Source organism: Mustela lutreola, chromosome 1 (assembly GCF_030435805.1).
Source record: "Mustela lutreola isolate mMusLut2 chromosome 1, mMusLut2.pri, whole genome shotgun sequence".
Classification (NCBI taxonomy): domain Eukaryota; kingdom Metazoa; phylum Chordata; class Mammalia; order Carnivora; family Mustelidae; genus Mustela; species Mustela lutreola.
The window spans coordinates 99,715,311-99,829,182 of record NC_081290.1 but is presented as its reverse complement, the minus strand read 5'-3'; the positions used below and the strand labels follow the sequence as shown (position 1 = coordinate 99,829,182).

Sequence of the window (113,872 nt, the reverse complement as noted above, 5' to 3'; positions counted from 1 at the left end):
CGTGTTCTTACTGGCATCTAGAATGGTGAATCCTTTCCAGAGGATTTTCATTGACTTTGCCCAGATCCATGAGAGGAATCACTGTCTATGGCAGCTACAGCCTTACAAAATGTACTTCTTAAATATTAAGACTTGAAATTTGAAATGACTCCTTGATCCATGGGCTGCAGAGTGAATGTTGTGTTAGCCGAATTTAAAACCTTAATCTCACTGTGCATCTCCATAAGAGCTTTGGGTGACCAGGTCCATTGTTAGTGAGCAGTAATATTTTGAAAAGAATCTTCTATTTTTTTTTTTTTTTTTTAGTAGTCGGTCTCAAAAGTGGTCTTAAATATTCAGTAAACCATTTTGTAGACAGCTGTGCTATCACTCAGGCTTTGTTTTTCCATTTATAGAGCTTAGGAAGAGTAGATTTAACATAATTCTGAAGGGCCCTAGCTGGGATTTTCCGAATGGTAACCAGCTTCGTCAGCTCCTCACAAGAGGAGCTTTGAAGCTTTGAAGTCAGGCGTAGTGACTTCTGTTTAGCTATGGAAGTCCGAGATGGCATCTTTTCGCAAGAGGGCTGTTTAATCCACACTGAAAATCTGTTGTGTGGTCACCTTCCTGAATCATCTGAGCTAGATCTTCTGGAAAACTGTCAGCTTCTCCATCAGCACCTGCTGCTTCATCTTGCACTTTTATGTAATGGAGATGGCTTCTTTCCTTAAACCTCAGAACCAGCCAACCTCTGCTAGCTTCTGCCTTCTCTTTGGCAGGTTTCTCACTTCTCTCAATCTTCACAGAAGTGAAGAGAGTTACGGTCTTGCTCTGGATTTAGCTTATACTGGTTTAAGGGAATGCTGTGGTGGGTTTGATCTTCTGTCCATATCACTCAAACTTTCTGTCTATCAGCAGTAAAGCCGTTCCACTTTCTTACGGCTCCCAAATTTACTGTCATTTCCTTTGAGAACTTTGTCCTTGTATTCACAACTTGGCTGTGTGGCCCAAGAGGCCTTGTTTTTGGCCCATCTTGGCTTTTAACATGCCTTCCTGACCAAGCTTCATTATTTCTACCCTTTGAGTTAAAGTGAGAAACCTAGACTCTTCCCTTCACCTGAACACTTAGGCCTGTTAATAGTCCTACAGTGGCCTCTACTTTCAGAATTGTTGTGGGTCAGGAAGTAGGGAAGCCCAAGGAGGGGAAAGAATGGCTAGTCAGTGGAACAATGAGAAGACACACATTTAATAAGTTGCTGTCATAGGTGTTATTCATGGCACCCCAAAACCATTAAAATAGTAAACTCAGAGATCACAGATCACCAAACAAATATAGTAACAACAAAATCTGACCTATGAGAATTACCAAAATAATGAGACACACAAGATAAGCAAATACTTTTGGGAAAATGGTGCCAATAGACTTGCTTAGGGCAGAGCTGCCACAGACCTTTGGTTGGGTAAAAACAAACCTGCCAAGCGTGAAAAGATGAGATATGCCTGTACACATCTTCTTTATCCATTCATTTCTTGAGGGATACTTAGGCTGCTTCTATAGCTTAGCAAATTATAAATAATGCTGCAGTGATTAGAGATACATATATTGTTTTGAATTAGTGGTTTTGTGTTCTTTGGTAATTCTAGTAGAATTACTGGATTGTATGATATTAATATTTTTCACTTTTTGAGGGGACTCTGTGCTGTTTTTTATAGTGGCTGCACCAATTTACATTTCCACCAGCAGTGCACAAGGGCTGCCTTTCCTCTACATCCTGACCGGCGCTTATTGTTTCTTTGATATTAGGCATGCTGACTGTTGGGAGGTGATAGCTTATTGTGGCTGATTTGCATTTCCCTGATGAGTGATGTTAAGCATCTTTTCATGTGTCTATTGGCTATTTGTTTGTCTCCTTTGGAAGAATGTCTATTCAGGTCCTCTAACCATTTTTTATTTGGATTGGTTTTTGTTTTCTTGGTGGTGAATTGAATGAGTTCTTTATATAATGTCAATATTAACCCTTTATCATGTATATAACTTGTAAATATCTTCTCCCATTCAGTAGGTTGCCTTTTTGTTTCATTGGCTTCCTTTGTTGTGTAAAAGCTGCTTAGTCTGATATAGTCCTATTTGTTTTTGCTTTTGTTGCTCTTTGCCTGGGAGCAGAAACTCAGACCAAATGTGCAAGAGCTTTCTGCCTATATTTTCCTCTAGTTTTATGGTTTCAGTTCTCACAATCAAGTCTTTAGTCCACTTTGATTTTATTTTTACATATGGTGTAAGAAGTGGTCCAGTTTCCTTCTTTTCCATGTAGCTCTCTAGTTTCTCAGCACCATTTATTTAAGACTTCATTTTTTCTTAAAGACTTTGAGAGAGACAGAGGGAGGTGGCGGGAGAGAGAATCTGAAGCACACCATGTGCTAAGCAGAGCCCAACATGGGGCTCAATCCCAAAATCCCATGCTCATGACCTGAAACCAAGAGTTGGACACTTAACCAGCTGAGCCACCCCGATGCCCCTTTAAGAGACTGTCTTTTTTCCCATTGTATGTTCTTGCTGTCTTTGTCAAAGATTATTTGATTGTGGGCTTCTTGTTTTGTTTCATTAATCTGTTTTTGTGCCAGTAAGTACCATGCTGATTATTATTGCTTTGGAATAGCAACATAGTTTGGAATCGGGAAGCATGATACATCTAGCTTCGTTCTTCTCAAGGTGGCCTTGGCTATTTGGAGTCTTGTGTGGTTCCATACAAATTTTAGGATTCTTTGTTCTAGTTCTGTGAAAAATGCCATTGGTATTTTGATAGGGATGTCATTGAATCTGCCAATTGATAGTTTAGGCAGGATGGACATTTTAACATTATTAAACCTCCAATCCATGATCATGGTATATCTTTCCGTAAAGGTTTTATTTTTTTTAAATGTGAGAGTTGAAGTTCTGTATAAAAAGTGATAAAACTGGCAGCTTCTGGGTAGCTCAGTTGGGTGAGCTGTGCCTTCAGCTCAGGTTATGAACTCGGGGTCCTGAGATTGAGCCCCATATTGGGTTCCCTCCTCAGTGGAGAGTCTGCTGCTCCCTCTCCATGTGTCCCCTCCACACCCCCCTCGTCTTTTCTAATAAATAAAATCTTTTTTTTTTTGAAAGACTTTATTTGACAGAAAATGAGAGGAAGCACAAACAGGGGGAGAAGAAGAGGGAGAAGCAGGCTCCCTGCAGGGAGCTGGATGTGGGATGTGATCCCAAGACATGGGGATCATGACCTGAGCTGAGCCAAAGGCAGCGGTTTAACCCACTGAGCCACCCAGCTTCTATAATAAATAACATCTTTTTTAAAAAGTGGAAATCCATATGTAGATGAATTTGTATGACCAAGTAAAACTCTACTCTGAATAAATAAGAAAGTGAATTAGAAAAATTAAAATATGAATTTCAAATATTTTATTAAGGAAAAACAACTAATTCTTGGATTTCAAAAACCTTTAAAAACACTATAAAACTTTTATAAAAAACAAAATACAAGTTAAATCAGCCAGATATTTTGAGTAACCTTGTGATTTACTATAAAAATCAAGTATTACAAATCCTTGTGGATTTTTATAGTAATTCCCTGAGGATTTCATTTCACATGTATCAAAACCCTTTCACCATGTCTAATACCAATATGAACTATTCTTTAAAGTTCTCATTAAACCTTTAAGACTATAAATCACTTTATCATAAATTTCAACCTAGTGGTATTTATTTATATAAAAAGATGGAAAATCTGTTTTGAATATAGATACATAAAACAAAATAGTCCCTATCATTTAGATTTCGGAAAGAAATGCAGCTTTTTAGTTAGCATTGAGGCAAAGCAGGGAACCTGCTTCTTTCCAATTGCATTTGGGTCTTTGCAAAAGTCCACTCGGCGCTGAGAGACTTTCCTGTTCACCAGAGTGAGGAGTTCCGTGAACTCCAAGGAGGAGCCGAATTTCCCCAGCATCTCACACAAATCTTGAATGTACCATGAGCCATTCACAGTTTCCCGATGAGAATAATAGCCTAAAAGGAAGGAAAAGGACACTGAAGTATTTTTGGCTTTTGGTTACTTCGAGTTTTTAATGCACCCCTACAGAAACAGAAGTTCTCAACAATTCTTAAAGACTTAAGATATGTCCGTTTCAAAACTTTTCTCTGTTGACTAGTGTCATATGAGAAAGGGATTGATTTATATAGTTTTATAAAAATGGGGTTAGTTCTAAGTAGTTTCCTTCGTTTCCTGAAAAGTCCCAAGACACAGTAGCCAGGCAGAGATTCTGACACGAGACTGGAAAGAAAAACAGTTTGCTGCCCTAGCAAGGAACAGCAAGCATCTATCTAAGTGTTTTCAACAATGCTTTCCACAAATACCACTATGACACCATCATGATAACGGGCAGCTAATATTCAGTATAACTTGTAAGCTGCCACGGTTCCCAGGAATGATTTTTCTGTAAGTCACTCTACACTTGAGGTCACCCTGTGCCATGTGATCAAAGAAATCTGTTCTTCTAAGACTGAGCGCCAGGATCAAATCACTGCGGCCCATTTGTGATTGGTAGTGAACAGCCACCCACCTTCTGCCACAGAGTAGCACATGAGGAAGTCCGCTCCAGCAGGCAGCGTGTGCACGGAGGCCGCATCCACCTGGGTGACGTTGGCCTCCAGTGCGTCGGTCTGATGATCCACTACATCCAGAGGAATGACTGGCACGTCATGCTGGTCTCCCCGGCATGCCTAGGAGAAAAACCACTCTCTGGTCTTACCTAAGCTCTCCTTCCCAGTGCTTCAGGCTTACAGTCAATGTGTCCTTTCGTTCATCATGATCATTACGTCAGCAGCAACAGAAGCTGCTTTATAAGATACGTCAGAAACCACGCCATCGAGTTTCGGAGCATACAAAGCTGACTGGTTTTCCCCACTTAGGTTTTCTTCTAATTAAGGTTTTCAAAAAATTGGCATCCTCAACTGTATACCAAATTGTGTTGATTGAAAGGTATGCTCTGGAGAAAGCCTCTGTGGTTTTAAAGTTTCTAATGGATCAGCCACACTGTAGGACCAAAGATGCACCCCTTCTTCTAAAAACTGTGGTCTTTGCCTAGTGTTTCTATTCAGTCAGGGAATGTATGCCCAGACTGGGTTGTGCTTAACCAGCTGCTGCCATAAATTGTCAAAAGGACACCACGTGACCCAAGAAGACATCTTTTACTGTGCCCTTTTCTTTTTGCTCATACTTTAGAGTGAAGTCTCAAATTCTTACCTGCTAATCCTGACTCATAGATGGGCTGACATTAATTTCTACTCTTAAATGACTATTATGGCTGAATTTTGTCACCCCCCCCCCCATTTATATATAGAAGTCCTAACCCTCAGTATCTCAAAAGTGACTGTATTTAGAGATATGGTTAGACGAGGTCTGTTATGATTTTAATTTACCATAATTGGTGTCTTAGATTAGGGCACAGAGGAGACCATGTGAAGGCACAGTGGCAAGACAGCCACGTCCAAGCCAAGGAGAACTGATATGATACCCTTATCTAAGACTGCTAACCTCTGGAACTGTAAGAAAATGAATTTCTGTTGTTTAAGCCACCCAGGCTGTGTACTTTGTTCTGGTGGGCCTAGTACACTTAATACAGTGACCTAAGAAGATTTGACAGTGCATTTTAAATGCATCTCTCATTCTGAAATGCTTAATGAGTTATAAGCTATTTATTTATTGTGCAAATAATAATAGGGCAAGAGCCGCCAAGACTTACAAGCTTTGAAAGAAAAAAGTCATGAGTGATTTCAGTTAAAGAGAAAATCCCTAATACTCCATTTCTACTGGGAGATTTTAACCTAATTTCCTATTCCCAGGCTTCTTTTCAGCCCTTATTTTCCACTGTCTTCCTATCTAGCCTATAACACCCCTAGAATGTGCTGCTCTCACCTGCCAGCTCAGAGGCAGTGAGCTGGAGAGTGAGCCTTTACAGAGGGCTGGCGTGTGCTGGGCACTGTTCCCAGTGTGCCCGTCTGTTAGGTCGCCCATCCTCCCAGCGACATCATGAGACGGTGCTATTTTATCTCCTTTCACAGATGAAGAATCGGAGGCACAGAGAAGTAACCTGGTGAAACATTTTCCTCCTTTGTGGCTCTCACCGCATAGCAGCCCGCTAGTTATTTCGAATTCCGTTGTCTCTGACAGCCACTCCCCTTTTCACGAAGCAATCATGTCATTATTTTCCCTGATTTTTCCCGTTCGCTGGGGTGTCTCCCTTAGCATCTTTCCTCTGCTCATTGCTGTCCCTCAGTTCTGTTTTGCACTCACTTTTCAAGCTATACTTGATAGAGTAAACTCAGCTACGCCCATGGCTGCCATTACCATTCACCTCCTCCTTACTTTCAAATGTACTTCTCCAACCCAGGCTGCCTGTCTTAAGTTCTAGAACTAGAACTCTGCCCATATGTGACAGATACTCCAAGGCAGCTGTCCCAACAGGAAACCATGGATCATTCTCAACTTCCCAGGGACCCCCCTGCCCCCTCCCCTCAAGGCTTGGTGGCAGCTGGAATGTGGCCATGCCCCCATGCTGTTCATGGAAATACAGAACTGCAGCACGAGAACACTGTTTGGAACCTTACTGATGTGCCAGATGAGATCCTTCGGGCCCAGACACATCTTATCCCTAATACCAGTGTGGTAGAGGGGAGAGGTGACAGGGTGAAGTAAGCTAGGACCAGAACTCGCCTGCAGTCGGCCCACTAGCCTCCCTGCACAGTGCTCTAACACCAGAGACCCTTCCTCGGGGAGCTCCAGCTCATGTGGGGCTGGACGGTGGCACATTGGTTATTTTAAGTCCTTTCAAATGTCAGTCTATTAATAAACTGAAAATCTTTATCATTTATTCCTTGTTAAGAAGGAATTACTAATAATTGTAATTCTGATTGGCTGGGAAGCCAAAAGGGCCTTTCCAATTATTGGAGAGTTACTTTCAAAATTGGCTTTAATTCTTAATAATCATGTGTACAAAACCATGGACTTTACAGTTCAGACTGTACAAAATCAGGCACCTGGGTGGCTCAGATGGTTAAGCATCTGCCTTCAGCTCAGGTCATGATCCCAGGGTCCTGGGATTAAGCCCCGCATTGGGCTTCTTGCTCAATGGGAGCCTGCTTCTCCCTCTGCCTCTCTCATGAAAAAAATAAATCTTCAAAAAAATTATAACAGAATCAGTCTTACCTGAATGATAAATATTTTGGGTTTTCCAACTAGGCTTTGACATTTGTCTCCTTTGAATAAGCCAGTCAATGTCTGAATTTCAATTTTGGCATCATATGCGTAAATGTGATTGCCTTCACCATGACTCAGGAAAACACATAAAAAGCAGTCGGCATCCGTGTGGCTAGAGGTTGACGCTATAAAGGCAGCCAGTAGTTCACAAAGAAATGAAGATGTTTATTATGTACCTATAAAAATTCAATCTAATACAAGAATAAAGTTACAGATGGATGAGGAAATTTTTATTTATTTATTTATTTATAAAAGATTTTATTTGACAGAGAGCTCAAGTAAGTGGAATCGCAGGCAGAGAGAGAGAGAGAGAGAGAGGAGGAAGCAGGCTATCCGCTGAGCAGAGATCTGATGCGGGGCTCTATCCCAGGACCCTGGGACCATGACCTGAGCCGGCAGAGGCTTTAACCCACTGAGCCACCCAGGTGCCCTGGAAAATTTATTTTAATAACTGTAAAAAGGAAGTAATAAAACATAACCTAGTCTTTAATCAAACAGAATAATTTACATCATACTGTCTCTGATTTTTAAAAACCTACTAAAAGTTCGGAGAGTTTAAAAACGAATTTCATTAGCTTTTCTGCAACAAAGAATAATGACATGAAAAACATATTGGGAGGACTGTGGCGACAAAATATATGTCACGGAGCAGAGAGCTGAGGGTGGCCTGGAAAGGCCTTGGTGACACTCTGGTCAATGGCTCTGTGTGGCTGCGCCTCTAGGGAGCGTGCCGACTTCGCTCCCTGTCTGCAGCACTGAGGGTGAGCAAAGCCGAACACCCACAGGTCAAAGAGGTCTGGTACAGAGGTGTCTCAAAAAATTAAAAATAGAAATACCATCCAATCCAGCAATTCCACTTCTGGAATTCACTGATGAAAACAGAAAACCTAATTTGGAAAGAGACACCTGCATCCCCCAAGTTCCCTGAAGCACAATGGCTAAGATGTGCAAACAACCCAAGTGTCCATAAGTGAAAGGAAGGAAGAAAATGGGGATATAGGTATCCGGATATATAGACACACACACACAACGGAGTATTATTCAGCCATAAAAAAGGAAATCCTAGCCTTTGCAATAACAAGGGTGGACTTTAAGGGCGTCCTGCTGAAAGAAAGAAATCCAAGACAGACAAATACCATATGATCTCACAGGTGGAATCTAAAAAAAAAACCAAAGCTACAGATAGAGAACAGATTGGTGGTTGCTGGCAGGTAAGGTAAAGTGGGTGAAAGGGTACAGACTTCCAATTATAAGTCATGGGGCTATAACGTGCAGCATAGCGCCTATAATACTACTATATATCTGAAAGTGGCTACGTAAATTTTTAAAATGTAATTTGTAATTTTGTATGGTGAGAGATGGTGAAAAGACAAAGGTGTCCATTTTACAATGTATACAAATACTGAATAATGCGATACACCTGAAACTGATGTTATGTATCACACTTAATTTTTAAAAAGCCCTACAGTTTAAATACGTAAATACTGTAATAGTCCATTGCAAATAACTTGAAAATCCATGGCATGCAGTAATTATGGTAAACGTAAGTTAGATTACCTACTGTGCAGTGATATAGAAGTTTAGAGATAGTATATGTAAATCCACAATTTTAAAAAAAATTCACAATATTTTGAGGCCAGTAAAACACTTGGATATGGAAAGAGTCCTCTGAAACATGAGAGCCCAGCATCTGTAGTGTTTGCATTGACTTTTAATTGCCAAATGAGAAGGTCATTTCCTTCATTTCTAGAATAACAGACTGTAATAAGTGGATGCTAAACATACACTTTGGAGGCATAACACTTTGCAAGAGTCTTAAATCTGGTGGGTAACATCCAAGCAGAAAGGCACACTAAACCTGTAACCCACGCTAAATTAGTTGGTAAGACTTTTTTGACAACACAGTTAATTATCTGGATGCCTTTACAGATAGGATACTCCATTCCCCCAGAAGGTAAATAGGAAAACTACTTACCCTCATGAATTTTGAGCAGTAGTTCTTCTGCTCTGAGATCATTAAAGCATTTCACTTCAAATCCTAGTTCTGAAAACCTGGTGATAAACTGGGTATTAGTGTAGGAGCTATTCACAGTGGTCAGATGCCTGCATTTACTTGGAATATATACATCTATACAAGTTTTTAATGACCTACAGATTGACCTTCAGGAGGAAAGAAAAAATGAAATGTGAATGAACTATGACAATGATGGTTTTCCTTGAGCACCCACAGTTGGGAAGGATTTACTCATAACTGATTCAAGTCAGAATGTTGCCGGCTGCTGTGCAATTATGTAATGATGCAGAGCCCATTAACATTTAACAGAACAAGGTGAGGAAGGAAATTCAGGCAAGTTCTCAAGGGACCTGTGCCTTCATGAGGCACAGCCTCAAGCACTCTTGCCAGGTAATTTCCTCAATATGGACAAGTTTTGGTAAGTATCACTTAAATATCCCGTCGTCCTGACACGTAGATAAAACCAGTACCTGCGTGTAAGATTGTCTCTGTCTGCGCTGGTGCCCCGCCGTTCTGGCAACATTAAATGCCAGAAGAACCTCTCGTGGTTGAAGATTAAAGCAGTTCCTCTCCTCTTGTGGTCCATTTTGTACTTTTCTGCCGGATCAAATATTTCACTGTTAAGGAAAAATTCAAACAATAACCACTTTTAAGTCCTATTAAATAATGAGCTCCTCCAAGCCCAATGTCAATGTGGAGGGTAGACAGAGGTCTGCTGTCTGCGCCTCCCCTGCTAGGCTGACATGCTTCTGGTGTGCACTGGGCAAGCCTCACCGCTGTTCTGGCAAGGAAAACCCGGATATGTTTCTGTACTGATGGGTCAACAGCAGCCATCCTCAGCACCCCGACCCCCAGTCCTTCCAGGAACGTCTTCTCCACAGTGCAGGAACCAGGGACAACAGCACGCGCAGGCCCCAGCTATGGTTCCAGCACCCACGCCACACCAGTTACTAGATATTTTGAACCTCACTGTAGGTCCTGAAACGACCAAAGGCAGCAGCCAAACCACAGGTCGACCAGCCCCTGGTCCCAACACTAACACTCGCCGTTCTCGGCTCTGCTAGCTCCCAGGTGCCCTTCTTGCTTCTTGTAGACTGATCACGGTCAGCAAAGAAAGAGGCCTTCATTACGAAAGTGCACATTTTTACCTCTTACGGAAGGCGTCCATTTCTGTCACATTTTGTTCCTCACCTTAAAAAAAAAAAGTTGAATTTTATTAATTTGCTGTCTGACTTGTGGTAAAAACACAGCAGTCCTCCCACACTGTAAATCCTTCTAGTTTTGCTTGGTTTAAAAGTCAAGTATGAAAAGGGGAAATAGTAAGGGAAACTGCTTCATAATAAATGACTAGAAATTAATTGCTCAATTCTTTCTCACCCTGAACTCTTATTGGCAAAATAGGAAGGAGTATTATCAAGAGAAATGGAGAAAACAGTATGCAAATACATTCACTATGGTGACATGGTTCTGTGATTATGGACCACTGCATATGAAATATAGAACTGTTCTGCAGAAAATGTTTTTGCAGATAGTCCATATAACCGAGAAGCAATTAATAGCAGAGGGAAACAAACAATGTAGGGATAATATACTGGATTACCCTATGGGCTGGAAGAGGTAGAAGTCTGGAAAAGGGAAGGGCCAAGAGCAAAGGCTTAAATTTTTGATCTCCCAAATGAAACACATGCATTTACAACCCACCCCATGAAGGGGACCCTATGTCCCCAACCTGTGATCAGACTTCCCCCACCCCCTAGGCTGCCCTTCACTGGATCCTCCTCTAATCCTTGGAGCAGTGTTGTGCAACAGAACTCTGTCTGCTGATGGACTCCTGCACTTGTGCTGTCCTATATGCCAGCCACGGGCCACAGGTGGCTGCCGAGCACTTGAAATGGGGCTTGTGCAGCTAACGAACTCAATTTTTAATTCATTTTCAATAACCACACATAGCCAGTAACTTCCGTACTAGACAGCACAGTCTAGCATCTCTTACAATAAAGGCCCAGGACTGTTTTTACCTTATAAACTTAACAGCCCCAGGGGAGAGAAAGTAAGGAATAAACAAATATTAACGGTATTATAAGATGCTCTCTCCCTTGAGATCACTGAGGGTAGCACAACAGACCCTCCCACATCACCTTGGAACCAGGAGGCTCCCGTTCCCTTCTGTCCCTGACACCTGATTGTTCTAGCCTCACATCACCTCCTCGCTGAGGGCAATCTGCTCTGGGAGCGGGAGGCTGGAATTCAATTCCATGCCCTTCACCGTCGCTTTTGGGGCCTATTCTTCCTGGAATCCACCCCGCATCCACATCCAGCCAGGAACCCACGAAGGCTCTCTGCTGTCCAGTAGACCCTAAATCAGTTTTTCTCAACCTCAGTGTTAGTTCCTGGTGTGGGTGATAAAATGTCCATTCCTGGATCCTAACCCAGATTTGCAGTTTCAGAATCAGAATCCCAGGGGAGGGGGAATCGCTTTTGCCCCCGGGGATACTTCCCCTTCCACAAGCCGCTCACCCGAGGCTACATCCTACTCTTCCTACTCCACAAACTGCTTTACGCGGAAACTTCTCCACCACACAGTGCTCTGAAGAGGACAGCACACAATTCATGCTACCCAGGATACTGTCTCCATGTTCTGCTCTACCTGGGATCCTTGTACCCCACGCCCTGGCCTCTGGGAAACACTCCCTACCAGATAACGGGATCCTTCCCAGCAGCCACTGCTGCCCCGGGGCACACCTCCCGACCGCGCAGTGCTCCCCTGGGAGAGCGGCTTCACTCACCCTCTACCAAATACACCTCCTGCTCCGCCCGCCCCTGGGGCGCACCCGTTGCTCCACACACGGCTCTACTGGGGAGTACCTCCTACTCAGACTCCGCCCTACTGGGGGACGCTGCTCTTTGAACACACTGCTTTACTGGGATAGTTTCTACCCCACACACCGCTCTCCCAGAGCTCCTACTCCCCACGTGGCTTTACAGGGAATCTTCCTCATAGGACAGTGCACTATATGGGATACTAACCTGGCACGAGGGCACTTTCTACCAGACATTACTTCACCAGGGACAGCTCCTTACCACATACACCATTCTTCTGGGGAGACTTCCTACATCACACAGTTCCGCCCAGGAAATCTCTTCCTCCCTACACTGCTCTGTCCTGAATACTTCCTACTGCACACCCCATACCCTGGGATTACTTCCTCCGCTCCACGCTGCTCTACTAAGGCAGAGGAATTTTCTCTCCTTCCATTTTCAAAAGTGGTTCAGGATCCACCTCCTTTTAATTACCCCACCTCTTTAAGCCAGTTATATGATAAAGAAAAAAACATCTCAAACTAAACCCATTCAATCCTTGTGTGAAGGACAGTCCCCTCATTCATCCCCCCACAAACCTGCCCCGTTAGGAAAGCACTTAGCTCCAAAGTGGCACACAAAGTAGAGGACCCGGGAGCCTACCTCTTCCGGCCCCTGCTCCACATCGGTTAGTGAGCCCAAGGCAGCTTGAAGCATAGCAGAGGGAAGCGGTGCCAAACGGCCGGTCACCAAACTAACTCAAATCATCGAGGGTGAAAGCACTGGGAGATGTACGCTCGACTGGGTCTTCAAAACTAATTTTTTTAAAAAAATATCAATGAGAACTGTCCTGGAGTTTCTCTCGGGTTAATATGGGACACAGTTATGTAAATAAATGACATCCACACAAAGAAAAATACTCATTTTTTATAGTCTTGAGGAAGGAATTGCACCAATCGTCCTGGCTAGGTGTAATTTCAGCTGTCCATCTGGATGGTCTCAAACAATGCCCTCAGCTTGGACGTGACCTATAGACTTAGGAAAGATAGCTAGTTTCAGGTCACCCCAGATAACCTAAAATCACATTCAGTTTCAAAGTTAACAGACATGGCAATCTCTGAGGGATTTTTTAAAGGTGTTTTGTTGTTACTGTTAGTATCATGGAGGCGGGGTGGTGGTGGTGGTGGTGGGGGAACTGGGCTCTGAGAACTTTAGTTCCGACCCTGGCTAGCTCAGAGCTGGCTCTGATACTAGCAAGCGCCCCACATCGTGCAGAAGCAGTCAATGGCCAGGTCCACATGCCATTCTAGTCTGGCAGTTTGTTCCACCAGAACAGAAAGCAATGGACACAGATGTTAAAACCTAAGTTTCCAACACTTTACTGGAGTTGGTAAGTTTTACTCAGGTTCCACAGAAAATAATATTCCATGACTCTTTGTGGTTACTCTGGGCTGCATGTCCTCAGCAGACAAACTTCAGGAAGGGCACACTTTAACAAAGTCATCGTTACACTGCAGGAATACAAATGAATTGTCTAAGAGGGTAGAGCGCTCTGCCATCATGGAAAAAATCAATTTCAATGGAGATACCCTATATAACACCTATAAATTCCTGTGCATCTGCAATCTATTCATCAAAAATGGGTCCATCATTAAACTTGTCTCTTGACCTCTTTTCACTTCTCCTTGCCTCTGATTTAGGCAATTTTCCTTTTCACCATGATGCACCTACGACCTCTTTGCTCCTTGAAACAGTTTAATTTTTACAGAACGAATCCCACCTTTTTCCTCCTCACCTTACTTGGATAATGCCTCCAGATAATCCTGCCCGCTAGCCTGGCACTTTAGACCTTCTTGCCCTCAGCTCCACAGCCCATGACACACAGTGGTCAGGCTTGTCCAAGGACACTAAAGTGGAGCTGGGACTGAACACCAGGTCTGCCTGGAAACTCCGAAGTCTCTGCACTCTGGTCACCAAACTAAACCCCTCCTACCAGAGACGCCAGCTACCTTCCTAAACTAAGTGTTCATTTCCCCAACCTTCTCCATTAACCAGGGTCATCGTCCTCATGCACTGCAGTACCGATCAAACTCCACCCATATTCCCTATCAAGAATCTGTTTAATAATCCTACATTGAGTAAGCTTTGTCAGGGCTAGAACACACTAAAACGGGGGTGGGGTGGAGAAAAAGGAAGGACGCAGGTTGGAAAAGGCAAGCAATGGGATTTAAAGAATGCAGGGGGAAGTATCCTGACTAGTGGTTGGCGTCCTGGAGCCCTGCCCCTGCTGCCCACCCCCCACCACGGAACCCGAAATGGGAGTGGCCGCCGGACCCTGCACCATCTGTCGGGGCAAAGGCACTCCCTGAACAGCCAAGGTGACGTCCTACAACTTGCCTCAGGGGCAAGCCCGGTTTCTTGCAGCACAGAATAAAAAGCTCTGAAATAAGGTATTCTGCATCAACCACTAGTTTCAACCTTTTCTTTCTTCTTCTTCTTCTTTTATTATTATTATTTTTTAACACTATGGCCGGGCTCGAAGTTTCTAAAGCTATCAGTGATACAATTAGTGACACGAAGAAAGTTCTGAAGTCCACGTTTAGCCGTTAATTATTCTGCAGGGAAAGATGTGGCTTCAACTCAAGTCCACAAACAGTCGTGGGTGTGGGAGAGACACTGGGGCTGTCCAAACCGTCAAGGCCTAGTTTTTGTACCCAAGTCAAGTACGGGCCTAAGCAGGGGCTCCTGCCGGGCGCTCCCGCGGGCTGGTTATGCTTCCATTATTACGCTTGCAACCACTTACTTTGTACTTAGGAGTAGAAAAAACCAGACCCAACTTCCGAGAGTCAACTTTCCAAAAGAGCAGAGCAAGCGCAGGGGGGCGCCAGCACAGGCCCTGCCGCCTTCCAGGGTTTAAATGCGCGACGTCCGGAAAGGGATAACCAACCCGCCGGAGGACAAAGGCGGCCCTGGCACGCCCCAGCGCTGGGGCGCGCGCTCGCAACCCCGAGCCGCACTGAAGCTCTGGGCTGGTTTTCTAGACCAAAAAACTAATAAGCCGTCCCTGCCGGACTTCAGAGCTTCCTTCGAGGACCCGCAACTCCTGGGGGTCGTCCGGCAGACACAGTACCCGCCTCCCACCCGCCTGCCTGCTCCGCGGAGGCTGTCCGGCACCTCCTCCCACCCCCTACCCCCTGCCTACCTGCAGGGCGGACCCCGCGGAGCCGCGGCCCGGAGCTCATCGGGGCCCCTAGCGCAGAGCAGACGCCCAGGCGGCCTCCCCTTCCTGCAGCCAGCGGCCGGCAAACTCCCGCCCCTTCCTCCGCCCCCGCGGGCCTCGGGAGTGGGTGGCAGCCGCGTCCGCGTTCAGAGCTTCTCGCCCGCCGAGTTCGGGTTCCCGCCCCTCGCTGCGGAGCTCGCGGGGACCAGAGCGCCCGGGGAGGGCCGATGGACGCTGTGTGTCATCCGCCCGGCGCTTGGAGACGAGCCCGGCCCTCGGGAAATGCCGGTTGCCACCCCGAGGGCACAGGGCGAGCGGGTGATCGGGAAGCGGCGGGCGATTTCAGAGCACCTGTGGGGAGCCGAGGCTCGCAGTCCCCGCCCCCAGGGCTCGCGCTTCCCGACCGCCTCCAAGGCAGAGAGCGTCGTGTTTTCTTGTTTCGTGGACAGTCCTTCCCCCGCGACAGTTACTTTATTGGACCTGTAATGACTTTAAATGCTCTTGGGATTCGGGACAAAGTAAAACTGGAGGCAACCCTGGGATTTTTAAGTCTGGCTTTCATAAGTATAGTTAATTCAGGGAAGCAATCATGCAGATATTCGGAACCCGAACTTTGGAGTCTACAGATGATGACATTTCTTGAGCCAGAGAGCCTGTTGCCCTCACCCTCATAAAATGCCCAAACAGTGCGTTAATTGGGCGCGGCGGGGCGCATTTAACCGAGCTCCGCCTTAGGTGGTGGTGGTTGGCTATTTTGTAAATTTGCTTCAATGAACAACTCTTAAGATCGGATGAAAAGGTGGCTTCCGCTTTTATAACTTCTCTGCTCCTTGTCATTTAAAAAAGTAACCATCTTCAGACTGGGAAAAGGCATCATTTCTAATACATTAAAATAAGTATAAGGTATCCGTCTTCTATAAATATTACTCTATTGGGGAGGGAAAAACAAAATTTAACGTGATAACTTTACCCACGTGTTCGGTCATTAACTAGAGTATGAAATCAGGATTTTCCTATTTGCTACTGTTCATTCTGCTGTACGTGTAAAATATTTCAAGAAATCTATTTTAGCAACTTATTCTGTAGTTAGGACATGAAATCTCATCCTCTGCCTTACATGGTTTTGCAAGGATTAAGTGAAATGACTACTTAAAACAGTGCATGGCTTTGAAGAGCTCAAACTATTTGTTACCACAATCTTTTAGCTCATTCAAAGAATTGGCCTTTTGGTTTCCCCATTACCTGGCAGGGTTGCTTAGGATGTAGGTGGTGCTCAATAAATATTTATCCATTGAAGGAGATCCAGGATTTCACCATTTGCACTCTGGACTTTATCCAGTTTGAATGTGTTTTCTGACCACCAGAAGTTCCTGTCCTTTTGCCTAATTTTCAGGGTCTCCTCTGCTTGAGTCCTGAAAACACTCCCTCTATAGGAGTGGAACAGCTGACCTTCTACTTATCTGAGAGCAGCCGATGAAAGGAATATGCTTTCCCCCTAAGTATTTTGTTATCTCAGAAAATTGTGTTTTTATAGGATATGCATGTGGTTATATTTTAAAGTAGGATTTTGCCTATCTTAAGACATAAGTACAAAGCATTCTGAGATGACTTATTTCAAAATTATAAATGTGTAATTTTAGCTTTTTTAAAGCAATAGCTATCACAATAAAATGGGTAAGTGTCTAGGACTGGCAAATAGGCTGCCTAGATTCTAACCTGGCTCCACTATTTTCTTAGCCTTGAAACACTGCACAAATAATGCAACTTAATCTCTCCCAGCTTCAAATTCTTCTCTGTAAAATGGGGACCAAGTTTACTCAAGTTTTGGAGATAGTAACTGCCAAACTTCTAGAACAGTACCTGGCCCATAGCAAGCTTTCAGTACATTATTTTTAGCTACTGAAGACTTCCTAGATCAGTTCCCAAACTGTGGTCTCTGAGCCAGCAGTATCCACATCATCTAGGAACTTAACTAAAAATGCAAACTCTGGGACCTACAGAATCAGATCTGAATGAGGAGCTGGGGGTAGGGAGAGCGGTGCCCATTAGGTGTTTTTAATGCCAGAATCCAGTGATTCAACTGAATGCTCATGTTTGAAAATCATGGACAGAGACTAATTAGAATCCTACCCATCCTGCCTTCTCAAAGAAGAAAAAAAGAACCTAAAGCAAATCCATATAATTAAGATACCCTAAAGACTGAAAGTTACTTGACAGATGGCTTGAATGTCACTTTCATAGAACTTACTGAAACTGAAGGTCGTAGCTGTCACCTATCCTAGAAGTGAAACATCTGGAATAAAATTCAGAGATAATCTCCAAATTTTAGTTTTCTTTTTCTTTTTTTTTTTTTTTCCAGTTTACCCCACTGAACCTTCTGGTTTTTCCCTATATAATCACCAAAATATTAGTTTTCTATTGTGATTCCTACACTTAAAGAAAGTTAAAAGTCAACAAAAAAAGGCTTGTAAAGTTATCAGCAAGGAGACTTGGATGTTTTGGAAACCTTTAAGCCTGAGGCAAAAAAGCCCAATATCACTATGGCTTTTGCCAAGAGGATACTATTGATTGAGTTTTAGTTATTTTTATTAATAACTATTAGTTACTTTTTGTTACACCTCATTCTTGCTTTTATGATTTGAGCAGATGGCTGGTTTTGTAAGGTTAAGCCGTGAGGAAAAACAACAAACTAAAGGGGCTACTTCAATTATTATAACCAGTCATTATACATGACCTGAATATATTGCAAGTAATATCTCTGAATTTGAACAATGCAACAAAAGATATGTGGAAGAATCTTACCTAATAGGTTTCATTCTACCTCAAAGTTACTGAAGTCAGTCTACTAAACAGTTGTGTTTATAGAAACTCCATTGTCTTCATTAGATGTTATTCTTGTTTTGTACCATGAAAAAATACTATACATTATGATTTCCTGATAATCTCATACCTTCTACAAATTTTGACAGAAATGCTTTTTCATCTTATGAAAAATTAGTTAGAAGCTAATAAAACTTTTAATTAATATTATTAGTATAGTTTACAGGTTCACTGAAAGAGAGCCTGCTCCAGATGTGTTTAATTTGCTTTTGTCCTCACAGTTCAATTCTCTCTTCCTTAGAACTTCTTGGTGCCTCAGTTTCTCCACCAGTAAAATGAATACAGCCTTATCTGTTGCTGGAAGAAGTATGTCAAAAGGTTTTAAAGACATAGCATTATTTGAAGGCAATACAGTTTTATTTAAAAATATTAGTATTGTATTTCTTGCAGAGAGCTGCTAAAAGCTTGTTTTGGGGTTTTCTTTTTGCTTGTTCTTTTTTTTCTTTATGAATTTATTCTATGGATAGGGAAAATACCATTCTCAAAATCTAAATACATGTTCTAAATCATGTGGTACATGATTCAAGTGAAAACATCAGTAAGAACTAACATTCAGCTATATATATATATAATATGTATATATACATACAGACACACACAGACACACACAGAAACATTAAAGATTGTACATGTACATAGGTTAATACACATACATATTTCCTAGCTCTGTTTGCTAGAAGGGTCTAGCAGCAGTGACACCCCTATAGCAATGAGCGCGTCCAGCACCCAGATATTGGTTTCTGAGTTCCACTAGAAACCATTCTCTAATAACAAGAACCAGTGCTCTCTGAAGAAGAGGCTAATTCTAGCGCTGGCACTATACAAGACAAGCCCAGAGCAACATTCTTACTTTCTTGCCAGGAAATACGGAAGTGCTCAAAAATCAAAAGGATGGGGACACATTAAAGACAAATAGGAGCCAACCTGACATAAATCCCATTAGCCGAGCTGGAATAATTTAAGCAATAAAATAAACATTACCGAAAGTCTGAAGAAATATACCTGAGTCCACACTGATATAAGTAACTGAATAAATGGGAGGGGTGAGGAGACCAATCCTTTTTATAGAAAAATCCCAAGTACTATATAAAGATATTCCCCTTCCAGCAAGTAGAACAGAATCTTGCCACGCTCCACCTCCCACAGACTGACTTGGGGCCTGGCTTCCAAAGAACAGAAGTATGGAAAGGGAAAAAGAGTAACTTCACAGTGGAGAAACCTGACAACACTACCCTTAAGCAAGTTTTCAGAGTTGACACACCAAGTTAATAACATTCAACTACTGATATGATTTGATGAGAAGAACACTTTATGTTTTTTTTCCTTAAATATCTATAACCCCAGTACAATTATGAGGGAAACATCATTCAAGCCCCAATTGAGGGGCATTCTACAATATACCTGATCAGTACTCCTCAAAACTGTTAAGATATTGAAAAACAAGCCTGTGGAACCATCGCAGACCAGAGGCTTATCAGACATGAGGACTAAATGCATTGTGGTATCCAGACTGGATCCTGGAAAAGAAAAATGACATTAGTGGAAAAATAATAAAATCCAGATGAAGTTTAGAGTTTAGTTAATAGCAATTACCAATGTTGATTTCTTAACAAATGTTTCATGGTTATGTAAAATGTTAACATTAGGGCTAAGGAGTATATAGCAAGTCTATATCTTTGCAACTTTTATGTAAATCTAAAATTATTCCAAGATAAAAATCTTAACACATAAAAACAGCTTCCACTGATCTTTGTATATAATTTGTAACTATAAATTAAATATTTTATAGAATTCTGAGTCTGTCCTCTTGAGAAGCCAATGCTGCCAAGAAAATCCACAAATTTATTCTAAGTTTAAAGTTACCTGGTCAAGTATTTCAACAGTAAATACCGGGAAAGATTAAATATGGATAATGGCCTATAAAACTGTTACCTTTTTAAAAGTCTGAAAGTATCAATTAAGGTTCCAAACTCAAACTAATTGAGTTTGCTCAATTAGTCACCAGGATACACTTGCTTTGTCCCATAGACGATACATCTCTTAGCAGAAAAGCTCTGTCATCTTAGTTTGGGAAGTTACTAGATTTTTAGCAACGATACCTATTCAAAGTTAGGAATGTGGCCCTTTCCCCAGAATATATTTTTTTCTCTGCCCCTTTGCCTGTAATGACTTAAAGAGAACCACCTCTCCTGCAGCTGTCCTTTCTGATTTTCTAAACATTTTATCTTTGTAACTTTGGCTATAGGTTACCCAAAAGCTATCCATGGCTTGGGATCCTAGGCTAGGGAAAGCCAACAATTAATGGTAGGCAAAGAGTAGAGGAATACAGCTGCACTTTCCAAAGGAAACTTTGGAAAGGAGAAACTTTCAACATGAACAGACATTTCCAGAGGCAGCTGAGGTTCTGGAATTTGCTTTTAAACATCTGCTAATAATTTTCAATGTAAATAAAAAAGGTACAAAAGATAATTCTTTGTATCTTGCTTTACCTCCCTTTTGATTCCACAGTTAAAGACTTAAAAAAAAAAAGTATCAAGAACAGTATTTATTAAGACCATTATTAGGAAAAGGTTACAGACTTTTCAAAATAAACCTAAATCTATTAAGAGGACCAAGTACTAGGGAAAAAACACCAAAGCATAGCAGCATATAATGCTCTAATCTGTATGTGAAGTAACTTTTCAATTGTCTCATTAAATCCACCTTTCCTTCAATTTACGCCAAGGTTATAGCAAAATATGATGTCTGTCATATGAACGGTTCATAAAATGGGAGTGGCTGTGCTTCTGAATTTTGTTCATGTCACCTTCTAGACACATTACATAATACCTAGATACCCTGGTTTTGCCCCCTAAGAGGCCACCAGTTGATGGCTCCAATTTTGTAAGAAAAAAAGACATGGAAAACTTATCCTTGCAACTCGTCTTATCATTAAGAGAAGTGAGACTTATTCATATGCTTGATGGGCTACAGGAAAACAGCATATTATGTGTTAATTAAAATAGAGAAAAAATAAAGTCAGATCTTTCCAGGAATAAATGTATATTTAAAATTTTATAGTAAACATATACTTCTAAGTGAAGATTTTCCCATATTTCCAAATAAGATTATGTTCAACATACCTTGTAATCAATTTTACATTTGACCTCATTGTTTTGGTAAATACAGTTGTGAATACTGAGATACAGACTCCTTTTAAAATATTCTCCCCTTAACATGCACCTCTTTCTGGTCAAGACAATACGGTACAATAAGGCAGCAACATCCAGGAAGATCACCTCCCCACATCTTTCTTTAGTTTGTACTTTTAATGTCAAAATAAAGTCTTAAAATAATTCTTTCACAAAAATAAGGCAGCTTTATGGTATAAAAACAGTAGATCTTTGTCAAGGGCTATATTCTTCTGTCCTTATCTGCTGTCACCAACTGTCAGCATCTTCTTTAAAGATCACTTTTCTCTTCGTAGCGACACCTACATGCGGCTCGTTGGCTGTCCAGATACGGTTTACAGCCTAAATGTATAACACTGTCAAACAAGAGCTCCACTGTGGTTTCACAGGCTGCAAAGGAAGAAAGTGCTGTTACCGCCAGCAACTGCTCTCCCTCCACACATATTACATGTTACAGCACGGTGTCAGTCACATCCTTGGTGAGCACTTAAATATCTGTTGTATCAACGATCTCCCAAACCCTCATAGGCCAGAAGCACACACACACAGACTTCCAGTGTTCGCATGCTGAGCATGTATCCACTTTTTCGTTTGCTCGCAACTGTTCATCCCTATTTTTTTCTATGAGGCAAATGAGTCTCAGTAACACAGTTCATCACAGGTACTTTTCCTTTTATCTGAAAAATACCACTAATAAAGATGCCTTAGAACACACTTAATTTTGCAGTTCAAGGGAAGATTTTTGGGTGTACAAAAAAATAAAGGTTGAAAACAAAGAAACAGGGGCGCCTGGGTGGCTCAGTGGGTTAAAGCCTCTGCCTTTGGCTCAGGTCATGATCCCAGGGTCCTGGGATCGAGCCCCGAGGCGGGCTCTCTGCTCAGCAGAGAGCCTGCTTCCTCCTCTCTCTCTGCCTGCCTCTCTGCCTACTTGTGATCTCTGTCTGTCAAATAAATAAAATCTTTAAAAAAAAATAAAACAGAGAAACATCAAAACATTTAATTATGTCCAATGACTTCTATGAACTAATCACACACCATTTAAGAGGCTTAAGGTAAATGGACTCCAGTCTCTCACTCTTTCTCAGTATCCCAAGGGAGACGTAGGAATCAAAAGTGTTTTTCTACTGGTAGGGTTTAAAATTTTTTTTAGGACTATAAAAAGATAATGGATTTACTTTTCTTATTCTAAGAAGCCTGGAACAGCCAGCTGAGAGAATCTTCATACACAGCACAGCACAGAATTGCTTTTAGTCATCCAAATACATTAAGGAAGAAACTATTCATTGCAAAATCCTGACCTTTTCAAACTTCTCCAGAAGGCTGTGCTGTTAAAGAACACAACCACCACAGAAGTGTAAAGACTATACTTATTCAATAGGGCATTGAAAGGAAAGTGGCTTCATCATTTAGCCAAATGAGTACGTCCTTAGATCAGAAGACAGGAGATACATCCATGTATGCATCCACCGTGCAACTAGCTTGCTCAGCCAAGAGCATGCAAAGCATTCAGAGGCTGGGAATTCAAGCTGCAGAGACTTCTTCCTTGACAGTTACTACTAGGAATTCAGAATCAGACCCATGACAATGTTCGGGGAATACTGCAGTAGACAGAGCACGAGTTTTAAAATCGGAAGTACGCAACTTAGGACAAGTTACTTCCTGGAACTTTCATTTCCTTCCTTGGAAAATGAGTATACCACTACCTACTTCTTTGGGTTTTTGTGAACACTAAGGTAAACAGATCTAAAATATCTAGCATGGTATCTTATGAAAAATGCCTTAAAATGCATAGTTTCCTTTCTTGCACCTTCTCTTCCAATTTTGATGTATGATAAATACTTCAGCTTGACACTGAAAAGATTTTATAACTTCTAGTATTTGTACAGTGATTTGTATTTCCACAAATTTTTGTGGAAATTGTCTATCTTTATGCCAATTCTATGACATGGGTATTATTTTTTAAATGGGCACACTGATACACCTTTTCCCTTTGCTGACTCTATTTCGTATCCCGTCACTCTGAGAATGAGTATTTGCTGAATCCTGTGAGTCCTCCTAGCAAATCTGGAGGTGGTTTTGGGGACCCTGCTGACACAGATACATATGAAGACACAGTTAAGTGCAAATCCTCTAGACCTTCCCACTTGAAATCCCATGTGTTATATACTTAAAATCATTGGATCCAGGATTTCAAACTTCAGGCTCTCATAATTAGAGACAGACTACAGGGTACAAGATTGTGGATGAATTCTTGTTTGCCTCGCAGAGCCTCTTCCCAAGGTTTCCTAACACTTTTTGCTTCCACAACTATAAATCATTTGAGATGACAAAATCAACGACTCCTCATCTCAGAAAACTGAAGGGGCTGTGTCACAACAGATAGAGTAGTACACAGCGAAAGATTGCTAGTGGTAACTCTGTAGTGAAACATAAAGCAATCAGTAAAACCTGACAAACTGCACTCATCTTCGTCCTGCCGCATCATGCTTACCCTGAACGTGCTGAGCCAGTCCTAGTGTCTTCTGCACATCCCGGCAGATCTTAGAGAGGCAATACTGGAATTCCTCATCGCAGTCATTCTTGTTCTTGCCGCAGGTCTCATAGCACCTGTCGTGTTGGTTACAGCACTTTGTCAGGGAAGGGATGCCAATATTAAGCTGAAAGAGGCATTTGGATGGATTATTATTGGTGAAATTCAAAACTCCTCTGCTAAAGTAATGCATTCAAGTAGACTTAGAAATCAAGGACGATGACTGCTGCATAACTCCCCAAATCCATTTCTGTCTACGAATGTTTTCCATGTTATTTGTGCATCTTCCCATCACTCACCCACATGCACCTACATGCTCTCCCTCTCAGCCATGCCTCAGAACTCCCTATTTTGCAATATTCAGTTATCTGCTAGTCACAAATGTAACTTCCAATTGTCCAAAACACAAAACATAGTTTTAAGAACAGAAAGGTCAGGCTAAGAGCAAAGACTGAGTTTTGGACATTCCAAGTAGTCTGTACCTCTCCCCCTATAAAGTGTACTTTATATAAAATATCACTGAAAACTTTTAAGCTCCTACAACTCACATTTTATTTTATTGTGGTTCAACTTTAAGTATCAACTCCCTAAAGATACTGTTCCTTCAATCTATAAATTATCTTTAACTGGTTTCAATAACTTTATATGTAAAACCCTTATGTCCAGGAATCACTCAACATTTTTTTCTCACAATAGTTGGCTCAGATTCAGCTTCGCCTACCAAAAAACACAGCTATCTTATTTAGCTTTGCTTTAGTATAGAAAATATGCTTTATCTATACTTTTTTATCCAAAGTAGCATTACTTGTATAAATTTTTTAAACCATGTTTGTGACATGAAGAAATATCTTTTTAATAATATTAATATCTATAAGATTAAAAAATTAAACATGAATTTTATTCCATTTGGTTTTGTTAGGACTTACTAATATGTTTTAGCTATAAAAGAATATAATAAACTCAATTACCATTATAACAAGCAAAATTATTTGTGATCCTGACAAACAGTCTTGCATAATTAAGGGTACTACACAGTTGGGGCGCCCGGGTCGCTCAGTCAGCTGAGCGTCTGGTTCGTGATTTTGGCCCAGGTTATGATCTCAGGGCTGAGCTGCTGGGCTCCACACTCAGCATGGGGTTTGCTTGAGATTCTCCCTTTCCCTCGCTATCTGCCCCTCCCTACCCTGACCTGTGCCTGCTTTCTCTCTAATAAATAAATCTCTAAAAAAAAAAAAAAAAATGAGTACTACATAGCCTACTGATCGTAAAGCTTTTCAAATAAGAAAATAATGGTATTTACGTGAACACCAAACAGTGGAGAGCCACATCCATTCGGCGGGGAGGGTTTATAACCGTAACGTGGGAAAGGCTTAGATCCTATAAAATATAAATGGTATAATTAATTTTCAAGTATGATGAAAAACATGCAAAAAGGCCTATGATGTACTACTAGATTAGCCTTGGAAATATTTAATATTTGGGTACTGACATAAGTGAATATCTTTATTCTAAGCTTGTATTATACAAAACGTGTAAAAGTTTACTCTGGACTTCAGGAGTTTTCAGAGAGTATATGTGAGACTGGGTCCATATATATGAAAGATAAATCCACCTTATTTCCCTGTACATTCTAATACATTTTTTTGGTTAAAAACTTAAAGGGCAAAACTGTATCTTTCCAACCTTCAGCCAATACTCCACTATACACAAACCTCAATAACCATTAACTAACCAGTTTACTCAAAGAGCTTAAAGCTAAGGAAGATAAGGTCACCCAATGAACATTTAACTGCCTTAATGCCATTGTAAGACATTACAGGACCACATATTCTAGCCTGGACTCCAACTAACCATTTCACAAATATACTTCTTTGCCAGCTAAGGAAAAAGGTCAGGAATAAAGATAGCTTGGTGAACCATCTTACTCCAGTTTTATTCTCCCTAACAGCACCAATGGTTCAGTAACAAGGAGAAAGATGACCTTATCACAACAATCTTACCTGCTGCAAAATACTTCAAAAATATCTCTCCTCCTGAAATATATACATCGCTTCAAGATACCAAACAGTCACCTACTTTCTCTTGAATGTTTCCCGCGATCCTCCTACAGCATCAAGAAAGAACCTATTCCATTGTGGAATGGCACTAACTGTTAAATTCTTTCCTGTTTCCTTTTGAGCAATCCTCTACCCCTGGGGAACACAAAACAAGCCAATTACCTATTTTACATGAGTAATCCTCCTAACATCTGGGACTCCCATTTATCTTCAATTCTAGAAGCAAAACATCCCCTGTTATTCCAAATTATCTCTCTCCAGAGTTCCTTATTTAGGAAAAACACAAAGTATCCACCTTTTCAGGCAACTATTTATTACTAGAAGACCAAAGATAAGTTTAGCCTCCAAAAGTACAGTGCAGGGGTTGGGGGGGGGGCACAAAAGCAGCTCTTCCAGTAATCAGCCACCAAAATAAATAATCATCTCAAAGTAAGGATCTAAAAATGGTTTAAGTGAGATGCTAAGACTCACATGCTTGACTGAAGTGACAACTAGAGCCTAAAGAGAGTGTAACCTCAAGAGGATTCAAAGCTTTAGCCTGCTCCACCCAGTCTGAAGAGTAGTACGGATGAAGAAAGTGGATCGAGGAATGAGGAGGTCAATGACAGAAGTTGGTCTTGCTTCTCCAGCACTGTTCAAGAAGGATGGTTGTTTCTAGGCCCTTGGAAAATGAAGGTATATGCCTCAAGCTACCACAGAGTCACTGTGATCCTTCACCTCCTGCTTTTGGTCCTTCATTCTTAAGAAAATTGTTTATGATTTGGCTTTCCACTTAACAGGGCCCAAGAGGGAGGATATACTAACCACCTGGGTACCTCATGGGCACCTCAAACTTTAGAGGTACCTCCTGACATTCATCCCGAAACCTGCTCCATCCATAGTTCTATCTTCTCAGATAAAAGCAATTCCAACATTCCCAGCGCTCAGGAAAAAACCTTAGCCATCTTTAATTCTCTCATCTTCTTATATCCCACATCCATTCCACAGCATGTCCTGCTGACTCTACCTTCAAAACATCCAGAATCTAATCACTTCTTCCCAACTCCACCACTACCATCCTGCTCTAAGCCACCATGGATTATTGCCATAACCTCCTAATATCTTCCTACTTTGCTTTCGCCACTCCACAGCACCCCCACACTACCTCTAGCCATCATCTATTCTCAACACTGAACCTGAGTGATCCTATTAAAATGTTAGATCACGTTTTTCTTCTGTCAAAACCCCTCTAATGGCTTCTCGCCTTATTCAAAATAAAAGCCCACATTCCCTTCCAAGGTCTAGAAAACTCTATATAATCTAAACCACCACACAACATACCATGACTGCTCTGACCTCATCTTACTATTCTCTCTCCTCTTCCTCACTTCAATCCATCACATCTGACTTCTCCGTTATTCCAGACACTCCAAGTCTGCTCCTGCCTTAATGCCACTCAACCTGCTATTCTTCTATGTGGAGGCTCCTCCTTCACATTCTCAGCAATACCTTCTCTGACCAGACCATATGTAGCACGCATAAATGTCAAACACATTATATTATTAACCTACTTATTTATTATCTGTCTCCCCATACTAAAATATAAACTCCGTGATGGCAGGAATTTCTGTTTTGTACCTTCAGAGACTTGAACACTGCCCGGCGTATGGTTAGGTTATCAATAAATATTTGTTGATGAATGAATGAATAGGCAGGTGACTTGGAAGGCAGTTCTAATATTCATTATAAATAAACTGGTACTGATGCTTATCTTGCAGTTTCCTTTAAGTTTGGCAAGCATTAATCAACCTCCAAAGCTTAATCATTTCTCATTTGTCACATCTCTTTAAAATGTGCCATCCCAAACTGAACACCAGTAGGTGTGATGGGCCTATTCTGAAGTAGATAAAGTCTTGTATTAACAGAGCCCAAGACAGTTAGCATATATTTTAGCTATGTCTCAGTACTAAGATACATTGGACAGTAGGAAAAAAACATCAGTTCTTTCTAAAATAAACTCTATCTACTGCTAGAGACTCAGCATCTCTACAGCTTAAATTTTGAGCCTAACTATTAGATGATGTATCAGAGCTACTACCCCCTGAAATTTGTAAACCAATACAGGAAGCTAAGAAAAAAATGAAATGAGATGAATTTCAAAAAACAAACCAAATCCACTGGGTACAACTACATGGAAAGACTATTCACTGATTCTACTTGTTGACTTAAGCAAATGCTCCTCTCTTGATGCTTTGTTTTAGCATCAGTATGGACAGATAAAATCTAAAGATTTGCCTGGACTGAGGTAATGACAGATCTTTTCTATATATTTTTTTAGAAATTTGATGTAAATACTTCCAAACAGACCAATTTCTTTCACGTGAATGACACTGAAGTCGATGGGAAACAGATAGGGAAGGCTTGGGACAAAGACCTTAGCACTATGCTCTATAGGAAATGCAGTGTAGAATTCAAACAGCTTTTCCAAACACTTGAGGTTTTAATTCATGAATTGATCTCCAGAGGGCCCTTGCGCTACTTTATTTTTCTAGTTCACTCACTCTACTTTCCTCAAATGTCTAACACCTCCATTCCTATCTTCTTTCTTAGCTGATGACCTTGATTCCTACTTCACTGAGAAAACTGTGAAGTGATTGGAGGAGAGCTCAGACATTTATCCACCTAATCAGCATCTGTGCCCCTATCCCCTATCTTTGTTCCTATTAACAGGGACAGGCCATCAGTGCTCTTGAGCAATCTATTTATGCACTGGAACCCATCCTCTCACCTAAGGAACTGACTCCAATAATTCTTCATTTCTCCCTCCACAGTGTTTTCATTCTCTACTGAATCATTCTCAAAAGCATACAAATATGCTATTATTTTTCCTAATGACTTTTTTCCATGGTCTGCCCTATTACAGTTAAGGGCAACTCCATCCTTCCAATCATTTAAGCCAATTAAGTTTTGGAATCATTTTTTTACCCTACTCACACCTTCCTTCTGAGCCATCAGCAAATCCTTCAGGCTCTTCCTTCAAAATATATCCCTAAATCCAACCACTTCTCACCACCTTTCTGGCTTTGAACCTGGACAAAACCACCACCATCTTTTGTCTTAATTCCTGCCCGTGTCACTCTGCCTCCGTTCTTGCTCTCCCACCTCCCTGGACTGTTATTCTCTGCACAAGAGCCAAAGGAATCCTGTTAAAACATGTATCACCGAAGGAGCTACTTATTCATAAATCTAAAACACTTTACAAGCCAATTTTGTGTTCTATTTTTCAAAAGAAATCAAGGTTTTCTTTCTCAAAACTTCTTTGCAGTTGGGGGAAAAAAAATTAAGAAAGAAAAAGTGACCATGTAATTTGTTCTCCTAAGAAACTTTACTTCAATCTCAATAAAGCGTTCTTCCCACCCAAGGGAGGATGGCCAGAAGGAAGCAAGTCTCCATAAAGCCAATCCTTTTGATAAAACCAAGATGACTGAATTCAACAAGGCTGTGCCCTTTAATTTGATCATCCTCTCCCTGCTACCAAGTCTTTTTTTAAGTTCCCTTTAACCTCTTTACTGCAACTATTGAACACCCCTTAATTGCCATGCTCCTCTAGCTTTGGGATTTGTCTGTTTGGTCCTGATTTGATAACGTGCATTCCAAAATACCGGCAAGGTTGAAATAGGGCTCCAGGGAGACTTCTCAAGTAATAGCAATTAAAAAAACAATATTCATTATGTTGGAATTATCAACATGGTGACTTGGAACCACAATTCTAGGAGCTGACAGCATTACTAAGACACAAAAGGATGTTCACTGAAGCATACCATTTCCTAAACTCTCAAGTTCATTTACGCTGGAGATCTTCCTTGAGACTCCATATGGTAAATTTAGTGAGGCTTGTTGAAGATAAAAAGGGTTAAGTAAAATAAAACATCAAAGTCATCTTTATTAATAGGAACAGTATTCATTCAACATCAGAGCTATTTCAAATATAAATAAACTCTAGAAACCCTGATTTATCACAAGTTTATGAAGACTGCTTATTGAAGATGTACGCCTTTCCTATCTCAGCAAATGGCAACCACATCCTTCCTTTGGCTCAGGCCAAAATCTTCGGAGTCATTCTCAACTGGCCTTTCTCCTAGGTCCTTGTCACTGGCCATTCCCTCTGCCTGGAGGGTTTTATCCCCAGATCATCACAGTGTCACCTTCAGCATTTTCAGATTTCTTCTCAAATGCTGTCTTATCAGTGAGACCTTCCCTGAACAACTTATTTAAATGAGGAAACTGCCTCCCAACACCATCACTGTTTTTACTATAGTTCTCAAAACACTGCCATACTTCAGACCTACATATACTGCATTTTGGGCTTATTTTACTTATTTTTTAGTTTACTGTCTTTCCCCACCAAAATGTAAGCTCCATGGACAGGAATTTTGTGTTCTGTTTACTGCTGAATCTTCAACTGGTAGAACACTTGAGACGTAACAGGCACTCAAATATTTGTATAAGGAATGGGGATGACTAAGTAAAATGATGACATCCGCCTCAGGAAAGGCAATATTTAATTTTCAAATAGTTCACTTATTCCTCCTAACAAGCTCTTCAAGAATAAAAACACCCTTCTGCATTGCATACTGGTGGTTAACATTTAGGCATAAATTCAGGAAGGAAACATTTTAGCCCTTCATAGCACATGAGCTATGGCTCATTCTTTAGCTCCATTAACATAAAACTAGAAATTATTTTGAGAATTAAAGGCAGCAAATGGCATCACAGTTTTACATGACACAGATTTCTTTTAAATTCACCCACATGCAATCTGGTTTTATTGGTCACTGAATTCCCTATGCTTTAAGTTGCCAAGCATTAAATGAACTAGGCCCCAACTTTGACTACTCTTATTGGAAACATGATTTTCCAATCAAAATCTTAACATTTTGAATTTCCAAAGAAAAGCCTGGGTACTTTATCTGAGCTGCTACAATATTTAAACATTCAGAAAAAGCAAGTGCTTGAAAAGAAAGGTATCTACTAAGACACTGAGTTTATTATTACCAAAAATGCCACCGAACAAGTTCTCAGATTCAAAAAGAACTTGGGGGTATAGCTCAGTGGTAGAGCATTTGACTGCAAAAAGAACTAAAGTTAAAAAATATGAAAAGCAAATCAAAACAATTACTAGTATTAACCAACAATGGAGAGGAAGTGTCACTATCAAGTCGTGAAAGACAATTTCTGGAAGAGTTATCAGAACTCTTTCTCAACAATAGAGTACACCAAAAGTCTGTACAAAGGTCACAATTTATTTTCTGTAGCCCTGCAGGTAAAGAAAACAATTAAAAGCAATTCTTAAGAAAAGTAAAACGTCATGATTAAAATTCTGTCTATTCTGCATGTTCGGCAGACTAACGGCGCTAAAATATGGGGCTAAAATCGGTCTGTTCCGCTCCAGTCCCACGATGCGTACGTCACAAAATTCTGAGGCAACTTCGTGCAACAGCAAAAGAAAAAGGGAGAGAGAAAAAGAAAAGGTAGTAATTCAAACGCAATGAAAACAGGTCAGAGTGTACACCTCCTGTGACCTCTTATATTCTAACAATAGTGGTGCGAACTTCTAACCGGATTGCTCAATCACAAGAATGCTAAGACTCTAGCAGTGGTTAAGTCTCTCCACGGCTGGAGGACAACGTCAAGGTCTGCCTTGCATCCCACACCTCCACGACCTCGGTCTCCGCAACACCCAGAAAGCGCGGTTCTCGCAGGGCCTGGGCTCCCTCTCACCGTCATTGCACTTGTACTGGCAGAGCCCATCCTCGCCTCCCAGGAGGTCCAAGGCGGCGTTCAGGTACGTGTCTATCTTGTGAACGCCGTTCCGGATGGTCTTCAGCGTGGCCCGCCAGTCGGTAGTCTGGGCCTGCTCCTGGCACCTGAAAGCGGCAGGCACGAAGAGGAGGAGGACGAAGGCGAGCGCGTGCCGCGGGAGCAGGGCCATCCGCGCAGCACCGGGCCGTGCCCCCCACGGAACCCACAGGGCGCCCTAGGCAGCGGCGCCAGCCCCCGGCTCGGCGTCCCCAGCCGCCTCCATGCCCACGCCTCCTTCCGAGCTAGTAGGCGGGGCCTCACCGTCCTTACTCAGCTCCGGCGGAGAGGCGGCGCTGTCGCGAAGACGCGCGCACCGCGCACGCGCGGGCCTGGCCCTGCGGCCCCTACTGTGCGCTTGCGCGCAAGCGTGGTGCGTCAGAGGCCGGCGGAGCGGGAGCTCATAGTGGGGAGGAGTTCTTCGTCTAAGCGGAGCCCACGGGGCTCCTCCGCCGGGGCTCTATTTAGGACTGTGTGAGGGGACAGCCAAGTGAAGAGCCCCCACTTGACCTGTCAAGGTTCAGCCCGGCAGTCGCCATCACTCCCACCCCACCCTCGTCCCTAGGGACAGGCTTCTATGGGTGTGGACGCCGTGGGACAGATGAGTTCCCCTATCCCCTTACAGAGAGCGCTGCGAGGGGTTCCCGCTATGTTTCGGTTTGAGGACGCGATTCTGCGTGACACGTGGGCGCCCTCGCGTGCTTTTGATTGTCGCGGCTGGGGGAACGGGAGCCGGACCGGTCAATCCAAGGGCGAGGTGGTCCCTGAATGGCTAGCACGAGCTGGAGCCTCATTTACAAATTCTGAAAGGAAAAAAAAAAGGAAATTCGGAAAGAAAACCGTTTGACAGAAACTATGAGTTTTCTTTCCTGATAAGGAAGAAACGGTACTCTACACTTGAATACAGTGTTTAAAGAAATCTTAATTGGAAATCACTGTTTTCGTGTTCACCATATTTTGTAATTTAAGAACTCCCGTGAAATTTCTTAGTATTTTTCCCCTGAGCTGTGCAGAATACTTAAATAATAATTGCAGTAGTGGTTTTTTGTTGTTTTTTAAATTTTTATATTTTATTTATTTATTTACCAGGGTTATAAATACCTGGTTGTGTTAGTATCCCGGAAATTCTAAGAATTTTACAGTAAGATTCCAGGGCAATATTGCAAGTGTTGGGAATAGATACGTCCTTTCTTATTAAAATTACCAATAAATTCTAGTTTGGCGTTTTGTGTTTGACACAAGCTTCCTAAGTGTATGAAATTTGCACTAAAGAGTTCCTAGGAATTACATCCCTCTTTATGGAGAACTTACTCTGCTCCTGCCATCCACTTCACATGCACCATCTCACATTCAGAACACTGCTTTACAGGGATGTAGATTTTGGGTGACTTAGAAACAAAAAGTCCCTCCTGGCCGATGCAGACAGATGTAGCCCAACCCCAAGCTGCCACCCTCAGCCAGGCTCTCTTGGGCTGTGATCTGCCTATGGCAAAGGTGGAAGGGGAGACTTGTGCCAGAGAGGTGTTGTCCCCCCTTTACCATGGAGGAGTCAAAAGTACAGAGAATTCAGGTGAGGGTATCCTGTCAAAGTAGGGGCTATGTCTACCTTCATGAGTTGCCAAATATTTTTTTTTCCTTCATTTTTGGACAGCGCGTTTAAAAACATTCAGAAAAGGGAACACAGAATCTAAAAAAAAACAAAACACGTTTTCTGGAGCATTGGTTTTCTCATCTCTAAAGTGTGGGTGTTGAATGAGATTATTTCTGAGGTCCCATCTAATTCCACCACCCAAAACCTTAAACCAGTTTTGGTTCTTTCAAGTCTTCAGAGAAACTCTCCCATATGTGAGTAAATATTCCACAAGAAAAGAGAGAACGTAGTAACCCCATTCCAACCCTCAGTTACTGAAGCCCCGAAGGCTCTCCTTTTTTTCCTTTTCTCTATACATTTACTCCTTGGTGATCTCATCTAATTTCTTATATCTTAACTACAGCCTCTGCTCCAAAGATTCAGTCTGCTCTCTCTTCTTTTTGGAGATTAAATTCTCAAATTCCAGTTCCTTGGACTAATAGGGTTGTCTCATTTTCTTTGAAACAAATTTCTTTTTCCACTGTGTTCCCCCTAGGAGTCACCACCATCTTTCCAGAAAAAGATTTTGTTTTATTTTTACATTTACTTCATATTCAATCCTTAGATATTTGTTGTTCTGCTGCAGTAATTCCAAGATTTACTTTTCCCCCTTAATTCCTGCTGCCGGATAATAGAGTCTGGCATTGACTACAGGACCAGCTACATAACTTGCAGGGCTCAGTACACAATAAAAATGAAGGGCTCCATGTTCAAAAATTATTAAGAATTTCAAGAGGGGGGCGCCTGGGTGGCTCAGTGGGTTAAAGCCTCTGCCTTCAGCTCGGGTCATGATCCCAGGGTCCGGGAATCGAGCCCAGCATCGGGCTCTCTGCTCGGCAGTGAGCCTACTTCCCTTCCTCTCTCTCTGCCTGCCTCTCTGCCTACTTATAATCCTATCTGTCAAATAAATAAGTAAAATCTTAAAAATAAAAAAGAATTTCAAGAGGATGACAGCATTAGAAGACATTAAAGCAAATATGAAACATTTCTGAGTTCAGTGCCTTGTATATCGACACAGGATTCATGGCCATGAAGCCAGCCCTGACTGGTCATATCATGTAACTTCTAGAAGACCCCTTCCATCCTTTCTTCCTAATAGCATAAATGGTTTGAGAAGAGCCTTCTTTACAGGGCACTTTCATCTAATCAGTAAAACTTGTTATTACTGTGACAGACACTGTTGGTTGCAAACCCATGACTTCCAGGTCTTTTCTGCTAGCATAAAGGCTAGGTTTTCTAGATATAATTTGACTGTGGATGGGCAGGGGCTGAAGCCAGGAAGCAAGGCAGGATGTAGCAAACCAGGTAAGACATTATTATGACTTGGCCCAGGGAAGGAGAATGGAGGTGTGAAAGTGGTCACATTCTAGATATAACCTGATGGTAGAGCCAACAGGAATTACTGTGATGGTATACGAGGGAAGGAGGAATCAATGACCTTGAGGTTTGGGCTTTAGCACTTAGGATAGTGAGTTCTCACTAAAGGACATGGGGTGGATTTCAGGAGGAGCAGATTTCAGGGAAAATTTAGAACATTAATTTCAGACATATCATGTTCGAGAAGCTTATTCTGAATTTGTACTTCAGAGGTGGGATAAGGACTAGAAATTTATTTGAAGTCCTCAGCATAGAAATGACTTTTAAAATCATGGGACTAGAAAAGATCCTCTAAAACAGGAGTATGTAGAGAAGCAGGACTAAGGCTAAGTCATAGAATATTGGGGAACTAAGAAGTGACAAAAGAGGCTCAGAAGGGGCATCCAAGTGCAGCAAGAGAGTGCTTTATTGCAGTGTGTCTAGGAAAAACAGAACCATCCATTTGGCTGGTGTAGAAGAAGATGAGGACCTGATACTGATTGCTGAATTTAATAACATGGAGGTCAAGGTGAACTTCACAGAAAACTTTCAGTGGAATACTGGGGACAAGACACGTGTAGTGAGAGGAGAGGAAAATAAAAAAAGGAAGAGGAATTGGAAAAAGCAATTTTGTTCAGTATTATCAAAACAAAATTATGAAAATATAAAAGATGCTGTATTTGTGCTGATTCTTGTCTACATGATACATGTGCCTTGGAATGTGGTCTTCTGGGTGGCTGAGACTAGGCTGTGTTTTCTCTGCAGAGCTTTCCAGTCCAGTTACAAGCGTAGTCAGGCAGATACACTTTCTGGAAACCCCGAATGGTTGTTTCACTGTCATGGACGTCAAGGAATGTGATGATATTATTAATGAGTGAGAGTGCCAAATGTATTGGGTTTAATGTAATGTATTAACCCAGAATTCTTGGAGAGTGAAATCCTCTGTGTTATTTTAAACAATACAAAATCAACAAAATACAAAATGATCAGGGGCAGTTTCTATTTGTTAGTCTTTTGCAGTGTCTCATTAAATGGCCTGAGCTGTGTTATTATGATGAGAATAAATGACACGTGGTGAAACCATTCCAGCCTTAATGATCAATCTTTGCCCAGTGTTAAGGCTGGAACACTGGTTTCTAAACAGGGCTCAATTTAAGGGGAAAAAAGTGCTAGTTTCCAGCCTCTGCCTTTAAGAAAAATAAAAAATTAATAGCATGAATAGCTTTCAAACCAGGGACAAAGTGAAGGACAAGAGATGGCTGCACCAAATCTATAAGCACGGGTTGGTTCCATGATATATTGAAAATAACAGCTTTCCATTTCAGGTGTTCTGTCATCAGGCAAATTTGATCAGTGTTTTAGTCTGCTTAGGCTACTATAACAAAATACCACAGACGAGGTGACTTATAAACAGCAGAAGTTTATTTCTCAGACTTGCAGAGGCTGGCGGTTCAAGATCAGGGTGCCGGAGTGATCAGGTTCTGGACAGGACTCTCTTCCAGTTTGCAGACAGCTGACATCTGTGTCCTCACATGATGGAGGATGGGTGGAATTTCTGGGGTTTCTTTTATAAAATACTAATCCCCATTATGAGGCCTCCACCCTCATGACCTAAGCACTTCCTGAAGACCCCACTTCCTAATACCATCACACTGGGCATTCGAATTTCAACATGAGTTTTGGAGGAACAAAACATTAAAAGTACAGCAGTTAGGGAGGAGATTTTCAAGTGATCTTTGTGGGTAGAATGTAAGATTACTCGGCATGCAGAGAGATGTGCTGGGTAGGATGGAAAGGAACCCACCTGGGTACGACTGCAGGGTTTTAAACCTTTGGGCTAAATTCAGCTGTGTGGTCTCTCTAGGTTGGATTTCTGGTTACTTCCAAACCTCTGACTGATTTTCAGTTTCATATCTCCTGCTGCATGCTATATACATCTTTCCTGGGCTCCCACAGACCTCACAGCTTCAAAATATCCTTCACTAATGAAACCAGCTTCTCTTTCTGTTTCCTTTATTTCTTTAATCAATGGCAACAGCAATCATCTCATTATCCAAGAGAAAACTTGGGAGTTATTCTAGGCTCGTATCCCTCTCCTTCGTGCCCTGTTCTCTCTTTCTGTCCCCACCTGCCATCTATTTCACTCCTTAATATATCTGGGATTGGTGTCATCCTCTTTAAAAGTGTCCTGCTGTAGTTTCCACTTTTGCCATCTTTCATTTGGATGGTTCCAACAGTCTCTTAAATGTTTTTCTTACCCCATCTCACCCCCTCCAATACATCTTCCTCGATGCCTCCACGGTGAACTTCCCGAAGTCTTTCAGTGGTCCCCACTCTTTGGCATGACTGCCTCTCTGATCTGCCCTTTTCTCCCTTTCCAGCTCTTCAGTTGCACCCTGGGCACCCCCTCCGCTGTCATGCTCACCTCTGGGGAAGAGGGCTTCTTTGACACTTCAGGCTGATTTATGGGTCTCCTTAGAGTTTTCCTCTTCTTGTCCCTGGCAAAGTGCAGCTTTATAACATTTTCTGTCTCCCTCATAAGCTAGTGAGCTCTGAGAGTTAAATACGAGATGATGGTAGCACTCCATGTCTAGTGAGCTCTGTTCGTTGAGCACCTTCAGGAAAGACCACGCTAAGGCAAAGCAGCAGTAGCAGCAGCAGCAGGTCAACAGTAGGGTCCAGTGCCCAGCCTCTGCGTGGAGCCTGCCGCCCGAGCTAGCAGCAGTGGGAGTCTCTGATAAGCAGGCCTACAGTACTCCTTGAGCATTATCCCCAGATGCGCAGCCAACTCTTTGGCTTTCTTGGAGATTCTGTGAACTGCATAATATCTTTGAACAAATCTCCTTCCCTCCATTAGATCAATTAGATTGGCTTCTGTGGTCAGCAGCCAGGAGCCCTTTCGTAGACCTCTTGACTAAGAGAACCCTGGAGTCCAGTCATCTCCCTCCTGCTGTTCCCAGGCTCTGCCACATGGAGTCACTATGGGGAAGCTGGTTCTTCACTCTTCAGGCTCCAATTCAGGTCCACTCTACTGTGAAGCCTCGAGGTTCCAGGTCACTGTGCGGCCTGGCTTCATCCTTCCAGGGGCCACAACGCTACCTTCTCCCAGCTTTCAGCCCTTAGTCCTCATATCCAGGCATCTTCAAAGATGCTACATGCTCCACGTTTGCTGGGCCAGGACATGGTGGAAATTTTAAAGCATGCCACAGATTTTTTGACACCCCTCCCGTCAAGAGATGGATAATATTTGTTCCCTTCAACCTGCTCAGGTCTGTGATGAAAGCGAGGCTCAATGACTTCCAAGGCTGGGTTTATAGAGGTTGTCATCGTTTTCGGGCTCTCCTGGGACACTTATCAGCTGTTATGTAAGAAGTCTAGAGCCACTGAGTCCTCATGTTGAGAGTCCAACTGGAGAAGCTCGCATAGACAGAGATGCCTGAGAAGCCCCCACTGTCTGAGTTCTCCCAGCCCTAGCACCAGACGCATGAGTGAAGAAGCCTTGAAGATGATCCTTGGCACAGCCCTCCTTGTCTGATAGTAACTACACTAGAGGATGGCAGAAATGGCCAGCTGACCCCAGCGAATTCCCAGACATGTAAACAAAATAATAAACAATTGTTATTTAAGTAAATATGTGGGGTTCTTTCTTCCACAGCCATAGATGGCCAAATATTTTCCTGCATTCAATGACAAAGGCCTGGGCAGCATGGGAGGGGAGGAGGAGTTAGTGTGCAATGGGCACAGATTTTTAATTTGGGAAGTTGAAAAATTCCTGGTTGCATAACAAAGGGAACATATTTAATGCCCCTGAACTGTATACTTCATTTTTTTTAAAGATTTTATTTATTTATTTGACAGAGAGAGATCACAAGTAGGCACAGAGGCAGGCAGAGAGAGAGAGGAGGAAGCAGGCTCCCTGCTGAGCAGAGAGCCCTCGATGTGGGACTCGATCCCAGGACCCTGAGATCATGACCTGAGCCGAAGGCAGCGGCTTAACCCACTGAGCCACCCAGGCACCCTGTATACTTCATTTTTTTTTTTTTAAGATTTTATTTATTTATTTGACAGACAGAGATCACAAGTAGGCAGAGAGGCAGGCAGAGAGAGGAGGAGGCAGGCTCCCTGCAGAGCAGAGAGCCCGATGCGGGACTCGATCCCAGGACCCTGGGATCATGACTTGAGCCGAGGGCAGAGGCTTAACCCACTGAGCCACCCAGGCGCCCCTATACTTAATTTTTTAAAAAAGATTTTTATTTATTTATTTAAGAGAGAGGGAGAGAGAGTAAGAGAGAAGATGAGAGGGGAGAAGGTCAGAGGGAGAAGCAGACTCCCCACGGAGCTGGAAACCTGATGCAGGACTTGATCCTGGGATTCCGGGATCCAGAATGGCCTGAGCTGAAGGCAGTTGCCCAACCAACTGAGCCACCCAGGTGCCCTGAACTGTACACATCAAATGGTTAAAGCAGTTAAAAAAATTGTATGTTTATGTTATAAAAATTTTTAAAAAGGAAAAAATATCTGGGCACTAAACAACTTTGGAATATATATAGAAATGGGCATTTCTCTTATTAAAACAATTGGGCTTTATCTAGGACTGAACCTAGGGATTGAAGGTAATATCTATGTGAAAAATAAACCTCAGTCTTCAGGATGATGACAGCTGCATTTTAAATTATAATAAAGGCAGCTAATGTTTCTTCACTGAGGACCCCTATGAACCAAGTGCTAGTGTTGCGGACAGAAGGAAGACAGTCTCTCTTCTGTGTTACAGTGTAGTAAGCAGAGGGCAGGAGCCGGTTTGCGAGCATCCTGGGGAAGAGGTAGACAAACCAGGGTTACGTGATAGAAAGAGACTGTTGTCCAGTGTACAGTGGTTCCACAGGAGAGCCCTGAGTAAATGCCATTTACTAAGAGGGGAGGAACTAGATAAAGAAGGGGTCATTTTGGGGTGGCTCTGTTTCTACTGAGATGCTATTAGATGTCCAGGTGGAGAAGTTAAGTGCTCAGTGAAATACTAGTCTGGGATTTAGGAAGATCAGGGCTGGAGATACAGATTCGTGGGCCATTGGACTGTGGGTGGGTTTTAGAACTGACTCTAGGTAAGATTGCTAGGGAAAGCACAAAGTTTAAGAAGTGACGAGAAGGAAGAGACTAGGAAGGAGGCTGGGATCAGCCCTGGAAGGCAGCGGGTCAGGAGGAGAGTGTGAGGTCCTGAAGGGCCCACTGTGTCTTCTGCTGCTGGGGCAGGGGCAGAAGAGAGTAGTTAAGTGACCAAGGAGGTCAGTGGTTATGTGGCAGTATCTGTGAGAGGTTTAAAGAGAGGGTCAAGGAGGACTTGTGAAATGGGGAACTGAAGACAAATCTTTCAGGAAGATTTTTAATACTTTCAGAAGCAGAGAAATGGGACAAGAGCTGTGAGGTCAGTTATGTTCCTGTGTCAGGTACTATGCCAACATTTCATTTAGTATGTGGTTTCATTTTTTTCAAAATTCTAGTTTCTATTTTAACGGTAGAAAATGAGACACAAAGAAGATAATAAATTGCCCAAGGCCAAGTAATTAGTCGTTGGGGTTTGAATGCAGGCTTATGTGAACCCAGTGTTAATCAACGAGCAAAACCTTTAGTAGAGTCAATATATCCTCCCTGTATAAAGAGGTCATTTAATCACATTTTCTAATAAATAAAGTATTTATGCCTGACTAAAATATTTCTTTGATAATTATACAGCAAAGATCCAATATGGAAGAAGCTTCGCAGAGACCTTAAAAATATCCAATAAAATGTGCTTTATTTTCTTTTGCCTAGAGAAGTACTAATTGCGCAGTATCATTTCAACTAAAATCCGAATCCCAAGGGAAAAGAGCAGAAGAGAGAGATCACAATTTTATACATTGTGCTGAGAAATAAGAGACCTTCCCACATGAAGGCTAATCCAGTCAAAATAATTGGCCACTTTGGTGTAAACACCTGGGTACTCTGGGCTTCCGCAGTTTTCACCCCAACTCACAACACCCCAAACATAAGCTACATTGTTGACATCCATACAGACTAAGGGGCCTCCGGAGTCCCCTTTACAGGCATCGATGGAACCGTCCTCTGTACCTGAAAATGACAAAGGAAAAAGAAAATCACACATGTCCTTCCATTTGTCGAGGCTGCCATGCCGACTTCCTAGCAACTCTGTTAATGCAATGCGTGTACCAGCTTTGGCTTTTTTACAGTTTGCTGACAGGAAATAGCACATATTCTCCCTCTCAGGCCCCTGCTGGGCCATAGAGCTAGAGAGGTACAGGCTGGGAAACATTTTGTCTTCTGCTCACTCTCCGTATTTAGTGAGTACTTTGCAAGTTTATACTCTGACGAGATTGCAACATGAAAGCAGTATCCAGTACTGACTGGGAAAATGATGAAATACTTCATGCTTATTGAGTGCTTAATATGTATTAGTCAGTCATTGTTTTGACCCTAAACCACAACCCGATGAGATAAGTATCATTATTATCCTTATTTTCAGATGAGACAAATAAGGCACAGAGAGGTTAACTAATTTGTCCAAGACGAAACAGCTACTAAGTGGCAAGAGGTTGGACTTGAACTCAAGGAGGCAGAACCCTTTGAGCTTTTCTCTTAACTGTGATAACTGCCTCCTGGTAGGTTTTGTTCTATTCTCCCCTTTTGTCCTCGGTTATCCTGAACTCCATTTGAGAAGGGAGGGCACAGGGAATGGTATGTTTACTTTCCTCTCACTCTTAGGACTTTCTAAGGTTTTTAAGTCACTGATCCCAAAAGTTATGGGATGTCAATGACTTTGCCTTTCTCTGGACAACACTATTTATAAGTGGTTTTAATAAAGCATCGTCCATACATTACCCTGGCTTTGGTCCCTGCTTTTGCGTCACCACCAAAAGCAGTAAGTGATGTAGCTGTGTTAGTGATGTGGGAAACAAAAGCAAAAGAAATGTAGCTTAAATTAAAATCTCCTTACAGTTTACAGCCCACTGAGAAATACCTGAAACATGCAGAGCATGTTTCCTTTCTCAAGGAATTCCCAGCTGCCTTAGTGTCTTACTGTTTAAAAGGAACCTTATCTTGGCAGCAGCTGCCCTTCAAGGTCCTGAAAGCCTTGTTTCCAAATTCCCTGGAGACTTGCGCTATCCCTCACCCCCACGAATTAAAAAGTATACAGCCAGTCATTCCTCACAGTCCCAGACAGCTCTTTCTGCCCACAGGTGCCGTCCTGTGAGTAGGGAAGGGGTAAGGTCTTCGCAGGAGAGATAGGAAGCCCCTGACTGGGCACAGGAACTATTCCTGGCAGAGGGAGACTAGGAGACAGAGCAGAACAAGAGATAAAGGAACAAACCAAGACACAAGAGTCTCAAGGGCACAAGCTTCCCCTTCAGTCCCCAATAAAAGACTGCCACTAAAAGCCCACAGTGGCAACCCATTCAGGACCCCTCTCACTGTGTCTCACTGTGGAGAGCTTTTTCTTTCCTTCCTGCTCACCTCCACTTAATAAACTTTCACTTCAGTTCACCCTTTTGTGTCTGCGAGATTCCTTCTTCCACTCTGTGAAACAAGAACCCTGCAAGCTTGCGATCTAAGTAAGGTAGGGGGGCTAGCACCAGCAGGACAGTAAAGGAGACGGTGACAGGGGCCATCCAAAGTGCCATGGCAGTGCTGAGGAGAGAGGGTTTACTTTCAAGCGGACACAACTGAAATGAGCTCATTCAGATTTTTGTTTAGAAAAAGTTGGGGTTTTGATCCTGGATCTGCATGATTGTCTATAAGACTTTGGGCAAATTAGGTAACTATTCCGCGTCTCAGTTTCCTCCTTTATGAACATCCCCAGTTTTGCAGATGGGGATGCCTGCTCAGGGCCCCGTGAGTCATAACTGATAAAAACTGGGATACAAACCCAGGCAGCCTGGTTCCAGAGTCTGTGCTTTTAGTCACCTTACTATATGGTGGCATAAGGAAGATCTGTTTTCCTCTTCGTATTAGCATGAGGGATTGAGCTAAGGGCAAGGGTAACACCAGCCAGGAGATCCGAAGAAAGGGCCCACGGCGAGGGGTGGATTTGGTGAGGAGGTGAGAGGTTCTGGTAGGGGTATGGACACAGATCTTAGGTAAACCACTCCGTGCTTACCTGCACAGACCATTTCTTTTTCATAATAGCGACCCGGATAAAACCTGGAGCAGTTGTTGATTAGGCTAACTTCACCCCACTTTAGTAAATTGACCTTTTGGTTATCTAAGCAAAGGAAGAGAACAGACATTGAAAAGTCGCAAATGAGAAATCTAAACAAATGCGCTCATCACTTAGTAAGCCACGAGGCAGAGAGAAGATGATATATACTCCTTAACACATATATCAGCTTTTGAGGAGAGTTCATTAACATATTTAATCACACACCACTCCTATGTCCAGTATCTCCAATCGTCTTTTAAAACCAGCTAAAGGGCTGGTGCCTGGGTGGCTCAGTGGTTAAGCATCTGCCTTCAGCTCAGGTCATGTTCCCAGGGTTCTGAGGTTGAGCACCGCCTGGGGCTCCCTGCTCCACGGCCCCTTGCTCCCTGCTTCTCCCTCTTCCATTCCCCCTGCTTGTGTTCCCCTTCTCACTGTCTCTCTGTCAAATAAATAAATAAATAATCTTTTAAAAAAATAGTTAAAGGGCAGTCCTGAACACATGCCTGAAGACGTTCTCCTTTTCCAGAGACCTGGCTGCTCTGAGATGAACAAGAGAAACTCCCTCCCCTCCAATTGCTGAGGCCAGCGGGGGTGGGAGGGTGGGGGGAGGTGGGAGGGGTAGGAGGAAGGGGGATGTGGGGTGGTGGGGGGTGGGGGTGGGGAGTTGGGGAGAAGCCGGTGATTGGGCTTTTCTCACATGAATAGCTCCTATCATCTTACATCCCTGATTTCTTTGAAAGTGCTTGTTAGAGTAAAAACGACCTTTTAATATAAGAAGTTAAATGAAGAAAATACATATGCAGTTATCAGAGTATATGTTTTTGTGTGTCTGAAGTTCGTCTCCTGAGTGATTTGAAAGAGGATTTAGATTTTCTTTTCATTTGAGTTGGAGATGTGGGGCTTGAACTTTTTCATGTAAGGAGAGAAAAGGGGCAGATACTGTTGCTGATCCGACAGCCCAGGAAGATGAGAAAAACTTAAGAACAGGGGTGAGATGTCTGGGGTGTAAGGAGCAAGTCTTTGTCCCATCTTCCCCTCCTCCTTTTCCCCAAGATTTCGGCAATTTTTACACTCTAGGAGGGCAAGCACTGGACCTGATTGACAGGCAACCTCATGCTAGCACCAAGTAGTTGCTTAATAAATATTTATGTAATTAATTCATCCATAAACTCCATAATCCAATTATACACTAAACAATTTATGCCAAATGACTTACCCCCTCACTTACTGTAGAAACTATCAGCGGAGAGAGGCTTCTGACTGTCTTGAGAGGATACCCCCTAGCAGTGTAGGGGGGATATAGTAAACTGTAAAACTAATATTCTTCTCTTCTGAGAAGCAGGGGGACACAAAAATTCACCCAAGTATAGTGCAAATTAGAAAATAGTTTCTTTTTTTCTCCTTCAAGTCTCACTTAAAGTTAGTTTTAAGATGCTATCCTTTTTAGATTAAGAGATTTTTTTAAAGAAATTAGTAATTTATTATTATTTTTTTGTTTTTGTTATTTATTTATTTATTTGACAGAGAGAGAGAGAGAGAGAGAGATCACAAGTAGGCAGAGAGGCAGACAGAGAGAGGGGGAGGCAGGCTCTCTGCTGAGCAGAGAGCCCAATGTGGGGCTCTTTCCCAGTACCCTGAGATCATGACCTGAGCTGAAGGTGGAGGCTTAACCCACTGAGCCACCCAGGCACCCCAGTAATTTATTATTTCTTCTAACTCAGTTGAAGTCTTTAAAAACTGGGAGCTCCTATACCATGTGAACAATTTTTAATGGCTTGGGAGATTACTCCCTCTCCTGAACTCTTGTTTTGTATACTTTTTTTTCTTTTTTAAAGGGAGAGTTTGAGTGGGGAGGGGCAGAGGGAGAAGGAGAGACTCTCAAACAGGTTCCATGCTCAGAATGGAGCCTGATGTGGGGCCTGATCCCACAACCCCAAGATCATGACCTGAGCCCAAATCAAGAGTTGGACGCTTAACCAACTGAGCCACCCAGGCACCCCAAAGTTTTGTACATTTCTTTAGGCACCTGTCACATTCTGCTGTGTGATGGTGGCATTCATGTCTGATGGCTCCTCTATGCTATAAGTACCTTGAGAACTGGCCTTTGTTTCTAAGTCTTATAGCTTCTATACTCCTTGTTGACCTGGTCCATACATTTCATCAGTGAAATCCTAGCACATTAGCATGACTGTTGTGAAGGGCTCAAAAAAATGTGTTAAACTATATTTGATTAATGAGTAAAACAATGCATAAGAACGTATCTACCAGTCTATAGGAAATACATGGAATAGAAGAATGTGTGAAATGCCACATCAAGGATACAATCAGACAAATTCAAGATGTGAAAATTCCAAAATAATGAACCAGTTTCTTTAATAAATACATTTTAAATAAAAGGAAGGGCTAACTGTTCTAGATTAAAAGAGACTTAAGAAAAATAGCCACCAAATGCAGCGTGCAGACTTTGGATCCCAATGGAAATAACCTTGATTATAAAAATATTTTGTAAATAATTGAAGAATATTAAATATGGGATGGTTATTAGATGATATTATGGGATCACTTTCATTTTGTTGTGTATGAATGGTGTTGTGTTTTTGCTTTTGTTTTTTTAAGCCCTTACCTCGTAAAGGTATCTACTGGAATTGTCATGGATGAAATCACATTATATCTGGGTTTGATTTAATATGCTCCGGGGGAAAAAATGTGTGGGGTAGCAGGCATATGTTCAATTGTCCTTCAGATCCATTCTCCACCCATCAATGCATGGCCCTTGCCCAAAGAGCCTGATCTGAGGGACTGCCCCAGTAGGGATCTCTTAGCCACTGGTTTTCAATATAAAACCTCAACAGAAGAAGGGAGGGTAAGGAGAGAGGATAATGGGGTTGGGGTTGGCTATAACCTTCCATCCAAAGTCCCCGCTTCTCTTAAGGCAGCCTGCTCTACCTTCGGCTCTTTCTCTTGGTAAATTCTTCCTCTCACATCTTCCAACCTAAGAGAGGCAGTTCTGGAACTGTTGGTCCCAGTCGCTGCATAGCCCTTGTGGTTCCCCAACCCCCTATCCACATCCCTGTAATTAAACACTTTTAAAATAACCCTCCCTAATTATCTTATTGAGCTTGTGATTGATTCAGAGAGATAAAACAAAAATGGTAGAGTGTTGATAATTGGAAACTGGGTGATGAATAAGTAGTACTCTTCTGTATACTTGTAAATGTACATAATAAAAGTCTTTTTTTTTTTTTTTAAGGAACAAATGTAAGGACATAATGCCATCTGGATAAACTAATTACTAATACAATTTAGTCTTGGGTATTCAAACAATCTACAAGTCCAGGTTAATTTAGACACATATTTTATACTTTTCCATGTGGCAATTTTAAATAATGTGTTGGAGTCTATAAGACCAATATAGTGAAGTTATTTACAAAGAGAATGTAGAAAGTCAAAAGGAAGCTAAATTTCAAAGCTAACTCTTCAAGATAAAGGGAAAGGCATTGGCTAATTTAATTCTAATCCAACTTCTTATTTAGCCAGTTTTTCTAATAATTTGTCCCTAAGTGTCTACATAGCTTATTCATACAAATGTTCACCTCAAGTCTTCTTAGAAGCTCAAGAAATAATTCCTTATGTTTTCTTCCTCTTTGTGGAATGTGATGGGGAGTGTGAGGCAAGGAAATGGGGAGTGGAGGAGAGAACAGAGGGTTGTGGGATTACTGACTCACCTATACTTTGACTATTCCTTTGAAAACCATTTTTTCTTCCATCCTTGTCTCTCTAACAAACCCATAAAGTCCATGCTATATATGTCCCCATCACTCTGCCTTTTTTTTTTTTTTTTCTGAAAATGGTTACCCCTCAATATATGCTTCAAGATCACAGAGTGTGTAGGTGTCCTTTGAAACTCTGGGTCAGGATCAGCTACCTAATTTTCAGGGCCCAGTGAAAAATAAAAATGTGAGGTGGAGGCTGCTGCAAAAATTATTAAGAATTTCATGATGGGGGCGCCTGGGTGGCTCAGTGGGTTAAGCCTCTGCCTTCGGCTCGGGTCATGATCCCAGAGTTCTGGTATCGAGCCCCGCATGGGGCTCTCTGCTCAGCGGGGAGCCTGCTTCCTCCTCTTACTCTGCCTGCTTCTCTGCCTACTTGTGATCTCCGTCTGTCAAATAAATAAACAAAATCTTAAAAAAAAAAAAAAAGAATTTCATGATGATGACATCAGGGCGGTCCACTAAGCAAGGGGCCCTTTGGAGCCTGGGATGCTGGGCAATTATACAGGTCTAATGCCTAGGAAGCTAGCCCTGGCTGAATGCTCATTTTTCTGGATTTGATTCTATGTTTCTCCCTGAATACTAGGTAATTAGCCCTTATCCATTTCTATTCCCATTAATTTCAACCCCTGGAGTCTGAAGAACAACTTTTAAAACATGTACCTTTTTCTCGACCCCAGCCAGAAACAATGCATTTGTCGTTAGGTCTGAATAGATATGGAGACCAGGGCACACAGGCAGGGACAGAAAGAGGCAGCTCACAATCTTTTCGGTTTGAGTGTTTTTTCAATTCAATCAAAGCTATGTCATTTTCATAGGTGGTTCCGTTGTACTTTTCATGAATAATAATTTGATTTGCGAAGTGAAAAATTATTTCCTTTTCCGGGTTTAACGAGTCTAGAAATGATGCCCATATTTGGTAATGGTATAGTTTACTGACGCTGTAACAGAAAGGAAAAGGGAGAGACGATATATTGAGGAAAAATACCAAATATAAACATGAACATCTGATGCTTTATCTTTATATCTTCCCTTTTAAAGGACTTTCTTCCTTTTTCCAGATTTTTAAAAAAAATCTTGCGGGGCACCTGGGTGGCTCAGTGGGTTAAAGCCTCTGCTTTCAGCTCAGGTCATGATCCCAGGGTCTTGGGATCGAGCCCCACATGGGGCTCTCTGCTTGGCAGGGAGCCTGCTTCCTCCTCTCTCTCTGCCTGCCTCTGCCTGCTTGTGGTCTCTATCTGTCAAATTAAAAAAAAAAAAAAAATCTTTAAAAAAATCTTGCATAATGAAGAAGTGTGATTAAATTTATGGGGTAGAATTAAAGTCAGTGGGTAAATGAAGAGATGATAATCCACTTAAATGCTCAAGGGACATAAAGAACCCACTAACAACCAGAGATGCCCAGAAGTGAATGAATTGGCTACCTCTGGAGTGAGACCATCATCACTGAAGGTGTTCAAGCAGAGACCAGAAAGCACGTAGCCAGAAATGTGGCTGAGGAAATGGCGAAATCAGGACACACACTCCTATTACTCTGCCAAACCCAGAGTTTCTCAGGGTGGAGACCATAGCAGTCATTATCCTGCGTTTAAGACTGACTTTGTGTTGGGGCACCTGGGTGGCTCAGTGGGTTAAGCCTCTGCCTTCAGCTTGGGTCCTGATCTCAGGGTCCTGGGATAGAGCCCTACATTGGGATCTTTGCTCAGTGTGGGGCCTGCTTCCCCCCTCTCTCTGTCTACTTGTGACCTCTCTCTCTGTCAAGTAAATAAATAAAAATCCTAAAAAAAAAAAAAAGACTGACTTCATGTTAACATTGCATTGTATTTATTTGCTCTCAAGCCTTTCTTCCTGTTGGACTGAGCTACTGGAAGTCGAAGATGGGGTCTAATTCATCTGTGGATATATGCCTGCATCTAGTATTGTACCTAACATATATTTACTGTTTTAAATTTTAGTTGAAATGGTTAATGGGCCAAATATTGCTTGCTCCTATGCCTCACTCAATTTTCATTCTATTTTTTACCTCATGGTTTCCAGCAAATTGGCATTTACCATCATTTTCTCAGGTAATCACCTAACAGTTAAATAGTGTTGTTCTAGGAACCAATGAAGTGTTCAGGATTCTTTTTATTTATACGTAATATTCCAAGAATGCTGTGAATCATATTAATTTTTTTTTTTTTTTAGGATCAGAGGTCATGAATGTCATTTAAAGGTTAACCCTGTTTATTCATTCAATTTACTAACAAATACTTAATGTGTACCTACTGTGCTTTCCACTGTCACATAGAAATGAACAAAATCAGAAATATTCCCTGGTTCATGGAGTCCAGGATCTAGGGAAAGATGCAGTAGTAAATGGATAATGATAATAGTGAAGATATGTATTCTACTGTGTAATGTGAGAGGAATGAATAGCACATAGGGTTCTGAGAACTTATCAAAAAGGCTTTGATTTACGGGAGTTAGGAAAAATTCTCTGAAGAACTGAAGATTGAGCTAAGATCTGAATAAAGAGTAGCACTAACTAGAGAAACAGGTTGGGAAAAATCATTTCAGGCACGAGAAATAATATATGAAGGTTTCTGTGCAACAGGGAGCAAGTTGTACATGAGTAGCTAAAAGAAGTCCACAGCAGGTAGAACAGACAGCAAGAATTGAAGTCGTGGGGCAAGATGAAATTGACAAAGGTAATTTGCCAATTATGGATCATATGGAGCCTCATGGGCCATGTTAAAAATGTTGTTTAGATATTTTAGAAGCAAACAAGCCTGGTAAAACAAGTGTCTGACATCTTCAGCCTCCCTCAGGGCGAAGTGGACACTTCCACCAAAATTCATGAGAATATGCATTAAAAAAGTAGAAACAACATGGATTAAGACTACTGAGGGTGGTGGTCCATGATGACAGTATAGGAACACCCTGAACTCACTTTATCCCATGGACACACTGTATCTACACTTACATACAAAGCAATACCTCCTGAAGAAGAACGGGAGGCTAACTGAACAACTTCTACACAACAACAGAGGTACCACAGAGAGAGAGATAGAGACATAGTATTAATGGGAATTCTAGGGGCACCTGGGTGGCTCAGTGGGTTAAAGCCTCTGCCTTCGGCTCAAGTCATGATCCCAGGGTCCTGGGATTGAGCCCCGCATCAGGCTTTCTGCTCAGCGGAGAGCCCACTTTCTCCTCTCTCTGCCTGCTTCTCTGCCTACTTGTGATCTCTGTCTGTCAAATAAATAAAATCTTAAAAAAAAATGGGAATTCCAGACTTGATTCAATGACCTGAAGATGCTGGTGAGTGCCATTGTCTATCCCCCACTCCCCATCTTGATAGCAGAGATGGGTGTAGGGGCCAGGCACTCTGGGGTGGCCTATAGCCTCAGTGACCCCAGATTCCTAGCCCTAACATCTCCAGCCATCCCCTATAGGTAAGCCCCTGACTGCACCCATCCCATCTCCAGCTATCTCACTGAGGCTGCCACAATACAGTGCACACCCAGATACCCCCTGTTTGTGCCCACTATATCTACAACAATCACTCCAAAGTGGACCAGGTGGAAAGTACTCCAGGACACCTCCAGCCTGCACCTGCTTCAGCTCCAGTTACCCCATCGGGCAGCCCCATATGGAGCGCCCCAGCCTGCTGGCCCCAGCTTCAGGTATCCTGCCATGGTGGCCCTGGTACAGAGCACCCTGGAACTTGCCAAGCCAGGCCAGTTCTAGCTCCAGCTCTCCAGCCAGGTGGTTCCAGAATGGAGCACCCTGGGACCCCCAGGCCCATACCCAAGCCAGCTTCAGCTGTTCCTGTAGGGTGGCCCCAGTGCAGCATGCCCTAAGACCCACTAGTCCATGCCTGCTTCAGCTTTGAGCAGTCAACCAAAGCCTCCAGTACACACAGTCAACACAGGGAAGAACCTGCACAAGACCACTCCTTCAAGACTGGGAAAGGTAGCTTTTCTGCCTAATTCACAGGAACAGAGTAAGTCAAACAAAATCAGCAGACAGAGGAATATATTCCAAATAAAAGAAGAAACAAGACAAAATCCCAGGGATTAAAAACAAAACAAAACAACAAAACCCTAATGAAATGGAAGTAAGTAATTTATCTAGTAAAGAGTTCAAAGTAATGGTCATAAAGATGCTCACTGAACTTGGAAGAATGGAGGAACACAGAGAAAACTTCAACAAAGAGTTGAAAAGGATAAGAAAGAACCAAAAAGAAATCACAGAGATGAAGAATACAATAACTGAACTAAAAAATATTCTATAGGAAATCAATAGCAGATTAGATGACCCATGAGAACAGGTCGGTGATCTGGAAGACAGAGTAGTGTAAATTACCCAAACAGAACAGAAAAAAGTAAAACAATTTTTAAAAAGCACAAGCTTAAGAGAGAGACCTTGGACAACATCAAGTATGCTAACATTCACATTTTAGGAGTTCACAGACAAGAAAAATAGAAATGGGCAGAAAACTTACTTGAAGAAATAATAGTTGAAAACTTTCTTAACCTGGGGAAGGAAAGAGACATCCAGGTCCAGGAAGCACAGAGAGTCCCAAAACAAGATGAACCCAAAGAGATCCATACCAAGGCATATTATAATTAAAATGGCAAAAATTAAAGATAAAGAGAAAATCTTAAAAGCAGAAAGAGAAAAACAGCTACAAACAAGGGAAACCCCATAAGTCAGCAGAGACGTTCAGGCCAACAGGGAGTAGTAGGATATATTTTAAAAAGTGCTGAAAAGGAAAAGCTTACAACCAAGAATATACTATTTGGCAAGATTATCATTCAGGATTGAAGAAAAGAAAAAGAATTTCCCAGAGAAGCAAAAGCTTAAGTTCATCACCACTAGACTGGCCTTACAAAAAATGTTAGAGGGAAAGCCAGAACTAGAAATAAGGAAATACATGAAAGAAAAAAATCTTACTGAGACAGGTAAACATAGAGTAAAGGCAGTAAAGTAAATTGGCTACTTGCAAAGTTAATATGAAGGTTAAAAGATAAAAATAGTAAAATCAACTGTAACTAAAATAAGCAATTAGGGCGCCTGGGTGGCTCAGTGGGTTAAGCCGCTGCCTTCAGCTCAGGTCATGATCTCAGGGTCCTGGGATCGAGTCCCGCATCGGGCTCTCTGCTCAGCAGAGAGCCTGCTTCCTCCTCTCTCTCTCTCTGCCTGCCTCTCTGCCTACTTGTGATCTCTCTCTATCAAATAAATAAATAAAATCTTTAAAAAAAAATAAAATAAGCAATTAAGGGATACACATAATAAAAAGATACATTTTTTATTTAAGAAATTAAAAGCTTAAAATATGAGGGAGGGTGTAAAAAATGCTGTGCTTTTAGAATGTGTTCATATTAAGTGACTATCAGCTATATGTGTATGTGTGTGTGTGTGTGTGTGTGTGTGTATGGGAAGAGAGAGAGGTTGCTACATATGTAGTTAATATATATGAGCATCATGGTGAGCACAAACCAAAAACATAAAATAGATATACAAAAAATAAAGATAAAGACAAAAGAACTTAAACATAAAACTAAAGAAAATCATCAAGCCACAATGGAAGAGATGCAGAGAACAAGAAAGGAACAGAGAAGAACCATAGAAACAACCAATAAACAATGAACAAAATGGCAATAAGTACATACCTATCAATAATTACATGTAAATGAACTAAATGCACCAATTAAAAGACATAGAGTGGTTGAATGGGTCAAAAACAGGACTCAGCTATATGCTGCCTATGAGAGACTCATTTCAGTTCTAAAGACAAACTGAAAATGAGGGGATGGAAAAAGATGTTCCATGCAAATGGAAACAGAAAGGAAGCTGGTGTAGCAATACTCAAACAGATATAATAGGCTTTAAAACAAAGACTGTAACAAAAGATAAAAGAAGAGCATTACATAATGATAAAGGGTAAATCTAAGAAGAGGCTATAACATTCATAAAGATTTATGAACTCAACATAGGATCACCTAATTATATAAAGCAAGTATTAACATACATAAAGAAAGATAACGGTAATACAATAATAGTAGGGGACTTTAATACACCATTTACATCAATGGATAGAGCAACCAGACAGAAAATCAATAAGAAAACATGGGCCTTAAGTGATACATTAGACCAGATGGACTTTATATATATATATATACAGAACATTTTATTCCCAAACTACAGAATACACATTCTTTTTAGCACACAGGAATGTTCTCCACAGTGCATTATATGTTAGGCCACAAAACAAGTCTTAATATATTCAAGAAGATAGAAGTCATATCAAGCATTTCTTCTGACCATGTAAGTATGAGACTAAAAATCAGTGAAAATAAGAAAACTGGAAAAAAACACAAACACATGGAGGCTAAATAGCATGTTACTAAACAACAAATGGGTCAGTGAAAAATCAAGGAAAAAAAAAATGCCTTGACACAAATGAAAATGGAAATACAATCCGTGCACGGATTGCATGGAGCACTGGGTGTGGTGCAAAAATAATGAATACTGTTATGCTGAAAATAAATAAAAAATAAATAAATAAAAAGAAAATGGAAATACAACAGTCCAAAATCTAAGGGATGCACCAAAAACTGTTCTAAGAGAGAAGTTCTTAGTAATATAGGTCTACCTAAAGAAACAAGAGAAATCTCAAATAAACCATTTAACTTTATAACTAAAAACACTAGAAAAAGAACAGAGCTAAATATTAATAGAAGGAATGAAACAAAGATTAGAACAGAAATAAATGAAATAGAGACAAAAAATAGGAAAAAACAATAGAACTAAAAGCAGATTTTTTAAAAGATAAAAAATTTGATAAACCGCTAGCCAGGCCCATCAAGAAAAAGAGAGCGTAAATAAATTAAAAAAGAAACAAAGGAGGAGAAGTTAAACTCGCACCACACAATTAGAAGCGGTTATAAGAGATTACTAATGAATAACTATACACCTATAAAACCTAAAAGAAATAGATAAATTCCTAGAAACACAAAACTTCCAAAACTGAATCACAAAGAAATAAAAAATCTGAACAGATGATTATAAGTAATGAAATTAACTTAAAAACTTACAATACACAAAAGTTCAAGACTAGACAGCTTCATAGGTGAATTCTGCCAAATATTTAAAGAAGAGTTAGCACCTATCCTTCTTAAATTGTTCCCAAAAATTGCAGAGGAAGAAATATATTCAGATTCATTCTATGAGGCCAGCACTACCTTGATACCAAAGCCAGACAAAGACACTACAGGAAAAGAAAATTACCCACCAATATCTCTGATAAGCATAGATGCAAAGACCATCAAAAAAATATTAGCAAACTGAATTCAACAGTACATTAAAAGGATCTTCACTATGATCAAGTGGGATTTATTCCAGGGATGCAAGGATGGCTTAACATCTACAAATCAATCAATGTGATATACCATATTAATAAAACAAAGAATAAAAATCATATGATTAGCTCAATAGATGCAGGAAAGAAAATTCAACACCCACTTATGATAAAAACTCTCATCAAAGGGGATGCAGAAGAAATGTACCTCAGTGTAATAAAGGCTACAGATGACAAATCTGTAGTTAACACACACACCGGTGAAAGCTCTTCCCCTAAGTTCAGAAACAAGACAAGGATGCCCACCTTGCTGCTTTTATTTCACACAGTATTGGATGTTCTAGCTGTAGCAATCAGACAAGAGAGAGAGAGAGAGAAAAGAAATAAAAGGCATCCAAAATGATAAGGAATAAATAAAACTACCACTATTTGTTGATGGCATGATAATACATATAGGAAACTCTGAAGATGCCACCAGAAAACTATTAGAACTGATAAATGAATTTGGTAAAATTGCAGGGTACAAAATTAACATGCAGATATTAATTGTTTCTATACATTAATAATGAACTATCAGAATAAAAATAATTCTATCTAAAATTGCATCAAAAAGAGTAAAATACCTAGGAATAAATTTAAGTGAAAGACTATAGGACATTGATAAAAGAAATTGGAAGTGACACAAATAAATGGAAAGAAATGCCATGTGGATTGGAAGAACCAATATTTTTAAAATGTCTAGACTACCCAAAGCAATCTACACATTTAATGTGATTTTTTTAATTAAAAAAACCAATGGTATTTTTCATAGACCTAGAACAAAGAATCCTGAACTTTGTATGGAACCACAAAAGACCACCAAAAGTTGCAGCAATGTTGAGAAAGAAGAACAAAGCTGGAAGTATCAAATTCCCTGATTTTGAACTATACTATGAAGCTATAATAATCAACACATTGTGGTACTGGCCTGAAAACATACACATAAATTGATGGAATAGTGTAGAGAGCCCAGAAAAAATCTCACACACATATATGGTCAATTAACCTATGACAAAGGAGCTAAGAATATACAAGCTAAAATAAACATGGCATTATATTAAACTAAAAACCTTTTGTATGATGAAGGAAACTGTCAACAAAACAGAGAACTTATTGAATGGAAGAAGAAATTTGCAAATCCTAAATCTGACAAGGAGTTACTATCTAATATATACATAGAACTTATATGACTTAAAAAAAAAAAAAAAACTAAAAAAATGGGCAGAGCGCTTGAATAGACATTTTTCCAACGATATACAGAGACATACAGATGGTCAACAGACACATGAAAAGATACTCAACATCTTTAATCATCAGGGAAATGCAAATCAAAACCATCAGAATGGCTAGTATCAAAAAGACAAGAAATAACAAGTGTTGGCCAGGATTTCAAGAAAAGGGAACACTTGTGCCCTGTTGGGGGGAATGTAAATTGGTATAGCCACTAAGGAAAACAGTACAGAAATTCCTCAAAAAGTTAAAAATAGAACTACGATATGATCCAGCAATTCTGCTTTTGAGTATTTACCCAAAGAAAATGAAAACCAATTTAAAGGCATATATGCCTCATATGTTCACTGAGCACTATCTAAGACAACCAAGATATGGAAAGAACTTAAGCGTCTATCGATAGATAAATGGAGAAAGAAGATGAAAAATAGGGCAAAATAGGTGAAGAGGATTAGGAAGTACAATCTTCTAGCTATAAAGTAAATAAGCCAAGGGGATTGACATACAGCGTAGCGAATAGTCAGCGATACTGCAAAAGCATTGTACAGTGACAGATGGTGCTGACAACTATGTTTCTGGGGCTGATTAGAAGTGTAGCTTTAGCCAAGTTATATAACTTCTCAGTCTCCTTCTGCTAATCCACAAAATGGGAAGACTGACATTTACCTCTTAGGGCTGTTAAGAATATTAAAACAGAATAACATATGGGAAAGTGCCACGCGCATTATCTGGTCTGGAAGAGGCGCTCAACAGATGACGTTTCATTCATTCGAGAGATCAGAACTGAGACTGGAATCCCAAACTCTGTCCTCCTGCTGACCTTAACTTGTTATCAACACCTTTTGTGTGTTGCCTTTTAGCCACTGGTATGGACTGAATTGTGTTCCCCCAAAATTCATATGTTGAAAACCTAACCCCCAATATGACTAGACTTGGGGAGAGTCTTTAAAGAGGTAATAAAATTTAAATAAGGACATAAGTGGAGTTGTAATCCCATAGGATTCGTCTCCTTATGGGAAGAAGAAGAAACATCAGGGATGCACACAAGCAGAAAACGAGCAAGCCAGTGCTAGAGCAGCAGATGAGACAATTAGCTCAGAGTTTAGAGCAGTTCCTTTACTGTCTGGAACGCATATCAAATACATGTAAGGGTTTGTGGAAGGGGCCGAAAAGATGTGTGCATTTGAAGACTTTAAATGCATGTGGCTCTTTAAACAAAATCCTTGTTGAATTGAGACCAGAGAAAATGACCGGTTAGCATCGTCTCTTTATCAACTTTTCAGTCATAAACTCTTCTCAGCAGTTTGGTCCTAACTCTACAAAATGTACAGAGTATCTATTTGCTTTCCCATCCTGCAAATGAGTCACGTGACATATCTTGGTACCTCTGGTTTTGATCTGATCTTGCCATCTGGGATCATAATTTTATCTGGGAGGGAAGACCATAGTAGGTTCTAAGGGCATGGCCTCTGGGGTTCCAGTCATGAATACTGGAGGGGATCTAGCTGTCAAGAGAGTGGAATTTGTCACATGTTTTTTATCTAGCATCTGCCACGATCTCTTTTACACACTTTCATTATTTCAGGGAATCCAAAATCTTTTTGGAGACATTTTTACCTGAGACAGTGTGCAGCAGTTATAACCCAACACCCTCCAATATAAATTCCTCCACATTTGATTTTCTTATCTTCCTTAATTGCCACCTGCCACGGGAATTCACCCTATAAGAGACATTAGTGAGACACTGTGGTTACTGCCATTCTACCAGGTGGTGATAGACAGGCGGCTCTAAGATATGTCCATTGCAAAAGTCCTGGTCTCTTATCATTACATATCTCCCCCACCTTTCTTCGTTTTTCAAACTTGGGCTACTCCTGGGAAGTAACCGGTTTACCATGCGTGCTGGCTTTCCTCCTACAACTCGTTTCCTTCGAATGGGCACACTGTTTTTAACTCCACAGGACACTTTAGGGAGAAATGACTTGATCCGTTTTCTTTCTTCAAGAAAGGAAGAGATTGTATCATTATGATTTTGAACCCATTACTTCTTGATTATTTTTGGCACCAAAACTGCAAAGTCACTGCTAAAACAAAACAGGCTGGATTGATTAATAAATTATTTTAGGTATTAAAATTCTGGCTTATCAACAAGGATGGAACTGGAGGAGATTATAAGAAGTGAAATAAGTCAAGCGGAGAAAGGCAATTATTATATAGTTTCATTTGTTTGTGGAACATAATGGAAGACATTAGGAGAAGGTAGGGAAACATGAAGGGGAGAGAGAAATCGGAGGGGGATATGAACCATGAGAGACTGTGGACTCCTGAGAAACAAACTGAGGGTTTTAGAGGGGAAGGGGGTGGGCGATGGGTTGGCCTGGTGGTGGGTATTAAGGAGGGCAATTATTGCATGGAGCACTGGGTGTTATATGTAAACAATGAATCATGGAACACTATATCAAAAACTAATGATGTAGGGGCACCTGGGTGGCTCAGTGAATTAAAGCCTCTGCCTTTGGCTCAGGTCACGATCCCAGAGTCCTGCGATCGAGCCCCTCTTTGCTCGGCGAGGAGCCTGCTTCCCTTCCTCTCTCTCTGCCCGCCTCTCTGCCTGCTTGTGGTCTGTGTCTGTCAAATAGATAAAATCTTAAAAAAAAAAAATCAATGATGTACTGTATGGTGACTAACATAACATAATAAAAAAAATTCTAGCTTAATATGAAAATTGGCTCGATTCTTTGAAGTTCTGCCTAAAGGTACTTGGGTGGGGCAGGAAGAGGCTAACTGAAGGTTTAAACATTTCATGCCCGAAAACTGTTTTTGACAAAACTGATATCACAAAACTCATAGCAAATACAAAAAATTATGTAGGTCTAAAATGTTGTTTTCACTTCAAAATTAGCCTTGCGAATTAACTCATTTTTCATATTTAAAAAAAATTTTAATAAACATATAATGTATTATTAGCCCCAGGGATACAGGTCTGTGAACTGTGAGGTTTACACACTTCACAGCACTAACCATAGCACATACCCTCCCCAAAGTCCATAACCCCACCACCCTCTCCTGACCCCCCTCCCCCCAGCAACCCTCAGTTTGTTTTGTGAGATTGAGAGTCTCTTATGGTTTGTCTCCCTCCTGATCCCATCTTGTTTCATTTATTCTTTTCCTACCCTCCAAACCCCCCAACGTTGCATCTCCACTTCCTCATATCATATGATAGTTGTCTTTCTCTGATTGATTTATTTCGTTAGGCATAATACCCTCCAGTTCCATCCACGTTGTTGCAAATAACAAGATTTCATTTCTTTTGATGGCTGCATAGTATTCCATTATATATATATATATATATATATATATATATATATATATATATATATACCACACCTTCTTCATCCATTCGTCTGTTGATGGACATCTAGGTTCTTTCCATAGTTTAGCTATTATGGACATTGCTGCTATAAACATTCGGGTACATGTGCCCCTTCAGATCACTATGTTTGTATCTTTAGGGTAAATACACAGCAGTGCAATTGCTGGGTCATAGGGTAGCTCTATTTTCAACTTTTTGAGGACCCTCCATGCTGTTTTCCAGAGTGGTTGCACCAGCTTGCATTCCCACCAACAGTGTAGGAGGGTTCCCCTTTCTCCACATCCTTGCCAGCATCTGTCATTTCCTGACCTGTTAATTTTAGCCATTCTGACTATGGCTGTTATCTCATTGTGAGGTGAGGTGGTATCTCATTGTGGTTTTGATTTGTATTTCTCTGATGCCGAGTGATGTGGAGCGTTTATGTTTATTTTACTTAAAAGTGATAAGGAGAAGAGTAATGTTATTTTTTTCTATTTACATTGATAGCAAAGGTAATTGTTGCTTGAATTAATTACATATACACATGCATACACACACAACATTAAAATGCAGATGTAAACCAGGGAAGCACTAGTAAAAAAGAATAATTTTAATTTACCTTCATCCATATTAGCAGTCAAAAATTGTGTCTCTTCTAAAACAAAACAAAAAGTTCCAATGTTTATGGTTGTGTTCATAAGAAAAATCAAATAATTAAGATTATTTAAAATTTGATCATAATTTTCTATCTTAAAACCCGTCCAATATTGATTGATTTATTGATTTATGAGAGAGAGAGAAATTGCATGTGCATGCATGGGTGAGCACAAGTGGGGGAGGGGCAGAGAGAGAATCTTAAACAGGCTCCACAGACATGGTCTTGATCTGACCACCCTGAGATTGTGACTTGAGCCAAAATTAAGAGTTGGATGCTTAACCCACTGAGCCACCAGGTATCCAAAAACCTGTCCTCTGTTTAAAAAGTACAGTAGAAATCCTCAAAGCACACCATCTTATTTCTTTTCTATATCTAGGTTATTGTGAAGCCTCGGGATGAACTATGGAGAAATTTTGCAGGCACCAACTAGAGGTGTCTGTTGGTACAAGTGAATGGTGAGACTCATGGTGCTGTGGTTTTTTGCATTTAGAATAGGCAAAATGCTTGGTCAGAGAAGGAAAGTTGCTTCTTCAACTCCGATTCACAAAGTCCTTACATAACGTAGGGAACAGTTACTAACACTGACTGAGAAAGTACTGAGCTGATGCTAAAAAGACCTCTCTGCCTACACTAATGAGAAAGCTGAGTAATTGCTAACACGTGATCATAATATGTGCAATTAGTAGCTACGATAAAATATAAGAAGAGGAGTGCCTGGGTGGCTCACCGGGGAATTTGCTTAAGATTCTCTTTCTCCCTCTCCCCAAGTTCACTCTCTCTCTCATACACACTGTCTCACTAAAATAAACAAATCTTTAAAAATATATATAAGAAGACACAGTTGCTTTGTTTTGCTTCAATTCTGTTGCAATATTCCAAGAATTCAATAAAATTTTTACCTCGAGCCACATGTAAAAAGTCCCATGGGAAAAAAACACAAAAATTTACCACAGCAGAGGATAATTTTTGAGAAAAATGTGTACCATATCAATGATATACATATATCATAAAACTATAAAGCTTTATCCTTGTTTTCATTTCTGTAACATAAATTTTCTCTTATAAAAATGGATTTACCTATAATTTCAGGATGGCCTTTAATTTCAGAATTTCCATTTCCTAAAAATAAAACAAAACATTTATTTTAGGAGAGATAATATTCACCTGGATAAAATATACACCAATCATTAATATCTTAGAAACAGTATAACAACTTAATTTTTTACAAAGATAAAAGGGAATCACAGTATGCCATCTTTCTTTGATTTTTAATACCATATAACAGATGTTTCATATTGCATTTAAACACACACCAATTTCATTATATCAAGGAAATAATTTTTACTTGAGTTTTAAAAAGGTGTATGTTTTGGATATATTTGAGCACATATGGACAGCAAGTTTACTATACAGTTATATAAATTTATAACTCTTTTAAACTTATATTTATTAAAGGTGGGCTTTCCAGGATACATGAAATCAAGTTATACACCAAACTTCCCTTGGTTGAGTGATTCTGATCTGTCCACTGAAAGATCAATGAATATATTAATGTTTTTATTTTACATCTCTTCTCTCATTTGCTCTTGCTTAGAGAGGGAAAAATTAGAACCATTACTGAAATACAAAAGGTGGGTTCACTTTAAAGAAGGGTAAACTGAAGTAACAATGCCAGTTGACTTAATGTATTTTTGATATGGATTCAAGAACTTGATTTTTAAAAAAGCAAGCTTTGGGGCGTCTGGGTGGCTCAGTGGGTTGAGGCCTCTGCCTTCGGCTCAGGTCATGATCTCAGGGATCATGGGATCCTAGGATCAAGCCCCAAATCAGGCTCTCTGCTCAGCAGGGAGCCTGCTTCCTCCCCTCTCTCTCTGCCTACCTCTCTGCCTACTTGTGATCTCTGTCAAATAAATGAATAAAATCTTTAAAAAAAATAAAAATTAAAAAAAGCAATATTTATGTTATAGTTTCTCCCTGATAGTGGGATTTTTTTTTCTCCCTGATAAGCTAACAAATTGTGTTCTTTGAACTTAAACTTTAGAGTTTTGAATCAGAAGAAGGAGAGGGAGGTAAAACGGACAGAAGAGGAGGAGAAGAAACCCCAAATATCTTTATACTGAAAAAGTGAAATCAAACTATAGAACTTCAGAAGACAAATACTGCATGGTTTCACTTATATGTGGAATCTAACAAAAAAAACCCATCAAAAAAGAGATCAAATTGTGGTTATTAGGGGCGGGGAGGGGTCTGGGAAATTACGTGAACCTAGTCAAAAGGTACGAACTTCCAGATCAGTAAGTGCTTGGGGTGTAATGTACAGCACGGTGACTAGTGTTACCATAGTTGTATAGTATACTTGAGAGTTGCTAAGGGAGTAAATCCTAAACATTCTCATCACACACACACACATAAAAATTGTAACTATATGACATGATGGATGTTAACTAAACTTACTGTGGTCATCATCTCTCAATATATGTGTGCCAAGTCATTATGTTGTATACCTTAAACTTATATTCCATGTTGTATGTCCCAATTCTATCTCGATGAACCAGGAGGGAATGACTCTCAAGGTTCACCAGCAAGAGTCATGACTTACTGTCTTCCTCCCTAAAAGATGTTTGGAAATTTCTCTCTCTTCTCTTTACTAAGGTTTTAACTATATTTGATGGACATAAAAGTTTTTTGCTCAACTGCTTATATAAACTTCAAAAGAAATAATATGATTTGAGATCCTAAAAAGTGTGTTTTTATATTTAAGAGCTGATGTGAATGGGAAACTAAACAGGACTTCAATAAAGTTCAATAATACCAAGCAATGACACAATGTAATTATTATCAATTCATTTATCCATATATATATCTACCACATATTTAATGCTTAGCTCTAAATCACATTTGGAATATAAAAATGATTAGATTCTATTTTTAAGAACAGGGCCTGACACACATAGTAAGAACTTAATAAATAGTCACTGAGAAAATTAATTAATATAATAACTTCAAGAAAGCACTGATGTAAGCAAGAAGTTAGTCTGTGTGACACAGAGTAGGTACCTAGTAAGCATTTTTACCATCAGAGGCTTTTCAATGAGCACCAAAAACCAAAGAACATTAACGATGAGCACCAAAAAAAAAAAAGAGCATTAACATATTGCTTTGAAATTTGGTAAGTAAAGGGAAGAAATTTAAAACTATGTTTCCTTTCTTTTATGAATTGCATTTCATGGAAACCAAACAGCTGATAAAGTAAAGTTCTCTATAGAAAACCAGTTAATAAATGCAGACGGAATGCTGATTTAGAATTCACCATCTTACAGTTCTTGTAGACAAATTGGATCTAGGCAGCAATCACACAGGCCCCTAAAAACCATTAAGATGAAAGGCTGTGGGGGAAAATTTTAAAGGAAAGATCAAACTGGTCCAGTGATCAATTTTAGCATCATTAGAAGTGGAGTTCACAGAGAACATGACATTTTATGTAGTAAAAAGGACACAACACTACCCATCAAGAATTCTTGCTTAAAATATTGAACTTTGTATCTAATCAAATCTCTATAAATCCAGAATAAGGGACATCCTGTAGGCAAATGGTCAAGTTTCTCTAAAAATCAATGGCATGAAAAAAATTGGGGGTGGATTGGAAGGTAACTTTTTTTTTTTTTAAGATTTTATTTATTTATTTGAGAGAGAGATCACAAGTAGACAGAGAGACAGGCAGAGAGAGAGGGAGAAGTCGGCTCCCCGCTGAGCAGGAAGCCAGATGTGGGGCTCGATCCCAGGACCCCGAGGACACGGCCCTAAGCCGAAGGCAGAGGCTCAACCCACTGAACCACCCAGGCCCCCTAGTAGGTAACATTTTTAAAAATTAAACTATTGTTGACATATAATGTTATATTAGTTTCAGATATATGACCTCATGGTTCAACCATTCTATATATTATGCAATGCTGACCACAAGTGTGGTTACTATGTGTCATCATGCAACATCCTTACAACATTATTGACTATACTCTCTATGCTGTACTTTTCATCCCATGACTTATTTTATAACTGGAAGTTTGTACTTCTTAATCACCTTCAACTAATTCCCCCAATTCTCCCCACTACCCGCCTCTAGCAGCCACCAGTTTGTTGTCTGTATTTACATATCTGTTTTTGCTTTTCTTTGTTGGTTCATTTGTTTTGTTTTTTAATTTCCACATGTAAATGAAATCATATGGTATTTGTATTTCTCTGACTTATTTCACTTAGCAAAATACTCTCTAGGTTTATCATGTTGTTGCAAATGGAAAGATGTCATTCTTTTTTATGACCTGAGTAATGTTCCAGTGTGTGTGTGTGCACGTGCACACGTGTGTGTGTGTGTGTGTATTGCATCTTCTTTATCCATCCATTTGTCAGTGGACCCTTAGGTTGCTTCCATATCTTGGCTATTGTAAATCATGTAGCAATAAACATAGAATGCATAAATCTTTTTTGTATTTGTGTTTTTGTTTTCTTTGGGTAAATACCCAGTAGTGGAACTGCTGGATCATATGGTAGTTGTATATACATATATATACTTTTTTTTTTTTGAGAATCCTCCATACTGTTTTCCATAGTGGCTGCACCAACTTAATTTCCCATCAACAGTGCATAAAGGTTCTCTTCCTCCACATCTTTGCCAACACTTACTATTTCTTGTCTTTTTGATACTAGCCAAGCTGACTAGTGTGAAATGGTATCTCACTGTGGTTTCAATTTACATTTTCCTTATGATTAGGCATGTTTTCATGTGTCTGTTGGCCATCTCTATGTCTTCTTTGGTTCTTTGGACAAATGTCTATTCAGTCCTTGCCCATTTATTAATCAAGTTTGTGCGTGTGTGTGTGTGTGTGTGTGTATGTGTGTGTGTGTGTTGAACTGTATAAGTTTTTATATATTTTGGATATTAACCCCCTCTCAGATATATCATTCACAAATATCTTCTCCCAATCAATAGGTCATCTATTTATTTTGATGGTTTTCTTTGGTGTGCAAGAGCTTTTAGTTTTATTGTAGTCCCAACAGTTTATTTTTGCTTTTGTTTCCCTCGTCTGAGGAGACATATCTAGAAAAATGTTGCTATGGCACCCAAGAGATTTCGCTTATGCTCTCTTTTAGGAGTCTTATGGTTTCAGATTTCACATTTAGATCTTTTCTTTTTAAATTTAAATTCAATTAACTGACATGCATTTAGGTCTTTAACCCATTTTGAGTTTATTTTGTGTATGGTGAAAAAAAGTGATCCAGTTTCATTTTTCGGAATGTACATTTCCAGCTTTCTCAACACCATTTATTGAAGAGACTGTCTTTTCTAGATTGTGTATTGTCGTTCCCTTTGTTGTAGGTTAATTGACCATGTAAGCATCAATTTATTGTGGACTTTCTATCCTGTTTTATTGATCTATGTGTCTGCTTTTGTGCCAGTACCATACTGTTTGATTACTACAGCTTTGTAGTATATCTTGAAATCTAGGATTTTGATACCTCCATCTTTGTTCTTTCTCAAGCTTGCTTTGGTTATTCAGGGTTTTTTGTGGTTCCATACAAATTTCAGGATTCTTTTTCGCTAGTTCTGTGAAAAATACTATTGATATTTTGATAGGGATTATGTGAAATCTGTAGATTACTCTGGATAATATGGATGTTTAAAAAATAGTTGTTCTTCCAATCCATGAACATGGTATATCTTTCCATTTATTTGTGTCACTTCCAATTTCCTTCATCAATGTCTTATAGTTTTCAGAGTGTAAGTCTTTCACTTCCTTGGTTAAATGTATTCCTAGGTGTTTTATTCCTTTGGTGCAACTGTAAATGTGATTGTTATCTTAATTTCTTTCTCTGATGGTTTATTACTAGTATATAGAAACACAAATGATATAAGAGTGTTAAATTTGTATCTTGCAATTTTACTGAATTCATTTATTGGTTCTCATTGTGTGTGTGTGTGTATAGTCTTTAGTTTTTTTTTTTTTTTTTTTTAATTATTTATTTATTTGTTTGGGGGAAGGGGCAGAGGGAGAGAATCTTCAAGAAGACTCCCCACTGTGGGAGCCTGGGTGGCTCAGTGGGTTAAGCCACTGCCTTCAGCTCAGGTCATGATCTCAGGATCCTGGGATCAAGTCCCGCATCGGGCTCTCTGCTCAGCGGGGAGCCTGCTTCCTCCTCTCTCTCTCTCTACCTGCCTCTCTGCCTGCTTGTGATCTCTCTCTCTGTCAAATAAATGAATAAAATCTTTAAAAAAAAAAAAAAAAAAAAAGAAGACTCCCCACTGAGTTCAGAGTCCAATGCAGGGCTTCATCTCAAGACCCAAGAGAACATGACCTGAGCCTAACCAAGAATTCGATGCTCAATTGACTGAGCCACCCAGACACCCCTAGAGTTTCTATGTAGAGTATCATATCATTTGCAAATGGTGACAGTTTTTTCTTTACAAATTTAATTCCCTCTCTTTCTTCTCTCTCTCTCCCTTCCTTCTTTCCTTCCTTCCTTCCTTTCTTGTCTGATTGTTAGGACTTCAGTACTATGTTGAACAAAAGTGGCAATAGTGGACATACTTGTCTTGCTCCTGATTTTAGAGGAAAAGCGTTCAGATTTTCACCACTGAGTATGATATTAACTGTAGGTTTGTCATATATGGCTTTTGTTAGGTTGAAGTGTATTCCCTCTAAACCCACTTGGTTGAGTTTTTTTTCATGAAATGGATATTGAATTTTGTCAAATTCTTATTTTGAATCTTTGTGATGATAGTATGTTTCATCCTTCATTTTGTTAATGTGATATAGCATACTGATTGATTAGAGGATATTGAACCACCATCCCTGGAATAAATCCTGCTTGATCATGGTGAATGATTTAATGTAATGTATTGTTGAATTTGGTCTGTTAATATTTTAATGTAATGTAGTGTTGAATTTGGCTTGTTAATATTTTGTTGATGACTTTTGCACCTATTTTCATTAGGGATATTGATGTGTAATTTTTTTTTTTTTTTTTTTTTGTAGTGTCTTTGTCTAGTTTTGGTATCAGGGTAATGCTGGCCTTGTAGAATGAATCTGAAAGTTTTCCTTCCTCTTCCTTTTTGGAACAGTTTGAGAATAGATATTAAATCTTTAAGTGTTTGGTGGAATTAACCTGTGAAGCCATTTGGTACTGAACTTTTGTTTGTTGGGAGTTCTGTTTTTTTTTTTTTTTTTTAAATTACCAATTCAATTTCATTACCAGTAATCAGTCTGTTCAGATTTTTTATTTATTCCTGATTTAATTTTGGAAAATTATATGTCTCTAACAATTTTTCAGTTTCTTTTAGGTTGTCCAATTTTTTGCCATATCATTTTCATAAATGTTTTTTAATAATATTTGTATTTCTATGGTGTCAGTTACTTTGCCTTTTTCATTTTTTATTTTATTTATTTGACCCTTCTTTCTTTTATTTCAATGACTCTGCCTAAAGATTTATCAATTTTGGTTATCTTTTCAAAGAACCAATTCTTGGTTTCATTGGCATATTTAACTTAATTTAATTTAGTCTTTATTTATTTCTACTCTAATCTTTATTATTTCCTTCCTTTTACTAACTTTGGGCTTTTTTGGTTCTTCCTTTTCTAGTCCTTTTAGATAAAATGTTGGATTATTTATTTGGGATTTTTCCTCTTTCTTGAAATAGGCCTGAATTGGTATAAAGTTCCCTCTTAGAACTGCTTTTGCTGTGTCCCAAAGATATTGGACTACTGTATTTCCAGGTGGGTAACTCTTAAAGAATAAAAGCTACTTTAAAAACCTTACAATCAAATACAATGTTAGATTGTTTTGAAACTTGATTCAAATACATTGTGTTTGAGAGGGGTGCCTGGGTGGATCAGTCAGTTAAGCATCCGAGGACTCTTGGTTTCAGTTCAGGTCATGATCTCACAGTTGTGGGATTAAGCCCCCCATTGGGCTCTGGACTCTGGGCTCAGCTTGGAGTCTGGTTCAGACTCTCTCTCCCTCTCCCTCCTGCTCTCTCTCTCTCTCAAATAAATAAATAAAATCTTTTAAAAAATATATTTTTGAAACAGCTGGGAAAACTTGAACATGGGCTGTTATTAAACAATGTTAGGGAATTACTATTATTAGGAATACTAATGAGAGTATATTGTGTATGTATAAAGTGTAGCATTAGAAATGCATCTAGGTGAAGTGACATGATATCTCAAGCGTGCTTCAAAGTACTCAAACAAACAAGCTGAACAAGACTGGCAAAAACTCTGCTAATTGTTCAAGGGAGAGAGAGGCACATATTGGTTCATTCTCATAATCTATTTTTGTTATGTGGGAGCTTTACTAATAAAAAGTTCTGGGGCCGCCTGGGTGGCTCAGTGGGTTAAGGCCTCTGCCTTCGGCTCTAGATCATTTACTAGATCCCGGGGTCCTGGGATCGAGCCCCGCATTGGGCTCTCTGCTTGGCGGGAGCCTGCTTCCTCCTCGCTCTCTCTGCCTGCCTCTCTGCCTACTTGTGATCTCTGTCAAATAAATAAATAAAATCTTTAAAAAAATGTTCTGAAATAACAAATGTATTTAATAAAAGAAAATTTGAGAAACAAACATTCCATTATTCTTCAAATGCCCACTCAGTAGTACTCTTACTAAGACTCCCCTATACTCACTTAAGATTATAATTTACCTAAAAGAAAGTTTCTGGGTCCCCAGATCAAGTCATAGAAAAACATAACACAAACCCTTAATTACCTTCACAACCAACTTCATCCTCTCCTGTAATACAGTCCACCTCGCCGTTGCACTTGTATTTGTTTGGAATACAAACACCAGACTTACAGAAGAAACTTTTCCCTCGGCATCCTACACAAACATAAATAGCAGAAGGTTTTTATTTTTGTTTTTTCATACTTAAAATACAGTAGGATAGAATCTGAGATGGAGTGGGCGAATCTTCTACCTGTACAGCACAGTTCATCACTCAGGTCTCCACAGTCATTGATACCATTACAGGTTCTCTTCTGAGGAATGTATTTCCCATTCACACAGTGAAACGAGTCATTTGCTGGAGGAGCTGTAAATTAGGAATTCTCTTTGTGAAATTTTTTTTTTAAATATTTTATTTATTTGACAGAGAGCTCACAAGTAGGCAGAGAGGCAGGCAGAGAGAGAGGGAAGCAGGCTCCCCGCTGAGCAGAGAGCCTGATGTGGGGCTCGATCCCAGGACACTGAGATCATAACCTGAGCCGAAGGCAGAGGCTTAACCCACTGAGCCACCCAGGAGCACCTCTTTGTGAAATTTATGTATGGAGTTGTAGGTGACATCTTGATTACATTTGGAATAATTAGGACATTAAGATAAAGTCAGGCATCAAATAGTAAATGATATAAACCGTATTGGTAGCATCAACATAATATATATGGTAAATAAGGAAAACATATGCCAGAGCTGGCTTATGGAGTCCCTTTGGTATCTCTGAAAACCAGTATTTACCGCAGAGGTCTATGCTTGCTGAGGTTGGGGAAGGGGCTCAGGGACCACAGGTCCTTGCTCACACCGGCAAGCACGGGTGCTCACTCATTCCTTTTGTGCCGCCACAAGAATCCTCACTTCCATCCCTTTACTTGGGCAGTGTCATTTATATTTCGATGGTATTTTTTTTTTAAGCACCAAAAAAGTGTTTAGCCTTTAAAACCATACATGTGACTAAAATATTTCAGTGTCAGGACCAAAGAGAAAAGTGGCAGTGACTGTCTTGAGACTGTGGTCACTTGAATATTTTAAAGACATTTTGAAGTGTGTAGACTGGCCCTCTCAAAGGAGATATTGAGGTTTCTTCTGATATTTGCATTACTTATGTTTGTTGTATTAACTTCAATCCAGATGTTTCGGCAAGCAAAGAGGAGTCAGGCAACTTTGCTCCCCATATAGGAACCTGGAGAGAAGTAATATTTAAACGCAAAAAAGGTACAATAGAGGAAAAGCAGCAATTTACATTCTAAAGCCCCCAAAATGATTTTGCCTCTATTACTGCAACTGAGTATCTATCACGTTTGTTTACTACAGATGTGGCATGCAATAAACAATTTTGAAGGAAGTTTGGAAGTTTCATGCAACTCCCCTACCAACCTGTATTGTGCGTGTAGCAAACCACACCAGCAAAATCCTGGTCATTTCTAGTTCTTCTCTTAGTAAAAGTACATTCAGCCAAACTTGTCTCGAATCCTTGACAATGCACTTGGAGACATTCAGTGGAATTTACAGAGACATTTTCAGGAAACTCAAACTGTTTTTGAATATCAAAAGCACCTCTACAATTAGAATAAATGAAACATTAGGGTAGAATGATTAGTACTTTGCATTTATAACCTTACCTTAGGAGGTAAGGAACTGAAGTAATTTCCTCTAATTTTCTACATATGAGTGATACATTGAACAAGATGCTTAAATTCTCTGAACCTCAGTCTCTTAACCTGTAAAAGGGAATAGGATACTCTCAGCTGGTTTTGTAAAGAGTGATGAAAACAATCAATTTACATTGGCTAGCCAAAATTCAAAGCTGGCAAACACTCAGCAAATAGTACTTTCCTCTTCTCTGTTTCCTGTTAAAAATGCTTTCTTCCACACTCCTGATATTTCTTTCCAACCTGAGATGCATCATTCTTGGCTTCTCTCCATCTCTTAACTCCTTTTTGCTCAAGGAACAGGAGTAGAATAATCAATCAGGGAATTTTGGAATTACAAATCAGGCAAGGTTAGCTCACCTTTCCATTTTTCTTTTGGGGACCTCTTCACAGGCCTCATGCTGAAAGGCTTACTTGGTTGGCCCCATTGTTGCTTAGAATTTGGGAGATTAATTTGGTTTAATTATAGCATGTTCATTTTTTTTTTTTTAAACCTAGCCATGTCCTCAACTCAGCCTCGACAATATTAAGGGGATATTTTGGCATCTATATGCCATTGCTTGGACTTCTCAATTTGTTTAGAATCTGTGCTACCTCTATGACTCTATACACTAGAGATGATAAGTTCCAGTAAAATATTCTGCTAGAACCTTCAATTGCTCCCTGCTTCTCTTTAGAAAGAAATGGTGTTAAAAATAAGAAGCTGGGCAAAGATGTATTAGGTAAATATAAACAATAACAAAGCAATAATGGCAATATAAATATTAGATATTTAAAGGGATTAAGAAAGGCATTTTTAATGATTTCAGATCAGTAATGATGGTAAAAAGGAGTCATAAAACTGTGCCAAACAGCATCAAAGCAAAGAAGAGCCACTGGGGCAATTGCACAGGTAAATAATTAAAAAAAAAAAAATCTCAATTTAAAACTATCTAAAAGTACTAGATAAAATGCATTCAGTGAGCTCTTCTTCTTTTTCATTTTTAAGATTTTATTTATTTACTTGAGAGAAAGGGAGAGAGCACATGTGGGTGAGGGGGAGCAGAGGGAGAGAGAGAAACAGACTCCCAGCTGAGCAGGGAGCACGTCAAGGGGCTCAATGAGCTCTTAAAGAAGTAAGGAAAATACCCCTGGCTAACATCAGAGAAGTCTGGGGGTTCCCGAATGGCTCAGTTGGTTGAGTGTCTGCTTTCGGCTTGGGTCATGATGCCAGGGTTTTAGGATTGACTCAATCCCAAATGGGGCTCTCTGCTCAGCAGGCAGTCTGCTTCTCCCTCTACCTCTGTGATCTCTCTCATTCTTTCTCAAATAATTAAATAAAATCTTTAAAAATAAATAAATAAAATACAGTAAGACAAGTCTGTCTATGAGCTCATACAAAGTATGATAAGAGCAAAATACTGGGCGATCAAAGACGGAGAGAGGTTTCTCATTAGGTTGAATTCTAGGTTGTAGGTCACAAACTGTCAAAAACCACAAATATCTTGTGCCTCAACTTAATAAGATACTCTCACTAATTAACTACTAGCAGATGTGGTTTAAGAAGACAGAAAATAAATTCAGGATAAAGTTGAAAAATGTAAGAAGCAGCAACAAACCAAGATGTTGGTAAACATGAAATAAACCTGAGTAAGCACTAGTTGAATGACAGTAATAACAACTGCTTATTATATAATAATAGAAATTAACTTCGGGGATATAGAAAAATAATGTGGAACTAAATACTGGAAACTTGGTAGAAATAGTGACATTCCTTATATTATTCCTAAGAGGGTGAGGACTTCCTAAGTCAAGAATTCATGGTATAAATAAGGTGATAATCACTAAAGGAACAGAAATAGGGTGTATATAGTTTACAAACCAAGTAGAGGGGGGTGGAAGGTTTAAAAAATACAACAGCTTTATTAAACCCAATAGAAATTAGAATAGGAAGAAACAAGTACACAGAAAAGGCAGGGTAAATACTACTACTAAAATAAGATAAGGAAAATAAATTCAACAATGTAAATAATCACAATACTGTAAATGGACTAATTCAGACAGTTATTGTCATATTGGATTTTTTTAAAAAAAATCTAGATACATGCTGTTTGTAAAGGACACATTTAAAAGATAAAGACATAGAAAGCTTGTATGTAAATAGCTAGGAAAATATTTGAACAAAGCAGTTAACAGGCTGACTTTTTTTAATGGACAACATATTTATCATATAGAACCCTGCACATGAAACATTTAAAATATATTCAGCACAAAATAAATAAAATATACTTAGCACAAAGCAAGTGATAACAAATATTTAAACAATTATCATCATATAGAGACCATTCTCTTACCACAGTACAATTAAATAAGAACTCTATAACAAAAAGTTAACTAAAAGCAAATATATATTCATTAGGGAAGTAATAAAGAAACTTCTAAATCAAAAAAAGAAATTATACTGAACATTTAAAAATATTTCAAATTGAACAATAAATAATGTGTACCTTTATGCCACTGAGACTTATGGAATGCAGATGAAGCATTATCTAGCGGGAAATTTGTATCTTAAATGCTTGTATTAGAAAATAAGAAAAGTTACAAATTGAGGAGTTAAGTAAGTATTTAACTCAAGGAATGAGGAAAGATACAGTAGAGAAAAGGAGAGGGACAACAAACTTAATGAAGTTGAGAGAAAGTCACAGGAGACAATTTACGTATAAAATGTAAAAATCAAAAACACAAGTAAATAGATCTCTTTAAGACTGATAAAAAGAGAAGGCATAGATAAACAATATTAGGTATGAAAAAGTGGACACAATTATAGACAAGTAGAGACAGATGGTAATAAACATATTTACAATTCTCTGGAACTACAAAGGATTCATATATCCAGATACTTCAACCAACTTACATGTGCTCTGTGCTCAGGGGTGTTCTAAGTGCTAGTGAAACATGAACATATTTAATCCTCATAACAATGCTATGAGACAGGTAGTTAATATTCTCAGGCTACATAAGAGGAAATTAAGGCAGAGAAAGAGTGGGTAATCAAAAAGCAAATAGTTGGGGCGCCTGGATGGCTCAGTTGGTTAAGCCTCTGCTTTGGCTCAGGTCATGATCCCAGAGTCCTGGGGTTCAGCTCTGCCTCAGGCTCCCTGGTCAGCGGGGAATCTGCTTCTCCCTCTCCCGCTCCCTTTGCTTGCATGCTCTCTTTCGGTCAAATAAATAAATAAAATCATCTTAAAAAAAAAAAAAAGCAAATAGTTGGAACAATAAAACCAATCCTGGGAAAATCCACTGACAACAAGCACTCACAGCTGAAATCCAAGTTCAAGACAGGCCACATTAGCTTCTGTAATGCTCCAGGTTTTTTTACATATGAACATTTCCTTATCTTGGTCTACAAGTTTTACTTCAACAATTCCTTCTGAAGTGGTATTTCCGTACTTTACAGAAACACCAAATTGTCCTAAAATTTAAAAGAACCAAAACAATAAGCAATATTTAAGCATTCACCTTTCCACCTCTTGATGAAAAGCCTTTAAAATAACAAAAAAAAAAAAAGAATTTCAAATTAACTTTGAACACCATGAAGATTTTAACAAATAATAGTAAGCAATTATTTTATGAGGCAGCCCTGTGAAGACTACACTGATTATTTATCCCATGTTTACACATGAGGTTAAGTTGCTTGCTCCAGTGAGGAAACCAGGAATTGAAAGCTACCATATTGATCTCACTCCCAAGTGTGTTCTCTTCAATGTAAGCCAAACAATAATTAGAACATAAAAAAGTTTTATGTATTCTCATATATTTATGGCATTTAATAACTCAAGAGAACAAAAGCCTGCCACTGACAAAGTAATCTCCAGTTTTGCTTCCCTCCTGTCCAACAGGCAGTAGGAGCTCTCGTCTTCCTGCTCTACAGTGCCTCAACCTCTTCACTCAGCATCACACAGATACTTAGGTGCTGTGTGCCAGCATATGTCATGGTAACTAAAAAGAAATGTTTTGAGGTGCCTGGGTGGCACAGTGGGTTGAGCACCTGACTCTTGGTTTTGACTCAGGTCACGATCTCAATCTCTGTGAGATTATGCCCCAGTAAAGCTCCTCACTGAGCATGGACTCTGCTTGAGTTTTTCTCTCCCTCCCCATCTGTCCCTCCCCACTGCACCCTCTCCTTCCCTCTCTCTCTAAAACAAATAAATCTTTAAAAAGAGAATGTTTTGAGTGTTTTTTCAATCAGTTCATGAAGTGCCTATGATAACTAATATTAGAAGATAAGCCTGAGGTTTGCTGTCATAGTTAAAATTACATGAGCTCTTTTTGTGTGCCAAACATTGTGTGAAGACCTTTATATACATCATTTTATTTGATTTTCATGAGGGTCATATGAGTTAGGAACTAGTGTCATTCACATTTTACAGATGTGGAAAATGCGATCTGATAGTGACGTAGCTTGTCAATAACTGAGTTTGGGTGGAGCGGCTTGCCACTCAATCTGACAGTTAAGACTCCTAACCTTAACCACTCCACAAATCCACCTACTGGCATCCTGGCCTCCTCACTGCATTAGGAACCTGGATGGAGTGTAGAAAAGCTCTTTTGTCTGATGTGCCAAGTTTGCTAGGTTAGAGCATGTCCTAGGTTAGCAGTGGCCCGAGCTCCCCTTAGATCAAGGCCAGTGGGGTTGGGGCTCCCTAAGGGTAGGGGCTGATGGGATGGATGCTGGAAGAAATTATGGGAACTGGAGGTCTAGAGGTACAGCTCCCTATTAGCATCAGCCTCACATAAAGACTTGTTCATTGGATTCTGAACCAACTCAACGGCTCTGGGCATAGTTCTACTGGCCAAGTCAAAGTGAGGGTGGGGATAATTTGGAAGGGCTGGGCGGCAGAGAGTGGCAGAGGCACTGAGGGGGAAGGACTGGCCTCAGGGCCTTGTGCAGTGGACTTGAAGGCTAACTATATTCTGGTGACCGGAATTTCTTTGGTTATAATCGCAATTGGGTCTAGAGAGGAATTTTGAATTGGCATCATAACATTTCATAGCAAAATTATTTTCTAATTTCACTTTCTAATAGAAAGTATAGCAAACAATTTCCTTGTTACATCATAAATTCAACTAGGCTTTTCCTACCTTGAGCTGTGCATGCTCCACTATTTAAAAATTTTGACTCTGGACGAAGACATTCAACACTCTTTTGCTGACAGTAAGTTGGGTAGGTTTTCCCATTAGTTGAACACACTGTGGTACCATTCTTTGGGCACTGATATGGGAGTTTACAAATACAGGTCCCATCAATGCATTTCTGCCACGGTTGGCAGAAGACTTTGCTGCAGGAGAGATGTGTGTATTTTTCAGTTAAGCACTTTTTGTCTACCAGATCATTTTGAGGTGTTTTTTTTATTGCAGAAAGCTGTAAAACACAAAATAAACATTGACAAACTAAAATCTTCTTTTTGAAGATGATTAAGTGAAGGAAAGCCCACAGTACAGAAGAGGGGATGTTGTGTAGTGACTTACAGAATCACAAATGTGACTTCAAGTCCTAGTTTGGGTACTTACGGTTATATGCCCTTGCCCTCATGAAATGTGTGTTTCCTCATCTGGAAAATGGGGGTAATAGCTTCTTGCAAGGCTATTGCAAAGATTAGAAATTCTACACATATAATGGTTGACAGGTACTGGGCATGAAATCAATAGGAGCTATTATTATCCTAAAGACAACATAAAATCCTGCCTTGGAAGAAATCAATGAATCTCATAAGTCATGTTAAGAAGTAACAAAATTGGTGCTAAATATAGTCTTGTGGAATGAACTGATGAATAAATTGGTCAATTTTATTAATAAATGCAAAATCATTTGTTAAACTCCCACTGTGTATAAAGTTTCTTTTAGATGAATGTGCATGGGCTCTGTCTTCCAAGGGCTTGATATCTAGGCAATAAGACAGAAACATAATAACTGGGAAGAAGGCAGATTGTGGTAATTGATATAGCAGTGGAACAAATATAACACAGTCCTCTTGGAGAGCCAGAATGGAAGAGAGCTAGGCTTTCTAGGGGAATTAATAAATTAATTGCTTAACTTTCCTTGGGGAATTTAAAAAGGCCTCATGGAGGTGGTAGCATTTGAGCAAGGTGAGGAAGGACAGATGCTGGCAGAGGGCTGGTGTTAGCAAAACACAGGAGGGATGGTGCAGAATGTATTTAGGGAATGGGCATATGGGATTTCGTAGGCTTTAAATGGGATGGTCATGGTCAGGAAACTGGTAAGAGACAGCAGGAGTGGAGTATGAGAATGGTTTAGAAAGACACTCAAGCAAGCAAAAGCAATAGGAAATTTTTTGAGTTTAGATGTAAAGGGACACAGAAATGGGGTGATAATTGGAAGGGGATATTGAGTAAGGAGAAGGTTTTTGTTTAAAGATGGAGGATCATATACATGTGCCATATTAAGGACTGTTATGGGTTATATGATTTAGTTTTAACTAAAAATAATCTTCACAAATGGGTAAGTGGCTTAAAGATTCATAGCATGAAATGAATGTTGGATTGAAAAAAATGCCAAAACACAACACCGCTGGAAAAGTAAATGGCAGAGTCTACAACTCTAACCCCAGTAGAAGCTGTTCATTAGCCACATCATGGGGGTAAAAACAATAAAATATGATAAATATAATAAAATATTTTAAATAAAATATAATAAAAATTTAATAATTCTATTTATATTATTTAAATAATTTTATTTATATTATTTGACAATAAAATAAAATAAAATATGACAGAAGTCAGTCCTGTCACGCAGTTAGTAGAATTAAAATGAGTATTTGAAATATAGATTTATATCTGGTATCATTAATGATGAACCTCTCCCTATGTGTTTCTTGTGTGTTGCTCTTTCTGAAGAATCTTTTGCAGCGAATATGCCATTAAGGCAAATGAAGATTTTTAAAAGTAATAAAGTGTGTTTAATGACATTATTTCATTGAGATTGATGAACATTATTAAAATATTATTTATGTACTTAAAATTGTTTTTTAGGGTGCATTATTTATATAGCAGTGTAATTATTATTTATTACTAAATATATTCACATACACTAGAAGCACATGTTCAAAAATTTTTAGCAATCATGACTATAGTCTACTCATCTACAAAACATGACTCAACTCCTTTAGTTATCTTTCTTTTCTGTGTATATGGGTTTGTTTTTGTTTGGTTTGTTTTTGGCCCTTTCCTTGGTTATTTGCAATGATGTAGCAATTATTTTGATGTGAATTTTGTCTTTTTATTCTAGGCATGGCTACAATGACACAATATTAAATAGATGGTTGGCAATTAGAAAACAAGAAACAAACTCCTATTCACCCCAATATACAGCTGTATAGCTTTACCTGTGTTGTCTTTGTCCATTGTTTTTGTTTTTCATCTATATTCTATAAACAAAGGAAAAAGAACCATCAACAATGACCAAAGCACAGAAAAGGCCTCCACTGCCCCCCTTCCACTGCTACGTAGCTATGTGATCTTCAGTAAATGACTTTACTTTCTGATTCTGTTCTTCCATAAAATGTGGAAAATAAAAATAATATTCTCACAGAACTGTTTGAGGGATCAAATGAAAAATACATGGGAAAACCAAATAAACATTTAGGACCCTATAGAAATGCAAATATGATGGCAACTGTGGCGGATTCCAAGTGGCTCTAGTTCTACCCTCCCTACCTTCCAGTCCTTTGCTGTGCTTCTCACTGGGGGCAGGGTGTATTTTCTTAACTCTTGACTCTGGGTCTGGCCATGTGACTTGCTTTAATTAACAGGAAGTCAGCAGATGGGACACAAGAGATTGGAAAGTATTTGTCCAAATGGTTTGTCCTTTTGCTTCTCTGCCATAGCTATGAGAAGAACAAGGCCAGGCTAGCAAAGAAATACTCTATCAGAGTCCAGCTTAGATCCCCTGATCACCAGCCAACCTGCAGACTAATACACTAAATAAAATTTTATGCCACTGAGATTTTATGGTGATTTTATTATCATGGCATTAACTAACTGGCACAATCATCATATCCCTGGAAAACACTGAGGAAAAAAATGGAAAAGATTCAAAAAGAGTAAATAGTATGGAATTTTGTTTTTTTTCCCCAGAAGTGAATAAAGAACTTCTATTCTGAAAGTTAATAACTATATGGGAAGTCTTTCCATTGGAAGAGTTTTAGCCCCTCTGTGGCTTCAGTTTCTTCTCATCCTGGTCTTTGCTAGCAATTTTTTCTACATTTTTTTCTCTCCTTTGATCTGTCCATCTTGTATTATACCTGTTTCTGATATAAAGTCATGCTCTGATACCTCGACTATTAGATACTTAAGCAGCCACTGTCCTATTCAGATAAAAAAGTAATATTTCTCTACTAATACATAATGATGAATTGTTTTAATTTGCATAAAGAATTTGAATTTTGATATTTTTGCTGTTTGTTTTCTTTTTTAAATAACTATCCTGTTTGGACTAGGACCAGCATGTTGTTGTTGGAAATGGTAGAAAAATGGTTTTATGGTGTGCATAGGTAGGGTGGACCCTGATACCTTGCTCTTAAAAATTGAAAATATTGCTTTGGGATCAATTCCATTATTTTTGCGTCAGAGATGAAAAAAAATCATTGGCCTAGTTTATTGGGTTTTTGTTGTTTGTTTGTTTGTTTTGTTTTTTATTATGAAGGTAAGATGGCTGAAATTTTGTTGTTTTTATTTTTAATTAGCTTTTTAAAAACAGGAAACACAAAAGAATATTATAAATAGGTTCAAAAGGGTGCCTATAAAAAGCATATTTCCTTTCTTTCCTTATCCATTCAACCTACACGGGTCCACCTCAGAGTCGACCATTTAATAGTCCTTTGTGAATCTTTCTAGATTTCATCATTGCACATGAGCTCATGTTTTCCTTCCTAACTCTGCCCCCCAACATCAGTGCAATTTGCAACCAGTGGCCCTTTCCAATGTTTTGTCATTATAACCAATGTTACAGTGAATCTTTTTATATAATACACATCATTTCCCACATATACTAAATACATGTCAGTACTTACCTGGGAGTGAAACTGCTGAATAAAAAAAATTAGCACTTTTAACTTTGATAGATATTGCTTAATTTCTCTCTGTAAAGGTTTTGATTTGCATTCCCATCATCAATCTATGGCAGTGTCTATTTTCCATAATCTTGACCATAGAACATATGCCTCACTAAACTTTTTATCTTAGCCAATCTAGCATATAAAAATGTTATCAGAGTACAATTTTATTTGCAATTTTCCCCAATGAGCGAGGCTGAACATCTTTCAGTACATTCAAACTTTAAGAGAGAGTTTTATTTTTCTCCTTGCACTAACCGTATCTTTTGCTGATGTATACTGGATTGCTGTCTTGTTTGTTTGTTTTTGTTTTGTAGGAACTCTGTATGTTAAAGAAACCAGCCCTTTGGAATATGAGTTGCAAAAAAGTGTTCGTCTATTGAAAAAATGGCAAGCCTAGTGTATTTGACACACAGACCATACACTTTAAAAAAATATATTTTATTTTAGAGAGAGACAGCAAGAGAGCAAGCAAGGGAGGGAGGAAGAGAGAGGGAGAGAGAGAAACTCAAGCAGAATCTCAAGCTCTGCATGAGCAAGAGCACAGAGCCCAACACCAGGCTCAATCTCACTACCTTGAGATCAGGACATGGGTGGAAACAGAGTATGATGCTCAACCCAACTGAGCGACCCAGGTGCCCCCAGAACAGATACTTTTATAAAACATTACTTCTTACACAACAAAATTATTTTCAGTAAAAACCATGAAAGAAATGAATGATATATTATGCAGAAAAATGTGAAGAGCAAACATTTCTTTCACTGAAATTCATATATATAAAACCATGTTTATAAAAATAAAAGAATAAAAAACATAGTACAGTACAAATAAGAAAAAATTGATAAATATTTTTAACTACATAATAAATGCATTTGGTGAAAAAGGGAAAAAATTATACCTATATATAGGTCTGTTATAGTAATGAATAATAATATTGCAGGCTTTTAAAAAGATTTAATTAATAATTAATTTGAGAGAGAATGAGAATGAGAGCACAAGCAGAGGAGCAACAGCAGAGGGAGGGAGAAGCAGGCTTCCCACTGAGCAGGGAGCCAGATGTAGGCCTCAATCCAAGGACATTGAGATCATGACCTGAGATGAAGGCAGATGCAGATGCCACCCAGATGCCCCAATAATATTGCAGTTTAAGAACAAGTAAATACATTTATAATAAAGAATAAGTTTCATTTAAAAAATACTACTCAAACTTGGTAAAATATGTCCTGTATGTACTATTGTCTGCATTGTTTTACTATTTTATATTTTAAAAACAAAAATTCCAAATGGTCATTAGAATGAAAAAACTGAAAGCTCAACTTGTTTCTTCATCCCTTCATCCTTACAATTCACTGTGACAACACTGTTATTTTGAATCTGTTTATATTCAGAAAAATGTGAAAACATGGAGTTTGGAGACAGGAGTTCTACCTGAAATGAGCTTGAACAATTCCAATGTATAATATATATGAGACTGCCTCTAACAGGGCTGAACTGAGAGATGATTGAATTAACTCAATAAGATGACTATTAAAGGATATATTTTTTTAAATATGCCCATTTGTAGTTTACATTTGCATTTAAAAAAATCAATCTTGGTAAAAACAGCAATTGTTAACTGTACTATCTAATATAAGAGCCACTAGCCAAATGTGGCTATCTAAATTAAAATTTATTAAAATTATGTTAAATAAGCATTCTTTTGCTTCCCATAAAGATTGAATAATAGGGACCAGGTATACATTTCAGTTTAAAACAACCAAGAAATGGACAAAATATGGAAAGCAATGATTTTTAAGATACTGGACATCAGGCAAAGAAGGATAGTGATCCCTGAGAGTTGACAGGTAAATTAAGAAGTTGTATAATTGTTCCATTTGATTACCTTGAGAAAATTCCAAGACTGTGGTGCAGAGAGACGGAACTTTAGCTGAGCCTAAGGGACTCCTTGAGCTGAGGAGACAGATTTGAGAGTCTGAGGAGACCAAAGCAGCTACCATTCACAGAATCGAGTACTGGAAAGAAGTGAGTAGAATAGAAAGAGACCTTTGGAGCTTCTTAACAGATGCCCTCTGAGTGTTCAGTGAGTATTCATCAGCACGTGGGTATGATGAAACTACCACAGACTGGGGAAGGAACCACCGAAAAGAATTCTAGGTGACAGGGCCCACATTCAAACAGGGCCATGAACAATGCTCGTTCTCACCACTTGTGATTCCTGGGGATTTCTGGTCCTATGTAAGAATGCTTAAAGCTGGGGCGCCTGGGTGGCTCAGTGGGTTAAAGCCTCTGCTTTCAGTTCGGGTCATAATCCGAGGGTCTTGGGATCGAGCCCTGCATCGGGTTCTCTGCTCAGCGGGGAGCCTCCCCCCCACCCCGCCTGCTTCTCTTACTACTCGTGATCTTGGTCTGTCAAATAAATAAATAAAATCTAAAAAAAAAAAAAAAAAAATGCTTAAAGCCAAGACCTGAAAGGATCAAACTGTTTTCAAGTAACTTAATTACATCTCAGAACAAAGTTCAAGAATATTTATAAGGATACAAAAATACTCAACATCCAGCAAAGTAAAATTCACAGTATCTGATATCCAATAAAGAATACTAGGCATGCAAAGATGCAGCAAAATATGATTCATAATGAGAAAAATCAATCAGCTGAAATTCACCCAGAACACTAGCACAGACGTTAGAATAAGCAGGCAAGGATATTCAAACATTTATTATAACTGTATTCTACATGTTAAAACGGTTAATCAAAAACATGAAAAATATAAGGGATCCAAATTGAACTTCTAGAGTTGACAACTACAATATTTGAGATTAAAAAAGTATATATACTGGATGAAACTAACTACAGGTAGGACTCAGCAGAAGAAAAGATTAGAAAACCCAAAGATTTATCAAACAAGGTATGAATGAGCCGTGCAACAAATTCAAGTGGCATGGCATGTGTGTAACTGGAGTTCCAAAGAAGGAGTGAGTGAGATGGGAACAAACAATATATTTGAAATAACAGTGGCTGACACTTTTCTAAATTTGATGAAAAATATAAATTCAGAGTTCCAACAAGTTTAATGAACCCCAAGCAGAAGAAACATGAAGGAAACTCCATGAAGGCATATCATACTCAAACTGTTCAAATAATACCAGCCACAAAGAGAAAATCCTCAAAGAGCCAAAGAGACATGACACATTATGGGCAAAGGAACAAAGGTTTAGTGTGACAGCAGAGGTCTCATCACTAATGCAAGTAAGAAGATAGTGGAGTAACAGTTAAAAAATATTGGGGTGGGGGGGATCCTGTTGACTTATTCTTCTATACCTAACAAAGATATCATTAAAAGTTTTTTTCTCGTTAAAGATTTTATTTACTTATTTGACAGAGAGAAAGAGAGACAGTGAGAGAGGAAACAGAAGCAGAGGGAGTGGGAGAGGGAGAAACAGGCTTCCCACCAAGCAGCGAGCTCAATGCCAGGCTCTATCCCAGGACTCTGGGATAAGAACCTCAGCTAAAGGCAGATGCTTAAGCACTGAGCCACCCAGGTGCCCCATCATTAAAAGTTTAAGGCAAATAACAACCTCTTTAGACAAAAAGGGTGAAAAATTAATCACCAGTATAACTGCCTTACAAGAAAAGTTAAAAAAAAAGTCCTTTAAGCAGAAGGAAAGTTATGCTGGATGGAATTCTGGACTTACACAGAAAAATGACAAATGCTGGAAATCTCTGGGAATATCTGATATGGGGGGAGGTCAGTGAAGACAATAGCTTTTATTTCTGCTTTGTGCCTTTTCTTGTGGTATCTTTGACTTTGTTATCAGAGTAATATTGGACTCATAAAATGAATTAAGTATTCACTCCTTTTCTAAGAGTTTGAGAAAAATTAATGTTAATTCTTTCAATATTTAGTAAATTTACCAATGAAGTCATCTGATACTGGACATTTCTTTGATGAAAAAAAATTAATCATTGATTCAACTCTGGTTATGTGTCTATTCATACTTACTATTTCTTCTTGATTCAGTTTTGGTAATGTGTCTGTAGGAATTTGTCCACTCAACTAGGTTATCTAATTTGTTGGCATATAATTGTTCACAGAACTCTTATCATTCTTTTGACTTCTGTAAGGTCAGCAGTAATGTTTTCACTCTCTGATTTTATTTGTTTCTTTTTTTGTTAATCTAGCTAAGGTTTGTCAATTTAGGTGATCTTTTCAAAGAACCAGGTTTTGGTTTAATTGATTCTATTATCTTACCATTTATTTTTTCCATCTACATTCTTTTCTTTTCCTCCTCTCCTCCTTCACCATCTTCCTCTTCTACTTTTTTTGGAGGCTAAACAACATGCTACTGAGTAACCAATGGGTCAATGAAGAAATCAAAGAGGAAAAATAGAGACAAGTGAACATGAAGACTTAATGGTCCAAAATCGTTGCAATACAGCAAAAACAGTTCTAAGAGGAAAATTTATAGCAATGCCAACCTACCTCAAGAAACAAGGAAAATCTCAAATAAACAATCTAGTCTTATACCTGAAGGAACTAGAAGAACAAACAAAGCCCAAAGTTGGTGGAAGGAAGGAACTAATAAAGATCAGAGCAGAAATAAGTGAAATAGAGACTAAAAAATGAAAAATTCAATAAGACCAAGAGTTGGTTCTTTGAAAAGATAAACAAAATTGATAAACCTTCAGCCAGAGTCATCAAGAAAAAATGGAGGACCCAAATAAATAAAGTCAGAAATGAAACAGAAATAATTACCGACACCACAGAAATACAAAGCATTTGACAAAATTCAGTATATTCCTCATTCTAATCTTTATTATTTACTTCTTTTTTCTAGCTTTGGATTTAGCTTGCTCTTCTTTTTCTGGTTCTTGTAAGGTGTAAGGTTAGGTTTTTGATTAAGGAATTTTTGTTCTTTTTTAATGTAGGCATCTACTGCTATAAATTTCCATGTGAGAACTGCTTTGCCATATCTCATATGTTTGGGTATGTTGTATTTTTGCTTTCATTCATTTTTAAGTGTTTTCTAATTTGTTCTGTGATTTCTTTGACCACCAGTTGTTTTAAAGTATATTGTTTAATTTCCACGTATGTGTGAATTCTCCAGTTTCCTTTCTGTTACTGATTTCTAGTTTTATTCCATCATCTTTAGAGGAAATATTTCTTATTATTTTAACATTTTAAAACGTATTGAGACATGTTCTGTGGCCTAACATATGGCCTATGGTGGAGAATGTTCTATGTGCACTTGAAAAAAAATTTGTATTCTGCTTCTGTTGGGTGTAGTGCTCTATATGTCTAGTTGTTAGGTCTGGTTGATTTATGGTGCTATTAAAATCCTTTATTTTCTTATTAATATTCTGTCTAGATTTTCTATTATGGAAATTCTATTACAGAAAGTGGGATATAGAAGTTTCCAATTATTATTATAGAATTCTTTTTTTCCCTTCCATTATGTCATGGTCTCATGTATTTTGGGTTCAACCATTTGGTGTGTATATGTTTATAATTATATATTTTAGATGAACTCTTTTATCAATATCTAATGTTCTTTGTTTCATCTGATATTAGTGCTGTTACTTCCAGTTCTGTTTTGGTTACTTTTTGCACGGAATATTGTTTTCCATCCTTTCACTTTCAATCTATTTGTGTCTTTGGATCTAAAGTCTCTTTATAAAGCATATAGTTGGATCATGTATATAGAGTCTCTTGTGTATAGCATATAGCATATAGTTGGACCATGGTTAGTTTTTTATAAAATAAATTCTGCCAATCTATGCCTTTCATGGAGAATTTAACCCACTTATATTTAAGTTGTTTATAAAGAATGCCTAACTTTTGTTGTTTTGCAATTTGTTCTCTGTATGCATTGTAACTATTGTTCTTTATGTCCTCTGTTATTGACTTCTTTTGTGTATGTTGATTTCTTTGTAGTGAACTCTTTTGATTTTCTTATTTTTATATATTTTTAAGATTTTTTTGTGTGGCTGACATGGAGATTATATACTTAACATCTTAAATGTAGAGCAATCTAGTTAGAATTGATATAAACCTAACTTCAAGGGCATATAAAAACCCTGCTCTTACATTTTGTTGCTTGTAAACCCCTCCCCCCTTTTATGTTGTTATGGTCACACATTACATCTTTATGCATTTTATGCATGTTAACATAGATTTATAATTATTTTTTCTACATTCTTCTTTTAAATCACGTGAAAAAAAGAGGGGCTACAAACCAAAAATAAAATTTCACTGACTTTTGTATTTACCTATTTAGTTACCTTTACTGAAGTTCTTTATCTCTTCTTATGGCTTCCAGCTACTATCTAGCATATTTTTGCTCAGCTTACGGGACTTTCTTTGAGTGAATTTCCTTTCTATTAGTAACTAACTCCATCAGCTTTTGTTTATCTGAAAATATCTCAATTTCTCTTTCATTTTTAAAGGATTTTTTTGTTCTATATAGAATTGTTGATTGACAGTTTTTTCGTTCAGCACTTTAAGAGTATCATCCCACTCCTTTCTCCATGCCTCCGTGGTTTCTAATGAGAAATATACTCATAATCTTACTGAAAATTCCTTGTCCACGATGAGTTGTTTTTCTCTTGCTGCTTTCAAGATATTGTTTTGTTCCTTGGCTTTTAACAGTTTCATTATAATGTGCCTTGGTGTGGACTTCTTTGCATTATCTTTTGGGGGCTGGTATGCTTCCTAAATCTGTAGATTCATAACTTTTTTCAAATTTGAGAAGTTTTTGGCTATTATTTTGTCAAATATTCTAACATGTTCTCTCCTCTTCTGAGGTTCCTATTATGTATATTTTGGTGTTCTTAATGGTGTCCCACAGGTCTTAAGCTCTGTTTCTCTTATTTTTTCTTTCTGCTCCTCAAACTTGATACTTTAATTGAGTGATTTTCAAGTTCACTTACTTTTCTGCCTGCTCAAATTTGCTATTAAAACTCTAGTAAGTTTTTCATTTCTGTCATTATACTTTTCTGCTCTGGAATTTCTGATTTTTATGATATCAATGTATCCCTTCATATTTTGTTTTTGCTCATACATCATCCCCCCAGTTTCCTTTAGCTCTTTGAAAGTATTTAAGATAGTCAGTCTAAAGTCTTTGTCTAGTAAGTCCAAAGTCTGTTTCCCTCATTTCTGTTAATTTCTCCTGTGAAAGGGCCATTATTTTCTTGTTTCCTTACATGCTTCATCATTTTGTTAAAACTAGACATTTTGAATATTACAATGCAGTAACTCTTGAAATCACATTTTTCTCCTCAAGGTTTGCTTTTCTCTCTTGCTATAGGCTGTAGCTGTTTGTTTAGTGAGTTATCTAAACTGTTTTTATAAAGTTTTTTTTTTTTGTCATGTGTGGTTTCTGAAGTTTCTGTTCCTTTACCTTGCACTCAGTTAGTGTTTAGACAAATATTTCTTTGAATGGAGAGACAGAGAAAGAGAGAGAGAGAGGAAGAAGAAGGGGAAGAGGAAGGGAAAAGGAAAAGGGAAAGGAAAGAGAAAGGAAGAGAAGAGAAAGAAATGAAATATAAAGAATAAGAAACTCCTGAAATCAATAACAAAAAAACCTCATCTAGACTTTGCAAATTGGCCCTGTGCTTGATTACCCCCCCCCCCCAACATTTAGCCAGGCCGTTTACAATTCTCTCAGCCTTCACTTCATCATGACTGCACTGAGCCTAGATATCACCTAGAGGTGTTGGTTTAGGGTCTTCTTAGACCTTTTCTGAACATGCATCCTGCCCTGGACATATGTGTTGCTTTTAAAAAAATTCCCAAGTATTCACAGGGAATTTTGAATGGTTATTTTCCCACAGAAACTCTTTCCCTAACTTTTCCTCCCAGGCTTTGGCACTCTACTGTTTGTCTCAGCTGTAATCTTTTGTCCCAGGTAGCTGCAGGTTGTTTGATGCCTCACAATGTTTTTGAGGAATGCCCACTGGCTTTCCATTCTGAGTGTGTTCTGAGTTAGGCAAAACAAAGACAAATATGTTTGATCAGTCTTTCCAGTATCCTCCAGGCAGATTAAAATAGACAAACACCATTCTTCTAAAATAATGTCTGCTCTGCTCCTTCTAGAGCTAGGGATGAGAGTTCCACATGTGGACTGCTATCTTCAAGACTGCCACTGAACTGGGGACAGTGTAGGGCTAGGACAAGTTGAAATGCCACAAAGTTTTCCTACCATTTTTAAGTTGCCTTTTCCTTCATTCAGTATTCATTTGGATGCTATAGGGCTTTGTTTAATAACTGGAGTTCTGACAAAGTTTCTTCTGACAGTCTGCATGATTGTGTGTGTGTGTGTGTGTGTGTGTGTGTGTAAAGACAGTGTTTGGATTTGCCTACTCTGCCATTTTTGCTGACCTCTCTCTCTGCATTACATGTTGCTTCCTTTGCATATTGTCTTTCCATCATCTCTTCACTCTGCTGAACATCACCCTAGCTCTTTCTTTCCAAAATATTACTGATATAAACAGGTTTGTAATGAACTTTAAAGATAAATAAAAATGTAAGGTTTGGTCAGAGTTTATGTTAGAACACAACACTTCACAGTAGTAAATAACCATATTGAGTGGTTATTTCTATTTCTACTCTTTAATATACCTTGTTTATTAATACAGCACCCAATCCCTCCGTGTTCTGGTTTTATCTCCCAGAGAAACCTGAGTCCCCTTATCTCTATGTCTGGGCAATAAAACCAGAATTCTCACTTCACTATTCAGAACAACCTAAGTCTATCCCATTTCCGGTTCACTCCTGCCATCGATATAATTCACTTTCAAATAAATCCACCAAAAAGTTTTGATATAAAAGGGATCGGACTTTTTATTCCTTAAAGGGAAATCTGGTCCTAGCTTTCAAAATAACAAAAATTTCTCCCAGATGTATTTTATTTCATTTAGAAAATGTAGACACATTTTAAAACTTCTTTGAACACATTTATGTTGTCTCTATGGCAACTTCCATTTAAAAATGGTTATTTCAATGGGGCACCTGGGTGGCTCAGTGGGTTGAAGCCTCTGCCTTCGGCTCAGGTCACGGTCCCAGGGTCCTGGGATCGGGCCCCGCATCGGGCTCTCTGCTCAGCAGGGAGCCTGCTTCCCCCCTTCTCTCTCTCTGCCTGCCTCTGCCTACGTGTCATCTCTATCTGTCAAATAGATAAATAAAATATTTTTTAAAAATGGTTATTTCAAAAAACTGAGGTTTGCTGGAGGGGGTGGCTGGATGCTGGGGAGGGTATGGCTATGGTGAATGCTGTGAATTGTGTAAGACTGATGATTCACAGACCTGTACTACTGAAACAAATAATACATTATATGCTAATAAAAATGGTTATCTCTCAGTATTCCATTTTCTTTTATAAACTAATATTATAACTAATATTTTTATTTTATAAACTAATATTTTACAAACTAATATTCCTACAAAATTCTGTTTTTTAAAGAAAAGAAGACAACTTTATTATTGAATGATTATTCAGTAAAAGAGGCTCTTCCCTTTCTATAAGTGAATAATACTCTTTTCTTTTGTTTTTGTTCCGGGAATAAAAAATGTGGCTGAAATGTCTTTTCCTCAAAAATAAATTTTTCCTATTCCAAAGTAATACACATTTATTTGGTATTTAAAAAAAATGAATAATGAATAAAACAGAATTTCTTAGTTCTGAAAATTCACAAGTGTATATAAAACAAAAAATAAAAATCACCAGTAATCGCATTACCTGAGATACCAACTGGTATCTATTTGATATATACCCTCCAGGAACTTTTAAATTGCTGTTTACATGAGCAGCTATATGTGTGTATCTGTGTGTGTGTGTGCATGTGCACACACATGCACATATGTACACATACACATGGATACATAAATGTATGTATATTTTCTTCTTTAACAAAAGTAAGATTTTAGTAAGGCCTTTTTCTCAACAAATATAAAATGCATCATTTTAATAGCTACATGATAGTTCCTTTATAGATGTACAATAATTTAATCAATTTCTTTTCAATGAACACTTAATTTATTTCCATTTGTTCTCTGTTACAAACACTGCATATATATCTTAGAGTTACAGGAAACTTAAAATCAGTAATTCTCATTTCTTAGTTTTCTTTAAATGTTTGCTTCTCTAAGCTGGCATTAAGACAGTTTTTGTAATCCTGTTTCAAAATATTTTGACCACAAAAGTAGGCAATCATCAACAGTTGTCTAAAATATCTTAAGTCTATCTAACCTTAATAGATGACCTTCCAACCTGGCTATAATCTGTCATACCAGTTTTGACTACCCAAGTTCCCCACAAAGTTTCCATTCTAATCAAATGGATTTATTCACCTGGAGGAGACTAGGGCTTTACCAATCTTCGACCGTAGCACTTCCTGCTTTTCCAGGCTGAAAAGCATGCAAATCACTCTGTTTCTCTACAGTAATCCAGAGTTATGAATCCAGCTCAAATCCCACTTGGTCCATAAACTCTTCATGACCTCTCAGCAGGAAGGGATTTTTCCTCTCATTAAAGTCCTTTGACACATGATATTTGTAACATTTTTGGCAATTAAATATCTTTCAAAAGGTCCTTCTCGAAAGTTATTTAAATCTTATTATTTCCTCATTGTCATGTTTATGTCATTGTTCTACAACCGTACAAAGGGCTATTTGGAGATCAGACATGCTCTTTGCCCAGCACTACACCTTGCATGTAGAAGGTAGATATTTTTTTAATTTAATATAATTACTATAAATTACAGACCTATATTAGTAAAATTCTTTCAGTTCAATTTCTAAGTACAGAAAAGAGCACATGAAGAAAGCAATTTTTTAAAGCTCTTTCATCAAGATACTAACATAAAATCTTTGTTACTGACTATATACTGCGGATGTAGGTATCTGAACTATGTAATCTCTAAGTCAAAATAATATACTTAAGGTTTCTTTTTTTTTTTACTTTTTATCTTATTTATTTATTTAAAGTGTTATTTTACTTAAGTTCAATTAACATATAGTGTATTGTTTCAGAGGTAGAGTTCAGTGATTCATCAGTTACATATAACAGCCAGTGCTCATTATATCAAGTGCCTTTCCTAATGCCCATCACTCAGTTACCCCATCTTCCCACCCACCTCCCCTCCATCAACCTTTAGCTTGTTTCCTATAGTTAAGAGTCTCTTACAGTTTGCCTCCCTCTCTGACTTCTTCTTATTTTATTTTTTCATCACTTCCCCCATGTCTTTAACACCTTATTTACATTTTGATAATATTTAAAAAACAAATTAAAATAGTCTACATAAATATTGAGTTACCTACCTTGCAAAAACTTAGGCAGAAGCACAAATGTAATAAAATAACATGAGCAAGCTTCATGTTGGAGACTCAGTGTCTGTCTCTCTTCTTTACCCTGGGTAGTCTTTCAAAATTTAATTTTTAACCTTTGAAAAAACATTCAGAAAGAGCAAGCGTCCTAAAGTGCTTTGTACTTTTGAACTCAGAGGATTTGGCTAAAATCCAGCATTTTACCTTAACTGAAACCACAAAAGATCTTCCCAGTAAATAGCTGAGGGAGGTGACCAATAGGGAGTATGTTTCCTCCAGAGGAAACTGATTACCCCACTTTGTTACTAGACAATGCCTCAATTCTGTTCTCTAGGGAAGACAGAAACTACAATGAGAGAAAATTTGTTTTTGGTAAAATAAAATTATGGTTTTCCCCTTAAGGCTGAAGAACAGGAGATAAGAAGTAAAAGTACATTACATTGAAGGCTGTGATGAATACATTTTTAATCCTCAACAAAACTGTTCCTTTACCATACATCAGTTATGCTGTGATCAAATGATATCCTCTGAGCACAGAAAACCTTGTGAGGGCCTGAAGGATCTGATACTTAGTTGCCATCAGAAGAAGTGTCTGCTGATCATACTTTTCACAGCTAGGGCAGCGAAACCTTCCATGAAGCGGGATCTGGGAAACTCATCTTTTTGTTTTTCAGAGTCCACCATTTGTACGTCTATTCATATCTACTTTTCATATATGCTCCAAGAGTGGCTCCTTCAAAATTGTAGGAGGCCTTGAGGGAACATTTAGAAGAGGGAAATGGTAAGAAAAACTACAGCTCTGGCCCTTGTAATGGGTCTGGAGGCTGCAGTTGATACTCATCCTCTGTCTCTTTCCTATCCATTACAGATTCCTCTCACCCTGAACTTCCACCTTTGCCAGCTTCAGCTGTTCACCTAATGTCACGACTCCCAAACTTCCTGGAGCCCCTGGTTACATTTACTTCTCAGATCATAGTTGTGGTTTTTATCCTTTAACTGTCACAAGAGGCACCCAAGGAGCTCATATGGTTCCATCCATACTACTCCCTTCCCTCATTATATAACAGCAGCCCCTACTTCCTCCAAATGAGCAGGGTGAGTTATACCTGTCAACATGGCGACTCCTCTTCTTTCCTGCTGGTCCCCAGACACAAGAAGCCAATCAACGTGCACGAGGCAGAAGGCTTAGCTTATAATTCATTGGGTTTCTTGATGTGCCTCCTGGCAAAAGGATGCTTCCTTTAGGGAACAGGAGCCCTAAGGCCGCAAAGTCTCCAGTTGCAGAGACAGCAGAGACAGGAAGCACCAAGCTCCCAGTTAGTCGCTGAGAGTGACAGTATGTGTGGTCATTTCTGCTTCTATGCCTCAGCTCCCAGACCTCCATCTTCTTTCTACTGACAATACAATGCTTAATGAAGGTCTTTCATTCAGTGCATATATTGCTTGCTAGAAGACAGCTCCCAGTTCTCATAGTATTGCCTTTAAATAGCACCTCATTTCTGCATTTGGTGGGCTGTTCCAAGGCTCCATAAGGCTGCCAGTTTTCATGTGGGGCAGTATGTGACATGACCAGTGATCCCACGTTCAGTCACTCACTCTCACATCTCCTTTGCTGTCAAGTGGGTTCTCTTGTCTGACAGGATGTTGGAAGATTAAATACGCTGAAATCCTTTGGATTATGACTCCAGCTAAGGCCCTGCAGGCAAGAAAGGCACAATGTAACCTAGAATATGTGTCCATTTCTCTGAGAATGTACCACTGGCCCTTTTAAAGTTGAAAGGACCAACTGTGTCAGTTTACCAATGAGTACTAGTATCCCTGATGAATTGTGCCATCATGGGGACTCAGCATTAGTCTATGTTGCTTTCAGATTGGACAGTTGTTGATGACATCAGCCAAGTTAATCTTAGGGGGCCCATGATATTGGCCTCATGGCTAGCCTCCATTTCCACTACTATAGCCACTTTATTCTTGTGCCCATTGCGCTAGCACGGGGGTGGCTGCTGACACTGGCTGATACCAATTGGCTGAGTCATTTTGTTCGTTATTTAGTATCTTATCTCTGGCGGCCATTCCCTAGTGGGTATTAACATGTGATACAAATATTTCTATACTTCATTCCCACTCTTATATGTACATCCATGTGTTTCTACCCCAGATCTTCTTGTTCTTAATCCTTGAATACTTTTTATTCTAAAAAAAAAATGGTCAGGCAATCACTATTGCCTGTGATTCCATATACAGTCTAGTTTTAGGCCACCAAGTTTCCCACACAAAGTGGGTGACCAGGTATATCATCTGAAGCTCTGCCCATCGTGAAGACGTTCCCTTACCAGTGTCTTCTAAAACCACTCCTAAGTTTGGCTATATTGTGGCTGCTCTCTGTTTTCAGCTTGTACCTACATACTGCATCAGGCCCTCTGTAAACCAAACATGGTTTTCCCCTCCTCCTGGTCGTATCATATTCCTTATAGAGCCATAGGGGTGAGCTGAGGAAAGGACTTGGGTACAACAGTTTGGATTAGGTGGGCGGGGGGAATATCTGAGCTACCAGCTGATGGGGTTTGCTAGTGCCCTTGGTCCAGTTTGTATTTGGGTCTGGATTTAACACTTCCATTTTATAAAACCTTTTTGCTAGGCCTGCTCAACTGTATATTTTGTGGGTCTGTTAGTACCCAGCTCATAATGAGCATTTCTGGTCACATGCCAATATAGTGTCCAATGTTCAGTAATTCCAGATTTACCAGCGTCCAGTAGTGTACAGTTGTTCCTCAAAAATAATGTATTTCTCTGCTGCAGATAATTCATGGCTTTGCTCCAGAACCCCAGGGTTCTCTATTGTAATTCTCTCAATGCTCTTTCTCAAACATTATGCAATGTTTTTTTCCCACCACTGACAATTCTAACATCATAGCTCTGTCAAATCAGTGCAGAACTCCTTCCTGCTCTGGCAACCTGAGCAGTATTCCTGTGTTTTGTGCTTCCTTCTTTGTGAAATGCAGTTCAAGATGAAATAATTTATCTTTTAATTTAGAGAAGATATCCTGGCATGTTTCTAAGCACTGGTTTATTGATGCGCCAGGCCTGGTCTCCTGACCTCTGGAGTATATGTGTCTTATCAAGGCATTCAGCATGCTTGCCATCTCTTGCTTACCTACTCTGATCAACATAATTTCATCAATGTGATGGAACAACGTGATGTTCTACAGGAAGTCCAAATCATCCAGATCTCCTCAGACTTTATTACGATGGAAGATGGGTGACAAGATCTAGGGAAAAGCTATAATGTATGTTGTTGCTCATCCCCTGTGAACGAGAACGTTTATGATCTTCTTTTCCATTTAAAATACTTACAGTAGTTCAAGTTCTCCTAAGCAAATTCTTATTGCTACACTTTATAATATTGCTAAATAAAACCAGAATCAAGGTTCTTATCTCTAAAAGAAAGTCAACTGCAACAAGTATTAAACCTTAGGTAAGGGGCAATTTCTAAGCTTAGAAAGAAGAGAAGAAAACAACAGCATGGAATGCCGGGGTGGCTCAGTCGGTTAAGTGTCTACCTCAGCTCAAATCATCCCAAGATTCTGGGATGGAGTCCCACATCCGGCTTCTTGCTCAGCAGGGAGCATGCCGCTCCCTCTGCCTGCCACTCCCCCTGCTATGCTCTCTCTCTCTCTCTCTCTGACAGATAAATAAAATTTTAAAAATTAAATTAATTAAAGAAAAAAAAACAACAGAAAAGACAAATATCCAAATTACATATAAAATTTTTACAACAATAAAATCACTGAAAAAAAGTGAACTAAGCATACAACTCAGGATAGCATTAAGAGAATAAAATGAATCAAAAGTGATAGAAAGGAAATAATGAAGACATAAGCAATAGCAAAGAAACCAGAAAGTAAAAAAGTAACAGATTTGATACATAAGCCAATGAATCATTTTGAGAAATTAAAATAAGAGAGAGAATAAAACAATTTTAGAGGAATATTATAGTGGAAATGTTTAGGGGGCTGCCCACACCCATTTTTCCTTCATAATGGGTTCCCAAATATCTTTGTGAAATTATCTGTCCTCTGTTATGGGTTGTTTTGGTGGGAGAATAGATCCCAGCACCTGCTTTCCAAAACAGAAGTTAAGAAATTCATATCCAGCCTCTTTCCATTCCCTTTTATAGACCAGGCACTGTTGAAAGAGTCTCTCTCCTCGGGGTTTGAATCTTGAGTTAAGGATAGGAGAACAGAAGAACCAACTGGAAATAATTTATTGAAGCAGCAGCAGCATCAGTAGCAGCAGCGTACTGGTCAGGTGGTTTAGCTGTTATAACAAGTTTGCTGTGATTCCTTTTCACCTTCCTGAGTCACTATCCCCAGTTCTTAAGCCTAGTTTCTCAGCCTCCTGTCAGTAGTGTGAATATTCTATTATCTTCCAAATGAATTTTCTTTTACTAAAGCTAGTCAGAGCTGGTTTGGTGGTCTGTCACCTAGAACCTTAAGTGATAAAAGCATGTGCAACTTACCAAATCATCTGAAGATCTAGATGAAAATTTCAAAGAAAATAAAATGATCAGAATTTACTCAGGAAGAGGTAGAAAACTCAAATTAATAGTTAAGGAGAAATAGAAAAGTTAAAGATTTTTAACCCCGCCAAAGATACTAAGTTTTACTAACTCTTTCTTTTTTTAAGATTTTATTTTTAAGTAATCTCTACCCCCAATATGGAGCTTGAACACAACCCTGAGATCAAGAGTTACCTACTCTATTGACTGAGCCAGTCAGGTGCCCCTATTGTTTTTTTTTTAAAGATTTTATTTTACTAACTCTTTTAATAAAGACCATTCTTCTGTGATTTAAACTTTTCCAGAACATAGAAAAAGATGAAAAGCCCTCCAATTTATTAGCAACATTCTAATACTCTTACTCCAAACTGGAGGGATCAGCCTTAGAAAGAAATCTATGAGCTAATAATTACAATTAATTATTCATTTATATGCAATTATCCTAAATAAAATATTAACAAATTTTAAATTATAAACTACAGTATATTAAAAACGATATAATGACCAAGTGGGGAGCATCTAAGAAATTTATAGGGATAATCAACATTAGGATACCTATTAATGTAATTCAATATATTAAAATATTTAATTAATTAAAATAATAGATTAAATAAGATATCTGTATAATTATATCATAAGATATCGAAAAGATGTTTGGAATGAGTTTAATTTCAATTCTTAATTTTTGAAAAACGAGAACAAATATCATTAACCTGATAAAGGGTAGAAACCAACAGTAAACACCATATACAATGGTGAAACACTAGAGGCAAACTCAGAAAACTCAAAGATGCTATATTTCAATACTGTGGTTGTTGGAGGCAATAAACATGAAAAAACATAAATATTAGAGCAGAAGAGACAAAATTGCCATTATTTGCAAATGAAATGACTGTCTACTTAGATAAAAGTACTTGAAAAAGTATAAGACCTAATGTCAAAGTTATTAAAATGACTGGATACAAAATCAATAGGAGAAAATGATTTTCCTATATGTCAGCAATTAAGAAGGAAAGGTAATAGATGGTTCATATGTGACATTCTGTATAGTTAGTTTTTATCTCTTCCCTCCTAACATGTCAGTGGGAATAAATATAAAAATAAAAATAATTAGGGCACCTGGGTGGCTCAGTCAGTTAAGTGTCTGCCATTAGCTCAGGTCATGATCTCAGAGTCCTAGGATCCAGCCCTGCATTGGGCTCCCTACTCAGCAGGAAGTTTGCTTCTCCCTCTCCCTACGATCCTCCTCCTTACTTGTGCTCTCTCTCTCTCTCTCTCTCTGTCTCAAATAAACTGTTTTTTAAAAAATCTTTTTTAAAAATGAAAAATAGAGGCACCTGGGTTGCTCAGTGGGTTAGGCCTCTGCCTTCAACTCAGGTTATGATCTCAGGGTCCTGGGATCGAGCCCTGCATCGGGCTCTCTGCTCAGCAGGAAGCCTGCTTCTCTCTGTCCCTCTGCCTGCCCCTCTACCTACTTGTGATCTCTCTCTATCAAATAAATAAATAAATCTTTAAAAAATAAAATAAAAATAAAATAATTCCATTGCACCACCAAAAACTGAAGAGCAATTCCATCAATAGGACATAAACAGTGAAGAACTACTGAAGATGTACAATAGAGATGAAGAGATTAACTGCAAAACCTAACAAAGTTTAAGAAATGTCATATATATGACAATGACACATCCAGAATAAAGAAGACCACAAAATAAATAGAGATAGTGGAAATATGAGAGAAGTGATGCTCTAGGTGGTCAATTAAAGAAAAATAAGAATAGTTGAACTAGTACCCCATTCTTTTTTTTTTTAATTTTATTTTTAAGTAATCTCTATACTTAATGTGGGGCTCGAACACAAAACCCCAAGGCCAAAAGTTGTTTGCTCTACCAACTGAGCCAGCCAGGTGCCCTGAGCGAGTACCTCATACTTGGGGCAACTTACTTTAGCATTTGCTCCAGGATAAAGTCTACAGAAGGCTCTCTGCCCATATGTTCTAACTTAGTACTTCCTGAGTGGGTAGTGGGGCAGGAGAAACAAGAAGCATTCCAGGTATATACAACTTCATGGGGTTCAGAAAACCTCTGCATTTGAAAAGTAAGCCATAGGCAAGTTCTGGAGACCTCAAATCTCACCCTACCCCTCTCCTGCACAATCATCCACAGAGATTCTAGTAAGGATCTAAACAACCAGAATGTATAGCACAAGAAAAAGAAAAAGATCAACCTCATTTAAGACTATAGGTGCAAAAATTCCAAAAAAAATATCAGCAAATTGATATAAACAAAATCTTAAATAGGATTCAGCATTCTGTAAATAATAACATCAACACTTGACAAGTATTTTATGCACATATACACACACATCAACACACATATGTCTGTAGGTTCAAGTAAATAAGTAATTAGGTTAATGTCATAATTAAAGGGTGGAAGAGGCACAAGTTTGAATTCAAAGAAGCAAAAACATTGTAGTCTTAACTTTGGATTGAAAATGTTAGGAGGAGTAGCGGACTGAAATAACATCAGGTCACAGGAGTTCAGCTAGATGGTTATCAAACCATTCTGAACACCTACAAACTCAACAGGAGATCAAAGAGAAGAGCAGCAATTCTAGGAACAGAAAATTGATCACATTCTGAAAGGTAGGACTGGAGATAAGTGAATCTGAAGTGACGGAAAGATAGACTGTGGGGTGGAGAGGGGCCAGCTCCCGGCAAGTGGCAGAGCAACAGAGCACAAAATCAGAACTTTTAGACATCTGCTCCACTGAGGGACATCGCTCCAGAGGCTAAGCAGGGGTGGAGCCTTCACGGGGACAGTGTAGTCTCAGGTCCCATGGGGTCATAGAAGGATCAGGGGTGTCTGCGTGTAGCAGAGTTGACAGGTATCAGAGCAGGGAAGCTCACTATAGGGACTGAGCCAAGGAGTGAGCTCTCCTCTTGTGATTACCTTAAACTGTGATCTGCAGCACAGTCAAGACACTGCTCTTTGAGCAGAGACCCCACAAGTGGCAGATCTGGGTAGACCCACCTTCCTCCACCAGAAGAGCAGCATGGCAGGAATCTGCTGGGTTTGGACTCCAAACAGGGCTCTGCTTAAGAGATAGAAATGCTTGGTTACAGGCTGAGTGAGCACAGAGCATGGCCAGAGACCAGGGAGAGAGGAGTGATAGACAGCTTTTCTCCAAGGGCACATTGAGGAGTGGGGCCCCGAGTTCTCCACTCCAGGCTGGAGATTTGGAGGCCACCATTTTTATTTCCATCCTCCAGAGCTGTACAGAAAGCGTTCAGGGAATAAAAACTCCTGAGAGCAAACTTGAGCAGATTTCTTAGCCTGGCCCCTGGCCAGGGTGGTACAATTCCACCTCAGGCAAAGACATTTGAGAATCACTACAGCAGGCCCCTCCCCGAGAAGATCAGCAAGAACATCCAGCCAAGACCAAGCTCATGGATTGAGGAGAACTGTGGAACTCCAGAGATAGGTAAAAGCAATGCATGGAATTCATGGCTTTCTCCCCATGATCCTTTAGTCTTGCAAAGTTAATTAAATTTTTTAAATTTTATTTTTTTATTCTAACTTTTTAAACTTTTCATCTTTCCTCTTTTAATGTTTTTTAACTAGTTTATCTTAACAATACCTTTCTTTTTTTTATTTTTTAAAGATTTTTTTTAGTTTTTGTATTTATTTGACAGAGAGAGAGAGATCACAAGTAGGCAGAGAGGCAGGCAGATAGAGAGTGGAAAGCAGGCTCCCCACCAAGCAGAGAGCCCTGATGCAGGGCTCGATCCCAGGACTCTGAGACCATGACCTGAGCCGAAGGCAGAGGCCCAACCCACTGAGCTACCCAGGTGCCCCTTAACAATACCTTTCTTAAAAATGTCTTTTAAAAATTTCATTATTATAGTCATATTTTATCCTTCATTGTATTTAATCTTATTTTTGTATACATATAGGGTATTTTTTTCTTTCTAAAAATTTTTGGGATACAATTTCCACTAATAGGTCACAATATACCCTAAATATAGCAAGGGCTTTGTTCTAGTCTCCAGCCTGAGCACATTCTCTCCCCACCCCCTCCCCTTTTTTCTTCTTTCTTTTTCCAACCAACTTATCAATTCCTTTTTTAAATTTTTTATAAAAATTTTCATCTTTACAGCAATATTCATCCCTTCATGGTGTTTACCCTTACTTTTGTATATATATAAATTTTTTGTTCTTTGAAATTTTTGGAGGTAGTTTCTTCTAAGAGAACAAAATACACCCAAAATCAAGTGGGTAGCTCTGTTCTATTCACCACTCATATATATATATATATATTTTTTTTCTTTTTACCCTCTTTACCCTTTTTAACCTCTTTCTTCTCCCCCCCAGTTTGGGGTCTCTTCTGATTTGGTTAGCGTACATTTTTCTGGGGTCTTTGCCACCCTTTTAGTATTTTATTCTCTCATTCATATATTCTTATCTGGATAAAATGACAAGGCAGGAACAACTCAAAACAAGAAAAAGAACAAGGGGCAGTATCAACAGCTAGGGACCTAATTAATGCAGACATTAGTAATATGTCAGATCTAGAGTTCAGTATGACAATTCTCAAGGTGCTAGCTGGGCTCGAAAAAGGCATGGAGGGTATTAGAGAAACACTGTCTGGAGAAATAAAATCCCTTTCTGGAGAAATAAAAGAACTAAAAATTAAGCTGAAATAAAAAAAGGAATTAATGAGGTGCAATCAAGAATGGAGGCTCTCAATGCTACGATAAATGAGGCATATGAGAAAATTAGTGATTTAGAAGACCAAATGATGGGGAAAAAAGAAGCTGAACAAAAGAGAGACAAACAACTACTGGACCATGAGGGGAGAATTCAAGAGATAAGTGATACTGTAAGATGAAACAATATTAGAATAATTGGGGTACCAGAAGAAGTAGAAAGAGAGAGGGGGGCAGAAGGTATATTGGAGTAAATTATATTAGAGCATTTCCCTAATATGGCAAAGGGAACAAGCATCAAAATCCAGGAGGCACAGAAAATCCCCCTCAAAAAAAAAAAAAAAAAAAGTCCAAACCCCATCATCTAATAGTAAAACTCACCAGTCTCAGTGACAAAGAGAAAATCCTGAAAGCAGCTCAGGACAAGAAGTCTGTAACATACAATGGTAGAAATATTAGATTGGCAGCAGACTTATCCACAGAAACCTGGAGGCCAGAGAGAACTGGCATGATATTTTCAGAGCATTAAATGAGAAAAATATGCAACCAAGAATACTATATCCAGCTAGCCCATCATTAAAAATAGAAGGAAAGATAAAAAGCTTCCAGGACAAACAAAAATTAAAAGAATTTGCAAATACCAAGCCAGCCCTAAAGGAATTATTGAAAGGGGGTCCTCTAAGCAAAGAGAGAGCCTAAAAGTAGTAGACAGAAAGGAACAGAGGCAATATACCGTGACGTCACCTTCCAGGCCATATAATGGCACTAAATTCATATCATTCAATAGTTACCCTGAATATAAATGGGCTCAATGCCCCCAATCAAAAGACACAGCATATCAGAATGGGTAAAAAAAAAAAAAAAACAAAAAAACCATCAATATTCTGTCTGCAAGAAACTCATTTTAGACCCGAAGACACCTCCAGATTTAAAGTGAGTGGGTGGGAAACAATTTACCATGCTAATGGACATCAAAAGAAAGGTAGGGTAGCAATCCTCATATCGGAGAAATTAAATTTTAAAGGAAGGACACTATATCATACTCAAAGAGTCTGTCCAACAAGAAGATCTAACAATTTTAAATATCTATGCCCCTAACATGGGAACAGCCAACTATACAAGCCAGTTAATAACAAAATCAAAGAAAAACATTGACAATAATACAATAATAGTAGGGGATGTTAACAACCCCCCCCCACACTGAAATGGACAGAGCATCCAAGCAAAAGATCAACAAGGAAATAAAGGCCTTAAATGACACACTGGACCAGATGGACATCACAGATATATTCAGAACATTCCATCCCAAAGCAATAGAATGCACACACTTCTCTAGTGCACATGGAACATTCTCCAGAATAGATCACATCATTGGTCCTAAATCAGATCTCCACTGATACCAATTCCTTGCATATTTTCAGACCACAAAGCTCTGAAGCTAGAACTCAATCACAAGAGGAAAGTTGGAAAGAACTCAAATACATGGAGGTTAAAGAGCATCCTACTAAAAAATGAATGGGTCAACCAGGAAATTAAAGAAGAATTGAAAAAATTTATAGAAACAAATGATAATGAAAACACAACTGTTCAAAATCTTTGGGACACAGCAAAGGTGGTCCTGAGAGGAAAGTATATAGCGATACAAGCCTTTCTCAAGAAACAAGAAAGGTCTTAAGTACACAAACTAACCCTACATCTAAAAGAGCTGGAGAAAGAACAGCAAAGTACTAAACCCAGCAGGAGAAGAGAAATAATAAAGACCAGAGCAGAAATCAATGAAATAGAAACCAAAAGAACAGTACAACAGATCATCGAAACTAGGAGCTGGTTCTTTGAAAGAATTAATAAGATTGATATTTATCAATCTTGGTCAGATTTATCAAAGGGAAAATTTAGATTTTGCATTCCCACCAACAGTGGTTGTGATATCAACCACTGTTGATAGATATCACAACCAACACCAAAGAAATACAAACAATTATAAGACCACATTACAAGCAACCATATGCCACCAAATTTGACAATCTGGAAGAAAAGGATACATTCCTAGAGACATATAAACTACCAAAACTGAATCAGGAAGAAATAGAAAACCTGAACAGACCCATAACCAGTAAGAAGATTGAAGCAGTCATCAAAAATCTCCCAACAAAGAAGAGTTCAGGGCCAGACAGCTTCCCAGAGGTACTCTACCAACATTCAAAGAAGAACTAATATCTATTCTCCTGAAGCTGTTTCAAAAAATAGAAATGGAAGGGAAACTTCCAAACTCATTTTATGAGGCACTACTTTGATCCCAAAACCAGACAAAGACACCCATCAAAAAGGAGAATTACAGACGAATATTCTTGATGTACATGGATGCAAAAATTCTCACCAAAATACTAGCCAATAGGATCCAACAGTATATTAAAAGAATTATTCAAAACGACCAAGTGGGATTTATTCCATGGCTGCAAGTTTGGTTCAACATCCACAAATCAATCAATGTGATACAATACATTAATAAAAGAAAGAAAAAAAACCATATGATACTCTCAATAGATGCTGAAAAGGTATTTGACAAAGTACAGCATCCCTTCCTGATCAAAACTCTTCAAAGTGTAGGGATAGAGGGCACGTATCTCAATATCACCAAAGTCATCTGTGAAAAACCCACAGTGAATATCATTCTCAATGGAGAAAAACTGAGAGCTTTTCTGCTAAGGTCAGGAACACAGAAGGGATGTCCATTACCACCACTGCTATTCAACATAGTACTAGAAGTCCTAGCCTCAGCACCAGACAACAAAAAGAAATTAAAGGCATCCAAATTGGCAAAGAAGAAGTCAAACTATCACTCTTTGCAGATGATATGATACTATATGTGGAAAACCCAAAAGACTCCACTCCAAATCTGCTAGAACTTGTACAAGAATCCAGTAAAGTGTCGGAATGTAAAATCAATGCCCAGAAATCAGTTGCATTTCTACACACCAACAACAAGACAGAAGAAAGAGAAATGAAGAAGTCAATCCCATTTACAACTGCACACAAAACCATAAGCTACCTAGGAATAAACCTAACCAAAAAGGGAAAGAATCTGTACTCAGAAAACTATAAAGTATTCATGAAAGAAATTGAGGAAGACATAAAGAAATGGAAAAGCATTCCATGCTCCTGGATTGGAAGAAAAGATATGGTGAAAATCTCTATGCTGCCTAAAGCAATCTACACATTTAATGCAATCCCTATCAAAATACCATCCATTTTTTTCAAAGAAATGGAATAAATAATCCTAAAATTTATATGGAACCAGAAAAGACCTCGAATAGCCAGAGGAATATTGAAAAAGAAAGCCAAAATTGGTGGCATCACAATTCCAGACTTCAAGCTCTTGTCATCATCAAGACAGTATGGTAATGGCACAAAAACAGACACATGGATCAATGGAACAGAACAGAGAGCCCAGAAATAGACCCTCAACTCTGTGGTGAACTAATCTTTGACAAAGCAGGAAAGAATGTCCAATGGAAAAAAGACAGCCTCTTCAACAAATGGTGTTGGGAAAATTGGACAGCTACATGCAGAAAAATGAAACTGGACCATTTCCTTACACCACACAGAAAACAGACTCAAAGTGGATGAAGGACCTCAATGTGAGAAAGGAATCCATCAAAATCCTTGAGGAGAACACAGGCAGCAACATCTTCCTAGGAACATTGCCAAAGGCAAGGGAAGCAAGGGCAAAAATGAACTATTGGGATTTCATCAAGATCAAAAGCTTTTGCACAACAAAGGAAACAGTTAACAAAACTAAAAGACAACTGACAGAATGGGAGAAGATATTTGCAAACGACATATCAGATAAAGGGCTATTATCCAAAATCTATAAAGAGCTTAGCAAACTCAACACCCAAAGAACAAATAATGCAATCAAGAAATGGGCAGAAGACATGAACAGACATTTCTGCAAAGAAGACACCCAGATGGCCAACAGACATATGAAACAGTGCTCCACATCACTTGGCATCAGAGAAATACAAATCAAAACCACAATGAGATACCACCTCATACCAGTCAGAATGGCTAAAATTAACAAGTCAGGAAATGACAGATGGTGGCAAGGATGTGGAGAGAGGGGAACCCTCCTACACCATTGGTGGGAATACAAGCTGGTGCAACCACTCTGGAAAACAGCATGGAGGTTCCTCAAAAAGTTGAAAATAGAGCTACCCTACGACCCAGCAATTGCACTACTGGGTATTTCTCCTAAAGATACAAATTGTAGTGATCCAAAGGGGCACGTGCACCTGAATGTTTATAGCAGCAATGTCCACAATAGCCAAACTATGGAAAGAACCTAGATGTCCATCAACTGACGAATGGATGAAAAAGAGGTGGTATATATATATATATATATATATATACACACACAATGGAATATTATGCAGCCATCAAAAGAAATGAAACCTTGCCATTTGCAAAGATGTTGATGGAACTAGAAGGCATTATGCTGGTTAAAATAAGTCAATCAGAAAAGGACAATTACCATATGATCTCTTTGATATGAGGAATTTGAGAGGCAGAGTGGGGGTGTTGTGAAGTTGGGTAAAAAAATGAAAGGAGATAGGATTGGGAGGGAGGCAAACCATAAGAGATTCTTAATGTCACAAAACAAACTGAGGCTTGCTGGGCAGAGGGGGGTTATGGATAGAGTGGTTGGGTTATGGACATTGGAGAGGATATGTGATATGGTGAGGGCTGTGATGTGTGCTAAGACTGATGATTCACAGACCATACTCCTGGGGCAAATAATGCATTATATGTTAATATAATAATTAATAAATTTTTTAAAAAGAAAAGAATATGTCAGTGTGAACCTTAATTATTTTCTTTCTAAAAATATATACATCCTAACTGTATCCGCCAATAATGGCTAGAAGTTATGATAATCCAGAATCAAAAACCATCCCATTGTGTCCAGATTGTGTTCTTTATATACTATTTCTCATTAAAAGAAGGAAAGACTCCTTGGAGAACAGGTTGAGGTAGGAAATATGTATAAGTCAGATAAAGACATCTTGTGTCAGGAACCAGGAAAGCTATTAGAGGTTACTGAGTGGTATTAAAAGACACAAGACCCAAATTGAAGGGGCTCTCATGAGCCAAAGATGAAGCAATTTTAGCACTTGAAAAATAATAATAATAACGAAGGATTGAAATAAAGGTAAATATTAAAATTGAGGGATTTTTATCTCTGGTGATTGCAGAAGGAATGATAAAACTAGCATATCACCATTTTGTAACCACTTACAAACCAATAAATCTAGGTGATGATCATCAGTTGTTGCTAAAACCATTAGGTGAAAAGCTGAAAGGGAACTTCCTAACAGACAAATTAGGCTGATACACTGATTGCACTGCTCCATCTTAATATTCACAAGAGAGACAACTGATGCCAAGGGCAAAAAAAAAAAAAAAGAAAAAAGAAATTGAACTTTGAACATAATCAATTTTCTAGATCTCACCACCAGTTAACTACCAGTTTACAGGAAATGGAGAGGATAGAGAAGATGGTTTATACCAAGAGACTGGAAAATACTGAACTAAAAGATTCAGTATATTTAACAAATAAAGGCAATGAGAAAAAATAGGGGGAGGAAACTGATCAAGAAAAAGAGTCTTGGAAACATATCAGTCAACTGTAATATGTAGGCAGAGCTTGGATCTTTACTTGCTGAAAGCAACTATTAACAGATATTTAAAAATAATTGGGGGAAATTCTACATGGACTGTTATTAGCTGTAGGAATACTAAGGAATTATTACTTTAGTTAGGTGTGATAATGGTATTGCACTCATGTTTAAAAAATACTCTTTTGGAGATTTATGGGTGAAATGCTATGTGGGGCTTACCACAAAATATCCCAGCAAAAAAAAGTATATAAACACATAATTTATAGTAATTCATAAGTAATTATAAAACATTTCAGAATTATAAAATAAAATCTTTATTTTAAAAATAATACTTATTTTACAATGTTTATATGTATAATTTATAATAGTATATATTATATATGTAGTAATGAAGTTATAGATGAAACAAGATTTGCAAAAGGCTGGTAATTGTTGAAACTGAATTATGGGTATATAGAGATTCATTGTACTGCTCTCTGAATTTTTATCTCTGATATTTTAATACTAAAAGTTTTAAAAAATAAAGTCATAGCGCCTGGCTGGCTCAGCTGCTTAAGCATCTACCTTCAGCTCAGGACATGATCCCAGGGGCCTGAGATGGAGCCCTGCATTGGGCTCCCTGCTCATTGGGGGTCTGCTTCTCCCTCTCCCTCTGCCACTTCCCCCTGCTCCTGCTCTCTCTTTCTTAAATAAATAAATAAAATCTTTGAAAAAATAAAATCATGAGTTCATATTAATGTTTCCAATTTTTAGTCAACTATATATGGCCATGTCCATTTAAAATTTTATTCTAGTATAATGTTTGTTAGCCCTTTCTCTTCTCTGTTGTTCATAGTATCACCCACCAAGATTTTTTAAATTTTCAGTAGCACAAATGGATGTAGGTCTCTTTAGATATTGGATCTTATAATTATGCTGTATTTTATATCCTCTTTTTTCCTCCATTTATTCGATAATCTCTTTGTCCATTATTTTTAGTCATTTGTTGACATGCGCAATCTTAATGAATGGGTAGAAATTCAAATTATAGAGTTCAGTTTAGTTCAGTCAACAAATACTGGGCATCAGGTTTTTTGTTTTTTGTTTTAAATAGGCACTGTGCTAAATGCTTAGGATACAAAAACAAATAAGATGTAGTGTCCACACTTCAGGAACTTAGAATCTAGTGTAGATTTCTCAGTTGGGGTGCTGCAGATGCCATTAGGGGTTCTGTAAGAAGTTAGTAGGAGTTTCAGAAAACAAAGGGGAACATTTTAAATTTTTTTGAATTTCCTTTTCCATGCAATGCCAGTAATTGCAGTAATGACTAGTAATTAAGCAGCTCTGTTAGTAATTTTGCTACAGGTTTTCCAGCTGTATGGCAATGTCTGCATGACTACATCCATTTGATTGAGTCCACTCTCAGTTTTTGATATAAGAAAGGGGATGCTATTGATAATTGGTGAGTGCTGAATTGCACTGATTTGGAGAGTGATAGGTTGATGGCATCAGCTTCTCCACCTTGAACTATATCTCCTTATTCTCCCTCAGCCTCTCCCTACCCACAGCTAGCTGAGAGCAAACAAACCTTCCTGATATGATAAGAAAAATCAATGAGCAAATTCTAAGGAAAGACCTTCTAAGTGCTATGACTCAGATGCCTCCCTGATATTTTGCAATTCTGTAAATATTGCAAAACACGGAAATTGTAGGTTATGAGTGAATTATTTCATTTTCCGTTTGTGATTTCCTTGTCTAGTTTGTTTTCCACTTCATTAGCACCTGCTTTACAAACATGACTTAGAGTCCAACGTGGTGATTTTAAAGATGAAGTGGGAGATAGAAGAGAATTCTAGGCCTAGGTAATCCTGTTAACATTAATACTAAAGAATTGTAACGTATAAATACAGCAATGGCTCCAGCAAAATTGAAAAGACACTTAAAAAGGAGCAAATAGGGGCGCCTAGGTGGCCCAGTCAGTTAAGTGTCTGCCTTCTATCCAGGTCATGATCCCGGGGGCCTGGTATCAAATCTTGCATTGGGCTTCCTGTTCGGTGGAGCGCCTGTTTTTCCTTCTGCCTTCTGCAGTCCCCCTGTTTGTGCGCTTTCTTTATCTCTCTCTGACAAATAAATAAATAAAATCTTAAAAAAATAAAAAAATATAGGGCACCTGTGTGGCTCAGTGGGTTAAGCCTCTGCCTTCAGCTCAGCTCATGATCTCAGGTCCTGCGATCCAGCCCCAGATCAGGCTTTCTGCTCAGCAGGGAGCCTGATCCCCCCCCCCACCTCTCTGCCTACTTGTGATCTTTGTCCCTCAAATAAATAAATAAAATCTTAAAAAAAAATATGTGTATACACACACATTTTTTAAAAAGGGGCAAATAATTTAAAATGGTCTTGGGTATCCCAGAGTAAAAGATTTGTTTTAAAAAGGAAGTTAGGGGCACCTGTGTGGCTCAGTGGGTTGGGCCTCTGCCTTCGGCTGGGGTCATGGTCCCAGAGTTGTGGGATCGAGCCCCGAGTAGGGCTCTCTGATCGGTGGGGGGCCTGCTTCCTCCTCTCTCTCTGCCTGCTTCTCTGTGATCTCCGTCTGTCAAATAAAATAATAATAATAATAATAGAAATAAAAAAGGAAGTTAAAAAAAATAATAAAATGTTACCTTCGGTAAAAAGATCCAGAAAGCAAGTTATTAAGTAGTAGAACTTTCTGACTAAAAATGGAAAAAGCCCAACAGTTGGTAAGAACCTCTAGTATGTAAATTTAGAGAGTAAAATGGGATAAGACGCGAGAAACTAAAAAGGTTTTACTCTCAAAGTGTGATAAATGGATGTAACTGGTGACATGTCACACGATGCTGAGATTTTATATAATAAACCAAAAAGCAACTTTTCTAGACTGATGGATCAACAGATTTTGACATATGGTACCACTTATAAGATAGATAAATTGTGAAATTCAAGAAAATTTTTCTGCTATAAGATGCTACCCTAAATAATCAAAGGCCAAGATACATTTACTGTTTTGTCTTCATATTTAAAACAAAAGGTACATCTTAAAGGAAGTACATTGGCATCTGCACTGATGGTGCCCCACTGATTTCAACATTTCCTCCCTAAGAATGTTCATTCTTACAAAGAAGAAATCCTGATATATTCACAATACACTGCTTTCTTTTTAAAAAAGATTTTATTTATTTATTCGACAGAGAGAGACACAGTGAGAGCAAAAACACAAGCAGAGAGAGCACACATGCTGAGTAGGGAGCCTGATGTGGGGCTTGAGCCCAGGACCCTCGGATCATGACCTGACCCGAAGGCAGATACTTAACCAACTGAGTCACCCAGGTGCCCCAATACACTGCTTTCTTCCTGGAGATATGTTGGTGTCAGAAACTTCTGGACCTGAAATGAAAAAAATTTGGGATGATGCTACAAAAATAACTGAACTTGGGGTACCTGGGGGCTCAGCCAGCTCCAGTCATGAATTCAGGGTCCTGGGATCCAGTCCCCTGTTGGGCTCCTCGCTCAATGGCAATCAGCTGGATATTCTCCCTCTGCCCCTCCCCCGGTCTCTCTCTCTCTCTCTAAAATAAATAAATGATCTCAAGATTTTTAAAATAGATTCTTAAGAGAGAGAGAGCATGAGGGGGCAGGGAAGGGCAGAGGGAGAAGCAGACAGCCATCCAGGTGCCTCAGTATGTTGTTGAACGTCTGCCTTTGGTCCCAAGTGCTGCTGCCCCTTGGAACAATTGTTACTTAAACTGTAACCCCTGGAGGATTTTACTAGTTGCCAAGCACATTTAGATATGGCCTTAAGAAATACATATACTGACAACAGGTCTTTGGGGAGTAGGACGACGTTTGACTGTGAAGCTGGGCAGCTGGGGATGCCTGGCTCGCTCAGGGCGGAAGGCCGCCCCTTCACAGAAGCCGGGCAGCCGGGAAAGCCTGGCCCGGCCTGGCCAGGGCGGAATGCCGCCTGCTGCAGGGAAGCCGAGCACCCGGGAACGCCCGGTCAGCTCAGGGTGGAAGGAAAACCGCCTGCTTCCCTTTTTTCGTTGTCGCTCCTTTCTCTTCCCAGAAGTGCTCATTGTTAGTTAGAAGAGTCCTTTGAATGTGCTTGGTTAACTATAAACCTTACCCTCCTCCTTGCTTGCTTGCAAGACGGGATTAACGTTTGACCTTCATCAGTCCTTCTGTTGGCTATTGTTTTCTATCTAATAAAAGTGAGACTGTGGAGTTGCTCGTGGCAGCCGTCCTGTTCGACTGTTGTGCCCTGCTCCTAGTCTTTTGCAGCTGACTTGTTTGTGCCTAATTCTTATCGCGTCGCCGACTGGAAGCCGCAAGTGGCGCCCGAACAGGGACCTGAGCCAGACCAGACCCGATCTGATCAGAAATAAAACAGGAGAAGAAGCCCCAACGTGAGTTTTGCACGGCCGTGCCTTTTTCCCGCTGGTGAGTTGTGGGCAATTATCGCAGGGTATGGGTAATCTAGAGAGCACAAATGATTATCGCCCTTACGTGTGTTTATTGGGAAGGCTCCTGAAGGCAGGAGGAGCAAAAGTCAGCGAGGGCCAACTTATGGAGCTTTTAAAGGTAATTAAAGAACATTGCTCCTGGTTCCCTATATTAGGGACTTTAGATTTACAAACATGGGAAAAAGTAGGTCACGAGTTAAAACTTTTGTATACGAAAGGAAAGCAAATTCCAGTCACTATATGGCCTACTTGGACCCTCATTCGCTCCGTTTTGGAGCCTTTACAAACCCCTGATTCGGAGAGCGATAATGAATGTTCAGGAGAAACTAAAACAGAGGAACCTGAACATGCCATCCAGGAAGAGAAAGAAACTATTAAGGCCACCAGAAAGGAATATAGAAAGGAGGAAACTCCTCCTCCGGTAACAGAGCAAAGGGTGCCCATGTCACTGTTGCTGACGGCTCCACCGTTATATAAGAAGGCGCCCGTTAATGAAAAAGATGGAAAGTACATGCTATCGGCTGTTCAGAAAGGCCTCCTTGAAGCACAGCGAGCGGGAGACCTAGATGCCTTGCCTTTTAATTTCCCGGTTATTACAGAACATGTCGCTCCAGGACATGATCCTAACAACCCTAATGGTGTCTATGAGGCCAAACATGAGCAATTTCCCTTCAAATTGTTGAAGGAACTAAAACAGGCAGTACAAAAATATGGAGCGAATTCTCCATTTACAACGGGAATTATTCAAAGCATTGTAGAAGGCAATCGACTTATTCCGACGGATTGGTCATTGCTAGCAAGAACAGTTCTATCTCCAAGTGAGTTCTTGCAGTTCAAAACATGGTGGCAAGATCAAGCAGAAATAGCAGCTGCCCATAATAGAGCTCATAACATTCCTATTTTCATGGAACAGCTCATGGGTCTTGGACCATGGGCCTAGGTTCAAGACCAGGTGTTAATGAATGATCAAGCTGTTGAGCAGCTCCGGTGTTGCTGTTTGAGAGCATGGGAGAGAATAGAATCTCCAGGAGATAAGTGCTCTTCTTTTCAAAAGGTGGTACAGGGTCCAAGGGAGCCCTATACTGATTTTATTGCAAGATTACAAGAGGCTGTCAGAAGACAGACAAATAATATTGAGGCTGTGGATACCATTATGCAACTGTTGGCTTATGAGAATGCTAATTCTGATTGTAAGAAGTTGCTAGCACCCTTTAAAGGCAAGGGAACATTGACAGATTATATTAAGCTATGTCAAGGAGTAGGAACAGAGACCTATAGAGCTGATATGTTAGCTCAAGCAATGGCTGCTCCGACCACAGGGAAATTTAAAGGACAGTGTTTCAACTATGGGCAAACAGGGCACAAATATTAATCTTACTTTTGGATATCAAAATAGGCCAATATGTATCGGCAATCATTCCAGCTGCCTTGTTCCTGGTGATCAGAGATGGTTGGTGGACCTTCCTACTAATAGTTACTTGACTATAGCTCAGTTACATTTACTCTCTGTTAAAGGATTCCAAGCCTACAAATACCAGGGTCCTAGCTATAACGCAGCACCCCCTATTCCCAAATGCAAACCAACACAGATGTGGTCAGATGAGGGAATTCGCCCTTTATGGAAGGATTGTAGAGCAGCTCACCCCAGTATTGTTATTAATGATTCCTGCGGAATTGTATGGGACTGGTCCCCTGTGGGGATGGCAGTCACCAATTGCACTGGGGAACCCTGCTCCACTCATCGAAAGTTAAAATGGCAAGTTTTTGATGATCCCATTTTACTGCAAACCTTAGCTTCAGGAGATGCACCTCTGGGTGGCTTGGGCAAGGACTTTCTATGCTATCTCCTTTTGTTGATTATCATAAAAGACAAAAGAATTTATGGAACGTTACTACTGCTTTAAGTCACGTAAGAGTTTGGAATGGCTCTTACATTCATCAGTCTAATAATTATGCATTTTCTTTTTTCCTCATGGATGAAGAATGGGTAAGAGCTTGTGTTAGAGATCCCTATGTTTTTGTTATTGGCAAAATGACTTTTATTCATAGTAATAGAGAAATAGACTGTCTAAACTGTAAGATGTTCACCTGTGTAGATAGGAATGTTTATAAAGACAATTCTATCATTCTTTTAGCTAGAAGAAGAATAGGCATTTGGCTGCCGGTGAAACACCACCATGTTTGGGAAAGTTCTCCAGACGTACATATACTTTTAACAGTATTGAAGAATTGGGTTCATAGAACAAAAAGATTTGTTGGGTTACTTATAACAGCTATTCTAGGAATTACAGCCATTACTGCTACAGCTACCACTGCAGGAATGGCCTTGCATCAAACTGTACAGACTACACAATTTGTACAGAAGTGGCATGAGAATGCTAGCAAGGCCTGGAATCAACAAATGTTCATAGATCAAAAATTAGATGAACGTGTCTCTGATTTAGAAACAGCCATGATATATATAGGAGATGATCTTCAGAATATAAAGCTTAGACTTCATATTTTATGTGATTGGAATGTTTCTTCTTTCTGTGTTACTCCCCATGCCTATAATGAATCAGAAGTATCTTGGAGCAAATTTCGCCGACATATTACTAACCATTATGGTGATAATCTAACCTCAGATATTAAACAACTTCAAGATACGATCCTAAGTATTAATCACTCATCATTACAATCTGTTCCAGGAGTGAGTTTTACTCAAAGAATTAATGATATTCTGTCCGATTTAAACCCTTCTACTTGGATCACACAAACTGGTCTCCGTGTTATAAGTGGATTGATTATTCTTATTGCTGTAATCTTTTTATGCTTAGTCCTCAGAAGCACGCAAAAATCCCTCCAATGACTGAAAAATCAAGAAGCTGAAAGATCAACTTTTCTACTTCTTCACAAACAAAAGGGGGGAGATGCTGCTGCCCCTCGGAACAATTTGTTACTTAAACTGTAACCCCTGGAGGATTTTACTAGTTGCCAAGCACATTTAGATATGGCCTTAAGAAATACATATACTGACAACAGGTCTTTGGGGAGAAGGACGATGTACAACCCTGAAGCTGGGCAGCTGGGGATGCCCGGCTCGCTCAGGGTGGAACACCGCACCCTGGAACGCCGGGTCAGCTCAGTGTGGAAGGAAAACCTGAAGGAAAACCGGAAGGAAAACCACCTGCTTCCCTTTTTGCGTTGTCGCTCCTTTCTCTTCCCAGAAGTGCTCATTGTTAGTTAGATGAGTCCTTTGAATGTGCTTGGTTAACTATAAACCTTACCCTCCTCCTTGCTTGCTTGCAAGACGGGATTAACGTTTGACCTTCATCAGTTCTTCTGTTGGCTATTGTTTTCTATCTAATAAAAGTGAGACTGTAGAGTTGCTCGTGGCAGCAGTCCTTTTCAACTGTTGTCCCCTGCTCCCAGTCTCTTGCAGCTGACTTGTTTGTGCCTAATTCTTCTCTCTTCACCGACTGGAAGCGGCACCCAGGGTTCTAGGATTCAGCCCCATGTTCAACCCCATGTCAGGCTCTCTGTTCAGTGGGGACCCTACTTCATGAACCTCTCTCTCTGCAGCTCCCCCTGGTTTCACTCTCTCTCCCTCTCTGTCAAATAAAATGAATAAAAATCTCTTAAAAATTTGCATCACAATTGATATCTTTTGTGAGGAGCAGAAAATACACAGAATAGGCTAATAAGCTGGACAAAGAAGTACATTCAGAGAAAAACATCATTCTCTATTTAAAATAACAGTGAGTTGCAAAACAGTGTTAACCACTGAGCTATACACTAAAAATGATTAATATGGTAAATTGTGTTATGTGTATTTTACCAGTTTTTTTAAACATTTATACATTTTATTTTATTTTTTTTAAAAACATATAATGTATTTTTAGCCTCAGGGTACAGGTCTGTGAATCGCCAGGTTTACACACTTCACAGCACTCATCACAGCACATACCCTCCCCAATGTCCATAACTCCACCACCCTCTCCCTACCCCCATCGCCTGGCCACCCTCTGTTTGTTTGTTTTGTGAGATTAAGAGTCTCTCATAGATTGTCTCCTTCCTGATCCAATCTTGTTTCATTTATTCTTTTCCTACCCCCCAAACCCCCATGTTGCATCTCTACTTCCTCATATCAGGAAGACTATATGATAGTTGTCTTACTCTGATTGACTTATTCTTTATCCATTCATCTGTTGATGGACATCTAGGTTCTTTCCATAGTTTGGCTATTGTGGACATTGCTGCTATAAACAGTCAGGTGCACGTACCCCTTCAGATCACTACATTTGTATCTTTA

At 39.2% G+C, this 113,872-nt stretch overlaps 3 protein-coding genes across 7 annotated transcripts; all 3 read right to left on the bottom strand.

Annotated features, from left to right (window-relative positions):
* Window positions 1-3,400: 3,400 nt before the first annotated feature.
* On the bottom strand, window positions 3,401-15,666 carry CASP6 (caspase 6). Of its 2 annotated transcripts, XM_059171143.1 has the most exons (8): window positions 15,284-15,666; window positions 12,745-12,896; window positions 10,431-10,473; window positions 9,753-9,899; window positions 9,244-9,320; window positions 7,218-7,393; window positions 4,573-4,732; window positions 3,401-4,018 (listed from the first exon to the last, which is right to left on the bottom strand). In XM_059171143.1, the coding sequence occupies exons 3-8, from the start codon at window positions 10,448-10,450 to the stop codon at window positions 3,780-3,782; spliced, it is 819 nt and encodes a 272-aa protein (XP_059027126.1). In that variant the 5' UTR covers window positions 10,451-10,473; window positions 12,745-12,896; window positions 15,284-15,666; the 3' UTR covers window positions 3,401-3,779. The 2 variants fall into 2 exon arrangements, with proteins under 2 accessions (XP_059027126.1, XP_059027119.1); XM_059171136.1 differs by lacking the exon at window positions 12,745-12,896 and having other exon boundaries at window positions 15,284-15,664.
* A 3,803-nt stretch (window positions 15,667-19,469) lies between these two features.
* Window positions 19,470-32,038, bottom strand: PLA2G12A (phospholipase A2 group XIIA). The gene is made up of 4 exons (XM_059171153.1): window positions 31,699-32,038; window positions 25,182-25,258; window positions 23,843-24,008; window positions 19,470-21,741 (listed from the first exon to the last, which is right to left on the bottom strand). The coding sequence occupies exons 1-4, from the start codon at window positions 31,907-31,909 to the stop codon at window positions 21,623-21,625; spliced, it is 573 nt and encodes a 190-aa protein (XP_059027136.1). The 5' UTR covers window positions 31,910-32,038; the 3' UTR covers window positions 19,470-21,622.
* Window positions 32,039-40,533: 8,495 nt separating this feature from the next.
* Window positions 40,534-90,328, bottom strand: CFI (complement factor I). Of its 4 annotated transcripts, none has more exons than XM_059171079.1 (14): window positions 90,178-90,328; window positions 77,134-77,175; window positions 74,873-75,152; window positions 73,049-73,202; window positions 69,477-69,658; window positions 68,307-68,420; window positions 68,099-68,209; window positions 60,425-60,466; window positions 59,309-59,344; window positions 57,232-57,335; window positions 56,955-57,058; window positions 47,384-47,661; window positions 42,909-43,013; window positions 40,534-40,864 (listed from the first exon to the last, which is right to left on the bottom strand). In XM_059171079.1, the coding sequence occupies exons 1-14, from the start codon at window positions 90,232-90,234 to the stop codon at window positions 40,647-40,649; spliced, it is 1,827 nt and encodes a 608-aa protein (XP_059027062.1). In that variant the 5' UTR covers window positions 90,235-90,328; the 3' UTR covers window positions 40,534-40,646. The 4 variants fall into 4 exon arrangements, with proteins under 4 accessions (XP_059027062.1, XP_059027089.1, XP_059027081.1 ...); XM_059171106.1 differs by having other exon boundaries at window positions 74,873-75,069; window positions 90,178-90,327; XM_059171098.1 differs by lacking the exon at window positions 90,178-90,328 and adding an exon at window positions 83,113-83,130.
* Between the last annotated feature and the right edge of the window lie 23,544 nt (window positions 90,329-113,872).

Bases quoted from the DNA above. Each gene is read 5' to 3' on its own strand.
- PLA2G12A (XM_059171153.1), bottom strand. From the start codon at position 31,909: ATGGCCCTGCTCCCGCGGCACGCGCTCGCCTTCGTCCTCCTCCTCTTC. The intron at 25,259-31,698 runs GTGAGAGGGAGC...TATATTTTATAG, and splicing joins CCAGTACAAGTGCAATGACG to GATCTAAGCCTTTCCCACGT. The intron at 24,009-25,181 runs GTAAATACCATT...TGCCTCTTTCAG, and splicing joins CTCCACTGTTTGGTGTTCAC to CTTAATATTGGCATCCCTTC.
- CASP6 (XM_059171136.1), bottom strand. From the start codon at position 15,323: ATGAGCTCCGGGCCGCGGCTCCGCGGGGTCCGCCCTGCAG. The intron at 9,900-10,430 runs GTAAAAATGTGC...TTTCCTTAACAG, and splicing joins ATGGACGCCTTCCGTAAGAG to TGAAATATTTGATCCGGCAG. The intron at 9,321-9,752 runs GTACTGGTTTTA...GTTTATCACCAG, and splicing joins AGAGACAATCTTACACGCAG to GTTTTCAGAACTAGGATTTG.
- CFI (XM_059171079.1), bottom strand. From the start codon at position 90,234: ATGAAGCTTGCTCATGTTATTTTATTACATTTGTGCTTCTGCCTAAGT. The intron at 60,467-68,098 runs GTAATTAAGGGT...TTTTATTTTTAG, and splicing joins GGATGAAGTTGGTTGTGAAG to GAAATGGAAATTCTGAAATT. The intron at 47,662-56,954 runs GTAAAAATGTCT...TTTCTGTTACAG, and splicing joins ACTGCTGCACACTGTCTCAG to CGTCAGTAAACTATACCATT.